Source organism: Phoxinus phoxinus (assembly GCF_949152265.1).
Source record: "Phoxinus phoxinus genome assembly, chromosome: 10".
In the NCBI taxonomy this organism is placed as follows: Eukaryota; Metazoa; Chordata; class Actinopteri; order Cypriniformes; family Leuciscidae; genus Phoxinus; species Phoxinus phoxinus.
In genome coordinates this window covers 29,871,920-30,016,098 of record NC_136885.1, presented here as the reverse complement: position 1 = coordinate 30,016,098, position 144,179 = coordinate 29,871,920, and the positions used below count along the sequence as shown (strand labels likewise).

Sequence of the window (144,179 nt, the reverse complement as noted above, 5' to 3'; positions counted from 1 at the left end):
TCTTCAAGCTACAATTTACCTGCTGGCAGTGTTTCCGATCATCTGAGTCGGCTGAGCGAGGGCTCTGTGAATTTGTGCCCTGGGGAGACACAGCTGTGTGTTACAGCACCAGACTGGAATCTCTCTCTGGCTCCTGTTCATTCCTGGGTTTGTTTCCTTGTATTTGTACGTGGAAACATAGTGAACCCCCTCCCCACCACTAGACCCAGAGCAATCAGGAGCTCCCCGAAGCCGCACGACAGCGTTTAATGACCTCAACAAAAATCATCTGGGAAAGAATTTCTGTTTGAGAAGGAAAAATGCATTTGGATTGTGCTCATTTTCCACACAGGGATTGAGACGGGGAAGCGGTGGGCGGGGTTATGGTCTGAAACTGTGTCATGGACCAAACTGGTTCTGGTTTTGTTCAGGGTGTAAAAGTTAGATTCATGACTCCATTGTGAAAAATTTACTCAACTCATATTTTCCTTTCTGGGAAGAGGGCTGTTTAACAAGTCCCCTCATTTAAAGCACTTTCGGATGGTGCGTACTGCGTAGTACAAAAAGCTGAACAATTTTTTCTGCTTGCAGGGTCCAGTAAAGCTCAAGTATGACAGAACTGTTCCCCTGACACCTGCTGTTAAAAGCTGTTTCTAAGGAAACTCCGAGGTAATGAAAAATAAACATCACCCCAGGACAGACTGTCGAGACTGAACAGTCCTCATACTGCTCTGCTTTAAAATGTCAACAGCGTTTGCTTTCTTTATGACAATAAATTTGGTTTGCTTGCAGATTGGTGCAAAATCAAAAGCTGACACTGGAATTGTGAGTTTGAGCAAGAATAGATGGCCAAAGCCAGTGTTTGCATTTGTTCTTGTCATTTAAAATAATTGAGTTTACCCAAAACTTAAAATGTTGCTCAAGTTGTTCCAAACCTGAATTTCTTTCTTCTGCTGAACACAAAAGAAGATAAGAATGTCAGTAACCAGAAACTGGACGGCACCCATTGACATCCATAGTATTTTTTCCTACTATGGAAGTCAATGGTATCCTACTATGGAAGTCAATGGTTTCCGTCAACTGTCTGATTACCAACATTCTTCAAAATATCTTCTTTTGTGTTCAGAAGAAGAAAGAAATTCATACAGGGTTGGAACAACAATGATGACAACATTTTAATTTTGGGGCGAACTAGCCAAGCTTTTGTGGTTTTTTTTGCCCAACTCTCTTTAGTTTTTAGGGGAGGAAATAATTTAAAAAGTTGGTAGTGGGGTCTTGACAAGTACATCAACAGGAGGAGTACATTCCACGTTTTCAGTTACCATAAAGTCTACCTGAGTGACCACATATCTTTACTTGACGCTAAACAGGCGCTATTAACGGAAGTCACGTGCGTATGCTACTTGTAACTGTAGCAACAGCACGATGAGTGCGATACGTCAAGAACTTTATTATTTTAGTAGATTCTACATATGTCGAGTATATCACTAGAACAGTAACTGTTAGGCTATTTATTTATATGCTATTGTTGAGGCCAGGACCCTCAACCAATTGAAAATTACCGATACCGACTTAGTTTGTGCAACTTTTTAACGGTTTTCCACCTCCATGGCAGTTGCGCAGCGTGAAACAGCCTTAAAATAGTTAAACTTTCGGAAAGCTGTCTCGAGACTTCTACGGTCCTCTATTTATGAACGCTGAACGCAACCTGTGTGTATACAACCCCTGAGTATAGGCTACATCTACGCGTGCAACCAATTCGTGTGTGTGTTTTACAGAGGAATAATGTAACGTTATTGTATGATGATGAAGAGGGCGGATTCAGTTCTCACTCAGATCAGCTCATTCTCTCTGTCTGTGAACGCTCACTCACTCTCTCTCTCTTTCTCTCTGCGGTGCAACGCAGGTTTGTTCCCGTGGAAATATTTCGTGTTTCAATGCATCGTTGACGGATCTGTTTCTGATATTCCCTGCATCACTTTTTTTTTTTGCGTGTATTATTTTATAAACATGACATTTTGGGTCAGTCTCTTCGTGTTGATGTCCGTCCGGTACGCAGAGAGCGCACAGAAACAAGACCTGCCGGGTAATTATTCTGACTTTTTTTTTTTTTTTTACTTAATCAGTTATGACTTCTCTCAGGTAGTTAGTTACCAGTTAATGTTTTGTCTTTCTTTTATATGCATGATATATGTTTCTTTTAAAGTATTTAATCCGTATTCACTCCAAAATTTAAACGTTCTTCATGGTCCAGTTAAAAGAACTGTGAAAAAGAGTCACTGCATGAGGAGATTTAGAGGAGACAGAGTGCAATTTCTCTCAGAAAATATAGTTGACAATTCATCATTTACATATAGTTCTGCCAAACCTGCACGACTTACTTTCCTATGTGAAGCACAAAAGAAAAAATAGAATAATAGGCCATACAATGTCAATGTATAAGGAATAGGAGCAAGAGCTTTCAAAAATGATGCAAAAGCAATATAAAAATGATGCTGCACATGACTCGTTCATATGGGGTTCGAATCAAAACTTCTTTTTGAGCCAGATTTTTTGATCAGTTGACCCGTTTCACAAACCCATTCTGAATGATTCATTCACAAGTCTGCTAGTTCTCGAGTTGACTCGCTGACTTTTGACCTTTGACCTTTATTTAACCAGCCAAATAACTCTAGAACAATTACGACGAAAGATTGGGAGGTGGTGAATGGGAACAATTAAGAATAATTACATCAGATGGTAAATGGAAATAATTATATAGGCTATAATGTGTTATAATAATATGTAATTTAATATTGCTTTTTATCCCAATTTAATTTATTTGCATATGTGACCTGGAAGGAACCCAAAAGTAATCAGATTACATTACTTTCATATTGTGGTGCTTGGATTACATCACTGAATACTTTTTTTATGAAGTAATTTGTAACTATATATTTTTAAATAGAATATGAAAAGCTTGCTATGATAAAATAATGGAAATGTAATGGCCATTTAAAAAAAAAAGAAATATAGTGTACTGTATGAGTCACAGCTTTTATTGCTTTTTATTAAATTGGTCTGTTTTGTTGTTATTAGAGTTTGAAAGCTTTGGTCACTATGATTTGTCATTGTACGACATTGACGCCTGAAGATTCTGCAAAAAAAATCCTATTTCATGGGGAAAAAAAACATGTATATGGGTTTGGAAGTTGGAACAACCAAAAATCATTAGGTTATTCATTGCCTGTTCCTTTATTTCTCCCCGTCTCTGTCTCTCTCTCTCTCTCTCTCTCTCTCTCTCTCTCTCTCTCTCTCTCTCTCTCTCTCTCTCTCTCTCTCTCTCTCTCTCTCTCTCTCTCTCTCTCTCTCTCTCTCTCTCTCTCTCTCTCTCTCTCTCTCTCTCTCTCTCTCTCTCTCTCTCTCTCTCTCTCAGTGATAGACGTGTTGAGTTTGGAGGATGTGAAGCAGACTGTGGCCGCAGTGGAGAAGGTCTCTTTAGCACTAAAGACTCTCAGTGATGTGTATGTGATGTCTACGTTTCGTCTGCCTCCTAAACTGGGAGGAGTTCTGCTGGGCCTCTACAACAAGCAGGATAACAAGAAATACCTGGAGGTTGCCATCATGAGCAAAATTAACAAAGGTAATGCAGCGATGACCCATTTTTATCATTATATCATAATCGACTTGCTTTTTCTCTGAAACAACTTTACTTTTCCACTGACATCACTGCATAGGCTGTTGTATAATGTTGACTAACAGCCTAAAACAAACTTTCATTGAGATGTCGTTCCATTTTGGTATGGACTTTTCACCATCCAATCATTTCTTGATGGATAAAAACAAGTCCCACCCTTCATTTTTTTTTCATTGAATATCCTGTTTCACTCATAAATATGTAGCACTACAGGGTTATGAAGGTGGTATCGGCTCAGAACATCTCTAAAAGGTTTGTTTGTTTTAGTTCTGGTCCGGTATGTTCGTGAAGATGGGAAGCTGCACACGGTAAACCTGCAGACGCCTAATGTGGCAGACGGGCGACCTCAGTCTGTTATTCTACGAGTCGGTGGCCTGCGCAGGGAGTACCTGAACCTGGAGCTGTATGTGAACTGTCGTCTGGCTGACTCCGCACAGCGGCTGCCCCCATTGGTCGCTTTGCCCAGAGACAGCGAGCTGGTGGAGATTCGGAATGGCCACAAGGCATACGCTCGCATGCAGGTGAGATCCAACACAATATGACCTTTATCATATGATGGCTTGATAATGTCAAGTATTGTGTGTACTGAATAGTGCTGTCAAATTGCCACACACACACACACACACACACATGATAATATACAGTATATACACGCATGTTATATAAACACAAAAACTTAAGTTGTTAGATGCGATTGATCTATTTTACAGCGCTAGTTCTGACTTTTTTTGTAGTAGTTCCCAATTTGTTTACGGCTATTCTCCAAAAGGTGTCCTTTTGTGTATTACAGAAAAATAACAGCATTCAGGCTTAGACCTAAGGTTTAGAAGTAAATAATGACTGATGTTATGATATTAGATGTTATGATTGGCTAAGACCTGAAATCCAGATATGATAATATATGATATCCAAACTGATATTATATAAAATACTATGAGAAACCAGAGGAGCTCTTGTAACTAACAAGTTTGTCTTCCAGGGCTCAGTGGAGTCCCTTAAACTGGCACTAGGTGGCACTGTTGCCCAGGCTGGAGCTCTCACCGACTGCCCCTTTCAGGGAGACGCCTCTTCATATAACATAGGTTAGCCAACAACAACACAAGACTGTACATGGGGCTTGAATATGTAGCTTTTTGATTACTTGCGAAATCTTTGTCTGAAAGTTTTTTGCTTAAAATTTGTTTTTCAGTGAATGGTGAGGTTAATTCTATTTTAGGTGAGTTGACATCTCTGGACATTGGTGAAGTCATAATATGCGATTTGTTGGCTTTTATTTATTTAATTTAAAGATATTGCATTATTTTTTGTACAGGTGACCACACTAAAGCTCTGATTGGCCAGCTGATCATCTTTAATCAGATTTTGGGAGAGCTGAGAGAGGACATCAGAGAACAGGTGTGTGAGTGAGTGAGTCTGTACAGGTATATGTAAGGGAAATTGTTCTGAACATGTTTAATAAAAATGTATTTTTACTATTTAGGTGAAAGAAATGTCTCTTGTCAGGAACGCTATTCTGGAGTGCCAGATGTGTGGTGAGTTGCAAACATCAGTCCTGTTAGAAGCAGTACCTGTAGATAAAGTTTTTCATACACAGTTGAGTTAAGAAAGAGAGTGATAACCACAACCACAGTTGACACACTGTTGTACATACTGAATAATTCCTGACAACAATAATATATTTATTTTATTATACAAACTATTTATTACATGTGATTGTAGAGTGAGTGAAAACACTATCGTTTAAAAGGTTGGGGTTGATTTTTTTTTTTAACAGTAAATACAGTAATATTGTGAAATATTATTACAATTTAAAATGAATGTTTTCTATTTGAATATATTTTTAAATGTTATTTATTCTTGTCATGCAAAGGTGAATTTTCAGAATCATAACTCCAGTGTCACATGATCCTTCAGAAATTAGTTTAATATCCTGATTTGCTGCTCAAAAACATTTCTTCTTATCCGTGTTAAAAACAGTTTTGCTACTTAATATGTTTGTGGAAACAGTGATTATTTTCTTTTCAGGATTCTTTACTAAATAGAAAGTTGAAAAGAGCCGCATTTACTGTCACTTTTGATCACTTTAATGTGTCATTCCTGAATAATAGTATTACTTTCTTTAAAAAAAAATCTTACTGACACCAAACTTTTGAATAGTAGTGTATATATATATATATGTATGTATATATATATATATATATATATATATATATATATATATATATATATATATATATATATTTTAATATAAATATATATCTATTTAATAAGAAATAAAAATAAATACATTTATTGGTGTTGTGTGACAATACATAATGATAAATCAGTGAAAAAAATTATTACATTTATATAATTAATAATAATATTTTATTTTGTCTACAAATTTAAAAGGGATGACAGATAGTAAAATTGATAGTTCCTCCCGAACCCCGCAAGAAAATAATGCAGCACACTGCAAATAACGTATACCATAATGCAATGCAGTTGACTACTGTGATTTTCTGATTTTTTTACTCATAATTTGGTTGAACAGCCAAGACACCTTTTTACAAAATTGGATTAAAAACACAATAATGACTTTAAAACCAAAGTTCGAAAAGTTTATCACTGCAAAATGTATACTTTTCCCACATACTACTACTTTTTAATAGCATGCAGTGTATAGTGTGCAGAAAGCAGTCTGGTAGTATTCCATTATGAATATGTCCTAAAACTCTCCGCTCACAGACAGGAAGGGCTTTCATTTATGTATGTATTATTCGTATGATATTAGATTTCCAGAGCTCATTTTCAACTGTCTGGTTTTGATAATTCATCTTTTTGGTTTGAAGGATTTCATGAACCGCGTTCACGCTGTCAGCCCAGTCCTTGCTTTAAGGGTGTGGCCTGCATAGAGACGTTTGATTTCCCAGGGTACAGTTGTGGCCCCTGTCCGGAGGGAATGACAGGGAACGGCACACACTGTAAAGATATAGATGAGGTGGGTGAAGACATTTAGCGTTGGTTTTATCTTAGAGTAATGATAAGTCTTGGTCCAGAACCCACTTGTTAGTGTTTATGTCCATGTTCCAAGCGTCTCAAATAAACATGCCTTCGTTTTTTAATCATAAAGCTGATTCATCTTTAGATCATTTGAATGATTAACATGTCTCTCTCCATCAGTGTGCAGCGGCTCAGCCGTGTTATATACCAAGCGCATGTGTCAACACAGCAAAAGGCTTTACCTGTGAGTCCTGCCCACCTGGGCTATGGGGTCCACCTCTCTCTGGAGTCGGTGTGGAATATGCTAAGAGTTACCGCCAGGTACAGTGCATTTATTTGATCTAAGATACAGTAAAAACAGTAATATTGTGAAAAGATTATGCGCTGCACATTTTTTAAAATCAAATTTAAGACTTTTTAAGACCTGAAGAAATAAAAAACAAACTTTGTATTATATGTATTTGTATTATTTGTAATATGTGACCCTGGATCACAAAACCAGTCACAAGTCGCACGGGTATATTTGTGGCAATAGCCAACAATACATTGTAATCATTAGGATATTAAGTAAAGATCATGTTCCATGAAGATATTTTGTAAATTTCCTACCGTAAATATCTAAAACATTTATTTTTGTGAGTGAATGCAGCACAATCGCGAACATAAATGGACGACTTTAAAGGTGATTTTCTCAATGTTTAGATTTTTTTGCACCCTCAGATTCCAGGTTTCCAAATAGTTGTATCTCGGCCAAATATTGTCCTATCCTAACAAACCATACATCCATGGAAAGCTTATTTATTCAACTTTCAGATGATGTATAAATCTCAATTTGACCCATGTGACTGGTTTTATGGTCCAGGGTCACATATGAAAATAGCACACAACTCAGTATACTATAAAAATAGTAAACGCATGACAACTTGTAACATCTTAAACCATGTAACAGTACTTAGTAAAAGTTCAAACATGCATAACTGGAAGTAATGTGACTGATCAAATAACATGTCAAATGACATTTAAATACTTTTCAAAAAGAAAAAGTATTGCAGCCTGCCTGTTTACAGAGTGAATGTGCATTTTATTCAGTGCGTCTCCTTCACTCGTTCTGCCATTCTGTGTAAAAAAGTAAAAAAATATGTACATAAGAGTCAAGTTGCGAACTCAAGTTCAAACTTTTAAGACTTTTTAATGCCCCGCGGGAACCCTGTATTACATTTATTTAAAATAAATGTTTTCTATTTGAATATATTTTAAAATGTAATTTATTCCTATGATGGCAAAGCTGAAATCTCAGCATCATTACTCCAGTCTTCAATGTGACATGATCCTTCAGAAATCATTCTAATATTCTAATAAATTGTGATAATTTTTTTCTTTGATAAATAGAAAGTTCAGCAGTTCAGAACAGCATTTATTTGAAATATAAATATTTTGTAACATTATAAATGTATTTGCTGTCACTTTTGAACAATATAATGCTTCCTTGCTGAATATTATTGAGTATTATTTCTTAAAAAAAAAAAAAAAAGCATTTCTACCTGAATCTTTTGAACGGTAGTCTGTATAATTAATTATTTCGGCTACAGATTTAAGAGGATGAAAGCAGCCGAAGTGTCAAAAATGGAAAACATAAGTAGCAAAATTAAGTAATTTTGGCTTATTTGAATGTCGATATGCATAATGCTAAAAGTCACCTGCAGGTACAGTGACCTTAAAAAGAATTTACACTTAAAAATGCCCGAATGTTATTGCATCAGAGAGCACAATATCAAAGCAAGTGGCAACAAATATCTTTTTGCAATGAATTTATTTCAGGAATGCTCTGACATCGATGAATGTCTTGATTTGGTCAACGCCTGCACACCCAACTCCATCTGCATCAATACCATTGTGAGTATGAGACATAAAAACTCCCAGACATTTTCTCTGAAATCACACACTATGTTAATGTTTTTTAAAAAACTTCTTTCCCTTCTCTCAGGGATCATATCGATGTGGTCAGTGCAAAGTTGGATATGTTGGGAATCAGACGGCTGGATGTTTCCCTCGGAGATCGTGTGCTTCGCTCAGTTTCAACCCCTGTGACACTAATGCTCACTGCATCATTCAGCGGAACGGGGACGTCACCTGTGCTGTATGTGTACACTCAGTTACCAGTTACCTGTAGTAAGATTTGAAAGACAAGCAATTCACATCCAATCAGAAAGAATTTGAAACTTAAAGTCAGCATGAAATGGAAATTCACTTTATTATTTTATGATCCTATTGTGAATGATTTTTGTCTTTTTTTGTTATTCTCATAATTTTGAATCAAAATTACCTCTCTGGTGATGTATAGCGAACTTCTCCAATAATTTAGTCCTTTCTTATAAACGACTGAAAGCTTGCATTCAGATCTGCCTTCATCCAATCAACAATCAGTGGATTAAACCAAGACCCCACCCTACTTTTTTTTTAAATTGTGGGGCTATCTAGCACAATGCAGTAAATAAAGGTTATTTATTGGTGTCTATGGTTCCATGAAGAACTTTCATGCATCCAAGGAACCACAAAAGGTTCTTTATAGTAGAAAAGTATAGTAGTGAAAGTTCTTTACTCTAAGAACAAAAAGATTCGTAGGTGTAATAAAAATGGTTCTTCTATGGAAAACCCTTTTGTAATCTTTTTAAATGCTTTGTCATTTATCATGGCTGGTTAGGACAAAAACTCAGATTTACATGTGTCATATTGTATCTTTATTGCATCATGACTGTCAAAGTTTTCTGATAAACTTCTGTATGATTCTCTTAGTGTAATGTTGGATGGGCTGGTAATGGTCACACTTGTGGGAAGGACACAGATATTGATGGTTATCCGGATCGCTCCTTGCCCTGCATGGACAACAACAAGCACTGCAAACAGGTATGAATCTCACAATCCTTCTCCCTGCACACACCGATGTTGTATCAACATTCACTGAATTGTAGCGGTGTAACGGTTCACAAAATGTAGGTTCGGTTCGATACGACAGTGGTGTTACGGTTCGGTGCGTTTTCGATACAGCAAAAAGAAAGATATGCTAGAGAAATTTCTTTGATTTTTAAAAAGGCACACATGGTGATTTTTAGGCGCACTAGCAGAAAATTTAGCGGCACACCTTAAATCAGCAGCGCAGTTATTCACATTTCCCCCCATTTTGACTTTATTACTGTATTACTGTAATAAATAGACTTAACTTACAGAGATTATTCATAATGTTGAAATAATAATTCAAAAGCAAAACGATGAAAAAAATTATATTTGGGAGTGGAAATGGCAGCCACCTACTGGTTACAATGGTAATTTAATGTCTTTTTTATTTTTAAATAAGTGTGAGTTTTCCTGCATCTTGAAACTTTTAGTTTTATAAATGGGGGTAATCTTTGAAGGATGAACAAATAATGTTTTGGTCATCACATTAAAAAGAACATTTAAATGCAGTGCAGGAAAAAGATGTGTGTACTTGAAAGCATTTTACTGTTCCTGCCAAACTTCCATGGTTACAGTTAGTGTTACTACATTAAATCCATGGTTAATGTTGCTGATCTGTGGACTTATAACTACTTTAGTTCATTCATGGCACAATGTTTCTCCTGGTTTCCACGTCAGCGCTGCTGATCTAATAGAGATCTACGCCTACGGTTAAAACTGAAAAAATTTGAATGCTTCTCACTAGATCTCGCAGTGATGTTATTACTTCTGTGGTGAATTCAAATGCTTTCTTTACTGGATCTCTTAGCGCGGTGTAGTAACAGTGTCGCTTGATCAAGATCGCCTCGCGGTGCACTGACAATGGTCCAAACTGATAAACGGTCCTTTAAGCACAAATGAGTAGCGCAGTTTCGTTCAACTTTCGTTACGTTTGCCAGTTGATATTGGGCAACGTTGTGATGGTCGCAACTGCTAACAAACTTTTGGTCGCACCAGCAGGAAAAATGGTCCAACGAATCGTTCGGTTTGTAATGCAAACCGAAAGCCTTGTAACGAACGGTTCAATACGAATACATGTCGTTACACCCCTACTCAATTGATATTCTTTATAGGTATTGTTGGGAAACCATATTGTTCTATTTGTTCTGATGGTTCATAGACTTAAGTATTTCCTGTTCAAGTGCAATTGTTCACACGTCTTGTACCTTTCAAGTAAAAAGCTATTCATCCTAAATGAGGTAATGTGTTTGCATAAACCAAGTTTGTTTTTGGGTTTGTTTGGACTTTTATATGTCTTTTTTTATGTACTCTTAGATTCAGGATGTCTGAAAGCAGGATTTTATTCAGTTCCAGCTTGAAGTGTTGTGCTAGGGTTTTTTGAATTTCACATTCTGTGTTTTTTAGGACAACTGTGTGTTCACACCCAACTCTGGTCAGGAAGATGCCGATAACGATGGGATCGGAGACCAGTGTGATGAGGATGCCGACGGAGACGGAATAAAGAACGTAGAGGTGTGTTTATGTCCCATCCGACCAGTGTTGTTAATGTTAACTAAAACTAAAATAAAAAAAAATAAACTGCCCTTTTTTAAAAGTGCTATTTTAAAAGTTCCTCATTTTGTTTTTGAGGTTTCCTAGAATAGGTTTACATGCATCCAAGATAAAAAAAAAAACACTTTAATTTTCTCATAATATAGATTGCACTTCACCTAATTTCTCTAAAGTCTGAGAACGGTGAGTTTGAAGATTCAGTCTCTCTAAATCCCTCCTTTCCGAGAGCCTTCTCTGCTCTGATTGGTCAGATGGCTCAGTCTGTTGTGATTGGTCTACCGCATACAGCGCATCTGGGAAACGAAATGCCTATTACCATATCTGAATTTAAGCGTTGGAGTCTTCCTCAGTGCTTGATGCACAATGAGACGAACAGAAACCAGGGTTCCTACGCAGTTTGGAAAAGTATGGAATTTGATTTGAGTAATTTTCATGTCTGGAAAAGTATGGAAAAAAGAAATCAGGTTAAATATGTGTGTTTCCAGACTCCAATGCAAAACCCTATTCAGTTTTCTAAAATAGAAAATGAAAAAATTCTAAAAATAGATGTACTGTAGGCCTATCACACAGGCTTAAAAATATAAATTTCTCGATTTTAATTTATTCTCATTTTTATGAACCAATATCAATTCTTAAATCCCAAGATTCGATCTTTTAGTCTATGCTGTTTTCAGTTGATGAATGAACAAAACGTTGTAGCGCCTCCCATCAAATAATTTGCAATAAGCTTTGAGCTGTTACTTTTGCTATTAAACAAAGTCTCAGTAACAATGGCATCAGTTTTTCCTTATCAATTCCATTCATAAACAAAAATTGAGAACTGAAAATCAGTGTATCAGTTATACTAAAATAACACTGCATTTGATTTGGCCGTGTGAGGGGTTATTTTTTTATGTCTCTCTATGAATCAATGTGTATTTTTCAGGATAACTGTCGGTTGGTGTCCAATAAAGATCAGCAGAACTCTGACACCGATTCATTCGGTGACGCGTGTGATAACTGTCCCACCGTTCCCAACATCGACCAGAAAGATACTGACAATAACGGAGAGGGAGACGCTTGCGATGAAGACATCGATGGAGATGGTAAAGACTGTTCAGCTTGATGAATTGCTCCACTTTGTGTCGCAACAACATCATCCTTTGTGTATGTGATGTGTGTGGATGTTTTGCAGGAATCCAGAATGTGCTGGATAACTGTCCCAAAGTGCCGAACCCAATGCAAACGGACCGGGACAGAGACGGAGTGGGTGATGCATGTGACAGCTGTCCTGAGATCAGCAACCCCATGCAGGTACTGCATCACATCTTACTTTATATCAAACTTTACACTGTCATTGTAAGTTGATGCAGTGTCAAAAAGAAGTTGTGTGACTTTCTTCTGTGGAAAGATTAAAAAATAACATATTTAAAGCCCCCTTTCGATTTGAGAGCTACAATGGAGGGAATTAAATTTTAGTTTGTTCCTCATGCAAGGCTATCGTATAGACACTTTTATGATACCTTGTGGTGCTTTTTAGACATTTTGAAGCTTGAAGCCTTTGACCCGTGTATATTTTTGTATTTGTGTTCCACAAAAGAAAGTCATACAGGTTTGAAACTATTGCAATTTAAGTATTATTTATATACTATGATAGCTTTTATTAATATTTTGAATGAACTTTTATTCAACTTTTTGTTAGTTTTATTTACTATTTTGGTTTAATTTATTTTTTATTCTATTTCAATATTAATCAATTAATCCATTTTAATTTTAGTCACTTTAGTACTTCAACTTATTACAGTTGTTTAATTTTCAGTTCTTTTAGTTTTGCATTTAGTATTTATATTTAATTTTGTTTCAGCTTGATTTCAATTAACGTAAATATTTTTAATGAGTTTTGTTTTGTTTAACACTAATAATCCTATTTGGAATGACATTAGTAAATGATGGCAGAATTTATCATTTTGGGTGAAATATCTCTAACAAATAGCATTGCTTTTGCAGTGAATGGTCTGTTTTATATACTTTTTTTCTCTCAAATTAAATGAATGAATAATAAACTCAGTGAATACTATTGCAGACAGATGTAGACAATGACTTGGTCGGGGATGTTTGTGACACCAACCAAGACACGTGAGTACGCGCACAACTCTGGTCAATTTAAATATATAAATCCCACAATTGGCAGACTATCCTTTCACTTACTAACCTGTATATGGGAAGATTGCTGCCATCTAAGCTTCCTTCAGACTGTCAGTCCGAATTACATTTTTGTGCATATCCGATCATATTAAGCAAGAGTGAACAGCAAAAAACATCTGAATTCTTTTAGAAATCTGTTTCAAGCTTCATTCATATGTGGCTTGAAATCCTATTTAAATAAATAAATTAAAAAAAATTTGTTTCAGTCTCACTGCTCTGATTGGATTTTGCTTCTTTTTGACTTGTCACTTTCTCACAGCATGTATAAGTTAAACTCGTCAGACATTGATGCAGAACAGGTGGTGAATGTGCCGGCACGCATTCTGAAGTTTGACAGCCACATCCCTTCATCAAATTTGGTTACCACACGAGTGGGAGGATGCATCCACACACTTCTTTGAATTTTGAGACAGGCGGAGATGGCAGCATGGAATAAAGCTGCCACTGCTTCATTAGACATAGTAGTCCAGTGCCGTGGCTACTCATCATTGCAACCGCCTCCATGTTGATGTTGATGCTTTTTGGCATATGCCTCCCAAGGCAACTCCATTGGCATAGAAACCAACACAAATATTCTGGAAAATGAAAGAGCGCCACAGCAAACAAAAATTGGATCAGTTGTGATACACAGTGTGGACATTAAATCAATTAAATATTTCAATCGGATATAATCTGATTTGGAATGACAGTGTGAACGTAGCCCTTATGTCTCATTGTTGCTTATACCAGTTATTATCACCTCTCAAACTATTTCAGTTCAGCTCATAATGTTGAATGTTGTGTGTTTTCAGTGATGGAGACGGACACCAGGACACTCGAGATAACTGCCCCGACATTCCAAACAGCTCTCAACTTGACTCGGATAACGACGGCATCGGAGATGACTGTGACGAAGACGACGATAACGACGGGATCCCGGACAATTACGCCATCAACGGCATCGGACCTGATAACTGCAGACTCATTTCCAACCCCAACCAGAAAGACTCGGACAGTAAGAGCGTTCATATCCACTGATGGTAAATAATCTTCCTTATTAATGTTTCGACTAATTCTTTTCTTTCTTGTCATTTAGGTAACGGAGTTGGTGACGTGTGTGAGAATGACTTTGACAATGATGCTGTACTGGATGTGGTTGATGTGTGTCCAGAAAGTGCTGAAGTCACTCTTACGGATTTCAGAGCTTATCAGACGGTCATTTTAGACCCTGAGGGTGACGCTCAGATCGACCCAAACTGGGTGGTGCTTAATCAGGTAAAGCATCATGCAGGGGCGCGGGAAGAGGTTTTGGGTTGGGCGTATATAAATAAATCATATATAAAACATGTCAACGCCATAAGCATAACAAATAGTCCCCGAACAAATAAACAAATAATAAAAAAACAGCTCATTTGTTGCCTGCAAAAATACCTCAATAGCCCTTTTTTTAAAATAGCGTATTACAAATGCATTCCTTGTTGCATTACAATTGCAATCATGTTCTGTCAAAAATGAACTGTATGCTCCATCTATTAAACAAGCGTTCTTGTTTAATATTCAAATGCAAAAGACTTCGGTGTGGCTACAGAAAAAAAGAGACCGCAACCGGGCCCATTCGAAAACAAGGATAAATATCGTAAGGGCATTAAATGTAGTCACGCAATGCTGATGTTGCATTAACAATTTGAGAACAAAATAAAATTTCCACGGTTTCACGTGACATAAGCGATCATTAGATTTAATCAGCGTGATTTACTGCAATGCTTTTTTCCCCTTAGTTGGTCAGAACAAAATTGGATGTTACCTACTTGTTCAGATGACATTTTCTGGAGAAAACTATGCTCATACTTCCAAAAAGTAGAATCTGTGATTGCGAATGACAGTATCCACACCGGCGCGGTGACTGACAGCCGCACATTTTCCTCGAAACATTGGTTCCTTCATCCGCGCTGTGCCATGCCGAGGCACAACCCACGAAAAGTTAACAATAATAATAATCAAGATCCAAGAGGAATGAAATAAAAGTCCCATTTTGAGAAAGTAAACTACCGGTATGTAAGATTAAAACATTTTAAAAAGACAAAGGATTTGTAGCCTACTTACAATTTACAGTTAAATTCCTTAATAAAGGTTTACTGATTTAAAATGTATTGATTTCTTTATAAAAGTTGCGTTGCGTTTATAAACCTGTGAAAACGGGGTGCTTCACCCCTACTTATGACATCATTAGAATCCTGTTGATCTCATTGACACAAGTTCATCATGTTACTGTACTTTTCTTTTTCCTGAGATTTTAATTTTAATTTTTGGGCATCCATGGTGTCATTGATATTATTTTAAGGTGAAGTCTGTAATTGTCTGTACTTTGCTAAGTGCTTGTATTAATACAGATGAATTTGGGTTTTAGGGTATGGAGATTGTTCAAACCATGAACAGCGACCCGGGCTTGGCAGTGGGTGAGTCCGGTTTCAGATTTCAAGAGCTAAACGTCCAGCAGACACTCAATTTTAAACTCCAAATCACTTCTCCACAGGTTACACAGCGTTTAACGGTGTAGACTTCGAGGGAACTTTTCACGTTAACACGGTGACTGATGACGACTACGCCGGCTTCATCTTCGGCTATCAGGATTCGTCTAGTTTCTATGTGGTGATGTGGAAGCAGACCGAACAGACCTACTGGCAGTCGGTCCCATTCAGGGCCATGGCTGAACCGGGCCTGCAGCTCAAGGTATGAATGTTTCTTAATTGTGTAGTTTCATTGAAATATATTGGCTTGCTAATGTTCATATGACCTCTTGTGTTTGTGTAGGCAGTGAAGTCTCGTACAGGCCCCGGTGAATTTCTCCGTAACGCTCTGTGGCACACGGGGGAAACGGATGGAGAGGTGAAACTGCTGTGGAAAGACCCACGTAATGTCGGCTGGCAAGATAAAACCTCGTACCGGTGGCAGCTCAGCCACAGGCCACAGGTCGGCTATATCAGGTGAGGTCTTCAAGTGTGCGGCAGCAGGATATACGCTACTGTTCAAAAGTTTGCTGTCAGTTAAATAAATAAAAAATAAATAAAACTTTTATTCAGCAAGGATGCATTAAATTTATCAAAAGTGACACTTGTTACAAAATATTTCTATTTCAAATTAAATCTTTTTAAATAAACTGTCTATTCATCAAAGAATTCAGCATACTTTTTTTTTCATGGTTTCCACAAAAATATGAAGCAGCACAACTATTTTCAATATTGATAATAATAAGAAATGTTTCTTGAGCAGCAAATCAGCATTTTCGAATGATTTCTGAAGGATCATGTGACACTGAAGACTGGAGTAATGATGCTGAAAATTCAGCTTTGCCTCAGGAATAAATTACATTTGAAAAAATATATATATATATAAAAAACACAATTATTTTAAGTTGTAATCAGGGTTATTATACTTAACTAAAAACTTATTTTAATCCAGCTTGTTGACAAGGAAACATTTTTCATTTTCATTTAGTATAACTTGATGTACAAAAAGAACTAAAACTATAAGTGAAATAAAAATAAATAAAACTATATAGCATAGACATAAAGCTGAATAAAATTTTCAAAAACACAAAAAAATGACTAAAATTAAATGAAAATGGAAGATACAAAAATAAAAAACAGCTCAAAAATATTAATCAAAACTATGTTAGTATCTCAATGTTACTAAATTAACACTGGTTGTTATATTTTACAATATTACTGTATTTTTTATCAAATAAATGCAGCCTTGGTGAGCAACTCAGCATAAGAGACTTTTCAAAAAAACTAAAATCGACCCTAAACTTTTGAATGGTAATGTACATTACTATGTTTTTTTAACTGAGTAGCTAATTGAAAGTATTTTAATTGACTGTATGCCAAAAATTGGATTGTTACATTTTAAATAATATTACCTTGTATATTCCTATATTAAGAGTAATGATATAATATATTTGTCCTTGCTGAAGCAACTTTTTTTTCTGTCCGATTGTGGGCTGTGTTTGTTGTCACAAGAGGGCGCAATACCAGATTGAGTCATTGACTGCACTGGTGCGAGCGGCAGCTGATAGAACCTTGTGCTGGTATACTGGGGAGGGGGGGTGGGGGTGCTATGACTCGTTATCCTTAAAATTTCTTCACAATTGCCCCCTCCTCTTGCCCTCCTCACACCCCTGAGACTCTGCTGAGTGGTTGGGCCCCCTGGCCGCCCATTGTTGTGGTTGCCATGCCAATGAAATCCTTGGCAAGAATTTTCTTGGTGCCTGTTCATATGCAGATCCAACGGAAACTACTGTAGTGGACGGGCCGTTAAAGAAAGAATGAGAACGGACCGCAGAGGACAGTTAAACATGTATTGTGTATGATTTCCTGTTCTGAGTAATTTCTTGGCATTGTGTTGTAAATCAGATGCTCATGCCAAAGAAACAACGCATAAACTCCAGCAAATGTCCCAGCAGTGTCATAACAGAAATTGCCTAAAATACATTTCATAGTTCCTTTCATAGATAAACAGTTCTGAAGCTTTTAAACTTTGAGTCTGCATGATTATTGAACTTTTTAGAACATTCCCAAGATTCTAGTTTGCATAAATATCTACAAGAAGAGAGAGAAGTGTGTGTGTGCGTGTGTGTGTGTGTGTATACGTACACGTGTATGCACATTTGTGTGAGACAATGTGTAGCTGAGGCTTTGTGAGGGCCTTTTCAAACACACACACATAAACACACCTGCTTTGTATTCAGTGAGAGGAGTGAATAAAGCACTGGACTTCAGTACGCACACACACACTCACGCTGAATTGTGCTGCAACCGTTCTCTGCTCATACATAATGCAATTTAAGTCCGGCCTGCTGCTAAATCAAATCAGATCTCATTTATTATCAGGTAATTAGAGGTCGAGCAGGTGGAGTTTAGTAGTGGCCTGCAGCATGAAACTGTTCTCTGCTTCATTCAGATCAAATATTCTAGAACAACGCTCCTCAAAATTGGGTCGGCAATGCTAAATGCAAATTTAAATGCAACGTATAAATTGGGATTGCAAAATAAATGGGTTTTTAAGTGGGAGGACAAAATGTTTCTTTTGTTGTTGATGTAAGTTTGTGCGTCCAATAAGACTAAAGTGCTTTGGTGCAAATTAATTTGTTAGTTGGTAATATTACTTAGTTATTATTATTTAAGCACTCATAAAATCTAAATATTTTGTCATATTTTATACATTTTAATTATTTCATTTATATATTATTTAATATATATTTTGAATACATAAGATATAAATTATATTATTATATATAATATATTCAAAATAAAATGTGTGTATATATACGTACAGTATATATTATTTAATATATTTTAAAAGCAGGCATAATATATAATAATATGGTATATTATCTCTATATATTAGATATAATAGTATTATAATATTTATAAAATATTATATGCAATGTTTTAACATATATATATATATACAGTATATATTATTTTAAATATATTTTGAAAACATATATAATAATATGGTATACAGTATATAGATAATATATAATAATATGTTATTTATCTATATATTATATAATAATAGTATTATATTTAGTATAATATTTATTTAGTATTATATATCATGGTATACTTAGAAAATATATCTACTGTATTAACAAATATACATTAATATTTTATATATATATATACACACACACACACACACACATATACATACAATTTCTACACTTGCAAAACTTAATTTTTCTATTTATGATATTTGTGGTGATATTATATTAATGAATTTCTTGAGTGTTTGATCTTAAGGATATGTTTGCTCACTTTTGTACGATAAACAATTTTGCTGTCGTTGATTAAATCTGGATCCAGTGGTAGTCCTGCACAGTAGTGTTTGACAGTGACTTTCATGCGTGTGTGTGTGTGTGTGTGTGTGTGTGTGTGTGCGCTCCTGTTGCAGGGTGAAGCTGTATGAAGGCACAGAGATGGTGGCTGACTCCAATGTTGTGATTGACACCTCCATGAGAGGAGGCCGCCTGGGCGTGTTCTGCTTCTCTCAAGAGAACATCATTTGGTCCAATCTGCGCTACCGCTGTAATGGTAAAGATTAATCCACTCTCTGATATTTAAATCATGGCCCCTAGAACCCCAAATCCAACGCTCAAAGTCTCCAAGAAATCTTGCAAATACTGTATAAAAGTAGTTTATTGACAAAACCCAGCATTACAACAGAAGAATAAAACAATAAGCAGATTAAACATATCTTTTCCAGATACTGTTCCAGAGGACTTCAGTATACACCGTAAACAGGTTCTAATGCACATAAAGGTGTGAGAGGAGTGAGACGCCCTCCGTTTCTCTCTCTCTCTCTCTCTCTCGACCCCCTGAAACCCAGCGTGGGGCCACTGAACTCCTGTGTACGAGGGGCCGAACAACCAGGACAGATGAGAGATTTACCCAGCATCTGTGTTACTCCGGTTGAGGAGACTGAATGAAAGGAGAGAAAAGACTTTTATTTTACCTTTTGCGTGTTTTTGTGTCGTTGCGGAGCCGTATAATGTGAGTATGAGAGTGTATGTTTGAAAGGGTTCATTAGAGTGTGTATGCATTAACAATATGTCTTAAAATAAAGGGATATGGTGTATTTTCTACAACACAATAAATACCCGACAGTACTTTTGTTCTATGATATAATGACAACAGTCAATTTTAAAAATGCCAAAAAGTGACAGTTTAATGCGTCAATCCCAATTCTCCTGTTCTGTATTTCATTAATGATGAATAAGACATAAGCTCTCTTTCTACACTTAAGCATATGTATGGAAATATATTAATTTAACATTAATTAAAATAAAACCATCTTAGCCATTGTAGGGGAAAATGTCATATCTACTATGAATCTATGAATGCTTCAAGTAAACATATTAAATATAAATATATGTATATATATAAAACATTACATTTATTGGAAATTAAATCATACATAATTTAATATATTTATGTATCATTTTATATTTTATGTTTTTTATTAAGAATTATTTTATATAAACTCACAAAATAAATCTAAGCACACTATGTTCAGAATAGAATGCTTGTATATTGTGCAGTATATAGTATGTATAATACATTAATTTTATGTATGCATAAACACCAGAATTATCTGAAAGCACTTGCTTTATTGTGCAGTATGCATCAGAGCACTGTGTACAATACTGTATCCCACAATGCAATGCAAAATGAGTACACTACAGTGCATGCTGCACAACCGTCCGTAAGCAGGCATTAAGTTAGTATTCCATTCATACATAGCCACTGTCATAGGCTGTGTCTGAAATTGTATACTTGAGTAGGTACTTATTTTAAATAAGTACCGTAATTACTTCACGACTGCTAACAAATTATGTTCTATTTAGTATGAATGTAATCTGGACATATTACATTCGCCATGCTGTCATTATCATGTGGCCTACCAGCGTCAGTTACGTCGCTTCACTGCCATTCACAAATCCTCTCCCTCATGGGATAGTAAAGTGTCCATCCTATGCACACTTCAGAATCTCGCTGGAAGAAGTAGGTCATCCGGGTGCTTTTTGCCGGCTCTTATATGAGTAGGCCACTGAGTTTGGGCTTACTTCTTTTGTCACATACTGTTTTTTGCCCACTATATAGTAGGGAAGTATGCGATTTCGGAAGCAGCCATGTACTCACACTGGTGTTGAAGATACACCTGCAGTCTGGCGCCGCCCTAGTGGTCGAGCAGTTCATAAGCTGTTGTTGTGGCGGGAGATTCCAGCAGGGAGTCGAGTCGCATGTTCCTCGTGGTCAGGGAGGCCGGGACGAGTGCAATATTGGCGGGAGATTGAACAACAATGCACAGCATCCCACACCTGCCAGACCGCAGGACTTCAAACACACTCTTGAAGGCTTCAGTTCAGACTTCTTCTCCGCAGAACTACACAATTAACACAAATACACATTTATTTACAATGTCTTACATATAATAGTTAGAAACAATCAAAATGTTGTTTTTATTATTTTTTCTGCTTGTTTGAAAAACAGTAAACGTATTTTTCATTTAACGTTAGTAGGGAAGGACCATGTGGCATGTGGGTTTTGGAGCACTTGAGGGCTGAGGCCTTATAAAGACAAACTTTGTTTGCATGATCTCTAATAAGGTACTGAGCTTCATGATTCCCAACAAAGTTTCACAACCTTTTTTTTTTATCTTTTTTTTTTTCTTATCCACACACACTCCCATCAGTAATGTTCTTATTAACTTAAATCAACATGTAAAACCTTTACGATAATAATAAAACGATCACAGGATATCTTGTGTGTCGGAAAAGTTATAGGCCAATTAAATTGCCGCAGATTTGGAATAAGTTTAATGTTCCGTTTGAGTGTCTTATTAAGTTATTTTAGTTATTAATTTAGGTTACTTATTTTAATATATAATGACAGCTCAAATAGTGAAGTATTATAAGTAAGTTTAATATAAATTTCATTTGTTTTCTTTTGCTTTTTAGGTTTAACAGCGCGAAAGCGAAATCGTTCCAAGTATTCCTGGCGCACGCGCGTGCTGCTGGTTGAGAATCACTGTTGCTTAGTAACGGGGTAATCTTTTGACCAGCGAATGTCCAGTAGACAAAAATGTACAACACAAAATATAATATAACTGTTTGTAAAGAAAATAAAGTTGTCTATGATAACAAGTTGAATAACTCACTTCACTAAATATACTCAACAAATAATAAATAATGAAATGGAAAGTTTTCTCCTGACCCCACAAGGAGTTTATTACTCACCTAAAAATTCACAACGCTGTATTGAAATCACATCTCTGTACCGGACGTCGCTGTTTGTGAAGTTTTTCTTCCCAAAATATTTGTGTATAGCCCGGTTTCATGCTTTTGGCGCGTCTGCAGCTCGGTTGTTCTGGTTTTGCCCAAAATGTGAGGGGCACAAAAGGACCTGCGGCCCCGCCTCCATCCAGCCAGCCAACAAAGAGCCTGGGACTCACTGATGCATGCATGCATACTGCAGACAACAGAGCAGATCACACACCGTCCCATATCACACTCTGATGAATGCATCACAGCCAGTATACATGCATCCGTGTATGTGCAGTGGGCTATACACTGACAGCAACTTTTGTTTTTAAATGTAAACTTTGAAGTATTGAAAAGCTGGTGTCCGCCATGTATTTCAGTGTTTACAGTATTCATTTTGGTGTGATTTGCATCAAACTCGCTCTATCCGCGCACGTTCATTTTTCGGTGGTCAACGCCGCCACCTGTCGGGCGCGCTCTGAACTGCAGCTCTGAACTTTCATTTATATGTAAACACCAGAAAATATATCTAACAAGTGCGAATTGAGCGACCTAAATCAGTAAAAGAGAGACTCCTTGGGACGTCCTGTAGATAAAATACCCGATAAATGAGTCCAACGATGGGCAAACACATCCTCAAACACACACATTTAACAGCAAACGGAGAAATCTCACAAACACACACTTACTGCCTACGCTACACAAACCTTTTAGGCTTTTAGATTTTCACCAAGCCATTCATTAGGCCTATTTAAAAAAAAAAAAAAAAAAAAAACTTTTTAAGACTGCTGGCACCTTCCCTCCTGTGATTTTAGGAAGTACATTTATGTTTATCATAATAACCTTAACGCATTTTTAATAAAATACTTATGGTTTAGATTCCTTAAAATAGGTTACAGCAAATATATTTTTTATGAATTTATTGGATTATTTTTGTTAATTCGAATAATTTAAGTAGCATAAATCACTAAAACATTTACCAGTTTTGTTCATTTTACTAGCCTATAGCACCAAATTGTAGTGGAAAAGTAATAACAAAGAAGTGTAACGTCTAGAAAGATCAATATTTGTGTGTTGACAAACAGCTCACACACACAGAGAGAGATTGGAGCAGCTCTCCGTCAGCTGGTGATTTACGCGTCTCACTCGTGCGGGACAGTGACGCGGGGGTCACGCCGCACATGAGTCCGTCACATGAGCGCGTCAGTGTCAGAAGTGACGGGGAAAGATCTCAGCGTCGGTCTACAGGAGAGAGTCCTCTGATTCTGTGAGTTTATCTCTCTTATATTCTATTTGCATGGGTAGTTAATAATTAACAACACAAGTGATATAAATATATGTAAAACTACAAAGAATGGCTGTTTATGCATTGAACTTAATATTAGGCTACATTAATCAGCACAAAAGTGGTTGTTGTAAAAAAAACAACATTAATTCTTGAAAATAAAGGTCCCAAAGGGGAGTTTTCACAGTGATGTTTTGGTTCCCCAAAGAACGTTTCAGTGAACAGTTCTTAAATGAACCATATTTTCCACATTCCAACCTAAATTATTCCAACCTTTTGTGGAATGGACCAATTCCATGGATGTTAGAAGTTCTTCATAGAACCAACAATGCCAATAAAGAACATTTATTTTAAAAGTGTACTTTGGAGTACCATGTAAATTAGGCTATATCAGAAAATAACATAGCCTATCTGATGCATCACTGTTCCATGGTATTACAGTACTTTATAATGTCCACAATAACTACTGTATAGCAGAACCATGCAGTAATATCGTGTTTATTTATTTAGGCTTATTAATTCATTTATTTACCTTAGCAATGTATTCCTTTGTTCCAAAGGTAGTTGAATTTGGATTGAGTTTACCTATAATAATAAGCAGTAAGGTTTGGCACCAAGAATTTAAGAAATGATTTATTTATTTCATACACACAAACCGAGTAATGCACATGTGCATGCCATGCCACAGACGGCCACACTTCCAGTCATGTCTCACAGGAGTCCAGGAGCTGATTCACAGGACTCTGTGTCCCGAAAGAGAAGCAGCTGTTTAGAGGAGGATCCTGTGTCCTGAAATATTTGGTCCCCGATGAGCGTTTAGACACGTTTGGAGTGGAAATGAGCTCTCTTTAAAAGTGCTGGCACACCAGATCCTGCCAGTTTCCACATGCAATGGCACTATAGCGAAAGAGGGAATGATTCTGAAGTGTCCGGCTGGATTTAGACTGCAGAAGGAAACGGAGAGCTGTTGAGTTTCTGCTGTGTGTCTCACACCTGCTTCTGTGCAGTCCTGGCTATTTCCACTGGGGCAGGTGCTGGAGGGGCAGGCCGGTGTGCTGGGGTATATTTAGACCAGCCGTCCCAACAGCTAAAAAATAAATATCAGCTGTCAGTGTCAGGGGGAAAGCTCTGCCGGCATGAAGGTGGAAATGCATCAGAATTAAATGAGATTTTAATGAGAGTTGAGATATTTGTCATGTGCTGAAAACTATCACCAGGTTTGTTCTGTGTAAACTGATTTAACTCCGATTGTTCATAGCAAGAGTTGTTGGTCAAGTGCAAACACACGGATAGGACTTTAGTTTACTCCCGAATTCCCCCACTGTTTGTTCTTAAGTCTTAGTAAATAACACATCAGTGCTGAGAGTCCAAACTGTGAAATATCCTGACTGAGAGCAGTGCTGATACATGTGAAACTCTGTATATTCATGTCAGCCGATCTGATCTATTATTTATGTAGTTGCAGGATATGTTAATTGTATTACTTTATATAGTTCAAAATGTCAACTTTCATAGGTGAGGTGCATGGTCTTGTCTCACTCTGTGTTTCAGTGACCGCATGAAAAAGTTTACAACATGTCCACAACCGTTTGACTGCACTTACTATCAAATTCTTCATATATTCTTCTTTCTCTCCCAAGGCTGTACAACGTAATCATGACATTATCAGTCTCTTGATGGGTCTCAGGAACTCATAATTGATCACAGGAGCTTTTGAGGTAAGAGAAGGTTTCTAGAAACTAGAGAACATGTAATTTTATTGCATAATGCCTATTAGATTAATGGTATTTAGAACACAGATTAAACCCATGCTAAATTATACTTTATGATACAATATTATAATATAATATAATATAATACAATATGTACTGTTCAAAAGTTTGGGGTTAGTAAGAATAATAAAAAATAATATAACTTTGATTCAGCAAAGATGCATTCAATTCACCAAAAGTAACAGTAACTGTTTTTAACATTGATAATAATAATAAATGTTTCTTGAGCAGCAAATCAGCATATTAAAATGATTTCTGAAGGATCACGTGACACTGAAGACTGGAGTAATGATGCCGAAAATTCAACTTTTTGAGAATATTAAACATCATGAATAAAATGCTCTTGATATGTTCTGAAAATAAGACAATATTAGAATTGTTTAAAGGTACAGTTCACCACTTCACCCAAAAATTAAAATTCTGTCATTAATTATATACTCACCCTCATGTCATTCCAAACCCGTAAGACTTTCGTTAAATCTGTTCATCTAAAGCGATCAAGTCTCTTCAGAAGATTTCGACTAAATCACTCAATTCACATGGATTAGTTTTACAATCCTCTTTATGGACTTTTTGAATCAAAAAGATCTTCATTTGTGTTCTGAAGATGAATGAAAGTCTTACGGGTTCAGAACGACATGAGGTTGAGTAATTAATGAGAGAATTAACATTTTTAGGTGAACTATCCCTTTAAATCTCTCTAAAGAAGTAGGCTATGTTTTTCCAGATTTGTGACTGGACTTATCTCCCCGTGTGGTTGTTTTCTATAGTGCGCTTCAGTGCCCAGAGCTTCAGCACCTGTGCAGACACCTGTGAGCAGGCCGTCCTGCCTGTGTCTGTATGGATGGGAATGGCAGCATCAGCTGTCCGTGGGAATCATTCACACACAACTTGGAAACACATTGTGATCATTGTCACAACGGTCCTGCTCTTTAGTGCTCCATCCGGTAAAAGTATTCCAGTTCTATTTAAATGCACACAAACACAAAAAAACAAAAAACGTTTGAGTTGACAAAAACAAGACTACATAACATTTATTTACATCCCACATATTTTATTGAATAAATATGATAGCTTAAATGTCTTAAAACAGGTGGAAAGTTACTTACAAATATGTTCGTTACAGTACTTGAGTAGATTTTTCGAATTTGTCCTACTTTCTTGAGTATAATTAAATTGTGGTACTTTTACTTGAGTTGAAAAAAAAATATTCAACTTCGCTACATGTATTTTTCAAGAGGCGGTATTAACATTAAGTGACGTGACATCTGACACACAGAAGCCAATGGCACATGTCACTATGCGTATTGGCACATCCGGTCTTCATTGGCATGTGCCACTGACATTATTGGCATGTGCCATTGTTTTACATTTTACATTTAGCAGATTCTTTTATCCAAAGCGACTTACAAATGAGAAACAAGTAGGACAGTAGGACAACAGTATGTAAGTGCTATGACCCTTCACAGTACAATCCAACGCAATTTTTTTTTTTTTTAAGTTAGAATAGAGAAGAAAGTGTTTGTATTACTGGATCAAGTGCTGCCGAAAAAGATACGTCTTCAGCAGTTTCTTAAAAACTACTTATTTATTCTTACTTAAGTCAAATAATTTTTCAGTACTTCTACTTGTACTCAAGTAAATTATTACTTAAGTAGCAATACTTTTACTTAAGTACAAATGTTTTGTATTCTTTCCACCACTGACTCTGGTTCTTAGTTAGTAAATCCTGTTAAATGTACCTGCCTCCTAAAATTAGTCAATTCTGGAAATTTGGCCACTTTTAACATCTAGATGAAATAATGCATTTGTTTTTTCCCTACAGTGTGTGCACAGTGTCGAATCTTGCGATGCAACTCAGATTTCGTGGCAGCGACTCTGGAGATGGGCATCATTGGAGGTGGGGGTAAAGAGGGTGCTAATGCTGGATACTGCAGCGCCCTGCGATCCTACGCTCTCTGCACCCAGCGGACGGCCCGAGCGTGCCGTGGAGACCTGGCGTACCACTCTGCCGTGCAGGGCATCGAGGACCTGCTCATCCAACACCGTTGCCCCAAAACCGGCCCCACAGCTCAGCCGCGGCCCCTGCCCCCGTTCTCAGGGGACGGATGCTTCTATGAGAAGGGGTTCATGCAGAGGGAGGGCCGGGCCCCTGAGTACCTGCACTGCGGGGTGTTTGGAGACCCTCATGTCCGCACCTTTAATGACGAGTTCCAGACGTGTTCAGTACAGGGCGCCTGGCCTCTCATAGACAACCAGTACCTGTACATCCAGGCCACCAGCACGCCCACTAGAGGGAGCTCTTACACCACCATACTCACAAAGGTGTGGAAAAATCACATTTATCCTCTTCTTCTATAACTTATAATCATATAATAATATAAAATTACCCTGGAATTATTCATTTAATAACACTTATTTGTAATTACTATTTTTTAGGAATGAGTTGTATGTAGGCTAACTCATTATTTTAAATAAACCTAAGGTTAGATGGTGTGTCTTATAGTTGTGTCGCCTGGTGTGGACACTGAACAGACAAATTCGTTGTTGCTGGAATCTTATCGCATTGTGTCTCGTTAACTTAGGACACAGTGTTTGTCTATCAGTTTTGTTTTGAAACTCATCATCAACAACTGTGAAACATGAGAAAACACTAAACCGTGTCTACACCAGACCCAACACAACCAAAGCAAATAGAACCCATTATAATGAGTGATGCTGAATGGCGCATCCAGTGTAGACATGGTTAGTTGCTGAAAGTCAGAGACTCGGAGTTGACAGATTTCACAGAAAATCGCATTGAAATTAGCACGGACTCAGATTTCTTTTAGCTGTCCAGTCAGAGAATATCTTTGATATTTTGAGCTGATATTAGAAGATGATATTATAAGCATACTTTTGATTATAATACATTGCATCCAGTCCGGTCACAGGTGGATGCATACAGTCCAGCCGTAAAAGTTCAAATATTTAAATGCAACCGACGCTCAAATCGGACCCGTTAGGTTTGAGATCTGTGCTGTTGGTCCTGATTCTAAGGAGTAGGCTTATTACATTAGATAGTTTCTGCTTTAATTTAATATGATTTACTGGCTTTATGCTACTTTGGGGAGCACCAGTTTGCCTGGAAACAAGATGTGATTATGATGAGCAAGTTGATGCAGGTACAGTAGCACTTTTGAAGAAGAACCAATCAGTGGAGGTTACTGCGGCATTAAATCGGTAAAAGATACACATTTTTTATTTGAGACTTAAGTAGATTAATTCTGTTTTATTTAAGAGTTATGGCTATAAAATTATCTGCACATATTAGTTTTGAAATGTTATTAGAAATTCTAAAAACAAATATTTGGCTTATTTTTATTAGTGCATTCTGTACAGCCAGTTGAGAACTGATGATGCTGTGCAATTTAAAAAAAAATATTTAAAAAAACTAACCAGTGGTTTGAATTTAGGCTTATTGTGGTATCAGCTGTTTCAGAGGACTCCTTCCCTGAACAGCATATAAAACTAAAACAAACAGTTGGTCAGATGCTGGTCAGACATTCTCTTATTGTTTATCTTTGGGATTCCCAAACTGGGTTTTCGTGAGTTGATGAAAAGCTTAAATCATATATATATATATATATATAAATATTTAAAAAAAAGACTAGAAATGTTGGCAACACTTTATTTTACAGTGTCTTTGTTACACGTTACATGTAGTTACTGTAGTAATAACTATAAATGATGCAAAATTACAAAACCAAACCCCTTTCCTAACCCTATAGTAAGTACATATTGATTAATATTACTCAGTAGTGTACTTCAATGTATAATTACACTGTAACAAAGACACCTTCAAATAAAGTGTAACCAAAATATTATGGTCCAATGTAGTGGTTTCAAGAGTGGGATTTTATGGCGACCTTTCAGGGAACAGTTATTAAAAGGTTTCATGAATGTTAAAGGTCCTTCACTGAATCACAGATGAGTGTACATGAGGCTATCTGTTAAAACACTCCACATTTTCACTCCTTTCACTCCTTAAACACAAACACTTTTTTATTATCATATTAAAGGCTCCAGCATTACTTTATTAACGGCCAATCTTAATAAAGACAGTTCTTATTCCCTTATACGAGCCTGTCCAGCTGAGAGGGAGATATAACAGATTTGTCTTCTTTCCGCGCTGCTGTTCAGTGCTTTCAAACACACTGGGTTGAGCTAATGATATTCTACAGCCTGACATCTAATGATGAATTGCTGTGAATAATTAATAGGACATGCATAATGGGATATGTGCACGGGTTTAGAATCACTCCTGCTTTAATGTCCTGCAGCTGACATCTCTCAGGTCTGTTTCCTCATCAGATCACGGTCATCTTGAAGAACTGGCGTGAATGTGCAGAGCTGCAGATCTATCAAGCAGAGCTGGATAACGTTCCGCCGGCGTTCGTGGATGGTTCTGTGACCAGCGGCGATCGCAGAGGGCACCAGAGCCTGCGCATTCACTCCCACGACCCAGGCCGACACGCCGAGATCTGGGCGACTCACATCGGGACGACGCTAGTGGTGCGTCAGGTCGGCCGGTCGCTGAGCCTGTCCGTGCGCTCGCCTCGCGCGATCGTGGAGTCCTACACACCCGAGCAGGACCTGCAGTTGTGCGTATGGGGGTGTCCGGTCTCACAGCGCCTGGAGATGCCACACACTCATCCGTCCTCGCCTGCGTACTCACACTGCTCCTCACTGCTTCCGGCGCGGGATGTGTATTTCCAGGCGTGCCTGTTTGACCTACAGGTCACTGGGGACGTGAACTCCAGCGCATCAGCTGTGGCTGCTTTAGAGGACGCTCGTGCGATGATCTCTGACCCGGACAGGGTCCACCTGCTGACGGACAGGGCAGGGACTAACCCTCCTTCACTGCCGGTGGTGCTGGCCTTAAGCGTCCTCACAGAGACACTCAGACACACTATTTTGGGCCCAGTGTGACATCAAAAACACTGCACTAAAGCAGGCCTTGTGTGATATTTAAAGGGCATTTATACTATTGTTCAATGTTTACATCTCAGTGGTTTGGAGGCTTGGGTTTTTTGAGTAGAGGCTGTCTGGAACGGCCTTGTTAAGAAGAATTTGATTGTGTTGTTTCAGTGTTAAACGCACATGTGTGTGTGAATTGTTAATGTAACATTTGTGAAGATTTTTAGCAGGATAAACTTGAATAACCTTTGCAAAAATGTAAATATAAATGATATTTGCTCATGCAGCTTGTGTATGTTTTCTCAAAGGTGGATTAACTTTATGCAGGAGTGTATTTATTATAAAAAACATTTTTTTTATATTTCCACAGAGCAGGTTATTTTCATATGCTGGCCCACAAAGTATTAATTAATGAAGGTCGTCAGGGTTATTCATGGTTTGGAATTTAAATATTAATTTATTTTTTGTGTGTGTGTGTCTTTTGAATTTTGTTTAATTTTCAGTTTTGCTTTCATTTTTTGTAGGGCTGCCAAAGTTAATGCATTACCTGAAATTATTTAAATATATTTGGTTACACTTTACAATAAAGTCTCATTCATTAACATTAGTCAATGTTAACTAATGTTAACTAATGAAACCTTATTGTAAAGTGTTACCTATATGTTTAATAGCGATTAATCGATTTGACAGCACTAAAGGAAACAAAGTAATACAAAAATAAATTCAGGACTAAATTGAACTGAAACTAATTTTATTTATTAATTATAAATAATTAATAAATTAACTTTATTAATTTTCTCATTATCACGTTTATTTATTTATTTAGAATCTCTGCAGGTTTGGGCCTCCGTATTGGTGTCATGAACATGTTTTTCAGTGTAGGTTTCAGTGTGTTAGCAATAATAACACTGGAGACGTACTGTAGAATAAAGCAGTTCATGGCAAATTGCAATAATCACATTCTCAAAAAACTAAAATAAAGAGTATTGAACAATTTTCTTGTCAAACTAGTTCTTATGATTTCAGAACATTATGGATATTATATGTGTCTGAGAAAGTAACCATGAGAATCAATGATTCTTTTCAGTAATTTTTCTCTCATAGATCTTCATTGCCCAGAGACTCCTACCTAAAGCCTGTGGAAGACCATGATGACGGATCTGTGGTATTCTCTGTTGGCATCTGTTGTTTAAAGTTAAAACTCTGCTAGTAAACCAGTTTTCAGCAGGTGTGAGATGGAGGCTAGAGATTCATCTGTTTGAGGATCACAGGTGATAGAGGTTTCGCTCCTTGTGAATTATCAAAAATTGGTGGCTGATTCTGAGTCTTTCACACTTGGGTGACACTGAATGGTGTTTGTTTGGATGAGCTTGAATGTTTATATTATATTAGTCTGTTTTATGTAATTTAAAACTGTCTTTTCCCTGCACTTATACCTTAAAAGTACCATTCACTATAGTTTATGCTATAGTTTTATGTTCATATGATATAATATGGAACAACAGGTGTTAAAAAGTACATACAGACAGCCATCTATAACAGAGGGAGTTATCCCACACTCTTCGGACAGGATTGTAACTCTGGAGATGGATGACCAGCATAATGAATGAGGTAAGCAGCTGTTTGTTTATGAAGGCTCCTCCGATCACTGTGATGACAGATGAACGGGTTATATAATCAGACTCCTAAACTTTTTGTAGAGGCTCATGCTGTGAAGTGTTTTGGATCAGTCAGCAGATGGCAGTGCTCATCCAATCAGAACAGTCCATGTGAATAGTCTCTGTAACACGTTTCAGAGCATGTGGACTGTTCATGGTTGCATTCGTTTGGTCATCTCTGATGACCACTGGACATAACGGTCTAATCTGTCAGATATCTCTTAGTTCTCAAGCGATCTCAAAATACCACAAATACATTGTTTTTGGACATGTACCAGAGTACCATGGTACAATGTACATTTTCTTGTCATGTACCAGGGCAATACCATGGTATTTTTACATATATCAGGGTAATACCATGATTTTTGGTCATGTACCAGGGCAATACCATGGTATTTTGACATATATCAGAATAATACCATGTTTTTTGATCATGTACCAGGGCAATACCATGTTTTTTGGATATACACCAATGCAATACCATGGGATTTTGAACATGTGCTAAGGCAATATTGTGGGTTTTGGCCATGTACCAGGTTAATGACATGGCATTATCTGAGGCCTACCTAGTGCCATTTAAATACCGTGGCAAATGCATTTGGTTATCATTCGATAGTATGGCATATCCTCACATAAACTATACTGTGGCAGTACCATAGTGACAGAAGTAAATGCATACCAAAATACCATATCTGGTACTAAGTATGCTATACCACATTACTATGTATGTCCAAACTTTTTAGTACTTTAAAAAAATCGAATTAACATAGTATAAACATCCGATAGCATTTCTTTACCATAGTACAGCCACAGTCATTTTTTGTTAGGGTAAACTGGGCTGTCTAGAAGCACTTGATTCTTTGGTGTCATTCAGTTCAGGTACAAATGCATTTGTTATGTAGAAAGAAATCCCCACTATTATGAATGAGTCACAGAGGAGTGTTTTGGAGCAGGGCACAGTGCACTCATACTCCACCTCTGCTCCATATAATTACTCCACCTCCTCAAAGACTCCTGCCCCTTACCCACGAGCTGTCCACGCGCTCTGGCCAGGTTGCCATTGGCCCGAGTGGACGCAAACAGCCAGTGTGTCCTATGAGAGAGACGCGCCTGTGGCGATCCACGGGGCGCATGTGGGTGCCCACCACTGATGCCCATATGTGTGTCCAGCTCGCATCATCAGCAGAGCGACCGTGCTAACTATATAACCACCCACTCCCACTCAGTGTTTACTGACAGAACAGAGTCACCAACATCTAACCGAAAATAATATTACAACAGAAAATAACACCAGCACGTAGCCTACTGGTGAGCTTGTTGCTGAACTGATCGATTCAGTTAGGCTAACGTTAACGTTACTTTGATAACCGAATAGAGAGTGCTAGAACTATTAGTGGAATACTGCTAATTACTACTGGAATTCTTCTTCGCAAAATTTATAAAATAGAAAAATGGGCGTACTGACAAAGAAACCCAAGACCTTAGAAGTTCAGTTGAGTGACCCGAACAAGAGCACGTATAGCGGCGGAGATAAAGTGGCCGGGCGGGTGATCGTGGAGGTGGCGGAGGCGGTGCGGATTTCCGCCGTTAAACTCTTCGGAATCGGATGCGCTAAAGTCGATTATAACAAAGGAAAGCTGCGCTGCAAGGAGGAGATTGAGTACCTGAAATATGAAGAAATTCTTCACCTCGATCATCAGCCAACAGGTGAGACTCATACAAACTTTCCAGCGAATTCAAGAGGGTCTAACGTTACTTTTCCTGTCAGTAATTGTGCCTGTGCCTGTCCAGTTACGTAATGTTGCTATAGTAACCTCCTTACGCACTCTGACTAACCTGTAAATCTTACTTTAATTGTCATTAAAACTTTTTAAATCCTAAATGTAAAACATCATACATAATTTAAAGAGCTCTAAACTCTGTTTTAACGTCTTTTGGGTTGTTTCAAGCCCCATAACTAGGCCTAGTCGTGCTCCTAACCTACTATTGTAGTTTGAACAAGGATAGACATATATTTTTCTCCCATTTACTTCACTCTAATTTTGGTGTGGGTGGAATAAGCTATTTGTGCATAGAATGAAAATCAAAAGGCGATAACTCAATGAATGGGGGGTTGGGGAGGGGACAAATGTACGTTTACGAATTGTGTATTGAAAAACCCTTTTTAAATTGAAAATGCAAAAGACATAAGGATGAGTAAATGAAGACTTTGGAGTGTTTCTTAAAGAACAATCTCGTCTCCACAGATGCAGATGGCTCCATCACTCTCAGGCCTGGAAACAAATACGAGTTCATGTTTGGTTTCGAACTTCCTCAGGCGGGGTGGGTTTATTTTCTTAATTTCCTATTACAAATATTGCATTAAAATATTAATATTTTAACACAAGACCTTTCAAAACAGGTGCCTGGTTTCCTCGTATGTGGGAAAGTTTGGCTCAGTCCAGTACTACGTGAAGGCCATCATAGAGAAATCAGGCCAGTCGTATGCAGAGTGCAAGCGATATTTCGAGGTGGAGGAACCCATTGATGTCAACACCCAAGATCTCATGGTGAGTAATTCCACAGAGATCACACAAATATCCGTGAAATTTACATGGTTAAAACGTGAATAAGAACTTCAGTACTTTCTGCTTCCTCTCAGGCTCCAGTTGCAGGAGCGAATCAGAAGAAAGTCACCTGCATGTTTATTCCCGACGGCAGCGTTTCCGTGGCCGCTCACATAGGCCGGAAGGGTTACAGCGAAGGAGAAGACATTTGCATCGACGCTCAGTTCGAGAACACCTGCTCTCGGATCACCGTTCCTAAAGCCTCCATCATAGCCAAGCACATTTACCTGGCGAACGGCCGCACCAAAGTGTTTCACGAGAAACTCACTTCTGTCCGGGGCAACCACATCATATCTGGCATGCGTGACGTGTGGCAGGGGAGAGTCCTCCGTGTGCCCAAGCTGAAGCCCACCATCCTGGGCTGTGACATTATCCACGTTGACTACTCTCTGCGGGTAAGTTATATTCTTGATAATCAATGCAGATGCACTCCACTGGTACATGCGGATCAGAGGTTAACCTCTATGCCGGTGTCTCTCTCTCCGGGTTTAGATCTCTGTGCACATCCCAGGAAGCGAGAAGCTGATCCTAGAACTGCCTCTGGTCATCGGGACGATCCCCTACAATGGCATGAACAGTCGGACCAGCAGCATGAGCAGCCAGGATGGCAGTGCCAACTCCAGCACCTGCGTGTCGCTCCCGTCTTTTCCGCCCAGCTACAGCGAGATCTCCCGGGACAACCGCATGGATAGTTCCTTCATTCCTCTCCTGGATGATTACGACGAGGATGACAGTCCTATCTTCATGCATATTAGCGAGTACCAGCTTCCCCCTCCTCCAGCATACACTGAGGTATGCACACACACACACACACACACACACACACACACACAGATATATTTAAACACAGCCTTTACCCTAGTAGAGATTGCACTAAGGATTGTGTCTGTCTTTTCTCTGATTAAACAGCAAAACTGAGGCTGAATGGAGTTCTCCTTCACTTGCTGCCACAAAATATTAAACTCCAGTAGAAGATCAAACGCAGGAAGATTCAGATCTCAGAACGGAGAATGACACTGCTAAAGGACCATGCATGCTTCACTCCAGACTTTTGGACTATGAAAAGCTGCGTGTCATCGAGAACTGGTTGATTGCAAGTCGGTGAAGTCGCCTGAAGCTGTGTTACTGAATCACAGGACAGTTTTTCTGATGTAAGAAGAATCCACCTCGTGAAACTGGCCATTGACGTCTTCATGTTTAATTCTGAAGAACCCTCAGCATCTGAGAGAGTTTGTACATTTATGATTTTGCCATATTGGTGTAATATTCTGTCTGCTTTTATTCCAAATTGGAATGTATAGAGTGAAAAACGTTCATATTAGAGGCACAATATTTTTGTGATGCACAAAAATGTGATGCAGTTTTGTGAGTGGAAACAATTGTATATCATAATGAGTTGTCATGCTGAGCATTTATTTGCTGATTGCGGAAGTATCACAATCCTAGAAGCATGTGTAATTCTCATTTAATAGATGGAAATCAGAATATGTATTTGTCTAGATTAGAATATGTCTATATAGTCAGTTTTCTTATAGTCTACAATAGAGTATTAGTGTCAAAGTAATCCAATTTGAAATTTAATGTGTGCATTTTGTAATTGATTTTTTTATTTTAAAATGATTGAGTTCTACAGATAATAACATTTTCACAATACAATAAAAGTTAAAATGATCAAATGCAATCAAGTGTCATTAAACTTATTATCTATCTATCTATCTATCTATCTATCTATCTATCTATCTATCTATCTGTCTGTCTCTGTCTGTCTGTCCATTCATCCATCCATCTGTCTATCTCTGTTTACTGTATATCTGAGTATTGCTGTGAAATTTTACAGTCACTGTACTAAGCATGTAGTTTTGTTTTATGAAACATCTGGTGTGTAAGTACATTAGCACAGAGTCTTGTCTACACTCTTGGCATGAGGATGAATGGAGAGCAAAGGTTGATAGCAGGAAACAAAACAAATAGCAATGTTATGAGCACCTGTTGTGTATCTGTATGGGAATATTTTCTGGCTGGAAAATATTCAAGAGCTATTTACTCATGGCCAATGCACTTCCATCCATGGGCCTGTGTTCAGAATAGCATTCCAGTTATGTAATTCTAATCCTAATGGGCAAAGTGAACGTGCTGGTAACTAAACTCGCTCACTAGCAGATCAGACCATGTATTCTACAGTACCTACACTTTCCTGCGATTATTTTGTGTTTTATCATATTTTTGGTTGTGCACCGGTGTCCTAGAGTCCTCAAGTGAAAATGCTTCTATTTTGTATAGTTTTCAGATTTCTTATTATTTGGTAAACTAAAATGATTGCTAAATATATGCAATGCAAAAACTGCATAAAATAATATTTGAAGATATTCAGACAGGAGCAGCCCTGTCCGGGGACATCCGTGCTGGACTGCATGCGTGCAGGGATGGAACCGAGTCAAGGCCGAGATCAGCAATCCTGGAACCATTAAATCATCAGAAACCTGATGCGGCTGTTTACCCACATGCAGCTGTTCCTCTTTATAGAGCTCTCTCAAAAAGGATTTGTATCTCTCCTGACCCCCCTCCGTCTCGCTCACGTACTCACTCCATTTCCAGCTTTTGAACTTGAACCTTGCTCAGAAATCCATGCCGATACGAAACTATCATCTTCCCTTGATTTTTCTATATGCTTCCGTAAGACTGGAGTGAATTGTGTAATGCCGTTGCATATTGTGCGAGACAAATAAATCAGTGGTTGAAGCCCACTGCATAGGTCAGATAGGGAGGCGTCTCTGAACCTGTGCTGGCATTTTTTCACTCTTTGCATTTGCTGAGGAGTTTAAAGTGAAAATGTCAGACAGTCACACTAAACAGAGATGCAAGACTGCATAGATTTATTCACATGCAGTTAGGGTTGGGTATTATTTTAATTTTATCAATTCCGATTCAGATGCTGCTTATCGATTCCGATCAAATATGAAACTGAAAAAATGTGAATATCGTGCAAAAGTTCATTTATTAATAATAACGTTAATCAAATAACAAAAGACAAAAGCAAATTCACTTGCTGTTCTTGACTGAATACTTTTTTTGATATCTATATCTTATTTATAAAGTGCAGTGTTATTTTACAGGTGAAACTCGAAAAATGTGACTATTTTGCAAAAGTTCCTTTATTTCAGTAATTCAACTTAAAAGGTGAAACTAATATATTATATAGACTCATTACATGCAAAGTGAGATATTTCAAGCCTTTATTTGTTATCATTTTTATGATAATGGCTTACAGCTATGAAAACCTTTTCACAATATTCTAATTTTGAATTTGGGGCTGTAAGCCATAATCATCTAAATTATAACAAATAAAGGCTTGAAATATCTCACTTTGCATGTAATGAGTCTATATAATATATTAGTTTCACCTTTTAAGTTGAATTACTGAAATAAAGGAACTTTTGCAAAATAGTCACATTTTTCGAGTTTCACCTGTAAAATAACACTGCACTTTATAAATAAGATATAGATATCAAAAATGGTTACAAAAGTATTCAGTCAAGAACAGCAAGTGAATTTGCTTTTGTCTTTTGTTATTTGATTAACGTTATTATAGTGACGGCAGCAGGAATATTAGGCTGCTGTCACTTTAAGAGCTGCACGGATTCAATATACAGTTATGCGTTTTCTTTGTCAACTGTTTATGTTCACTTAAGATATAAACGACTGTGTTTACGAGGATATTTTGACATATTTTTGTGTGTATTCGTCCGTTCAAGTGCAAAAAGATGCGTAAGAGAACTCAGTTCATTATAGAGTAGTATACAGTATGAGAGGCGGCGGTCTATGCACACCTTTTGGATGTGCAATACAGAAAACAGCATGTGGGTCTTCTTGCGCTTGACTGGTTTAAAGTCATATTAAAATGCACAAAAAGGAATCAATAAGAGGATTCGATTTTTTTTTTTATAACAAGTATCCGATTCCAGAATTGGAATCGATTTCCGATTCCAAACAGTATACAGTATTTGCGTGGACATCTTATTGACTTCTATTTATGTTTTTAGTTAAGCTAATAATAATTAATTCACCTTAACTCTTACCATTGCAGACAGCTTATGCATTTTGAAAAAAGTAAATATAAATATAAAATAAGTATTTTTTATTATTTAATTAATGTAATGTCCTGTTTTATTTTATTTTATTTTCATAACCCAGTTGTCTCTGATTTCTCCAGTGTAATGTGAGTGATGTACAGGTCATCCTGCTGACTAATGCTGCCTACCGCCAAGGGTCTCTGCTATTATTGACAGGTATGAAATTAGCCTTAAAGTCCCCCTGTAGTCAATAACTGTATCCCTTAAAACTCATCTTTGATCAACAAAATTACATATTTAAATGTTTTTTTTTTCCTTGGAAAAAAAATTCTTCATGCCTTAAAAAAAGCTTGAATGTAACTCTACACCCTTGCCTGGTTCTATGAATAAGCAAATCAGCCCCGCCTCCACTCACTCACAGCAGTTCAGAGATCCACTCGTTGACGATCACACGTTGACTTGATTGGTTACAAGTTAGTTTGTGATGTCAGAAACACCAGCGATTTCAATTTTTTGGTTCACTGCATTTTTATGGAGAAAATACTCAGCAATGGTGTTGACTTATGCATTTGCACATGGTTTGTCTTAAAGCATTTTTAAAACACCACAGACATAAAACAACATTAAAAACTTGATTTTCACCACAGTTTCAGTTTTAGTTTATTGAAGTTGCATCTCATATCATATTTACATACAATGCAAGAGCAAAAATCTTAGGTCTCCCCCCCCTCCTGACCAGCAGCAGCTTAAAGTGCCAATATCCATATGTTAAGAACACACACACACACACACACACACACACACACACACACACACACACACACACACACACACACACACACACACACACACACACACACAATGATAAAAACAATGATAAAACAGTACATTGCATCTCCATAATAAATAAGTGTCTATCTACTGTTAAGAAGCCTAATAGCTTGGTGAAAAAACGAGTCTAAGTCTGCAGGTTTTTGCTCTCAGACTGCAGTAGCGCTTGCCAGAGGGAAGCCGCTGGAAAAGGTTGCTGTTAGGGTGGCTGGGGTCCTTGACAATGTTTTTGGGATTCTCCACTTCCTCCCTGTACAACAACTTGTTGTCACCTCTAATCAGGCCCACTACCGTGGTGTCATCAGCGAACTTGATAATGAGGTTTGACGAGTGTAATGGTGTGCAGTCATATGTGTACAGTGAGTAAAGAAGAGGACTAAGCACACAGCCTTGGGGCGCTCCGGTACTCACGGTTAGAGGAGCGGAGGTGATGGACCCCATCCTAACCACCTGACGGCGGTTACTTAGGAAGTCCAGGATGAGATTGCAGAGGTCAGGTGGAAAACCAAGGCTGCTGAGTTTTTTGACCAGTCTAGACAGAATTATTGTATTGAATGCCGAGCTATAATCAATGAAAAGTATTCTGACATAAGAGTTTTCATTTTCCGGTGTGTGATTGTGTTATGGAGTACTGTGGATATAGCATCCTCTGTGGATCTATTTTCTCGATAGGCAAACTGATGGTGATCCAGAGTTTTTGGGACAAGAATGCTGATGTAATCTCTTATAAGCCGTTCAAAGCATTTGCTCACTATCGGAGTGAGGGCAAGGGGGACTCAAGTCATATTAGTTTATTGTCTTCTCTCTCCTGTGTGTGAAAGAAACAAATAATAGCATCCCAATGGTGTTGCAAAACAACATTTTAAAGGAGAAAGTTTTTTCTTTTTTAAAATAAAGGTACAGCTAACACCTAAAATTTTGTCATCATTTATTTAATCTCATGTCGTTCCAAACCAGTATAACTTTGTTCTTCGGTGGAACATGTAAAAAGTTTTAAGAATTTTGGCAACCAAACAGTTTTGATTCCCATTGTATGAACAAAAAAATAGAAGTGACAATAGAAGGGAATGGGATCCGAAACTATTTAGTTACAATCATTCTTCAAAATATCTCTTTTGTGTTCCGCAGAAGAAGAAAAAAACTGCATAGGAGTTTGAAACAGATTGAAGGTGAATATATGATTTTTAGGTGGACTTTAAAAACTAAAAACAAAAACATATTTCACCTTTCAAGGCACAGTATGTAAGTTTCGCCACTAAATGTTGCTTATTCAAAACAATAACACAGGCGTATCGTGATGACGCTGTAAATGAGCATGGAATCATGGGAGTTGTTGTCTTCACCTCCACATGGAAAGTAATCTGACAGGTCTCAGGCAGAAATCATGTATTATGAATGAAATAATTATTAATGTACTAAAGTTTTATTAATGTTACTGTGGTATGAAGCAGGGCGGGGCCGAGAGCCCGGGACATTTTCCGTTGCTGTTTTTATTATGCTTATATGCTGCAGTCGGCTGTGACTGCTCAATTCATTTAGTTGTTTATGGCTATTTTATGATTAAAGTTACGATTTAAGTTACAGTTAAAGTTAGCCTCCTTTCTTGAACTTCTACTTTGTTACAGTTACATTTGATCACTTAAATTGACATTATTTTATTTCATTGATTCTAATGAAACAGCTGCAAGTGATGAATTACTACTCAAACACTTTATCTGACGAATTAAAATGTGGGGTAACGCAGTGCTGTTTTACTTGGTTAAACAATCATACTAAAATATATATTTGAGTGTGTTGAAAGTTGTTATAACGTTACTCTGTACGTTCGCTCGGTGAGCTCATTTCAGTAAGCTAGATCGATATGATAATATATTAACAAAAGCTTGATGACTTGTGTTGCTAAATGGCATGTGATTCATTTTAAAATATTGTGGTGGAGTAAATGCTGTATTACTGTTACTACAAATAAAGCTCTTTCTGATTATACCATGTTAGCCACTTGACAAAATAGCATGGTCTCTGAGGCATGCTACAAATATGTTACTCACAGTAAATCAAGAAAACAAGAGATTCAAACAATAAGACTAACATTGTTCAGCTATATAACAATGATTTGTTTTCTGTCGATAAAAGTATCCAAATAGTTCCTCACCTGTCTAATAAAACACATAATATATTAAAACGTCTTTGGTGTTTCCATGGCAGTAAATCTGGAGTTATGACAAGATGTGTTTTTACATTGCTTTAACTCATCAACATAAGTTAAGCAATTTTCAACTGTGTTTTATAAGTTATGCAAAATTCACCTAATTTTTAAGTCTGTTTAATGTAATTTAAGTTGAAATGTCAAGTTGAATGTACTCACAATTTTAAGACAGCAACTTTTTTTTATAGTGTATTATGTTATTGACAGACGACCCAATGACATTACACTGTTTAAAATAGCTGATTTCTCTGTAGCCTATTTGAACACTTTTGGAAACATTTGGGATGATATGTACACACGTAAACAAAATATATAACATTGTTTTTTTGGATATTTTAAGCCAAACATCTTACATATTGTTGTTTCGCAACAACGGTTAGTTTGTTTCCCTGAGGTAGGTTTCCCTGAAATATTTATCTTTGTATGTTTGAGCATTGCGACAGAACCAATGGTGGGATTTTGGGGCGGGGATATCTGTTCTAGTAAGCCAATGGCAATTGGAGGGAGGGTTTGGGGAAACATGTTGTTTATCATTGTTATTGCAAATCTGTTTGGTGAAAGGAATGAAACACTTCACCTTTAACATTTTAACACAGGGACGGGAGAGGAATTCCCCGTCCAATATTCATTTGTGCAAGACTGTATGCGTGCTGGGATGGAACTACATCAAGGGCAACTTCCGCTATGATACACTAAATGAGAGAATCGGATACCTGATATGGCTGTTTACTCACTATGCAGCTGTTCTTTTCTTAGAGCGCTCTCAAAAAAGGATCTGTATCTTTCCTCACCTCCCTCACGTACTCTTGTCTCTCTCCATGTCTGACTCTTGCACTTTACCCTAGTTTAGAAATCCACCCAAGTAGAACTGTTTTTATCAGTCTCTTCTTGATTTTTCTGTGAGCTTAATTTGGTTGCAGTGACAATTGTGATTCAATTGCACGAGAAGAGCACCGCACACTGTGCCATTCATCATTCTTGCTTCTGTAGAGCATATTAAAATGAAAATGTCAAACAGTTACAGGTGCCATACTAATTATTCCAGCCAGCTAATCTTTGCCATAATCCAGTTATTTTAGATTACTGTTATGTGAGAGAAGGAGGTTGTCCTGCTGACTAATGCTGTCTACTCCTAACAGGGAGAGCGGGACTCTCTGCTGTGATTGACAGGTGCAACATGAGCCTTGGTATTTGTTTTACATGTGTGGCCTAGAATTTGAAGCATTTTATAAAATGCATAATAGAGATGATGTCCATGAGATATTTTATTAATAACCCAGAGCAAGAGTAATGCAGACAATATTGTTTAGCACAATAAGGATGGATAGCTTGCTTTATGAACTGCCTAAAATACCACAGCTATACCCTATACCGCTCATGCTTAGATTTGGTATTTTAACAAATCTCTAACCCAAACAAAGTACACTTGGGCACATAAATTGTCTGGCACAGTTTAATGATGTCTCAAATCATGCATGTTATAAGTAATTGGGCTGAAAACACTATTATATAAACCAATTGAAGGACACTGAGGAAAGAGCCCAAGCGAACAGAATAGACTAGGCTACTAGTGCTCTTATTTTGACTTATGTCACTATACAACCAACTACCCAGAACAAACTAGCCACAAAACAATGTTTAAAATAAAATAAAATCTCAGAAAATATTAAAATGTAATGTTTTCACTCGATTTTTAAAATCTGTTTGCCTACTAAAACCAGTTGATCAGATTTGTTCAGTGATTCTTTCCGCAGGTACACCGCCAGTAGACGGGGACATATTCCTGAGGTATGCGCAAACGCTGGCTATAGGCTACTATGTAATTAGCTGCATCCGAAATTGCATACTTCCCTACTATATAGTAGGCGAAAAACTGTATGTGACAGTAGAATTCACAATAGCCTACACAGTACAGTAAAAGAGTAGGCAAAAAGTACCCGGATGACCAATTACTTCCAGCGAGATTCTGAAGTGTGAATATGATGGACACTTTATCCCATCCCTCACTCACTCGTTTTCATTCACTCCTTCAAGTGGACAATACATGTAGGGAATAGTGAATGAGGGAAGACCATGGGGAAGACCTCATTCACAGCAGCGCCATCTTTGATTTTTAACAGGAAAAAATCTGTGGCCCTGTCCCAAATGGCGCACTTCATGTGGACTTTCCGTCTCGTGGACTTAAATTGCGCGCGCTCGCTGAGTCTACGAGTCTGTAGGCCGTCCCATTTATCATTTTAACGCTCTTGCCAACTCTCGCGAGACAAATAAGCAACTGGAGCTTCAAAAACAAGCCCAAAACACGCCCAATATTATTCGATTATTTAGTTTCAGCATTATCATTTATTATTTATTACCAATAAATGAGCCTGCAACATATTAAACTGAAACAACTACTTTATTACAAAAGGATAAACAGATTAGGGGAAAAAAAGGATAAAAAAAATCAGCGAACTGCAACAAAGCGGCTTGTGTTTTTCTGTGCTTAGTGCTACATGTTGTAGGAGGTCTCCATGGAGAGCACGAATCTCCGTTTTACAGTACCTGCACATCGCTATTCCGTCTTTAAGTTGTTTATCCTTTTCCTAGTCTTTGTTGTACTTTTTGCCATACTTGGACCACTTCGTTGGAGGCATTTGTTTGTAGAAATTGAAATGTGTGTATTTATTTACGTCTATCATAGCTTACAGCGTCGCGCGCGCCTGCACGTTGAACATGATTTTTCCTCCAATGAGGGGGGTAAGGGGGCGGATTCGGCGGAATGTTTTGACTAACACCTTAAAGGTGTGTGCACACTACAAGCGACTTTGTCGCTGCTGGTCGCCAGTGGCTGGCGGTGAGGTCGCTAGTGGGCGTTCCCGCTACTGGTTGCCTTGTAATGTTTGTGAGTGACATTCACAGATGTTTCTACATGTTGTAGACAACAAATCCGTTTTCTTGCCACTACAAACAAACATTTTGGAAGGACAATTCTAAATATAAATGGAATCAGTACATAACATGCATAATATTAAAGATGAACGAGAAACTGTGAGTGCTTTTTGCCATCGCGGCTATTTAATTGCAACAAACGGGCAAATACCGGTCTATATGGGTCCACGAAACCAGTCCGGCTCTGAGTCAGTACTGTGAATACCACTGTATGTACACGGAGATATATCACAACTTATAGCACAGTTTCTGACTGCTAAAATTAGCTTCTCGTTCAACTTGCCTCTGTGCGAGAGTGACGGATGATCACGCGCGCTCCACTGACTTCACTCCTATTGGTTGTCGCTCCCGAAAGTCGCTCTTCATTTGCATAAAGTTAAACACATCTCAACCAGAGACTAGGCTTGTTTGAGATGCGCCTTGCCTCGCCTGAATTGTATGCGAGAGTAGCCGGCTGCAGTGAGGGGAGGAGTGAAAAAAGCGCAGGCAAGCCGGACAGTTCTCTCTTCTCACAGTGGATCTGACCATGGATCTGACAGCTGTGAGATCAAAGATGGATATCGCGGGATTCACGGAATTCACGCTCGTGCACAGTGTTGGTAATAAACTGGATGTAATTTAAGTTCTGTTGCTTCTATATGAAAATAAATATAATGAACAAGACAACCAAAGCACTTATTCAATCCCACTCCAAATAGGCTACGTGTTTATCAATCATTTGTTTCTTTACTACAGACGTGTTTTTATATATGGCCTATATATATATAGGCCTATATATATATTTTTTTTTATATATATATAAAAATGACAAAATCACAAAATCGAGATCGCACTGTCAGAGAGTTTGGGAATACTCACACATAATTTATACACATAAAAACACGAAATCAGAGTTTTAAATTCAAACATTTAAAAAAAGAACAATCCATCACGGTTGTTTAAACCAATGAGCATTAAGCTGTGTCGTCAGCAAGTCGTTTCCCATCATGCTTTTGAACCGCGCAGTCGGTGGAGAGCAACTGCGCTCGACTGCAGAATCCGACAGGTGTGCCTTGCGCTCGCGAGAGATTTTTGACATACGTCAGCATGACATCAGAGCCAGGCGGAACGCAGTCGGACACATTTCTAACCGGCATGCATCTCGCGGTGATCACCGGTGATCGGTTCTGCGCAGATTTTGCTCATCTCAAACAAGCCTAATGTCTCAACTTTGTCGCGTCGCCAGACACGCCCCATCAGGTCGCCAACGGCCGCGATTGCGCGTGTCGCTGGAAAACGCCCGCGCCCCATTGAAATGAATGGTAACGTGTCGCTTTGTCGCTTGTAGTGTGCACGCACCTTTATGCCACAGCACTTATGTTATTGCACTGATTGGCTATAGCTGTGAGCAGAGAGTGTCAATCAATGTATTGGAGATTGTGAAAACGGCAACCGTGACCATAGATGTAAAGAAAACAAAGTTGCTTGTCAGATTTTCCTAACAAGCAACCACATTTTTTTGATAAGCCCAAAAAAACGCAACCCGCAACCAGTGCGCTTACTAATAAAAAAAGCCCAAAGTCGCGGATTATAAGCGGACTTGGCAACTATGCCCCGGCCCTTTGTACCCTTGAAGCGGTCTTCCGAGAACTTTAACTACCCAGGAATCCTTGCGAAAGGCCAATCAGACAACGGATGGGAGGAGCTTTCGCTCACGGACAATTGTTAACATGGCTGAGAAGAAAATATTTAAGTGTAAATATCATTATGGTTTGTATGACCTAGGTGTACATTTTACCAGTTGTTACCTACAGTTTATACAAACATTATGGTCATCAACCAGTGGTTGATGTCTCAAACATAAATATATATTTATATTTAATATAAACATAAATAGCTTGCTAAATAATAGGCTATGATCGCATTATGATTCATTAAATAAATAGAACCGAATGTCAGGGCTTTACTGAGTCATATGTAAATGTAGAAATATAATAGGCTATTTAAACAACAACCGGACCGTCTTCCCATTTCCGGCGTGGCGATCGAGTCTGTCCCAAAAATACCTCTCAATGCGCCCTCGTGGATTCTGCACTACATGACGTCACCAAAGTGTGGACTCGGAGGAAGTCCACAAGTCCGGAGTGTGCCATTTGGGACAGGGCCTGAGTCATCTCTTGGGTTGTAGCCTACTGTTATTTAATGTGTTTTTTGATTGTTCTGCTGACTACAAATAATATACAAAAACAAATACTGCAAAAATATCTTTCCAAGAAATGTCAGTAGACAAAAAACTCCAGACAAATGAGCTGTGGAAATTATAAGTGATCTAGGAGCTTTATACAGATTTTTACAGTGGATGCTATTGAAAACATGGTAAGTAGGCCTATCCCTCACGGAGTCACAGCCTTCATATCATGGCGCTGCTCTGAATAAGGTCTACAGGGGGCGATTTAACATCGCCTTTGAAACCTTCAATGAACAGTCCGGGTTCGTCCAAAGATTTATTGAAAAACAGGTTCGCTCACCAACGTAATGGTAATACCTTGATTGCATTTGTAAGTAGCGTAGTAAGCGTCTTCTAAATGCATAAATGACTACCGGTATGTAGATTTACACCAGACTGGATTTACAAAATTTGGATAAAGGCCAGTCTATTAAAGGGAAGCGGTCTTTAAATGACTGAACAGGTTAGAACACACACACACACACACACACACACACACACACAAACACACACACACACACACACACACACACACACACACACACACACACAAACACACAAACACACACACACACACACACACACACACACACACAATCTTTGTTCAATCAGCATTTTTAAATGTGAACAAATATATATTGAACAGATTATGTGGCTTCACATTTTATGGTCACTTTAGATACATTATTTTCTGATTCTTAAACTAACTTTGTTGAACTACATCAAAACAGTCCAGCATCTGTGAGCAAGAAATGCATTTCAATTCAAGATCTCCTTGTTTGGGATGAAATCTGGAAGCTAGGCTAGCAGTGGCTAATAGGCCTACTGGCTATCATACTGTCCAGGCAGAGTTGGCCTGAGTTTTATCTCAGAATCAGGTTTCTGTGACCTTTACATCAGGCTCATCCAGCACTGCCTGACATCTTCAGCGGATATTGTTGAATGCTGACTCACTTTTCTGTTCGCTGGTCACTGCATCAGTTGTCTCCTCCAGAAATGTTTTCTTTAGCCAACATACATTTGGGAATGTAACACAAGAGCTGTTCTATGATGCTAGCATTATATTTTCGCTCTGAACTGATCCACTTGCTCATTCGAATGGGATGAGTGATGTGAATGCAGATAAAGCTTTTACCATGCAGAGTGTCCTACAATCTCAGACCTCAAGTGTCAAAAAGAATCATGTTCCTGGAATAAGTGTGCGAGGACTGAGTGTTTTTTGTATGAAACTCAATTATTCACCCCTCTATGGAGGGCAGGACAGGTTGGAAATGAGTATGTAGGGTGCTTACGTTGCTTTTGTTTTCAGTACACAGCCATCCAGACGGAGCGCTCCATCCTAATTACCCGAGCTGAAGAACAGAGGCCATCTCCTCGCCTCCTTAGCTGGAATAACTGTCTCGGTAAGTGTGTGTGTGCTTGCTTTTATTTACTTCAGCTTAAAAGGATCCTCAGGGTATTCATCAGGCCTAGATGGAATTTCAATGTGCAGAATGGGTTTAAAGATGGTAAAACGTGTTAAAGAGTATAGGCCTACTTTCTCATTGGTAGCTGAAAGAGTGATCAAATTAGTCAAAGTATTTAATTAATACATACATAAGCAATTGGAAGTTCTGGTTTGGAAGTTTAGGGTCTGGCTGCAGATGTGGGCTGCGTCTGAAATCACATACTCTTTGAGTAGGTATTTATTTTGAATAAGTAATTACTTCACAAGCGCTAAAAAAGTTTGTTCTAAATAGTATGAATGTAATCTGAGCGTACTACATTCGTCATTATCATGTGGCCTACCATCAGTTACGTCGCTTCACTGCCATTCAGAAATCCTCTCCCGTGGCCTCATGGGATAGTAAAGAGTCCATCGTATGCACACTTCAGAATCTCGCCTGAAGTATTAGGTCATCCGCATACTTTTTACCTATTCTTTCATGAGTACTGTGAATTCACACATACTACTCTTGTCGCATACTGTTCTTCGCCTACTATATAGTTGGGAAGTATGCGATTTCGGACGCAGTCATACATTTACAAACCTTCTGCTGTCTGTGAGGTCATATGCTCTCTCTGCAGAGGAGCTGGAAAGTTGCAAGGATAATATTGATAATTGTGTTGGAAAAAATGATAACCATATGCATGATTCTCAGTAATTTGCCTGTTTTTAATTTTAGTCTGTGAGGTGCAAGAAGAAACAAAGTAAACATCTGTGCAATTACCGGTAGTTTGTCATGTCTTTGCAAGCATTTTTAACAGGGTGCTTAACTTAGACATATTATTTGATTGATGTAACTCAGTCTCAGTGTGATGCAAAATTATTTTAAAAAAATAAAACCAGATTTAAACATTTTTGTTTTATCATCATTTGATTATCAGCAACTTTGCATGTCCCTATTTACCACCATTACATTTTTTTTATTTATTTTTTATTAAAAATGTTGAACTAAAAGGTGGGTTTTAATGAAATTAACATCACATGCATTACATTTTGTAATTTTCTTCTTAGCATTTCTCTGTTATAAAAGAACAGTGAATATTTTAATCATAAAAAAACTAAAGCTGTAATTATTTATCATTATATTTATAATATACTGTAAACACTGCAATATTCAACCTCCAATGGTTGACACAAAACAGGTTAGAAAATAAATATTCTAATTTAATATAAATGAATATATTAAACTGTTTGTACATTGCAAGGCTGTAATAAATTGAGGTAATTTGCATTATTTGAACACTAAATATTGGGGTATGTCTTCCTATGGTGGTCCATATGGTCAATATCTGAAATATTCTGCCACTTGGCATTATTTCCTGAGCATAACTATGCTGTACATTATTATTGGCATTTGGCATTAACCCTGAACTCAACAGTGTATCTGTTGATTGTGGTTATCATTGAATGCCAGTTGCCTGAGCTTTCTGGATGTGTAGTGTCTGATCGGTGTGTCTAGAGTGAATATATCACTGCAGCGGCTTCATTTGACGGCTCTTATGTCAGTCGTCTCCAGCTGCTGTAATCTTCCACTGGAGATGAACTGCTCTCCGCTTCCTTGAATAAAAGCCCAGGCTTATTCCTGGAAGAATTCCCCTGTCTGTTCTCTGTTAAAGGACGCCTGAGTCAGCCACTAAATTCATCTTCAGCAAATTTGCCCAACCAGCGGAGTGTTCTCGAGCTGAAGGGTCGCGTCTAGAACAATTCTTTCTCCTCTGCTGATCATTTGCTCAACAAAATATGAAATTGTTCTTTCTATTCTGATTCTTTTCAGGTGTTTCTGGTCAAATGATATTCCAGCTATTATCTCTGACTTGAAAGAAACATTCACAGCAAATTAAAGGTGATGAGAGACAGAGAACTGTGAATCAATTTAAAGACAGGTATAGACTGTGGTACCTTAATTCCCTAAGAGACACACACATATTGTCGGTCACTTTTACGAAAGCAACTCTGATACACGTTCATGATGAGGTTGATCAGGGATTTGGGTGTTTAAAAAAAAAATCTAATCTGTGTCAGCAAAGTTGTATACATAGAACTTTAATGTATACAACACTCCATCCATCCATCCAATCTCTATCCATTGAGACAAAATCTTAAAACACAGTGTGACTTTATCACATAAAATGGCAATAGCAAGAATATTTACAATCACTTGACTTAAGACTTTATAAAACATTACTTAATTATCATACAAAATAAACAATCTACATTTACTGGTGTTTATCCAAACTCTAAGATGTATAAAAGCTATTCAGACAAATACAACTGTCTAAAACTTAAACATACATGTTTATAGGTAAGATTCTAAAAAATGACACAAGAATAATCATTTACAAAGCTCTAAGAACGTATAGCTGCATTAAGATAGAAGTTTTAGTTTCAGTGCCTTTCTCTGTGTCCTCCAACCGTGGCCCTCAGATTCAGAAGCTCTTCGTCAGCAATCGAACGATTGGAGGAGAGGAAGTCCACTGCATACAGATTTCAACATTAGCTGCCAAACATCATGATCCACCCCAGAACAGGACCAGAGACGCTCACTGCCCAGAGGAGGGTGCTATAGAGCCACGTCACCTGAGTCAGTAAATAGCTTCATCCATATTATCATCACTTTCCCCTCCAAACTCCTCCTCATTGTCAAAGTAGGACATGACGTAATCTGTTTCCTGTAAAACACGCGCACACACACGCGCACACACACACACACACACACACACACACACACACACACACACACACACACACACACACACACTCAGGATTAACTGGTTAAAACTTATATTGAACATTGGTTTAATTTCTAGTCATTTCCTGCCAATACTGGAATCGAACCAGCAACCTTTGGGTTACCAGTCGGACTCGCTAACCATTAGGGTTTTAATGGCAACAAAGTTGTAAAACTGCATTTAAAACAGAAAAGGTTAGTAAGGGGTTTATATAAATGCATATTGTTTACTTCTGGAGGCTATAGTATAAAAACAGTGAGTATTTGAATGTTTATGGAGTCATTATAAGAACCTCACTGTATCTCAGATTTTCCCCTTTTTTGGTAAAAGTCGAAATAAGTTTTTGTTGAAACCAACGTTATGCCACAAATCTAAACTAAATCTCGTTAATTGAAATGAAGCTGAAATTAAATTAAATATAAAAATGAGATGAAAAACTTATATAAAAAAATGGATCAGAAAACTGGCTTTGGCAACTTACTAAAAATACGTTTAAATTGAGGTCCTAAAATGGCTAAAAAAAATATATTAATGTTAACTAGTAATATAAAACAAACTAATAAAAATGACAAAAGTACGTAACAAAATTACTAAAACTATCATTTTAAAATAAAACTGCTGTCAATTGAGCTTTTTTCTTGTATTGAACCCAAAATATTCCTTAACGTTAGAATCAACTGAACTTATACCGGTAATAACATTAAATTTACATTACAATTATGCATTTGGCAGATGCTTTTATCCAATGCGATTTACAAAGCATTCAAGTGTGACATTTTAAGTCATAAATTGCAGGCCCATTTTTTCATCTCAACTGTGCATTCTCTGTTGATCAAACATGTTGGCTTAATATCACAAGAGAAAGGATTCACTTACGCCCTCGAATTCCTCTTCATCACACTCCTCCTCTCCCTCAGCTTCTTCCTCTTCTGGCTTCTTCTTCTCTCCCTCCCCTTCATCAGAACTCCCTTCTTCCTCTTTCTGCTCTAGAGTCTGTACAGAAACACAGTTTGTTCATATCATGCCACAGTTTTTATAGGAATGTGTAACAAAGTAGATTAAAACTCCTTATTTTTGAATGAGTTACGCATTAATGGCAAGTATTTGTACACCTCCAGTTTGCGTATGATCTCCTCTTTGTCCACTCGTGGCTGTTTGGGTAGTTTGGGAACAGCTTGGCTTTCTGCAACCACATAAGCAAAGCATGTTTTTGTGACAGTGGAAATGACATCAGCAACATCCTCCCATAATAACATCTACTCTTTGATCACAGCTCCTCTGACAAAAGACTAAAAATAAACTTGTTTCTCCTGTTTTAGTGACAGACGCCCTTCAAGCCCAAACCTTCATCCCTCTCTCATCGTTCCCTTTCTCTCCATCCTTTCATTTTGGAGATGTGTGTGCCGCGCGGCTGAGAGCCGTCGCTCTGATTTCCCCAGAGACGCCGATGAGTCAGAGAGCGAAGCGCAGACCTGCCGGAGCGGTTTGTCTTTACACACTCATTCATGAGCACATCAGCCTCACCTGCTCCCTTATCTCGGCTTTAAACAGGAGCACATTTACAAACCCATGCTTTCTGCAGCAGAACACAGTGTCCAGTATTAGAGCATAAGAGCCAGTTAAGAGCAACAAACAAACTCACTGTCTCTCTGCGGTCTCTTCTCCCTCACGCGCAGCTCCTTCGGAAAACTCCTCCAGTCTGAAAACACAAACGGGTGTAAGTGAATCAGTGCCGTTATTGTTAACTAAAACTATTCGAAAAATGTTTTGTTCATTGTAATAAAACTGAAATAAAAGAAATTACAGGTATTAGATGAAAAACTTATTTTGAACGTTGGTTTAATGCAAGTAAACCTCAGCATAATGCTTGTTACCACACTAAATCATTTCGATTCATCCCGCGTGTTCTTAAAAAAAGGCAAACGGTGAGGCACTTGGGGACAATTTGTAGAGGATTTAAAAGTAGAAATGCGAAGCACATCATTTTATAAAAGCACTTAAATTCATTTTCTGTTAGTACTTGTGTATTATTTGAGCTCTAAAGTTATTATTATTATTTTTTTTTTAACGGTTTTAGTTTTTGTTATCATGGCAACAAAGTTGTAAAATAATTTGTACAAACTAAATTATGTTTTTTTTTTTATATATGCATGGTCTAAAAGTGCTAAAATGACTAAATGAATTAAAACTAAAACTGAAATAAAAATAATTTAAAACAGTTTAGAAATATACAAATAATAATTAAAAAATCACAAAAGCACATAAAAAAAACTTAAATGATAACAGAAAATATAAATACTAATTCAAAATATTATTTGAAAATATATACTGTAAATAATATTAAAATAGCACTGAAGTGAATCACTGACATAAATCACTCACCTGGCTTCCATTCCAAACTGTTGTCAGTGGTTTCGCTTTTTTGGTATTTGTCAGAATAACGCTCCACATCTGTCAAGAGGAAAAAATAACTTGATTGTTAATCACTGTAAAATGTATAATTACTATAGAACTTATTCATAAAAAAAGGGAAGAAATCATCTGGCAAAAAAAAAAAAAAAATCCCTGTATATTTTAAATCTTTGATCTTAGATTGTTTTTAAGTCTTTGATCTGTGAAAAAAAGTAAAAATTGATTTAATAAATTATGCCGTCTCAGTCTAAAACAGTTTTAAAAATGTTGGATTTTGTCTTCATACAATCTGTATGTTAAAGAAATGGAGTATGTCTTAAAGTCGGCATGAAATGTAAGTTGTAATAGACTTTTCTTCCTATTGTGACATTTTTCAAGCTTCTGGAATGAGTCAAATGTAGAGCGGGATTTGATTTTGTCCTTCAGGAATTGATTGTATCATAAGATGTTGGGCGTTGCTAACTAAATGGAGGCAGAGAGGCTGCTCACTGCAGAGCCAATGGGTGGAGTTGACGTCCAGCCCCTCCTCGCTGAACATAATGGGTGGAGCTATAAGGTCGAATCACACCTAACCCTATCGCTAAACATAAGTCCGGTCAAGGAGCCGGCTAGGTCAAGCTCCACCCATTAGGTCAACAGAGGTGGAGCTGGACTAGGCTATCCTCCGCCCATTAGGTCCACAGAAGTGGAGCCAGACTCGGTCAAGCTCCACCCATTAAGTCCAGAGAGGGGGAGCCGGACTAGGCCAAGCTCCACCCATTAGGCCAGGAGAGGTGGAGCTGGACTTGGTCAAGCTCCAGATCTGAAAGCCAGTTTGCAGTCAGTTGTGGAGGATATTTATTTAGCCCTGCCCTCCACCGAGACATTCATCATGAAGAGAACAGACGTTGTTTCGAGGGGGAATGAAAAAATAAATAATGATGTGCACAAATAAATCATTTATAATAAGCACCACAACATTCTGTAAAACCAAAATATCATGGTAACTTTATAGATGCCAGTAAAGAGCTCATCCTCCACCCTGAACTGACCTTTCTTGGGTGCAGCTGGACGGATGTAAAATGGAAGTGTCTTCATGGCTCCTCTGAACTCCTGTTTGAGTGCCAGCATGTACTCGGCCTCCTCACCCGCCTGCAGGGGCACCGGCTTCTGATCCAGAGGCTGAGACATCAAACAGAATTGAGGAAGCACAGCTGATACACATCTGTCTTGTATAAGGGGTCAAACAAACACCTGCTTTGACAGTTAACTGTTGACTGAATTAAACATTCCTATACATAAATGCGCTTTTAATAAGGGATATCTGATTCATTATGCTGGAGTTTTTCTCAAAACTAACTTCACTATTCTTAACCATTTTTTTGCAGTGACTTTTCAACTCATCACATGTTTCAACAATTCCTAACAACCACTTTTTGTTTTATTATATTTAGTATTTTTTTATAGTAATTTAAAACTTGCACTTATGTTTGTAAAAAGTTTTGGTTGTGCTGTCTTTAAAAGCCCATTGCAGTACTTGGAAAAAGTTCAGTATTATTACATTTTGATGTAATTTCCACTGAAACAGGAAGACAGGGCGGGATATATCAAACAGCTCCTCCCCTTTTTAAAAACGGTCAATAGCGTTTTGCTTATATCACAGCTCAGCCAGAGCCATTGAACTTGGAAAATCTGCAGTTACCTCCTAATCTAAATATATATAATCTAAATAAAATATAGCATTCTGTGTAGAATTTAAATGGGTCCGATAAATGTTTTAGTCTTTAGTCGTGTCTCTGGACCGGAGCAGACTGTGTGTGCACTGCTGCGGTTCACGTGACACTAAATGGAAAACATATTTACACATGTCTGAATCATTCCCTTGGCCCTATATAGTGCACTATGTGCCATTCACCATGTAGAAATAGTAAATGTGTGAACAAGTGACCGATTTCAGCAGCAGCTTCACTGTCTATTGATAATGTAGGGGGGCGGGGCACTTTCGGTTCTACAGATATTGGCAGAAGTAAGAGACCGTAAGTTTTGAATGCTTATATCTTCCAAATGTGAATTTTGTCATTGTTTTGGAGCACACTAGCTTATAGATAACCTTAAGCCTAACATATCAATACTAAAAGCCAAAAAACTTATATTTTGATTTCATGGGGACTTTAAAATAAATAGCATTTTAATATTTTGTTGATGACATTCATAAGTTACATTTTTGCTTTGCTTTACAGTTTTTCGGGCTGCTCTACATGTGACAGTTAAACTGGAGAATATGTTATTACTTAGTTGTGTGATTTCTTGAGCTCAACGACGTCGACTCTTGAGTGCTAGATGTGTATCTTGATTACAATGTAAGTCGCTTTGGATAAAATCGTCTGCCAAATACATAGGCTACATGTAATGTAATATAATTAATATCAGTCCGATAAGGTTTTATCTTATCTTGAAACACTCACAGGGAATACAGGGGTCGGCTGGACGGTGGACGGAGGGAGATTTTCTCCTTTACCGATTCCAACAATCTCCACAGAGAAAGTGAGCTGCCCTCTGCCCCTTCCTGCCATTATCTGAGACACAATCACCACAAAGCACATTTATACATCAGCTTGATTTATTCGATATGATTATAAATTGACTTATTTGTCTGAGCACACTTCTATTCGGCTACAAAATAGACATTTAGACCAAACCAATGTAGATATTTTACATAAAATATACACAATATATGTATGTATAATATGCTTTTATTAGTTTAGACGAACATGTAATATTTAAACACGCCTCGTTCACTCACAGGCAATAATGCGACGAAATCCCTCTTTATTTATAACTTCATTTCATTTTGCCAAGCATTTATTGTGTGATCCGTAAATATTAAACGCAGTTGTTTGTCAAGTAAATTCATGGATTTTATTGATGTAGAGCAGTAAAATCACCCGCCAAACATCTGCATTTTTGTTTTAGCCCGCTGCTGAAAAAGTTCCTGACAGAAACGTGTGCGCGTTCACTTATGGTTCCGCGTCTGCCTGTTCAACGTGAGTCTTGAAAAGCAAACAACTAAATAAAAAAAACTATTATTTGATTATTGAGGGTCAAATGGAAAATGGTGTTTTTTCAACTAGATTACAACTGAAAGCTGTCAAAAGCTGATTTGTATATATATATAAAAAAAAATTAAGTGTAAGTCAATTTTATTTATTATTTATTTGATTGTTTTACCCTTTTCCCATGCCCATTTCATAATATGTGAAAAAAAACATTAATATAGGATTTATTACTGAATTATTGACTTATTTATTATGAAACTGGATGAAAGTATTTTATTATTATTTTATATACATTATTTATTATGCATTTTTCCAAAACTACAAATGTCCCACTGTCATTTTTTTTATCACTACCAACAATTTTGCCCAATTTTGTGTACAAAATGTGTTTAAAAGAGATTTTCAAAGCAGTTCCATTTTCTTCTGTTCTGATTAAGCTGCTCACAGCACTTTTCTAGAAAACCTGACAACTGTTAAAATTCAGCTAAATCTGTGTTTATAAAAAATAAATAAAAACTGTAATAATGAAAGGAAAAAATAACCATGATATTGCTGACTCACAGCCTCCCCCGTCAATATCAGAAAATATGTGTGTATTAGTATACAGAGAGACAGAAATTAAGGATGGGCTCATTTCAATAAGGTAACCTAATTTTAATAAAACAAAAACTATGAACATTAATTGAAATATTGGGACACAATATTCAAGCCCATAATGTAAGTCTAAACATAGAGAGTAAAGAGCACATTCACTACAATAATCTCTCTCTCTCTCTCTCTCTCTCTCTCTCTCTCTCTCTCTCTCTCTCTCTCTCTCTCTCTCTCTCTCTCTCTCTCTCTCTCTCTCTCTCTCTCTCTCTCTCTCTCTCTCTCTCTCTCTCTCTCTCTCTCTCTCTCTCTCTCTCTCTCTCTCCTGCAGCATGTGCATGTCACCGTGGGAACGCTTCTGTCGGAATCCACTGAATCAGTTGCCATAGAAACTGTGTTCAATAATAGCTATAGTCACTGAATTAGTATTTATGCAGTCTGAGAATTGTTTCACACCCCCTTCTTTCTTGCAGAGAGGCCTTGATATATTTATATATATATATTTGAGCCCCAAAAATAAAAAAGGTGTAAAGGCAAGGAAAACTCCAGATTTATGTTGAGGGGAGAATGCACCTCTGCAAATGTGTTAATTGCATTTTAGCTATAGAGTTTGACTGACCTGAAATATGCCATCTTTACACTGCAAAACCAGCACAGATGCTGCCCAGGGCATGCATTTACACAGAGTAATAGAATTACATTTTTGTGTGCAGACTTTGTTTTAAATATAAAATGATGGATATAGAAAATGCAAAATTAGAAAAAAAAGAAAAGCTCTGTCATGACAACAACAGTGTTTACGGCTGCACCAATGCTGCATCATCTACATTCATTACTGGGGCATTAAGTGGGTCAGGGCTGGCATATTTTATATTTTGCATGGGTTTAATGCGCCATTGCGTCTTTACACAGAATTTAGAGCAGGCACAGAGCCTGCTCAGAGCAGCCTTAACTTGGCTGTGTAAAGCACACACACAGTGCTTATAATGTTCTCACGCATCAAGCCAAATTTGGTCTATTTCTTAAACAAGACAAGTCCATTATTATAATTTTTTACGGTATCAAATCGTATTCTACCTGTAAAACACAGCACACCATGACACACACATGCAGGGGTGCATCAGAAAATAGGAAAACATGCAATGATAAAATGAAAAGAATGATAATAATTGAAATAAAGTTTCCCCCTAGTGGAAAGCAGAGATGGTGCTGTGCATGCGAGCGGTCAGACAGCCAGTGAGTCTGTGCGTGATCGTGGGAGACTCGCATCAGCTCACTGCCCACTCCACGCCCCCGCAGAGTCTCCCAAACTCTCGGTCGCAGGAGGAGAGATGATGTGGGGGATGTAAGACACGGGGATCAGCAGACAGCAGCTGGATTCTCTGGCGAAAACCAGCCGCTCTGATGGAGTGAAGACAGCAGATACACGGTGAGACTCTCTCGACATGCTCTTCTGCAAATGCTATTTTACATATGTTCAAATGCATTATTATTATTATTATCTTGTATTATTCTCAGCTGAGCATGGTCATAATTAAGCAGACTTCAGTCCTTCATATTGCAGCGATATCTTAACATTTCCTTGCACCGTCTTTCTTGATATTTATGCTACATTTCAAACCACTTTTATAGAGCATCTTTCCATGTTGAGAAGCATGCAAACGACTATGAAATAATTTCCCTCCGGAATGCATATGCACTGTTTAGAAACGGTTGCTCATTTTAGGTGTGAGTTGATGAAGGTATAAGCAAATGTTTTATTGGAGGAATGATGTGCATGTGGCTGCTGCTGTTCATAAGGCTTTATAAACGTTCATTGCATCAAATTCATGCACCGCAATTCGGATTCTCGGCTACACCGACTGTGTGCTGGCATTTCCTTAAGATCCTCTTAAAAAAGATCACTGAAGATTTACTGGGTGTCTAAGAGAAGGTTTAAGACTTCACGAAAACTTAAAATATGAGCCTTTATGTGGCGATTGGCGCACGTTTTCTCTGACTGAGACTTGAAGTGTGTGTGTGTCTGCTGTTCGGAAGTTCATTTGTGGACACCGAGGCTTTGCGTCAGGCAGAGAGCTGACGTGAATAGACACCAAATTTGAGGCTTCGAGACTAAAAATAGTACTGAGCTGAAGATATTTGCAGCTGGCGTGTAAAAGCAAGTCTGTAACGCATCAAATTCTGAAACTGCTCCGTTTTTGCGAATAACGTTCAGCACCGCGGACAGCGACACACAATCAGCGGTTACTCTCTTGTATGATTTTTAGTAATATTTCCAATTACATAATTAAGTCATGAGAAATGTTGCTGCTTGTATTGTTGGCTATATAAGAAGGAAATAATACCAGTGTACTGCAATGAACAAGTATGGTATTGCCACGGTTTTTTTGAACATGGCAATAGCAACACCACCTATGGTATGGTGGCAAGTATGGTGATGAGTTCATTGAAGCACTATATAAATTCTATAGCACAAAAGTATTAATTTAGTATATAAAGCATATAGGCAAATCTCACTAAGGATATCATGCCCCAGTGATATGTCACTCCAAAATCAAGAAAACAAAAAGAAACTGTATTTTGCATATGAAGCCTATTTTTAGGACTATTAAGAGTTTTGATTATTATGACAATTTTACACCCCAGTTCTAATTACTTATTTGAAAAAAAAATCATGCTATAGTTAAAATATATATATATTTAAAAATAAAAATAATTCAAGCTTCTTTAAAATAAAAAGAGCTTGCATCAGTCTGAGAGCTGATTTGATGCTTTGAGACTAAAAATAGTTCTGAGCTGAAGATATTTGCAGCTGGCGTGCAGTCGAGGCCGAAACGCATCAAAATCTAAATCTGCTCCGACTGTCTACAAAACACAGTCTAATTTCAATTACTGTCATGTGAAAAACATTATTGTGAAGTATTTATTCATCATGCTAGTTGGTTATTTACTTTTTTTTATTTTTTATTTAAAAAAAAAAATCATCTTTAAAAAAAAACATTGTACAAGAGAGTAAAAATACTACTTTACAGTAATGAGAAATATCACATAAAAGTAATTGGAATAGTAAGAGGGACATGATCAGATGCAATTAAAATCAGTCTTTAAAACAATGTCAGAATGCAAAAAGCAAATGCAATGATCTTAAACGTAAGACATATCCATATATGCCGTATAGAATATTAATCACTGGATTTCTACATTGATCGCATGAAGCCACTTTCCTGTCTGCATAAAACGTCTGCAGTTCGAGGGCAGAGAAGAACGTGTTGGTTGTGTGCAGTTATGTGAAAGGAGACGCACAGATTGCTCTCGAATTGGAGGAGAATTCATTCTCGGCTCTGTAAATCACTGAACACTCAGTCTAGTCGAGTCGAGTGGTTTTGTCGGCATTCATTTCATTAAAGACCAAGTGTAGGAGAAAAACAAACTCGGCACAACATGTGCGGCGATGAAAATGTCACCCAGATCTAAACATGCCACAATAAACAATCGAAAAGAAACACAAACGGCAGTAAAGGCAGTTCAAAGGACGTGTCAGGAACGCTTAGGACATTTAGTATGAAGGAGATAATCTCATTGCCCCTCTGCAGGATGGCTCTCTTTGAAGCTGCCAATATGAGTGATGAATTTCCTCAGCAGTTCGGATGCGACTGGGTCACAGGGTCAGCGGTGCACCGCTGATGGATGCTGTTCTCTCAGCTGCTGTAAAAGGGATTGCACCTGCCTCGATCTGTGTGATCTAATGAGGCAAACAGCAGCTCAAAGGCACCACGGAGCTCTTGGTGGGGCGGAAAGGTTTGACTGCGCAGCCCTTTCTGCTCACGGGCCCACTCGCGCAACCTCAGATGAAGCCTAGAGTCACACACACACCGCTGTTGCGTAAAAAAGAAAGCCAGGGGTGGGGTCTCTCAGAGGTGTGAGAATGAAGACATGATATTCATTTCCATCATCTGTCGGGAGACCAGAGAGAATTGGATGCGATTTGTCCCGACAAGACAGCGTGGTATGTCGCCTCGCTCCTATGGCGCAGCACTAAAACGCAGACTCGACATGCTTCTCAACATGCTGCGAAATTGGCAAGTTTATTTTGGTCAGAGCTCTCCACTACTGGTGTGTACACACTTGAAGATCCAGAATGCTGGAAAAAGCAAAGGCTTTGTTTAGGTGGCACATAAATCCGATCTATCACATTTAATCTTTGGGACTGTCTGAACTGTCATTTTGCAAGTGACGGTGAAGTCAATATCTGATATCTACACATATACCAAATATTGACTGAGAATCCTGATATCTTTTAATACACAACAAATGCAAGAGAGTGATACAGCTGTAGACAGCTATTAGGACACTTAAAATCTGATCAGATAACATTTCATAAATACAATCTTCTGCCTTTAGTCAATTTTATATGGTTTGGAATAAGTCTGTAAAAATAATGACTTTATGTTTCTTTTTTCCTTTGTAGCTACAAAGAGATTTGAGTCGGAAATTATGTCAGTCTGAACAAAGACAGAAATGTTGTCAGAGTTAATAATTGAAAAATGATGATGGCTGTTTACATGAATTGAAAGAGAGTGGAAAAAATGAAGTACAGCATCTTCAATATGTCATAATGTGTGACATAACGTTCATTTTGGAGTTACAAAAGTGAGTGAAGAATCAGACTTTTTTTTTTTTAATGCAAGTCTTGAAGTTTAGTTCTTGTCCTCTTATGTTTGGAGGAGCCAAAGACAAATAAAACAGATAAAATGTATACATCGAAATCACTTTGCAAAAAAAAAAAATCTGGCAAATACATAACTGTAATGTTCACAATCCCTCCCTGAAATGTACCAGGTGTTTCTTGCTTAATCAGTCTGTGTATAAATAACCCTCGTGGTTCTAGAGTATATCTAAATTATGCAAATTAGAAAACAATTTATTTAGAAAACACAGATGTTGGTGCAGAATTGCACTAGCTGCATGCACTTACATAACTTTAAGCATCTTCTTTGCATAAATCCCTACATATTAGATCTGACTGCTTCTAAACCGAGCAAGCAGTCTGTAGCATCGAAACTGAACTCGTGAAATAAACTGAATACTTGACCAAAGGCAAGGGAAACATGACCAGTGTTTTTACACAGACTTACGATTAAGCGAAGAAGACCTGTGAATTGTGATCACAGACAATAGCAATATAACTTCAAAATAGGTGTTGACATTCACCAGAACAAAAGCTTGGCTGATGTCCTTAAATTGATAGTTCACTCAAAAATGAAAATTCTGTCATCATTTACTCACTCTCATGTCGTTCCAAACTTTTTTGACTTTTATGCTGAACACAAAAGAAGATATCTGAAGAATATTGAGGTCTAAACAATATTGGACCCCTCTGACTTTTAATATATGAAAAAACAATAAAAACATTGAGACCTTTTTCAAAATATGTTCCCCATTTTAATGAAATCTGAGATATTTCTGTCCCTCTATTGAAAGCACACCCAAAACACTTCAAAATGCTAATCAAAAAGATATTAATATGAATCAAGTGGTTTAATCCCAGTCTTCTGAAGAGAAGCTCTATATAATGAACAGATTTAATGTAGGCTTTTATTCACATATAAACATTGATCATCTAATATACATAGAGCACTTAAATATGGTAAATAGAAGCTCAACCATACTTTCTCGACACGTGAGAACAAACCAATTTTTAAACCAATTTTTATTTTCTGGTGAACTGACCCTTAAAAATAGGCTGGTCACAATACACATCAGGTCAGGATACATACAAGAAGGCCTGTGGGTTTTGGCAGGCTGATCTCCTGAGAGACGACGCTTGCCCCAAGTCTTTGTGCCACATCTCTCCAGTGAGTCTATCATGGAGATGAGTCATCCATGCTGGCTGTGTGAGACAGGAGATTAACCTCACTGTCTCCAATCCATGAGACCCTGGCCTCTAAAAGATGGATTTTTTTTTTTTTTTTTTTTTGCAATTACACTTTCAAAGAACAGAGTTATTTTCCCTGTTCCTCTCCACCTCGCATAATCAGTATGCAAAAACCGCGTTCCTCTTGCTTTCCCTGGCTGAGCTGGCTCGGAAATCACAGAGAATTCCTTAAGAAGGCAGGCAGGAGGAGCAGCAGCTCGGGGTCTGTGGGTGTATTGGTGTGATGGAGGAGGGATGTGAATTCTGCACAGCTACACACTCTGAACGTTCCCTGTGTTCTTCTCATATTGCCAGAGATAGACTGGGCGTCAGGAGCACCGGGGCCTCTTCTGGTGGGCCAGTCGACTTTAGGGACGGCTGTATAATGTAAATATACAAAGGTTTAAAGGTATATGGTGACGCACAGATATAGATATTTAGTTAGGAAACCATAATATAAGTGAACTCAATAAATAACATTATACAAAAAGCACATTTTTGTTTTTATATAACAGACAGTTAAGATATATTAAAGTAGTGAACATATATATATATATATATATATATATATAGGCAATAATTTCATACACTACCAATCAAAATTTGTGGTCAGTAAGATTTTTAAATGTTTTCTTATGCTCACAATGCTGCATTTATTTAATAAAAATACAGTAAAAACAGTAATATTGTGAAATATTATTCAAATTTAAAATGATAATTTTCTATTTTAATATATTTTGTGATGACAAAGCTGAATTTTCAGCATCATTACTCCAGTTCTCAGTGTCACATGATCCTTCAGAAATGATTATAATATGCTGATTTGGTCCTCAAGAAATATTTCTGATTATTATCATCAATGTTGAAAACAGTTCTTTGTAACATTCTAAATGTATTTAATTCAACTTAACGCTGAACTCACCCCAAACTCACCACATCTTACTCACCCCAAACTTTTGAAGGGTAGTGTGCATACTGTACTTTGCATTGGGCTGTTATCTGCTGTGTGTTGTGTCCTGGGCCGGCATGGGTCCTTGGCTGTTCTTTAGTCCGAGTACATCTTTGCATATCGCTGCTTTATATCACCAGAGTTCAGGATCTTTATGCAGAACAGCAGCGAGAGAAAGAACACAAGGAATAAATCAAACAAATTATATATGGATGAGGACTCTCACTCTGTGTGTTCAACAAATCAAGACTGTAAAGGAACATCTCAACTTTAACCTTGCACAGTTAGTTTGTCCTTTCCCCCACTTACCTCAAGTAAGTCACTTAATGTCACCATCTTCGGTTGAACCACCTTGACAACCCTCTGTGACAATACATGATCGACTGCCAACTTAGTCAAAACAAGTTCATATTTCTCTCCTCCCTGTTCATGTAGCTCATTGTTTCAGTTTGAAAAGAGGATGGCTTCATCCTCAGTGACTAATCAATATGCCATGTGACTTTGGGCTCACTGAATTTCATATAAGTTTAAACTGATTTCGAGGGCTGTGGAATGTTAATAATGCTGTTATTAGACTGGATGCCCTCCTGCCCACCCCCTGTCGCTTGCTCTAATCATCTTACCAAGATAGTTAGCTCACACATTGCATGATGGGAAGGTTTCTGATTGAGGGTGAACATTCACTTCTTTTTTGGGTCTAATAATTATAATCATCTTTCACTCTAACCCCCCTCCCCCCACACATTTTTTCAGCTCAAAAAACATCATATACAGTCAAAAACGACTGTTAAATATTGTAAATATGGTTTATTCGCATTACCTTGCAATTGCAGTAATTCAGGTATCAAATAAAACCATTTTGAACTACATCATTTTTGTGTCAGTAAATCTTTGGTATCTGTGTGCAGACTGAGCTTGTCACACGTCTTGATGCTCTTTGCACCACTCAGGAATTCAATTTTCTTTTCTTTACTGGACTGCCATTATCATCTCCTCTCCTGCCTTCATTACAGAGAAGGTGGAGCGAAGACCGTGTTAAAGAGTACAGGGCTGTACAGAGTGTCGGCGCACAGGACACAGTGTTCAGAACACAACTGACTAAGAAGGCAACACTTTTATAAGTTTGTATACATTAACTTTAGGTAATGCAACATGGTCAATCATTTTAAAGTGTTAATAGCAAGACAATGTAGAGTAATTATGTGGTTTTGAGTCTGATCAAAATAATGTGCTTAACAATTTCAGATTTTGTTTGATTGATTTGAGTTGTGTGACATTCTAAACTGAATTGAGAATCCCTGTTAAATTCCAATTCACTTCCTGAATTTCAACTGAATTTAGTTTGATTCAGAAGTAAGTTTGAATGTAAGGAAGTACAATTAAAATAAATTGAAATTGAAAGAAATTCATGCAATTAAAGGGGTGGTTGAATATGAATTCACTTTTCTAACTTTAGTTAGTGTGTAATGTTGCTGTTTGAGCATAAACAACATCTGCAAAGTTACAATGCTTAAAGTTCAAAGCAAAGGGAGATATTTGCTTTTAAAGGAATTGCTTTTTAAGGACTACAACAAATGGCTGGAAGGGACTACATGACATTCCTCCCGGGTTAGTGACATCACCAACCCTAGAATTTAAATAAACCCCGCCCCCGGAACACGGTTTATAGATTATCAAGATAGAATATGCTAATCAAGGACTAGAAGATAACTACACATAAGCTACATAAATTCATTAGCTAACCATTCAGAAATGTCTTGTTGCAATCTACATGTTGTCACTGCTTCTTGAGTCTCTCCATCATTGTCTGAATCCGGTTTGAACATAAAAGGCTAAAGTTTTAAAAATTTTCAGTGCATGTCTGTTTGACTGCAAGCTGTTGAAGCTTCACCCCCTGTGCCATGAGCAGCAGCTCATTTGCATTTTAAGGAACAGACACAAAACGGTGCGTTTTGGCTCACCCTCAAAAAGTTACAATTTTAACATGCTATATAAAAATATCTGTGGGGTATTTTGAGCTAAAACTTCACATACACACTCAGGGGACATCAGATACTTATTTTACATCTTGTGAAAGGGGCATTATACCACCCCTTTAACTAAAAATCAAAGTTTGTCAAATGCACCTCATGACAGCACTTTTATTTGTTTTTGTTCCAGGTTGACCAGAATCTGAGTCGGGATGTGCCGACAGTGCTGAGGCCGGAGGAGGGGAGAGTGGGGGATTCTGGGATTCTTGAGGTGGAGAGCGTGACATCATGGGTGATGGAGGGGCCTTGCGCACGGAGGGCAATGCCCTTCTGAAGGCTGTGTTCCAGGGCAAACTCCGCCTCGCACGCCTCCTCCTAGAGGGTGGAGCCTATATCAACGAAGGGAACGATCGAGGAGAGACGCCCATCATAGCAGCCTGTCTGGCAGGATACGATGACCCGCAGACCCGGCAGAGAATGGTGCGATACCTGCTGGAGAAAGGAGCAGACCCAAACATCCCCGACAAATCGGGTCGAACCGCCCTGATGCATGCATGTGCAGAACAGGCAGGCAAAGAGGTGGTGTCGCTGCTGCTGGAAAACGCCGCTGATCCCAGCTTGAAAGACTACTCCGGGTCCTCGGCACTTGTACACGCCATCAATAAGGGTGACAGGGACACTCTCCAGGTCCTGCTGGATGCCTGCAAAGCCAAAGGCAAAGAGGTAATCATTATTACAACCGATACATCACCCTCTGGCACTAAAAAGACCAAACAATACCTGAACTCTCCACCGTCTCCGATTGTAGTGGACAATCTCTCCCCTGCTTGTATGTCTCCATCCGAAGTGGAGATCCACACCACTGGCTCTGCCCCCAGTAAGGAGGAGGAAGGTATCTTCAGCTTCGCTGTGACTTCAGCACTTCCACTACCCTCCAGCAGACCACAGGGGGAGAGGAGACCACCGCCCCGCAAGCTTCTGAAAAGACTGAACTCTGAGCCCTGGGGTCTGGTGGCTCCTTCCGTGCTTGCTGAGAGAGCAGAGCGGATAGAGGGCGATTTAGCAGAGGAGGACAAGTTGGTCTCAGAGATGAATGGGATGACAGTTTCCGGTCCAGGCAGACCTCTCCTGTCCCGAAGGCACAGTATAGAGACCCACGACCCATCCTCTCCGAAGCTAATAGACCGGTCCTGTTCGGAAGACTGTGCAGCACTGTGTGGCTCGTCCTGGGCGGATAAAGTCCATCAGCACCAGTCACTGTATCGTAGAAACACGGCCCCTGAGACTCAGGACAATGTGGCTCAGGCATCGACGGGAATCCGTGGCTTGCCACACCCCAAACTCACCCGCATGGAACACTACGAGTCGGACACTCACCTGTGTCCTGCCTCCATCCCTGGATCTCCAGATTCTGGACGTGTCTCAGTGGAGCGCCGCAAGTACAATGCCTCTCCCTTGTCGCTCCTCGCTAGCTCTTCTCGAGAGTCATTGGAGAGCATTCCTAACTCTGTGTCTCCCATTACAATGCGACGGCGTCCAACAGGACTGTTGGAACGGCGGGGATCAGGGACTCTCCTCCTGGACCACATCTCCCACACACGACCTGGGTTCCTTCCTCCTCTCAACGTCAACCCCCAGCGACCCATTCCTGATATCCGAGCCAACGGAAAACCCACTTCTCCCGTTCACTCAGGGAGCAAGATCCTGCTGCCGGTTGCACCATCATCTCCAAAACGTGGGCCTGACTTCAAGATGAAGAAGAAACTGATGAGGAGACATTCGATGCAGACAGAGCAGATGAAGCAGCTTTCAACCTTCCGTGAAATCCTCACAGAAAAGGTTATGGAGATGAATGGAGATTGAGAGCAAGAGAGAAGGAGATTGGGAGAGAGTCAGTGCTGGCCGAGAGGCTCCTCGCCGGGTTCATCTACATCTTCTTTGAGGCACACCTACTCTGGTCCAGTTGAGCTCATTTAAAACAAAATACATACACTAAAGATATGCATTGTGAACACAAAACCATCCTAAAATTCAGATTATGAAAGAAAATGAGTCATGGTAACTTAAGATCATAAAGGGATCAGTTATAACAAATGATCTGTTCCATGTTTTTCGTTGGATTCTAATGTTATTTAGGATTATTCATTGACCATCAAGAATGTGTGAAAATGAAACCATTAGTGTCTATGGAAGTGCTTTTGGTGTTTAAATTTGCTGCAAGCCCCAGATGAGACCTCACAGATTTGGTGTTCTACAGGTTTCTCTATGTATTAGCGCTGTTATGGCTATCAGCTTCCTTCCTGTCATGCACTGTCAGAAAACATTTAAAAATATATATATTTTAGGGGTACAACAGCTTGTCAATGGGGCAGTACCAGTTCCAATTTTGGATATATATTAAGGGACACTATTTGTATGTACTTTACATACCCCTAAATGGTGAAAATTGGTACTTTAGAGTAGTATTATGTACCCTTAAGGTACTTCTATGAATCTTTTAGGGCTAAATAAGGTACAAAGATGACCCATTAAAGATTCTGCTACAGTAACAAGCTGCTGTACCCATAAAGGTAAAAAAAAATTGCACTTTTTTTCTGAGAGTGTGGCTCTGTGATGATCCTGTGGAATAATTGGGTTAATGTCTTTAATATTCCTGATAAAATGCATCAAGTGAAGTTCAAAACTCAAAGGCTAATTTCTTCAGCATTACAATACAGATATACATTCAAGTAATTTCATTCAAATGTGAAATTTTAATTTAAAGTTGATTATTTACTTATAAATAATATAATGCTCAAGCCTTTTTAATGTGATGTTTACTGCTGCTTTATTGTTCTGACTTTTAATTTGGTAATGGCAACCTTCCTGATTTTTCCACAGGATGTACCCTAAAGAGGACTGGAGATGGCTGACTGCTGCATATTCCTGTAACAAATGATATTCTTAGATGAACATGTATCTGAAGAACATTTTAATGCATAATGAAAGTGCAAAAAATGTTTAAACTATATTTTTAAAGGAATCAATTAACATGAAAACAGAAGAAGAAAAAAACTATATAACAAAAGAAAAAAAATTAAACATACTGCATGTTTCAGGGCTTTTGGATGGGTTGTTTATCTTTCTTAAACTCTTATAAGTGATACAAAATAAGTGAAGTGCAATTCTTGAAACTCAAAATCCCAAAGAAACTCTACAAACCCCATCCAAAACCACACAGATCCACCCTGACCCCGCTCAGGTGAGGGGAGAGAGAAAGCCCTCACCTAACGCACACTCCCATCTGGAGACACAGAGCACAGATATTGTGTACATACTGTACAGAGTACAATTGTGTCTCAAGCGTTTGAACATGCAATATTCCGTGCTGCCTCAGCACTGATTTCATATTATTATCGTGAATGTGAACAATCACTCGGACGTGCGTCTGTGGTAACATGCTGCGGTAAATAGTTCAAGGCGAGCTGGGAGCTCAGTTTACATTCAGAGGAATTTCGGCACACAATACATGAGAATGAATTTCCCTAATGAGCTGCAGTGCACAGTGTGTCCGTGTCAAACACATAGTTCAACTCAAGCTTATGATGTGAGTGAATTTAGTGCTTCTGCTTTGAGATGTTCTACACTTGATGTGAATTAACCTTAGTGTACTTGAAATGTATCACGAAAACAAAAAGAAATATTTTTTTATGCCTGTAGGGTTTTATTCTTGTTGTTTTTTATTTTTATTGAGATGAATTTTAATGTTTAAAACCGAATTGTTGGTGGTGCAATTTCACTTTGACGGTAGCTTTTGTGTTCAGGATGTTTGTAGGTAATAATGAGCAAACCGGAGCTCAGTGGCTAGCAATCTTCCTGAAAACGGTCGCGATAAAAACCCATCCGTCTCCTGTTAAACTGACAGACAGAAATCCAGGTCTCTGATGACCTAGCTCTCTGTTATCCTGATGTGATTAGGAGAATCTCTGCACTTTGCTGTGTATTCATTGATTTTAGCGATTCTCTGTTCATTTAACACACAAGTGAGACAACCGAGTCACGGGAGTTTGATTTGTTTCTAAATATGTTTGTATAGCTAAATATATCCAATATTTCTGACCTGCTGTACAAAAGATCCGTGTAAATGGATTAAAATTGTGTTCAAGTGTACCTGAAAAAAATGTTAATAGTGTAAAGGGTGTTTTAGGTGCTGTACACAATGGACATTTGTCTGTGCTACACTGTCGTTGGGTATTTTGAGCTGCACCCCAGTGTTCTGCTCTCCATTCACATAGAAGGGTCACAGTTACACTATCAATGCATTATTTAATGGATTATGAATTAACTATTTCTTGTTATTTTGTATGTTTAGTGTGATACACAGGTCAAATGTAGTAAGCCAAATAATTTTAAAAAGTATTAAATTATTTAAAAGAAAAAAAACTTTGTGGTGCAACTTCTCTGACTAATTGAAGGTGTTTATTATTTTCGTGAGCTTTGAATAAACACATAACTGAATCAACATTTTATCTCAGACCAGTGGCTCTCCACTGCTAGGTTTCAGGTTCTAGTAGGGTTGTGTAGAGGAATGAAAAACAATGCTTAATGCATAGATAAAATGCTAAATATACTGATGAGCCAAAACATTGGCAATGCAGTTGCAGGTAAAGTGCATATCGTATCATCTCATAACAAGGCCACATATTAAGGTCTGGGTAGATTAGATGGTAAGCAAACAATCAATTCTTCTAATCAATGTGTAAGATGCAGGAGAAATGGGCAGGAATAAAGATCTGAGTGACTTTTGACAAGTGCCAAATTGTAATGGCAAGGCGACTGGGTCAGAGAATCTCTGAAACGACAAGGCTTGTGGGTTGATCCACCAGGATACCAACAATATCCTGGTGGATCAAACCACAAACCAGCGACAGGATGTTGGGCGCCTAAGGCTCATCGATTCAACGAAGGCTATCCCGTCAATGAAGGCTATCCTGTCTAGTCCAAGCCAACAGAAGATCTACTGTGCCCCAAGTCACACAAAATGTTAATGATGGTTACGCGAGGAATGTTCTACAGCACACAGTGCATCTCACTCTGCTGGGGCCAATCTGAGTGCCTATGATGACCACTGTTCACCGGCAAAAGCGAGCAAGCATCAGAACTGAACCTTGGAGGATTGGAAGAAGGCAGCCTGGTCCAATGAGTCCCGTTTTCTTTTACATCATGTGGACGGCTGTGTACGTGTGCGGCGTGATCCTGTGGAAGTGCACCAGGTTGCACTGTGGGACGACGGCAAGCCGGTGGGGGGAGTGTGATGCTCTGGGCAATGCTCTGCTGTGAAACCATGGGTCTGGCTATTCATATGGACATTCATGACAATGGTGTTCCTCTTTCAGCAGGATAATACACCCTGCCGCTCTGCACACATTGTTCATGAATGCTTTGAGGAACATAATGAAGAATTCAAGGTGTTGCCCTGCCTCCAAATTCCCCAGATCTCAATCCAATTGAGCATCTGTGCGATCACGCTGAACGCAGTGAGCGTTAGAAATCTGGAATGGTAACAGAACATTGTGCTTGGTACGCTTTTAGTTTTCAAACAAAAATGAGGTCCTCAGCCGACAAGCCCCGTATGTCTAGCGCGCCTTTCTTATAAAGTTTACGCTTTAGGTCAGTAGGCGGTCTTTTGTGGCTCTTCAAACACATTCCACCACATGACTGTCTACACCATTCACTAATTCAGTCAAAGGTTTTCAACTACCTCTGAAAGTGGAAAACACCTTGGACAAGCTCAAAACATTTAAGTACCTGTTTGTGTTGCCCTCTAGTGATTAGATTGACGAAAATGCTTCTTAATACCAGTTGTAAACATGGCCTGAGTAAACAACGTTGATTGTTGTGCCTATCAAGTGTACAGTATCAGTTCTGGCAGGTTTTGTTAGTCAGACACTCAGCTGATCCATGTCTACCTATAGGAACACAACGCCTATCACAGCATTACTTTTTAAGCTGCCTTTTCAGTTATCCTTCAGCTGCTTCCATTGTTTTGCTCGGGAGTTAATCACCCTCCACCACCACCAGCTCCTCTTCTTGTCCACAATCAAGACTTAGCCTCTGACATTCCGTAATGTCATTGTCTTCAAGAACATTAAAAGGATATAGTTCACCCAAAAATTAAAAAGATATTTTTGATCTGAGAGCTTTCTGTCCCTCCAGACAGTTACACAACTTCAAAAAGTCCATTAAAGAGATTGTAAAACGAATCCATATGAATTAAGCTGTTTAGTCCAAATTTTCTGAAGAGACACGATCGATCTCTTTATATGATGGACAGATTGAATTTAGGTTTACATTCACATATAAATGTGACGTGTATCCAAGTATGATGTCCTATAATCTGAATTTTTGCTCTGCATTTCACTAATTTTTGCTGTGGTGTCCGGGGAGTGATTGGGAGTTAGGTGCCTTGCTCAAGGGCACCTGGGTTGTGGATGAGAGTGCTGTTCATTCAGTCCCCCCACCTAACCTACATTTCCTGAGGCTCGATCCCGCACTCATGGCAGCAACAACTGCCCCATTTAATTACAGTTAGGCTACTTTTGATATAATTGCATTAAATACTGTATAGATACATAACATTTTAATGTTATGTTTTTAATGTAACCTTCTCCAGTTATACACTTTGGTCAGTTCAAGAATAATTTATGCAATTGATTTTTTTATTTGAAATAATCTACTGTGTATTTTTTTTGTCTGTCCTTGTATTGTTTAACTGGTCGAGGTTGATGGGATTTAGAAAGTATTACACCTAAGTTATCCAATACTTTCTAAAGAGTAATTACAGCAAACTAATTGCCGCACACGTTTGAATATGTAATTAGTAAGTAATTCATTACTTTTTTTTAAGTAACTTACCCAACACTGATGCTAATTGTCAATTATCTTTGATGGAAGTGGTCCTGACAGAAATGCAGCTCATTGTAATATTGATAAACAGTTTTGATACGGATTTGGATCACATTATAATGCAAAACTGGTTGAGAACCACTGTCTTGACTCTACAATGAAAGAATGCTTTTTAAAGAGTGGTTTGTGAAATAGAGACAAAATGAATGAAAGGAAATGAAACCAAGCAGATCATTCTAGACTCTGGGCATGTTCCATAAACAGTCAGAGAAGGAGTGACCTTCATCCCAGAGGAATTGCTCTTCTCATCCAATTTCAGAACCTCTGGCAGTCTCATCTCTTCTGTTTGTTAGACACACAGCAGTGTCAGCGACGCCTGAGAGCAGTTGTCCTGCAAACACACACACACACACACACACACACACACACACACACACACACACACACACACACACACACACACACACACACACACACACACACACACACACACACACACACACACACACACATTCCCAGCTGTGAGACACCATGATACAAAGTACAGATCACAGAGCCACTGAACTCAGACATCAAAACATCAGCTAACAGGAAAATGTCTCCAACACCAAGCCACTTAGGGTAAGGTTCAAAAAGCGAAGCTTAAAAAAAGCAATGTTTGTTCATAAAACTGGAACATGGTAGGCTACAGAAAGACTATTTTGTAGTGTGTTCATATTTGGCTTTTTTCATGAGTTCAATCCTTGAATGGTATTAGGACAAATATAGCTGGCTTGCTGTTGATGAAGAGCTCAAATCCAAAACAAAATTTTAGCCTTTTTTGTTGCACTGTTTTCGCTTTGTCTTGGCCAGGTCGCAGTTGTAAATGAGAACTTGTCCTCAACTGAAAAAAAAAAAAACCTCAAGCTTTAAGTGACACTTCTCACAAATACAACCATGCAAACCCAGTAAAAAAAGGAGGGGCCTGTTTCTTACATGTTAAGCGGTGTGCAGACACTTCATGTTTTAAACTTGCTACATTTCATGCTAGTTAGTTTACTAAAGATATATGTCAATCACAGCTAAATTCGTGTCTCTAATTCTTTTCTTTTTTTTAAAGAGTCTGGAGATAAAAAGTATTTCAGCGTATTCGTTGAAAGTGACATATATAGGCCTAGTCCTCCTTCCCCCTGGACTATTTTAATCTGTTAATATAAACAACGGTCGCGTTGGAGAGGTGGAAGAATTATTACAGAAGTGAGGTAGGCATCTTTTTAAATACCCTTAAAAAGCACTTCAGCACAAACAAGGCCGTTTAAACGTTCATACGGTTTATACACAAAGTGATGCGTTGTTTATTTGATACTCCCTCTGCTGGAGTATATAGATACTGCACACGCCTGCACATTCTTATTTATTGAATATTTTGCTTTTAAACGTAACAGTAATTACATTTAGAGCTAAAAGATTGTGAACCAAATCTAAGATCCTCGCTAAATGTGATTGTGTTAAGTTTATTATAAATATTGTCATCATCAGTGATTTATGATAAGATAACATTTAAAAAAAAAAATTGGATGGAACTGGCAGCGAATTTTAACTTTGTTCATTCTCCCAGACTGGTTCACTGAGAATATGGTTTTATATAAATACAGTAGCCTATATATTTGCAGGTCGAGGAGCCCTAGAGTTGCTCTAGCATCACTGAGCCTTTGTGAAAACTCATACAACCAGGGCTAGAGATAATAGTGTAAAAGCTCTGGATAAAAAGCATTTGTCAAAATGTGCTTTTAGTCCAGTGGTTAAAATGGTATAACTGTAGGTTCAAACCCACCAAGAGCTGATCCACGAAATAACACTATTGTGCCCTTGAGCTTGCTTCAGGTGTATTTAATAAGTAATAGGTTTGCTGTAATAAACTAGATTTAGCAGAATTGCAAATGACAGTTCATGAAAATATACTTTGAGGAGGAAAAACAACATTTTTAGTTGAACAATCTGATAATTCAATACAAATCATCAATACAAAACATCTTTTGGCTGAGATCTCAATCATCTTCTGTCCTTTAGTCATCATGTCTGGGACAGAAGATAGAGGCCTGTAAATACTGTCATATTGCAGTAACACACAATTTCCTATTTTAGATCTTCAGTTGAGCTTAACAATCTAATGCCAAACATAATTTGATTAGGGTTTTAGTTTACACAAACCATCATTTCTTAAGGCTCCTTAAAATATTTCTGATATTAAAATATTAAAATGTTCTGATGTCAGTGCATATCGGCCACACGTTGTCTTGCCTGCGAGTGCGAGTCTTTGCTAAAGGATCGAGATCGAGGATAGAACACATTTATTTCACATCCACATTATCTCGTTTGACAAGATGAAAATGTGTTAATCGGCTGTAGCAGCATTTATCGCAGGCGGACGAAGTGACAATTGGATGATCAGAATATCACAGACCACAAGGACCATGGCAGTCCAAAGAGGCTGAAGAAATGGTCAGAAAATGCGCATGGTTGACATTTTTGAAGGACAGTTTAGTGTTAAACGGGTAAAACCAACTGTAAGTTGGCCATACTGATGTTAGTACCTGGTGTACAACCATTGATAAGAACATGAATGTACATTTGACAAGTTTTAAAGATTGAAATTGGTATAGCAATGATGGAAATAGAGGTCATGGCACACAGACAGCTCATTGTTTGTGAGGCTCTGAACTGATCTGAGAAAAATCTGCTTTGAAAATAGTTGCTCCTTACATAAAGGACCTTTCTATTATCATATAGTCGTCTGAATAGACATAACAATTATTTGACTAAGATGATGACTGACCAGATACATGATTTGTTTGAGTTCAGCTGAGACCACTACAACTCCGGTGAAAAGTGACTACAGTGAATGAAAAGAGTATTTCAGCACAATGTTTTCCTTATGAGAAAAGGAAAGAAACACAAAGCACAAGAAAAGAAAAAACAAGCCACCCCACAATGATAAGATGATACCCACTAAACTAAACTCAATATGTCCAGACCCTGTCAGAGAAAAATATCATCTGTTTAGATATTCATCCAGAAAATATACATAGGCTAGAACCTTTCACAACATTTCTAGCAAAATCAATGAAAAACGTTTACAGTATACAAAGGAAGCCTATGCGGCATCACAAATAAAATGAAACTGTCTCACTGTCTTAACTGTGTAACTCACTTGAGCATGTCAGCATGAGATAGCAATGTTTGTTATGTTTGTTCATAACACTGGGACATGGTACATAATGTACAGGGGCATACAGACTATTTTGTAGTATGTTAATATTTGGCATATTTCATGGGTTTAATCCTTGAGCGATATAAAATGTATGCATGTTTTTTAGGATTTTTATTTATTAAATATATTCAATAACTTTCCAAATTCATTCACACCTCACTGCTGTCCTGATGATTATACAATTTACACAAAAAGACATTTATACAAACTAAGTGTTGTAGTATAACCACCAGGACAGCAGTGATGTGTGAACTGAATTTGGCATCGATGCAGTATTACAGTGAAGCTATTGAATATTTTTCATAAATAAAAATCATAAACATTATGCAAAAATATATTTTTCCAAAATAAGTGTTGTAGAATAAGGAACAGGACAACAGTGTTGTGAGAATTTTTATTTGGCATCAATACAGTTAATTACAGTGAATCTATTGAATATTTTTCATAAATAAAAATCATAAGATTTATGCAAAAATATATTTTTCCAAAATAAGAGTTGTATTATAACCAACAGGACTGTAGTGATGTGTGAACTGAATTTCAGTGCAGTGCAGTGTATACAATATAATCTCTACAAGTACAGTACAAGTTCAATACAATATAATCCCTAATGTTAGTCCATGACATACTGTTGATTACAACTGAATTTTTTTCTCTCTTTCAAACACACAGTCTGCACCGGTCCAGAGACACAACAGCAGAGCGGATCTTATGTGTGATTCAGCGCAGACTACAATATGTAACTTTTTTTACTATACTTAATCTGCAGAATGCTGTATTTTAAAGTGATATGGTGGAGATTATGAGGAGAAACTATTTAGGAGGAAACTGCGGCTTTACCAAGCTCAACAGCACTGGCCGAGCTGTGATATAAACGAAACGCTATTGACTATTTTTAAAAAGTAGAGGAGGTGTTCGATATGCGTCGCCCTGTCTTCCTGTTTCAGTGGAAATTACGTCAACATTGAATAATGCTGCGTGTCTCAAGGCACTTCAATGAGCCTATGTTAGCATGAGACTTTTGGTTGATTTTTTAAATTATATCCAGGAAAGTGAATAAGAAGCTGATTTCATCAACAGACTAGAAATTGCCTCTTGATTTCCTATTAGTTTGATGGAGCGTCAAAAAGACCTGGATTATAGTTCACTGGGGGTGCAGAAGGACTTGATTGTAGCTTGGTGGAGGTTCAGATGGGACTGTATCATAATTTGGTGGAGGTTCAGATGGGACTGTATCATAATTTGGTGGAGGTTCAGAAGGACTTGGGCTGTAGTTTGCTGGAGGTGCAAAAGGTTCTTGTTGGCCCCGAAGCACAATATTGTCGTCTATCATGTAAGGCACATCTCTGTTTATGTAACTGACTGCAACACGTCTTGACTGAGAGAACACAACATAAAGAACATCATTATTGCGTCTAAATGGGATGCGGTGACACCTATGGGATCAAATTCCCGCCAAATATATAGCGGTCACGTATAAAAAAATAAGCGTGAATCAAAAATTTAAAAACACATGTAAAAATATATTGCATAAACTGAAAAAAAAAATGCAAAATGATCAGAATAGCAAACAACGTGGTCACGGATCAAAATATAATAAGCGTGAATCAAGAAATAACAAGCATGAATAAAAACTTTAAACACATTAAAAGTTATTTTGCACAAAACTTAAACTTATGGTCATGCTTTCTTAAAAAGTATGTTTTCCTTGGTTTTATTACTGTGTACTTTGTGCTTTCTTGCATTTTCTGCTCATATTTTACTCTTTTGTACGCTTGTGCTGTTTTTCTCTTCGCTCATCTTTCTATGTTCTGCGCTTGCTTTCCCAAATGTTGCAGTTCGAGTTTCATGTAAAAAATTATTTTTTTATACGTGACCGCTATATATTTGGCGGGAATTTGATCCCATAGACACCTAGTGCAGTGGCAGCTGTTAATCTAATGTCCAATGAATTAATTAACCAATCAGAGTGGATATGAAAACGAAGTCACTTGTTTCTGTCAAAGCAGTTAAATACACATAATGACGAGTAATCAAATGTGGCTTTTTCTGTCTCAATGAAAGTAATATGTAAAAGGCTTGTTTTCAGTAAAACGTTTCATCCCTCACACAAAGCTATCACTATTATAAGTCTTAGAATAAAAATAGCTGGCATGGATATGTTTAAAAAAAAAAATGCTTTTTTGTTGTTGTAATTTTGCAGAATGAAATTCCCAGCCCTCATTAATCTTCATTATATTGAAGGATGTTCTATATAATTTAACCTTTTGTGTTCCACAGAAGAAAAAGTATGCCTACTATAATATGGGTATGGAATGGCACGAGGGCGAGTAAACAGTGCCAGAATTTAATTTTGTTTTCAATTTGTACATTTTTAAAAATTATTTAAGATAAGAATTTTTGAACTTCCTCTTAAAGAGCTTCACCTTCATCCTGCAGCAATCAGAAGAAGATGAGGTAACGATAACAGAGATGATGAAGACCAGAACATCACAGACAACCAAGAGAACAAGAGTCGCACCCTGAGTGAGTATAGACAATATGATTATAAACACATTTTTATTACCGGTAGTCATACATATACATTTGTCTTGAAGGAATGGTCAGAAATGGCACATCATGATTTACAGATTATTGTAGAGCTTATTAAATAGGTTAAAGTTGGAACCACTTTTATAGTTGATCACACTAATATGAGCATATTTGATGTAAGCTTGGCAGATATATTTGACTTTTGTGAGATTCAAAGCAAGACGTCTAATACAGACACTTACATCACGGTTAAGACAGTGAAATGGGACGGACATCACAGATGCGATGGCATTGAAACAGTTTAGAGATTGTGAGATTTTGACCTGAAATGGGAAAAATATAGTTTAGATAGATGTTTAAAACATAATGCATTGTACTCTAGTACTATACTTTAAATAGGCACAGTGAACTGTAAAATATTTTCTATTAGAAATTCTGACTAACCCAATATGCGTTACGTTTGCATGCGGCTGATACTGTCACGTATCCAGTTAAAACTAACTACAGTGAAGAAAATTAACATTATTGAGTAGCCTACTTGTTCAATGCACAATGTTGTCCTGGTGTTAAAATAAAATACTTACAATTAGACATGACCATAGGAGATACAAAAATCCTGTCCAGATTGTTAAGACAATCATCCCTATACCTATTGATATTTCCAAAACCTGGAAGATATAAAACAAGACAGCTTCTGTTTCCTCATTTACCCCCAAATCAAAATTAGCATGTAGCAGAAAAAAGAAGGAAAGTCTTTTACCCCCAGGACCTTTGGCCAGATCATCATGAATTTAGACACCACCACACGCTGGTCAAATAGTGACGCTGGCTGCTGCAAAAAGCTGGTCACATCATCACGTCTAGGCATCTTTAAACACACTGAGAGAGGGGAGTTGTATGAAAGTTTCGAATTTGATGCACGGTAACAAGCTAATAAAAATATACTAACATTGGTTCCAGTTTATTAAGCCTATACAGAAATTAAATGCATGTTTTTCTCTTTACTGTCAGTCAAAGTGAAACCAAAGTGAAGAGGAACCAAATGTCACTGTGAACATTCCCCGAGCGGAAAATCTGGATTAACTGGAAGAGTTGCTCAGACAACACATGAGAAGCTAATCTGGCGAAGGCACTTGGTTTAGATTTAGCTTTGTTTTTTCCCAATGCGACTTAAAAAAACTAGAGATAACGGCACAGGGGACTTCACTATTTTCTGGTGGTCCAAAACAAAGTTGGGAAGGAGCATGTTCACCTAATCCTGCATGTCACAACATCAAATCTACACAAGCTTACAAAACAACTATCTGTACATGATATCCTCGTGCAAAAACCAACGTAAGAGCACAATAAGCAAATAAAGAGGATTGATATGTGATAGTGTGCAGCTTTGCTCTGGGTTTCTATTCTAGCTTTTACCAAATCCACAAACATAGAGACAGACAACAGAAGTGCAGAATACTCACACTCAGAGGCGTCGCAATGGGGTAGGCGCACGGTCGTTTAGGTTGTGTATCTGCCTTCGTCAAACAGTATCAACCACTGTAAACAAACCACCACAGGGAAGGTGCATACACACTACAAGCGACAAAGCGACATGTTCTCTTACGAGAGTTCTCTCGTACTGCGTCGAAAGACGCTACGGGAAAGGTTCTTTCTCGAGATATTGAAGCCTAAAAATTAATCCTTAATTTTGTAATAATGTAAAACGCTTTGCAGCAGCATACAGCCTTAGGCGGAACAGCTTGCGCGCCTTTTGGCTGCTCTGCGGCAAAAGCAGCAGCCTATGCGAGGCCTCTCGTGACGCTTGACCCAATGAGGACGCTCCGCGCCCTCTGCGTCACGTCCCGCCAGAACGGGCGTGGCCTAGGCCTATAAATATCCGAGCATGGCTGTAAAATACTGATTTTCTTCTCTTCAGCGAAGCTCCCGCATCGCTGGATCCTGATAGGAAGCCGCCACAGCCGTCGAGAAGCATCACTGCAGGACATGCCTTCTCTCTGAAGCCGCTGGTCGACATCTCGCAGCCTTCAGCTGCCGTTCCCTGCATCGCTATCCGGCGTGGAATTATATCCTTTAAAGCGTGTGTGTTTTGTGTGTGTTCGCCGCTGCGTCACACATTTTTTCACTCACTAAAAGTGCCTCGCACCTCCTGTGGCTCGTGTAGAGCCCCACCATGTGCTTTGTGTTTCCTGCATGGGTGAGGATTACGCAGCTTTAGCGCTCGCTGATGGCGGCTGCCATCACTGTGATTTGTTGCCTATAGTGACTCTGCGGACTCGCCTGGCTTCATTCGCTGAAGCTGCACCTCCGCCCGCTGCAGTGCCGCGCCGTAAAAAGCGCCGTGCTCAGTGGAACCCATAACCTCCCTCCACCACGAGGAGCTCGCCGCCGCAAGCTTCTCCGCCCGCTTCGCTGGACTCGCTCACCGATGGACAACGGCCGCTGTCTGACGCCGCGTCCGTCATGGACGATGAAGGTGAAGCCGGGTCTGTGGAGGACGACTGCTGTTCTCTCCTCGCTTCGGGTAGCGAGGGATGGGCAAGCTCCGTGGATCTCCCCGCCCCCACCGCTCGTGAGCGTCGAGGAGGAAAAGCCAGCATCGAGGCAGAGCTGATGCGTCTGCTCACGCAGGCCATCGCGAGCCTCGGCTTTGAGTGGTCGATGCACGAAGAGCCTGCGCTTAACCGGCTGGATGGCTGCTTCGCCGCCCTCTAGACTCACGCCTTTTCTTCCTGAGCTTCACGAAGAAGTAGCGAAGTCCTGGAAAGCTCCATTTTCAGCCAGGGTGCGTACTTCTGCCTCAGCAGCATTCTCCGTTGTGGACGGTGCTCGAGACAGAGGATACCACTCCCTCCCTCCAGTGGAAGAGGCCGTAGCGACTCACCTTTGCCCACCCTCTGCTGGACGGCGGGCTAAGGTAGCGTTACCGTCCAAAGCCTGCCGCACGTCATCAGCTCTGAACGGCCGCGTTTACTCCGCCGCTGGACAAGCTGCATCGGCGTTGCACACAATGGCGGTGTTGCAGATTCACCAGGCCAACCTTCTCCGTAAGCTTGACGAGGAAGGCCCGGAAGCGATCTGCGTGCCGGATTTGCGGAGCGCCACAGACCTCGCTCTTCGCGCCACAAAGTCCGCTGCACATGCCATAGGGCGAATTATGGCCTCCGCTACCGTGGCAGAGAGACATCTTTGGCTGACGCTCTCTGAGATGGCGGAGTCAGAGCGCGATGTCTCGACCGCTGGCCTCTTCGGTTCGTCCGTCAAGGATTTCGCGGACCGATTCACCGAGGTGCAGAAAACGTTGCAAGCCACGAGACACTTTCTGCCCAAGCGCTCCAGCTCTGTGACAGGCCGCCCGAAACAGCCGTCTGCTCGCACACAGCAGTGCCCTGCGCCCGCCGCGGCGCCCCAGCAGCGACAGGCCGAGACCCGAGACAGCGCTCTCGCTCAGCTGGACGCCTCCCCCCGCCCTCCTAGCCCGCCTAGGAAAAAGACGGTGTTCAAGTCCCGCTGCGGCCGGATTTCCACCAAAGATTTTCGCTCGCACAGTCCCAACACACGCAACTGTGCCAGTGTATTCAGCAGTCAACAAACCGGCATCATGGCCCATTTGCCTGTACACAAACGCCGTTTTCACGGCGACCCAGATAAATCTGAAAAAGAGTGTCATTTCTGGTGTCCCGGCCACGGCCGATGGTGTAATGTGTGTAACTGTAATGCCCACAACCCAGTGCCCATTCGTACACACAAGCACAGCCCTGCACAATAAAGGGTCTGCACACATAAATTCGACTCATGTCGATTGTGCATCACATGTAGTGAGCGTGTCCGCTATTCAGTGCCCACAATCACTACACACTGCATGTCCCACGGTTTCTGTAAAAACGAAACCTGTGCACGGTCAGTCAGTTCTAATAGACAGTACTCCCAGTGCTATAAATGTGCCCGCTATCACGCACCCACATTTATCCCCAGACATGATGAGCCTTACGGGGCTGCCCGCTCGATTAAGCGCGCCCCCCGCCTCAAACGCTGCAAACACAGCGTCCATGCTTCAGCACACGGTTGCTCTCGTGTCGCCGCCATTTCGCGACCAGGGCCCAGACTTCATTCTACCCCTAGTTACTCATGCAAATGCGTGGGAAAAACTTCCCGGGGTTTCAGAGTGGGTGCTGAACATTATAAAAAGAGGCTATTCGCTACAGTTCTCACGACGCCCCCGCCGTTACACGGCGAGAGTCGAAACTACGGTAAAAACAGAAGTAGCACATCTACTTCTAGCCGAAATAGCGAAGCTATTGAGCAAAGGGGCCATAGAGCCTTTATCTCAAGCTCAGAGCGAAGGGGGTTTGTACAGCAGATATTTCCTGGTGCCAAAGAAAGACGGGGGTCTCAGACCCCTTTTAGATCTGAGGCAGCTGAACAAAGTGCTTATGAAGCGCAAGTTCAGAATGCTCACGACCAGAAAAATCCTCGCGCAGATTCGCCGAGGGGACTGGTTCATTGCAATAGATCTGAAAGACGCGTATTTTCAAATACAAATTGCGTCACGTCACAGGCGATTTATGAGATTCGCCTTCGAGGGCCAGGCGTATCAGTATACAGTCCTTCCGTTCGGCCTGTCTCTAGCACCTCGTACGTTTACAGTGTGCATGGACGCGGCGCTGGCAACCCTGAGACTCCGAGGCGTACGAATTCTGAATTACTTGGACGATTGGCTGATTCTAGCCCAATCGCAATCATAGCTTGTACAGCACAGGACCATATTACTCGATCACCTCAAGTTTTTAGGTCTCAGAGTCAACTGGGCAAAAAGTTCACTGTTTCCCAGTCAGAAAATATATTTTCTGGGCACAGCACTGGACTCGCTGTCTATGACAGCACAGCTGTCATCACAGCGCAGAATGCGTATTCTGCACATGATAAAATCATTCCGCAGCGGCTCCATTGTCCCGGTCAGGAAGTTTCAGAGGAGACTGGGTCTCATGGCCTCAGCATCATCAGTACTACAGCTGGGTCTGCTGCGCATTCGCCCGCTGCAGTTCTGGCTAAAAGCACGAGTGCCGCGCCGATTTATCGCCTCAAGGTCAATCAGGAATGCGTGTCAGCCCTGATGCCATGGAGTGCGACAGACTGGTACCAGTCAGGTGTAAGCCTGGGGACTTCCTCGAGCGTGAAGGTGGTGTCCACGGACGCATCCACCTCAGGCTGGGGAGCGTTGCTCGAGGGCAGACCGTTCTTTGGCCAGTGGTCAGAACGGGAAAGGCTCCCACACATAAACTGCCTGGAAATGTTGGCGGTGGACTTCGTGCTGAGGCGCTTTTGTCCCCGGATAAAAGGGCATCACGTCCTGGTCCGTTCGGACAACATGTCAGTGGTGGCCTACATAAATCGCCAGGGCGGTGTCAAATCCCGAAACCTCTACAGGTTGACGGAATGCCTCTTGGTTTGGGCCCAGCACAACCTGCGCTCACTGAGAGCAGTACACGTGCCGGGGAACCTGAATATCGCCCCAGACAGACTCTCACGGAACAATGTTCCTACGGGAGAGTGGTCTCTACACCCACAGACAGTACAACTGCTGTGGAGGACGTTCGGCAGAGCAAAAATAGACCTGTTTGCTTCTCAGGAAAGCGCTCATTGTCCGAAATTCTTCTCAAAGAGCAAGAACGCGCTGGCCCATGTCTGGCCCCGCTGCCCACTCTATGCTTTTCCACCTGTCTCGCTTCTACCTCAGGTATTGGAGCGAATCAGGGAAAGTGGATGTTCAGTGCTACTCGTGGCTCCGTTCTGGACAAACCAAGCATGGTTTCCAGTACTGATGCAGCTGACGATCACTGCTCCATGGCCGATACCAGTGATGAGGGACCTCCTCTCTCAGGCCAGGGGCTCGATTTTGCATCCTCGCCCGGAGCTTTGGTCCCTACATGTGTTGGTCCCTACACCTACTAGTGGAATCTCGTTGCAAGATATCTGTATGGCGGCAGGCTGGGCCTCCCCGTCTACATTTATAAGTAAGGAATAATTGACGACAGGCCGTTGAATTATTATAAAAATAATGCACACCCGAGGTGGTAATGCGGTCACGACGCGAAGCGGAGTGGCCGTTACACCTCGGGTGTGCATTATTTTCATAATAATTCAACGGCCTGGAGTCAATTATTCCGCTTATACTACAGTTACCACACCTCGAAATATTGTTCAGATGATGTATTTCAAGACGTTTGTAAAGTTTTTGTCATTAAAACGCTCTTGTATGTAGGACTAATTCCTTGCGCATCTAAACCCGTGCTCCGTTGCTAATTCCAAAACGTCATTTTAGAGTTAGTAACGGAGGTTTGAGCCGCTGATAGCAGAGTAATGCTGGACACATTAACGGCTAGAAACATTCTCCGACTGTGAATGCAGCAGATTTTAAACACCGCTGTGAACACAGACTGAACGCGCTGAAAACGCGTGCATGATCAGTCATAAGTATCAAATTACATTCATAACCGGCCTTCGAGAGAAGCATGTGCGTCAAAATTATTATTTATTTATTTATTAACTCAATTCGTTTTAATTAATTTGTTCATTCTTTTTTTCTATAGTGACAGTAGACTAGACTAATAAATGAAACACAAAGCCCTTTTAACAAGTATAGGCCTATCAATTTAATTTATTTGTTATTATCTCCAATAATTACGAAAACCCGTGCAACAGGACTATCTTTTTATTTAAATATTCAGTTTAATTTTCTATTGATTCTGTATAGGACTGTATACTTTATTTATTAAAATTAAACTGCATGTTTCCATTGATTGTGAAGTTAGACATTGAAAATTGCAGATCAAGCGCATGGGGCTGCGGTTTTTCTTGTTATGAATTGTATCCTATTTTCCGTTATTACAGTTGACTACGCGAAGTGATATGGAACTGTAATGAGGTCAAGACCTGCCTGGAACTACTTTAGCCGTGCGGTTCCCTGAAAATAATTGCACACCTCAGAACGTTCGTCAACCAATCAGATTCAAGCATTCAACGACCCTGTAGTATAAGGTTCTATAACCTAGAGGTTCCCGCCTTACAGGCCAGACGGCTCTCGGTCTAAAAGACACAACATGGTGTTTTCTGCCCCGTTTTATTACGGCCCAGATTGCCAAAATGTTTTAAGCATCACTCACTGTCAATTACGTCCTATGAGCAATGTAATGACCCACCATATATATTTATATACATGTATATGCTGTAATGTCCTTCGGAACACTAATTATAAAGGGATGATGCTATTCTAGCCGCTCTCCCTGGAACTCTATGTGAGTTTTCTGGTGATCAGGCACTATGTGTGCCCCGGGCGTGCGCGCCCTTGGGTGTCTGGTGTCGGATCTGAGCACACACAGCGTTTTGCACGAGGTTCCCGTAGCGTCTTTCGACGCAGTACGAGAGAACTCTCGTAAGAGAACGTACTCGGTTACTAACGTAACTTCGGTTCTCTCTAGAAGAGGAACGAGTACTGCGTCTCTGTGCCGTGCATGCATAATACTCTGCGTCGCTTCGGTGATGAAAATCAGTATTTTACAGCCGTGCTAGGATATTTATAGGCCTAGGCCACGCCCGTTCTGCCGCCTGTTCTCCGAATGGAGTTGTTCATGGGTTCAAATCCCACTTCTGACACAAGGATTTTGGAGTGACAGGACTAGAGGACCCAGCTTCAATGACAGAATGCAGGAAAGTTTTCTAAGATCAAGATGTGTAAGAGCAATGCAATAAATAACTGATCACCATGATAGTTTTCGATTTGTTCAAATATAACATAGTACAGGAAACTGCCTTTATTTGTATTATGTTAATCATATTTAAATAGTTAAATGCTGGAATAGAAACACAAAACAAACTAATGTGACATTGTTTATTTATTATCATGTTTTATTTTTGACATTATGTATAATTTTGACAAAAGTCTATTTAGACCTCTATCCATCAACTGTAGCCATGATAAGAGGATAATACATGCAGAGAAGTTATGAACCACATGGGGGCATCCCTGTACAAAGATAGACATTTTCGAGCAATACGTATTGCAATCTCAGCTTGGTAACTGGTTAAAAAAATTCAAATAAATAAATAACTAATCCAGACAATATCGGTCATAATGTGAAAAAAAAATCCTGTTATATATAAAATGTAAAAATGTCTTGTTACTGATTGGCACTAATGCCAACGTAACACAAATTAAGTATTTTTCATCTTTAAGACTCTCTGACTTCAATACAGAACAATTGTATAGCTGTTAAAACATCTCATTTGTTGAAAAGGATACTTGATTTTTAATGCAAGAATTGTGATCCTATTTTTTTTATAGATTCAAGTGTTTTGAATGATACATAATCCCCTATTGTTATTGCAATAATAATAATACAAATAAAAATTGAATTATTTTTCATCATCAATGGTATTAGTATTCAGACATAGTCATTTATAGTTGTTTTCTTGTTATTTTTTAAATAAAACATTCATTTAATCTCTGTCCACCTTAACTGTATTACTTCATCAATAAAAATAAATAAAATTCAAAAAACATTTTTAATGCAAATGCTTTGTATTGTTTCAGTTCTCATTTGCCATAGTACAGCACAGTTTAAATTGTTAAATTGAAAACTGTTGACAAAAAACAAAAGTGAGTTACAGCTGTGGTGTGCAATTTGACGGACCTCCAGTAGGCATTAAAAATGTCTTGAGATGAAGGATCTAAACAAAACTGAAGAATGATACAGAAAAATATTGACTATAAGTAAAAAAACTACAATGAATTATACATTGTGGGTCTTAAAACATTTTGTGTATAACAGATGATTCATTGTCTTAAAAAAAAGTTTGTAAAATCCTGAGTTAGAGCCCCTACAATTTAAATGTATTTAAATGTAAATAAATATTTTCCTTATAATAGGCTATGTTATTTGTCATCCAATCTATTGTTGTAAAACAAACCCAGTCAAGCAGGGGGACAACTACCAAAGAAATTAAAATGATTTGATTAGCATTATGCAATAATGTAAAAAAATATATTTTTTAAAATAAACTTACTATGGGTTGGCTGGGAGCCAGGGTGAGGGTCAAGGGTCAGTAAAGGTTTACCCCTGCTGCACACCCAATCTCTACTCAGGCTGTTGAGAGGTTGGATAGTTTTACCAAGACATTCCTTTTTGTTTTCCCGTGAGGCCTAATAATAACAACACCATAATACTTCTTTCAAATCATCATTCTCATCCTCACCGCGAGTTCTTTCTCTTCCCTAATAGTTTATGTGTAGACCACCCAATAGCCAATTAACCCCTCCCCTTCTCATTAATATTAATGTTCCATTGTCGTTCCGAAGATGTTATTGGCTAGGGAAAAAGCCGGTCGCGTGAGTGTGAACGGATGAAATAACCTGTCAATCTCAACAAGGGCGGGATTTGCCAAGCCCAGATATATGTAAAAATACCATTCACACGCTCTCAGTGGCTGTGACACGAGAGAAGGGGCATTTCGAAATATCATATTCAAATCAGTCTCCGGCGAGGGACGGAAGAAGTGCACAGTTTGAGCAAATGGAGGAAGATAGCAATGAACAGATGAAACCACTCTTAACCACAGTAAGCATAAAGTTATTTGTTGTTGTCTCTTTAGAGTTGAGAGTTTAGATGCCTAGAGCGTTTCTGCGCGCGTTTATTTCAAAGAAAGAAAAGGGTCGTGGATGAGGGTAATGGATGGTGGGATTAGTTTAAAGCATCACTTTCTCTTGGTTGTTAACGACCCAGGATCATCCACATGGTCTTAGTGGACGTGAAAGGTGTTTGTTTTGAGATTGTATTGCTGTGGAAATGTACTTTCATTGTTTTGGGGTGATCACGCTGCTGCCAGGAAGTGTCGTTCAGTTCATTGCGTCACAATAACGGTGAAAGACGAGCGCATTAGACTACGAATCTCTCTCTCTCTCTCTCTCTCTCTCTCTCTCTCTCTCTCTCTCTCTCTCTCTCTCTCTCTCTCTCTCTCTCAGATAAAAAATAATTTGAAGTATTTATAAACATACATAAACGCATACATACACGTTTTAGCTTTTGTTGTGTTTTATTTTCTTCCTTCAAAATAATGTCCTCGTAAAGACGAGATTTGTGCCAAACTTTGCAAAAACTGTATAGCAACATACAACAAGCAATAATGAGTGTTTATTCTCTGTTTATATTTACATTTAGTTTTTAGCTGAGATGATCTGCTGTAAAAAACAGAAATTTTCCTCTGGTTGTATGTCACTGTCACATTTCCATTTTATAGTGATGTACCTTACTATTCCAGAAGAAAAAGTCATAATCACATAATCCTTTCTGAATATGAACTCGAAAGATTGAAGTCCACTCATTTTTATCACTTGTTATGTTTGTCAAGATAGGGCATTTATTAAATGTCAACCCAGTTAACATGAATTTGTATAGTATACAATTGATAATTCTCTCTCTCTCTCCTTCTGCTATTACTGTTTACATGTATGAGTAAGTGTGCACTTCTCTCTCTCTCTCTCTCTCTCTCTCTCTCTCTCTCTCTCTCTCTCTCTCTCTCTCTCTCTCTCTCTCTCTCTCTCTCTCTCTCTTAAATTGAAATTCAAAATGAAAAAAATGAAATTCCCAAAAATATTGCAAAGCATTGCTAATGTTTACAGTGAATCTAGAACACGCATAAGACAAATACAATAAAGGCCTTCTGAAGCAAAGCGATGCGTTTGTGTAAGAAAAATATCCATATTTAAAACTTTACAAACTGTAATCTCTAACTTACGTTAATTATCGTACGCACGTTCGCGAGAGACTGGCGTTCCAGCGTGCTATGTAGCCTAGAACCGGTGTTTTGTTTTGCTCTAACCTCTGCGCTCGCCCGCTCACCACCAGAATTTACGCTACGCCTGCGTCGTACGTCAGACGCTGGAACGCCAGTCTCTCGCGAACGTGCGTACGATAATTAGCGGAAGTTGGAGATGACAGTTTGTAAAATGTAAAATATATTTTTCTTACAAAAACGCTTCGCTTCAGAAGGCCTTTATTAACCGCCCGGAGCCGTGTGGAGCACTTTCATCATGAAAATATGCACTTTTATGGACTTCAAAACAGAAACAGCCATTCACTGCCATTATAAAGCTTTTCTTTTTTAAATATAACTCTGATTGTATTCATCTGAAAGAAGAATGTCATATACACCTAAGATAACTTGAAGGTGAGTAAATCATGGGTTAATTTTTATTTTTGAGTGAACTAGGCTATCCCTTTAAGTGTAAGTATATTAGCTCATATAAGTAAATGCATACAATGGGTCTCATTCATGAAACACGAGCAGAACGAATTTTTGTGTAAATCGTGTGTAAAGTGGTTCTGGCGTAAATTTTCGGATTCATTAAAATGTTCGTATTTTCCAAATGTTAGTTGGTACGAAAGAAATCTACACCTGCTCCCAACCACGTGTAAATAGTGCGTTTAACTTCCGAACGTTTTGCTCATTAATAAGGCTGCATTTTAATTCACCTAATCGGGTACATTTACACACAGCATTTTGAAAAAATATTATTATATATAGCAATACATATGGTTTTTCTTTTTACTTTTATTATGAGAGCCAGTAATAGCATCTGCAAACAGTATACTTTAATAAAATAATTAATTGCTTTCAATAGGGCTGGGCTATATTTTTTCGAAGTGAACTAATTAGTTTTTTGCAGTCGCTTCATGTCGAACCATTTTCTTTTCACTTCTGGGACTGTTCGATTAACAGATGAAACTCCATTAACTGCATCTGTATGCTGCCAAGCTTCCTTTTTTTAGGACCTGATACGCCACTATAGGCTACGCTTGAAAATAAAATGTGGCGTTTTTAATGAACATCTGATAATAAAACTTCAATTTCTGCATCTGAGAAATTGTTCTTTTTCATTCGCTTTTGAAAAGACATGTTGAAATCCTTCTTTTGGTGTCATAATATGATGCCCATATATAGTTGTCAGTCGGATTTAATGGGCGGGATTTATGGTAATTGAGAATGAGACATTTAAATGGACAGTGTGAATATTGTTACATTTGTTTACAAAGTGTGTAAAGCATAACATACGGGCTTATGTTTTCATATAAACAGTAACCAGTGGGCCATCGCTAGTTGCTACACTCATTTTCTTTTTCTATTTACAGTTTTACACTTAAAGTATTGGTAATACTAAAAAATAACAGTGTCTGACTTGCTACCATCATTCTGTTGTGTTTTCCCCTCAATTGTCAGTCTCATGTTGGTGCAGTGCAGGTATGTTGTCTGTATTATGTAATGATGATTACGATTCAAATGGCAAATCTGAGTTAGACTGCAATCCAGATAAGGAAATTGTAAGCTTGTACGTTATTGCTTAAGTATGTATATTGTTTAGATGTCGTTAAACAAAGTTAGCATTCTATTTATTGGAAAATTTTGGAATGGGCAGAGTTCCTGTTATGTAACAAAGAGCCTGTTTTAATTTCTTCCTGTTGCTTAGTTCACTACTACTCATCACTCCGTTGTCTTCAGGACAATGATGCTCCTCTTCTGTTCTCTGCCGTGACTCCATCGGGAGATTAGCAATGATGGAAGATTTCATGGTTCGTTGAGTGTGTGGTAATGTTACAGCACTGGTTCAGAATGGAAGATTAGACAGGAAGTTTGTCATTGTTTCTCTGGCTGGAGGATCAGCAGCTCGTGGGGCAGCTGGGAACCAGCAGACAATGCTGTTGATAAAGCCACAGAGGGCACAGCCGTAAGCTCAGCAGGTTTAGAGTAGCTGCGGACAGTAGGATGAGGCTCTGTCTGTGACCTGTCAGTGTACAGTAGTCAACACAGTTGCTCTGTTAACTTACAGCTAATTCACAAGTCTTTCTGGTTCCATTTGTTTACATATGTTGAGAGTGACATGTCAGAATTGATCAGACGTATAATCTTAGTACAATGTAAACTAGGCCTAGAGAGACTCTGGAAACATTTTATTTTGAGGGAGAATCTGCAGAATATAGATTTAAATGTAACAGAATCTGACGTTTTATTTTGGATCACAAATATTTATTAAATGACAATATTTCATAAATGAGCACAGACGTTGTGAGATTTTTCATATAGATTCTCTATAGAATCTCTAATCATATGTAAAACCAGGCAGCATTTCTTCTGAAGTGGGTTTTGTTGTTTCACATTTTTGTTCCATAAAAGATTTTGTTAATCTTAGATGAGAGTTTGAGAGCGTTCAGCAGTGCAAAGTCTGTTTGCCAGTGCCTAGTATTAGTTTAGTCTGTTTTATGTTTTTAAAAGCGTATGGTATGGTAACACTTTACAATACAACATTAGTTAACTATATTAGTTAACATGAACAATGAAAAGTACTTCTAAAGCATTTGTTAATAAGTATTATCAAAATTAATAATTGTGTTCAGTATTTTATTCACAAATCGCTGCAATAGATTTAAAATAGATAGTTTGATGTAACGGGCCAGACCACAACCAAATAAAGAAAATATGTCCTTGTCCCCCCCCATTCCCCATGCAAAGCTCACTGTCTGGTGTACACCTGAAATATAACTATGTATATCGCATCAGCTTGCAATAACTGAATGATTTTAATACAATACCACCATGTACATCGGACCCAAGCGGCGCAACGCAATGAAAGACAATAGAATTTGCCAGAATTTGCTATTATAATGGCTTCGTCCGAAAGCTTTAAAATCATGGCACGTCAGAATCCAATGTTAGCTTCACTTCCTGTCTCCTGAGATACCTTCATCTGATAGATTTTTGAAGGTATCATATGTATCCTGATAGGACAGCGAGGCAACAAGTCAGCTGCTTAAGCTTTTGGACGCAGCCAATCAGTGATGCTGTCTACACTCGACAAATCCCTGACAGTAAACCGATGCCTCGTTCTATTTCTGACATACTCAAAGCACTCGCAATACTTCTGACATGAAGGACGAGTGGTATTTTTTTTTTATTTGTAGACAGTGCAGTGTAGACAGCCTCAAGTTGTTGTGGCGGCGTAGAGAAAGATCCCAAATTCAGTTCTCTTCCTCAGCTCATATGGCCAAATATATCAAAATGCCCGCCTTGGCTAGTATTCACGTCGTAAACACTGTCAGTTATGTCTTAAATGAACGAAACAGATGGAAAATAATTTGTATTCATGTCTCCAAAGGATCCTTGCATCGGGTCTTGTGACAGCAGCCTAATAATCCTGCTGCTGTCTGTGTCATTTAATGTTAATCAAACAACAAAAGACGAAGAAAAAATCATTAACTGCTCTTGCCTGAATAACTTTTGTACCTTTAATAATCAGTGTATATTTATTTAATTCATACAGTGAAGACTAAACAGTGCTTTATTTTTACATTCGATCATGTAATTTCAGTTGTAGTTCTAGCTTGAATGCTGTTAAATAAACCTGTAGGCCAACCGAAAAACAAACAAATCAAATGTGGGAATGTAATTGGTTAACTTTTGCAAATGCTCAGCACATCAAAATACAATATTCGCTTATTAATCAGTAAATTCTTGAAGCATGCACTTGTATGGTTTGTCTGAAAGATTTTTTTTAGAAACAAATGTAACAATGGTTCCACCTAGAATAAAATGGGACTTTTTTTTTTTTACTTATTATTCTTCAATGAATTCCCCATCATTCATACAGACTGCACAGCTTTAATTACAGGCATTAACAGCTTCACTGGCTGAATGGCACGACTTCCTACAAAGGTTACTCTGTTGTCAGGGGTAAATTCTTCCTCTTCATGAGCATCAGTGTGCACATACCTATGGCTTAGTACAGCATTGTGTGTGTGTGATCGCAACATTTGTTCTCTTTTACAAATGTGATATAACAACTTTTACTGGACTTTTTTTTTCTCTGACATCTTTATTGCAGGAACTCTTTAGTCCAACTGTACATTTGTGGGTTAACTAAAAACTCTCCCTTTACTTGTGTAACACACACCCTTTATGGTCATCATAGTTTCTCACAAAATTTTAACTAATAACTGATTTATGTAATGAAATTATAGAATTATAGAAGTCTACATGCATTCGTGCAATTTTCTTTATTATGATTATAATAATCAAAAAGGTGTGGACACTGTAAATAAGACATTGATTGTGCTACACAGGATTATATTGTTGTTATCATGTAGTAGCCTATATTGTTTCGTGCCCTTTAACACCTTAGGGCAATAGCATTCTGTCCTTGCTTCCCAGCGCTCAGGCCATGTATAGCTCCAGTGCTCGTGGAAAAACACATGCACACCCTCACTCACTGAAACAGCTCTCGGATATAAATATCGCCGCTTGTTTAGGTCTTTGCAACCAGGAGTGAGACCCATCCGGCGTCAGCATAAGAACTGTGCGCTGGCAGAGTCTTGCAGGATTCTCTCTCTCTTATGCTTCCTAGGCAGAGTGACAGATCTTGGTGGAAGCAGACTGCCATTTTTTAGGAAGTGTGTGAAGACTTCCTCTTCCACTCATCCTGATTGTAGCTTGTCATTCCTTTTTGCTTTTAAGTAGCCTAAATATTTGAATGCTTCAGGTTGATCTTTGGTTTTAACATCTTTATTTAGGGGACCATATTTATGAGCTGGACCTGAGCGTCTGCATCATTGAAGCTTTTGTGGTCTTAAGTGCAGTTTGATTTTCTCCAAGTGACGAAGTTTTAAAGTTCCTCCCCAGGGTCTGTGAAAAATGCAGGACTTCTGGGGAGATGTTGTGAATTTGAGGACCACCAGAGGAGCTACGAAATTCTCGGTATGTTTTTTTTTTTTTTTACTCACTGTTGTTGTGTATCTGTCTGACCTAATGCTGGTTTTTTTTTTTTTAGCTTGGCATATGACTCAGATTCTACGTAGCTCATCAAATATGCTTTGGCTTGGTGCTTGCTCTGTGGGTTCGGTTTCAAAACATTGCCTTAGGAACACAGTATAGTGTGTTTACTAGAGCTGCACGATTAATTGTTAAAAGATCGCAATCTCATTCCTAAATGACAATTTGTCTGTCTATTAAACATTTGACAAAATCACACCAAAACATTCAAATCTAGTTGGCGCTGCCGATGAGCCAGAGACAGCAGTTGTCATTGATAAGTATGATACCGCTTCACAAAGTCTTCGCCCAGAGTATCGTTATTTCTGTGTTACACAGAAAGCGTCACAAAACTGGGATAAAGGTTTATAATTCAAATACAAACACTGATGTCTTCAGAAGCAATCAAAATAGAGAATTGAATCATTCATTCAGGAGATTTGTTCCAAACTATTCTGATTCCTCAAGTAATGAAAACAAGTGAAGTCTTTATGAGTGAGTCATTGAATCATTCATTCAAACCGATATTTTAAAACCATTCATTCAGATTCATTAAACAGTTTAAATATACAGCAGCAGCAATTAACATTATTTAAAAACCTATAGTAAATGACATGGTATTTTGTTTAGTTGTCTGTTCAGAATCGTGGGAGGATCGAGATTTCTTTTTGAAACAAAACAAATGTGTGATTCTCAATTTATCCAAAATCGTGTTTACTTTGACATTTAATTTACATGAGAATGAAATTTGGTGGCATTCTGATGAAGTGTGTCACTGGTTTCAAGACACCTTGTCTGTCAAGTGTTGTTACGGTAAATTCTAAGTCCACATTGTACCCTTTGCTGCGTTTTGCCCTTTGGGTTGATATCTGATGCCATGGCTCTCAGGAATGCTTGGACAGTGGCCCGTGCTGAGACAGAGCCACCTTGGGTTTTTTTTTATACACGGGATTGTACTGGAATGTACAGGAAGAAAACATTTATCTCACAGCATAATATAGTCTAGCAAACATTGATACACTTTGATTCCAGTAGTGTCAATGTGTATCCCCATGAATATGTCAGAAATGTGTTTTGTGTGTGTATAAAGTAAACCACGTTCTACAGGCTAAAATGAATACTGCGCATTTGTACCAATCCGCTTGTTAAGTTTAATGTCACATGTCACAGTTTTGGGGTCTAAACGCTCTATCACTTGCCAAATGCATACAATAAACGGTGCTAAAATAATCTTGTCCCCACTATAATTTCAATAAATTTACAAGTCACATCAGGCATCAATAATTATAAATGTAGAGGTGAGATTATAGTTTAGACTACTTAAAAATGTGCACAGAAAATAATATAGCATTTAAAACAAAACAAAAAAACACTGAATAAGCTGAATTGGCGCTAATTTGAAAGTGAAACTAAAATGCGCACGGCCGCACGTGTCCACAGGCACAGAGCGAGCAGAACAGAGTGAGCGTTTTTCCATAGGAATGTTTCCCGAAAACGCTCACTCTGTTCTGCTCGCTCCGCGCCCGTGGACACGTACGGCCGTGCGCATTTTCGTTTTATTATACAATTGTTATTATGCAATTGTCGGTTGGTTATGGCAGAATTTATTTTTACACTGTGCTCTTTTGAATGAGCTCAGAAAAATATGCCCTGAAATAGTTTAGCGGTAAGAATAGCTGTGAATGTGATCTGACCATAGTTACATCATCCTTGTCATGCAGCTGCCCAGAGGACGTAGTTGTCTATTGTTTATTTTAAAGTTCTAATATGCAGGTTTATTAGTAAGGTTGATTCATTTATTCTTAGGTTTTAGTTTAGATATGTTTCATGTATTTTTTTATATATATATTATATATATATTTGTTAAATATATATTTATGTGATGTCACAGGAAAGGAAGAGGTTACTCTGTTTTCTCACAGACCTATGCAGCTTTCTGTCTGGAGACTTGGCAAGTGCAGCAGCAATGGTTGGGAATTGTGGGAATTGGGGTATTATCTGGGGAATTGAAACAAATATGCAGTAGAGGGACTCATGCATAGTCCTGAGAATACCCTGGGTCGCATCTGGAAAAATGTCACATAATCACCATCTCTAATACACCAGCTCCTTCTACAGCGACCACCAAAATGTTCTCATAGACATGTGGGGATCTCTTGGGAAATTCTGGACAATTTCTAGTGTGCACTCTTGTGTCCCTCAAGCATACTTTAAGATCCTTTCTAGGCTGAAAGTGGAAAAATTTTCTCATTTCATGATCATCATTGTGCCTGTAAATTGCAGCTTTGTCCTGATAATAGATCAAATGGAGTTAACTTGGTTTGGGCCCAATTTAAGCTCATTGTCTTTGTATAAAAGTGAGTGGGCAGCATGTAACAATTCTAACCACTCGTTTACATGGTCACCAAATGTGACTCAAGCTTTTAAACCGATGTGGTTGGAAAATATTGTGCAGTAGACATATTATAGACTGGAAGTGGACATGTGCAGCATGCATTTAAAGAAGTTTAGTCTAAGCCCAGACTTAGACAAAATGATACTTAATTGAAACGTCCTGTGTCCTAGTCCCTCATGATGGAGCATCGATAAGCAAGGGCGGAGAAACCGTTATCATTTGTGGGGACTTATCCCCATCACCTTTTAGGAGACAATAATTATTTTTCAAAGACTAATGCCTCAATGTGTCCCCACCACTTTTCAGGTCTTCCCTGCTTCCCTGCACAAAAGACAGGTGCCAAATGACAGCAGCTGTTCGTTGATAATATGGTCTTAAAGCACGTCTTATTTTAGAGACGTGTTATTATGGCCCCAGGTTAAAACTTTTTTTTTTTTTTTTTTACTTTCGATGAAATTGTTAGTGGTGACCGATGCTAATAAATCATATTTTTATATTTAAGTGTTCAATTACTGATGAGCAGAACCATTTTTGATACAATAAGAACATGATCATTAGACTACAGCATCAAAATCAAATGCATTATGAATAATTGAATAAATGTATCATTATTATTGTTATTTATGCAATTTATGATATATATGTATATATATATATATATGTATTTGGCTACAATTTTTGTCGTTAGCTAAATAATGTGGGATGAGTTACAGTACATGACAAATTTTAATATCTTAGGTTAGAATTTTTTTCCGATCCCAAAATCTTAGTATGACCATTGAGCAATAGTAATTGTTGCCTTAGCAACTAATTAGCTTAGTATTTCTGTAGACATGTAGGCTATTTCAGTTTTTAGTTACTCTTTTTGGCTGAGTGTCCACATGCTTTGGTGATGCAAAATGAACTCTAGTTGTTTATTATGTGACCTATTTTCTTCAGTTTTGTGCCAAGGAGACCATTTTCAAAAACAATAGTCTTAAGCCCAATTACGGTATAAACGCTCAACTATTGCGCAATTCTCAATTACACAGATTAAGGCAGGAGTAACTGGAATGGCTGCCCTTTGTGTTGCCATGGATTGTTTGTTGACTCTGTTGTGACACAAATTTATCCGCCTTTATCTCTCTCTATTCAGGGCAATGATGAGGAAGCTGTTGTTGATCAGGGAAAAACCAGCTCTACCATCCACACAAACTTTGAAAAAGAAGAGCTTGAAAGTAAGTCACTCCATTCTTTCACATAACCCCCTCCTTTATTTACTCCTCAAAATCATATGCTTTGTTTATCCTCAAGCATACCATCTGGTCTTTTGGCACATGGAGGTCTACAGTGAATAATATCTGCGGTTCTTTCACATTTGTTACTTTTGGGAGTGTTTTAAAGCACACTGATTATAACCATCAACCTCATTTCACTCTTTGGCTGAGTTCAATGAGCTTTTTGACCTTAAACGTGTCTTAAACCCCACCCACCCCCCCCAGGTGATCTGATCCTGCTATCAGCCTTCTGCATGTGTTCTGGAAGCTTGTACATGTTGGAAAGGAGGCACTAAGTGTTTGGTAACAGCGTTTTGTCAGATGAGTAAGGCAAGGAATGTCTAGAACTCCCAGGAACTCAGTTTTAAAGTGACTCGTACAGTGTGAGTGAACATATGACCTACATCTGGCTCTTACAATTATGGCATTCATAGTCTGGGAATTGATTCCCTTACTTTGGCGTCAGTGAATGAAACCAAGCTGTAGCCTAAGTAGTGCCGGACAGATGTACTGATATATATGCATTAATAATCCAATTCAAGATTGAAATGCACTATTTGTAATACTGATATACATAAACAGACCAATTTACGGTAATATTGACAAATGTTTTCTTTGTTAAAACTTTGTTAAAAATAATCATTACATTTGATTATTGTCATTTATATGTTTAGGTATTCATTTAAATGTTAGGTATTATTTATGTATTTATATATTTCATTTACATTACCTCTTAAAATGTGTTTTAATACATTTTAGAATATAATTTATTCCTTTTAAAGTAGCATGTATGGGTGAGCTGGCCTCCCGCTCACTTTAATAGCATTACGATGGATTAGACAACAGCTCAAGATCTAATGAATTGAACTGGGCCTGCTCGGGTCATGCATGTGTGCCCTCCAGCATGAACTGTACTCTCTATTTCTCATGTAAAACACCATCTTGAACTGAACATTCCTGTTTGTTCTCTTTCACCGTCTTTTTGAAAGCCAATGTCGTTTTTTAAGGGACGTAACAGGAAATTCTTTGTAGGCCTATATTATTCAGTATAATGATTTTAAAAAGCATATTTCTTGCATTTTTTTATGTAGCTGATTCAAGTTCTTTAGCACAATGTTTAATCTGCTCTTTTCCATACAGTGAAAGTAAATGGTGACCGCAGCTATCAGCAAGATTTTCAAGCCAATATTTTATAAATACTTTCAATAGTTCTATTAAATTATTCTCTACACAAAGCTATGTATGCGGCTGTAGAAAAATGTGAATATAGTGCATAAATCAAATAGACTACTTTCATTTGGCGCTTACTGATAACTGCAGTTTCCATTTACTTTCATTGTATGGAAAAGAGCATGAGCGTTCTGCCGAACATACTTTTGCACTCAGGTTTGGAGTGACATGAGGATGAGTAAATGAATACAGACTCTTTAAATATATATATATATATATATATATATATAGCTTTAATTTATAGACCTCAGACAGGATTCTTTTGTTATCTTTGTTCATGCCGTTCTGCCAGACACATGTAATGATATAATCGTAACAGACGTAGGGCAATGAGTCATGTCATTTTGGTGCCAATTTTATCTCTTCAGCTTCATGCTCTTTGATATCTTTATCATTTTCTGTGTTTTCCCTGCCGGCTGAGTGCCTTGGCTAATTATTGTAATTAGTAAGGACCAGGATGTGTTTTCACAGGCATGCAGCTCTGCACAGGGCTGTTGTTTTGAAGCTGGTGTTTAGGGGAGTGTCGAGATAATGTGGGAGGAAGGTTTAGTATTGGTCATCCCACCTCCACCCCCTTTTCCATATTGCTTGCCTTTAAATGTGTTTCTTTGTATTCACACCCGTTATTTTCTTCTAAATCTAAATAGGGCACTGTTTTCATGTAATCTGACTAAAACCATCTAATTGCCTTTAGAGGCTTAATTTAGATTTAATGATGTGCTTTGGAGACCTTTGACCCCAGTGTGTATGGAAGTCAACAGTGACTACTTCAAGTTGTGGAATACATGCTTTAAAGGATTGATGCACATGAGATAAGTGATTTGCAGTGCCTTCATGTGTCTGAAAAATTTGCAAGATGTTTTCATGAGCTGTTGTGGCTGACAAAGTGTGTACTCGAGTCTCAGCCTCCCATGCATTCTCCGCATAGACAGGCGTGTGAAACTGGTGTAGACACAGCAGGCGTTTGCACAGACCACACACGTGTTCACACACTTCCCACCCTGACACTGAGCGCTCACTGCACAAAACCGGGCTGAATGAAGTTAGGTTCAAATTGCTTGTTTTTTTTTCCTTTTCTTTTTGACATCATTCTTGTGACGCATGCAGCTTCTGCTTCCCAGAAATCTGCCTTCAAATCAAAAACTCAAGCATGGGTGGCAGACTTAACTTTTAAGCTTTCCTTGAAGTACGCCAGAGACAGTTAAGATGTTATTTATGTCTTTTTTAAAAGCACATCGGGTTTCTTGCACAGTTTGTTCACAGTGTCATATTGAGTTTAGGACAGTTGCTCCGCAGAAGTTTGGGATATATGTACTGGAACATAGGAGGAGCACTTTAATTGTGCATGTTTATTCCCCCTATTTTTACATTTAGATTACTTTGGCCATAACTAAACCAAACCCTAACCGTAACTCTATAGTAAATGCATGTTATTAATTAATATTACTCAGTACTTATTTGAGTAAGTACAATGTAACTACGTCACCTCAAAATAACATGTAACCAAAGTTTATGTTTTGAGAACATTTATAATTTAATAACATTTTTAAATGTAATATTTGACAAGTCTCAAAATTAATTTCCTAATTCCTAAGTTTTCATACTGTATATTAGAATATTGTGACGCTTAAATGTGCTTATAGCATTTAAAATTCTATATTGAACGGGGTTTATTTTTACGTTGTTATTTTTTTTTAAACGACTTGCTATGTCTTTACTCACACCAGTAAGTGTTAATAATATAAACCTGTGCTTATTATTAGTGGATGGAGTCCATGTGTTTTGGGTAGATCTTGTGCATCATTGTGCATTTGTTTGCAGTTTGTCGGGAACATTTTTGTTTTTGCGCATTGAAATGTGGCTCAGGAAGTGCTTACTTATGAGATAGGCAATTCAGACAATGAATAATTCAGCTTGTGTGTCTGGAACATTGTTTGTATGTTGTATTTGGTGTCTTCCTTTTCTTGTCCTTTAAGGACTTTAAAAGGCACTCCTCTCACATGCAGTACAGGACAGGTGGATAAAGTCTTTCCCTTTATAGGTCACAGGGCAGTTTATGTGGGAGTACATGTACCTATAGGAAGACAAAGCAGACGTAGACATCGCCATCGTGGTCACAAGCACCATCGGAAAAGGAAGGAGAGAGAGTCTGAGCGAGAGGACGGGAGAGAATCACCATCGTACGGTAAGAATAACAGTCTAGAATGTCTCCATGCAGCTAATTTTAATGAAGGAATGGTAATAATTTCCTGTTTATCCCTGTCTATTTTGTCTAAGTATCTTGACTCATTGGCATTGGTCTCTCTTACTCATGGCTGCAGACACTCCCTCACAGAGGGTCCAGTTTATCCTCGGCACTGAGGATGATGATGAGGAGCACATTCCTCATGACCTCTTCACTGAGCTCGACGAGCTGTCCTTCCGTGACGGAAATGCTTACGAGTGGAAGGAGACAGCCAGGTGAGGACACAAAATGAAGCCTGAGAGTGCATGTGTGTGCATGTGTACTTGTGTATACTGGTTTATTGTAAACTACTATGCTATATGTATATTGGCCAAAATGATTAATTAGCTGATAATTATAGTGATTTAACACTGACTAAATTAAATAAATATATAAAGTTATTAAATGCATCATGTGATGTTGCAATAAATAAATAAGTGAAATGAAATGTAAGGATAAATAAACAAGGCATGAAATACACTTTTAGACTAATTTATTGATTGAAACATTTCATTATGCATTGTTGTTTTGTGATTATTTGATTTGTTTTATATTGTCTGCTTAATTTATTTCTATTTAATTTCGTAATTCTTTAAGTTTTTATTTTTAAGGTGTATTTCAGGTGGTTTCATCATGTTACATAAAAAAAATTATGTATTTCATACCGTATTTATTTGTTCCTAGTTCCTACATTTTATTGTATTTTTTATTAGTTTATTGCAAAATATAATTTCATTATATACTTATTTAATTTAGTCACTACATAATAAAGGGCCATTTTGAAAATATTTGCATTGGCTGATTAACAGAACAAAAGTGTTCCAGTTCCAATATGTTGTCAATGGATAATGTGCTTTTTTTTTTTTTTAGTAAAATGTCTGAAAGTCATTGCATTTAATAACAAAATATCAAAGTGGCATATATATCAAGTGGCATATATTCGGCTAACATCATAAAGCTAGACCTTTTATCAGAAAACTTTTCGTTGCCATTTTCACAAAGACTTTAGAAGGACTTAAAAAGATATGATGTTTTGTATGATGTAATTTCCTCTCAAGTTCACCAATGATGTAGTTCATCACATAAACTATGGACAACCTGAACATTTGTCCACCAGAATGTGTCAAAATACTTGTCTTAATACATGGTCATCATCAAATCCTATTTGTTGCAGGTGGTTGAAGTTTGAGGAGGATGTAGAGGATGGAGGAGATCGCTGGAGTAAGCCTTATGTCGCCACGCTTTCCCTGCACAGCCTGTTCGAGTTACGGAGCTGCATTCTCAATGGCACTGTCATGCTGGACATGAGAGCAAACACCATTGAGGAGATAGCAGGTAACATTTGGCTTTTAAATAAACCCTTCTGTCTCAGCATGAACACATTGAATGTCTAAAAAATGATGGCCTCTCTTCTCCCAGACATGGTATTGGACAACATGGTGGCATCCGAGCAGCTGGATGAGAGTTTGAGGGAGAAGGTGCGGGAAGCCATGATGAAGAGACATCACCACCAGAATGAGAAGAAGCTCAGCAATCGCATCCCGCTCGTACGCTCCTTCGCCGACATAGGCAAGAAACATTCAGACCCGCACTTGCTTGAGAGGAATGGTGAGACCTTTTGCTGTGTTTGACTTTTTTTCTAATATTTAATAGATTCTGTTCAATCCACTAATTATTGAGCCTTTGTTCCCACTCAAAAACAAGAAATGAAGGAAAGTAGGGGTGCATAGGGTCCTTGTGCCTGTGGCCAGCTGTTGTTAAAGACGCCCGCCAGGGAGTGTATGTGACTAGATGTTTTGTTTCTTCGATGCTAAAAGCATTGGATTTGAATGTGAAGTGCATGGTGCATTTCATTGATTGATTTCAGGCCATCACTGTGTGCTGTGTTGGTTGCATTTCCTGTCTTTACTCACACTAAAAACTTTGTCAATGAAGAGCTCAAGTGATGGTGTTGTTATGGTCAAGGCCTGTTCCACAAGAAATGCTTGAACCAGCTATGAGACAGAACAGCGGCGTTATACAGAAAATACCGTAATTATGGGTTACTACGTTACATTATATATTTAATTATATTTTATGAACATTTATTTATTTATATCGTCTTGATGTCTAATTTTCATGAATAGTGACATCATACGGTATTATTAAAAAGTTTGGGGTCGGTAGGATTTAAAAAAAATATTTATAATATTACGAAATATTGTTAAAAAAAAATCAGGATACTTGAATGAATATAAAGTTCAAAAGAACAGCATTTATTTGAAGTGGAACTTTGCTTTTACTTTTTTAACAAATTAAATTAAAATATTAATATCTTAATATACTTATTTTTTATATGTTACTGACCCCAAACTTTTGAACAGTAGCTTACATACAAATGGTGATTTAATATAAGTTGAGCAGAACTCAAACACCAAAATCTGCTTGGATAATTTGGATTCAGTCATTCAGAAAGACTTACTGAACAGAAAGTGCTGCATGTTTGTTTCACTGCATATTTGGAACTAGCTTCAAACCCAGCTCACAATTTTATTTGAATGAAAATAATATTTTGCTCCATTTTTTTTTGCTTCATAACTTGTATAGCAAAATATTGTATTGATGAAATATATTTACCGAGCGTTTAAAAAAAAAAAAAATCCTGCTTAGTTGAAAGTGTTGCGTTGCAAAAATAGGCTCTGTTCTGAAATGCTACTTGAGTGCTGCTTCTGTGAAACAGGCCTAGCTCTGATTCTCAGAGTTGAATGTGGGTTCTGTGATGGCAAACTACAAGCTAGCCTGTTTTTTTTAAATGTTGACGATCAGCGTGTGATGGTCATGTTTCTGGGTGTTGAATCGTGACTGATTTGCACTTTCCGTTCTTGCCGCCATCTCACGTCCTCACTTCATTCTAACCTTCCCAACTCCCTCATCTTAACATTTTTGCTTTTATTTTATTCATCAATGTTACTTTATTCCATCTGCAGTCAGTTTACTTTGTTTTCCTCTCTTCATACTTTTTTTTCCCTCATCCTTTTTGACTTCCTGCAACTGATCCCATCAGGGGAGGGTCTCTCTGCCTCCCGTCTGTCCCTCCTTAGACGTACCTACTCCACCTCCACTCCCCCCAGCTCGCGCCGTCCCTCCAGAGACTCCCACGGTTCCCGTTCCTCCATCATTTTCAACCAGCTTCTGCCCAGCACCAACTCCACCCCTTCTGCCACCCCCAACGGCTCCCCTTCCGCCACCCCTCAAAACACCCCCCCTACCGCCCACCGCGCTTCATCATCTCTCCGCTCCCCAGGACCCTCTCAGCAGGGGCCCGAGCTGCTGGTGGCGCGGGGAGAGAGAGAGGACATTCCAGAGGTCGTGGTGTTCCCGCCCGAGGAGGAGGAGGAACCGCTGTCACTGTCTTTCGCCACTCAGGATGAGAAGGTGGTTCATGACCTGAACAGGGTGGCACGGCTATTGCCCCTACCGCAGTCAGGCAAATATCCAGCCCATCAGCATGATGTGTCTCCTGCATGATACATTTGCTCAGCCTCACACTCTTTTTAGATTTGTCATGAGTGTTTGAGTCCAGAAAACGTATTACATTAGATAAGAAAGGAATGCGCTACACTGTGTTCTAAGTAGCAATGTGCAGTTTGAGTATTCTGTTTTCGATTACGGCACATAAACTACTATTTATTTTATTCAGTTAGATTTTATTCATTTTTTTAAAAGAAATTAATTATTGTATTCTGCATGGCCGCATTATATTGATCAAATTTTTTTTATATCTTTCTATTCATTAAAGAATCCTGAAAAAAGTATCATGCTTTGCACAAAAATATTAAGCAGCACAAGCTGCTCAACTTTCATAATAATAATAAGAAATGTTTCTTGAGCAGCAAATCAGCATATTAGAATGATTTCTGAAGGATCATGTGACCGTAATAATGACTCATTCAGCTTTGCCATCACTTAAATTATATTTTAAACCACAATAAAATAGAAAACAGAATTTTGAATTGTATTATTTCACAATACTCTTCTGATCAAATAAATGCAGACGTTGTGAGCTTAAGAGACTTAAGACAAATCTTTTGAAAAGTAAAAATGCATATAAAAAAAAGTATAATATAAAATGAATAATGTAAATGTAAACCTGAAATCTCTCACCAACATCTCGCTAAACTCAAACTTCAAGAGGAAAGTGTACGTGTGTGTGTGTGTGTGTTTATACATTAAAAATGCTTGCATTTTAACCATTAAATATATATATATATATATATATTTCATTAATTATAAACCCAAATCTGCAGTCATACATTAAAATCAATTTTATTGTATTAGTCAGTAAAAATAATCTGATTATGTAATACACGCTACTTTCAACACATTACTCCAACACTCACTTTCTCTCCTGTCTCTTTCTGACCTGTCTCAGTCCCACTTTTCCCTCTCACCTTAAGTATTTGAATGTCGTCTTGTCACACCGTGTCCCCACACGTTTTTCTTGAATTTCGCTATGTTCAGCCATTCAGAGAGCTTGACTACACATAAGACATTTTAACTTGGCACCCTGTTTTATCTTTCCCTGAGAATACACACGTGTACAGAACATCCAGTAGCAGCACCTGCAATGCTCATGTGCTCACTTTGATGTTTTTTTGTGTTTTTTTTACTTTTAAGCATTCTTTAATGTCATGAAGTATAGTAGCCTCATTTGCACCTCTGACATATTTATTTATTATTATTAATGCTATTGTCTGGGTTTGTTAAAAGTCTTCCACAATCGATGAGGGCACAGGGTTCTGCTCTAGCTATTGGGGCATATCAACACAAGAAACCAGATCAATAAAACGAATCGCCACAAATTAAGAAAACTATAAAGGGTGGTAGTACCTCACAGTTGCTTATAAATGATGTCATGCTGAGGAGCAGAAAGCTTCCTGTGACACTTTAGGTCATTGGCCTCTTGGAATACACTTCGTGTAAACTGAGCCTGTTGAAATGGGAGTGGGTGATGTCATGGAGTTGCTCCATGTTGCGCATTGCTGCTTTCATGTTGGCAGAGTGTTCAGCTCGCGTGCTCGCAAACCATCCTTCTGAGTGCCTGACCAGGCCCTAGCAAGGAGGCAGTGACATTAAACAATTGCGATGGCTGATTCGTCCACTCCATGTGTTTACAGGGAAGACCATAGAAGGAGGGTCATTTTGCTCCCTTTATTTTTAAGTTTGCATGACGTCAAGCGGCAGGCTCAGATAGCAGGAGAGCTTGTTTCCATGAAATGTCATCCCAGGCCTACACAGTTTTACTGTGCCTCTTTATGGATATTGGGAGATGTTTTCGATCGCTGTGTGAAGCTAAAATCCTCACAGAAGCCAGGAACAGTTTATGGTTACCTCATTTAATGGTTTAGCCTTAATGCTCTCCTCAAATGAACTCATCCTGTCATTCCATTAAAAAAAGGTTTGATTTCTATCCAACAAAATCTGTGGGTTGGAAAATCTGAAAGATCACTTTCTAAACGTTTAAAATTCAACCTTACAGCATAGCATCCATGAGCGTACACACTGCTGTGTGATGTTATCCAGAAAGCATGTGACCTGCTCTGCATGTCCACACACTAGACCACACAATGAGTGTGCAGTTAACCTTTCCTGCATATTAAAGCTCAACACGCATATAACACTGTCCCCCACCACTTTCCGTTTTTTTCATCCCAACAGGTCTCCTTGCATCCCCCCAGTCGGCCCCGGGGAGCCTGGAGAACAGTAAGCCCAGTGAAAGTCGTATGAATGGCGCTGGTGGCAGCCGGGAAAACAGCACTGTGGACTTTAGCAAGGTGAGCTTTCTCTGCAGCACATCCTGTTGTAAATGTTGTGGATAGGCATCACCTGAAGGAATAGTTCACCTGAAGGAATAGTTCACCTGAAGGAATAGTTCACCTGAAGGAATAGTTCACCTGAAGGAATAGTTCAACTATGACATTTGTGTCATTATTTTCTCATAATTTTTTCTCTCTTGGCTTGGGAACATGATAGAAGATCTTGGACAGGAACGTTCATGCTATTTTACATGCAACTAAAGTGCACAGGGACCAGGGGCTGCCAAGCTCCCCAAAAAACATCCACCTACAAACACCGATATTAAAAATAATTTTCAAATGATCACAAGACCCACATTACTTCTAGTTCACCTACCTATTGTCATTTAACTCTTATAAAAGAAACTTGACTGTGGCATGTATCATTTCTTAATCCCAGTGATTCATAGTAAGCCCGTTTGGGAAATAATTGTTGGATAAGAGGGATTATTTGACCTGTTTTAATATTAAAAGGCACTGTGAATAATGCTTTGTGTAATTTGAAGCACTTTTGGACTTTTAACTCTTTCCCCACCATTGACGGAAGTTTCTGACTTTCTGTGTATTCACTGTTATACGGTAGGGGCGCTATTATACATATTCTGAAAGAGTGCTTGTTTCAGTTTCTTTTTTCACTTGTGTTTTGATCAGGAGATTCAGTAATCTTCTGCATTTGTAAAATAACGTGATCACTAACCTGAAACGGCATTTCAATCAAAACTGCCTAAAGTTACTGAATGAAATGTCGACCCCGGACGAGGTATCGGACTGTACAAGCACTAGGGGTGATGTTGTTGGACTCGATCTTCTCTATCAATGTTTTGATCATCATTCTGAATCCGATCTTGATGTAGTATTTGACAAAAATGCGATTTTTCTCAGCATTTCGCTGCTTTTTGCTTTTGTTTGAAACAAGAGGAAAATAGCTTTCATCAAATAAATATTAGTATTGTAATTGTACAGTTGTACAATATTTTTTTTAAATTATTATTAAATACTCTATTTTTTATTTTAAAATACAATAGTTTTATTACAGTAGTAATATATTTATTTTGTTTATTTTTATTTAATAATACTAATAATAACACATTTTTAATCACAATATATTTTGCAGCCCTACAAATAAGGACAGCAAACCTGGAGCTCTTAAAAACACATTTTAAATCACAATTGAATTACTTTTTTTATTTTTTATTATCAGAGAACTTTTTTAGCCCTAGGTTTTGCTTTTTTGTTATCAGTCGCAGAGAATGGATATCAAATATAGGCCATCTATCTTGTTATCTGCTTTCAAATATAAATAATTATCAGTTGTCCATATCAGCCAAAATTCCATATCGGCTCTTAACCGTTTCGGAGGGATTGTTTTCACCACCAACACTTTTGTTCAAATGTCACAATTTAATTCAGGCTTTCAGGCAAAAGTATAGCATTTTATAAATGCATCGATTGACCTGTTTAATTAATGGAATGGAATAGTTCTGAACATAAGTCTCATGGCGAGATGGAGGTTTATTCCGAACACTGAACACTCTCCATGTCTGTCTGGTTGGTATCAGGACAGCCAATCCTCTTTTCACTGTAGTTGCAGCTCTCTGGGAAGGGGCAGCAAAAGGCCTACAGTAAGTCTCTACGCCATTATAACCGCCTTCCAGTGTGTCGTCATCGAGTGCTTCATGAGGTTGTGTTTGTGGCTCTGATCTTCTGTGATGTCTTGAGTGGTTAACCATGTTTTGATTACTGTATTGTGTGTTGTGATGTTTGAAGTGTCTTGCGAAAAGGAACAATGGTTCTGTTTTAATGTTGCAGTACTTCACAATGGTTCTGTGTTAATATGGGGCCTTCAGACAGTCCGTCATTTTTTTTTTTTTTAGCAATATTCTTGTGGGATGTTAACACAGGTTAGTTTTGGGGTGAGTCCAAAATAGTGGTCAACTGATGTGTGTGTGTGTGTTTATTTTTTATATGATATTATTGTAAAGTGTTACCAGAATATTACAAGTTTTAATTGGTTAACATTAGTTAATGCATTAGGGCAGTGAAAAACTGTTTTTTATGTTCATTTCAACTTTTTCATTGTTAATTTATATTCTTTTTTCATAATAAATCTAGATCTAGTAAAACCTAGAATAATAAGTGCTGTAAAAGTATTTATTTTATGATACCGAATGCATTTGCTAATGTTAAGAATTTAAAGCTGATTTTAAAGTTTCTTTAATATTATTATGTTACAAATGAGTTTATACTTATTTTACTACATATTTATTTACTTGTTTATAATATTTTAAATATATTTTTTTTAAATGTTCATTATCATTGAGACTATAAATGCTGTATTGTATTGCAGCTATTGTTGCCAGTAGGGTGACAAAAAGAGGCTCTACTTGAAGTTGCTGTTGAAACATAGTGAAGTATTGGTTTAAACAAATTCTCACGGTCATTGATTCATTATGACAGCTTTGTTTCAAAATAACACGGAAACCCTAGACTGAAATGTGATTGAAACCTGTTTTTCAACGAATGTCCACCTGTCTTAGAAGTTAGACAATGTTTTTTTGGGGTGCTAAAAGTACCTGAGTTTTTCAATAACTTATTTTCATTCTGCAATTGATCCTCAACTTCAGATGATGTCCTGTTTTGTTAGGAGTTAGGTGACATCTTCCCATGTATACTGATCCTGGTTAGAAAAACGTGACTCGCTAAGAGAAAAAACATTTCTCCAGACTGAACTGGTCTACATTCTGCTGTCCTGTGGATTGTGAAATATCACTTTTCTCTCACATGTCAGTGGTTTGGTATATTAGCTGGTTGTGTATTTGTTGCTTTTGTTCATTGTCAATGGTTTATCAGAATCGTTTCTCAAGATTTATTTTTGTGTGTTTCATAGTGTGTGTGTGTGTGTGAAGTGTCATTGATAAACATGTTAAACTGGCTTAAACAGAGTTTGGCAGAAATTTAGTTCCTGAAGTCTTGAAACTTTTTAATTAATGCATGATTACCGGAAATAAAGAACACCATCACTAGACTACGCTAGTTTGATTTACTGGTCTGGTTTTTGTAATACTGTGGAATGTGGTTTAAAGCCCAAAGTGTACTTCAGTTTTTACACGTATGCGAGGGTTCGCGCACAGTGCGCGTGATGCAAATTATGTCACCGGAATAGTACATGTGCACTGTACATGCAGATCACACATGTGCATTGAATTTGTTTTGCACTAATCAGTTGTTCCATAAGTTGGCACTGGCCCCGGCCATTTTTCACAGTAGAAAACTAAACGAAAGAGACGGAACAACAAAACAATACCAGAGACTGCAACAACAAAACAATAGACGCCCACATTGACAAGCTTTTGTGTTGGGGTTATGAGATAGCCGCAACTTTAGTTTATAGAATACAAAGACATTTGTATTGGTTATAACTTCTGGAGAAAAATAGCACAGGCACTGGACAAATATGAAACATTAAGTGCATGTGTCAACTGCCTGCGTAGTAACGCATTCAAAATGTAAAAATATACAATCTACTTTACTGCAAAAATATGCATTCTTGCAATTCAGGAGGTCATGCTGTGACATATTGATGTTTTACTGGTCACACGTCTTCACGTGATACGAATTCACATCGATTTGCAAAAAAGTTTTCCTAACTTGAACTTTGGAATGCTGCGAAATGTGAAATTTTCCATTGAATATGGTCACGGTTTGTGCCGTATACTGAATCAAACGTTGCGCAAATGTCTAAAGAAGCATTTTTTTGTTATCAACTCTAAAAAAAAGACCAATCCAAAATTAATGTTTAAGAGCAAACATGTTGAAGATTAGCAAATGGGCTGTCGATTCATTAAATGATAAACTGTTTTCCCACAAAAGCAGTTTATTCAGCGCAGTAAAGCCTCTCCTCTATTAACATCCATTACAAAAATGGATCGGATTAAAAAATTCGCATCATGTGTGAAGACGTGTGACCAGTAGAATACATCACGGCATGACCAATTTTCTGAATTAAAAGAAGAATTTTGTGCTGTAGATTGTATATTTTTACATTTTGAATGTATTACTATTTGTTATATTTTGAATTAATGTTTATAAAAAAGATGCTGCAGAGCACGACGTCATACCACGACCGTTGCAGTGTCCAAGGAATTTTGCATGCTGTCTAGTGTGACCGCGGCTTTAACAGGCGTTACACTTTTTTGCTAACCTTGCAGGCTTGCCTTCAAGTGGCTTTGTTTTCACATGAGTGTGCGTTTCCGGTCTGACGCATTCGCATGCGTATGAATGGAAGTCAATTGAACAAAATGTGCAGTGTGACGACACCCCTGTATACTTTGGGCTTTATGCTGCCTTCACATGCTATCATAAAATTTCCTACTTCCCTCTTCTGATGTTGTGATTATGAGCTAGTCGCATTCAAATGCTTTGAAGTTGGAAAGAACGGGAATCATAGAGGAGACCAGGTTTATTTTTGACGGTTTAATGGGAAAATCATATTAAAGCCAAATTTATTTAAAATTCAATTTACAAATATATTTAGCATCCCATTCATTGACAACCATATACATAGTGAAAATAGCCCATTAAAATATTAGAATGTGTATAAAACATTGCATAAAAGCTTCAAATGATTAATAATTTATGTAAATATTCATATATGTAAATATGCACCAGTTTAACGATAAGACAAGGCGATGTAGAATACCAGTCACAGCAGAAATCATTCTCCGCTCCGCCATGTTTCAAGTTTATGGCACGCCCAACTCAGGGAATTGGGCATCAAAATTATCCCCAAGCTTCTCAGTGGTAAGTACGATTTGGGAGGTCGTTCATGTGCCAATATTTACTAGGAAACTCGTAATTACGATAATCCCGATAGCATGTGATCAGCATTACTCCAATTGCACACTCCCAGCAAACCAATAGTCCCATTCTTGAGGTTCATAAAGAAACGCACGTGTCTAAGGTCAGCACTATGTACCTGATCTTTTACATTTTTGTGCTCTTAAGGTGGACATGAATTTCATGAAGAAAATTCCTCCAGGCGCTGAGGCTTCGAATGTTTTGGTGGGGGAAGTTGATTTCCTTGAGCGTCCAATCATTGCCTTCATCCGTCTCTCACCTGCTGTTCTTCTCACTGGACTGACCGAAGTTCCTGTTCCAACAAGGTATCGCTCAAGCACCCCTGAAAACACAACTTGCATTTACAAAAATGCACACAAATAACACCCTTTGTACCCCAGGGAGACTTTAGTAGGTTTCTTCATATGGTATGTATGTGAAGCATTTTATGCAATCTTTTCTTGCGGTTTTATTTATTTCCTCAACTTATTTACAGGTTTCTCTTCTTGCTGTTGGGACCTTTCGGTAAAGGGGGCCAATACCATGAGATTGGCAGGTCTATAGCTACTTTAATGACAGATGAGGTGAGGCTTCTACCTTGAACATTGCTGTATTTCTTAGTCTGCGTTCCTGTAGCTCAAACAGTAGACCATGTCCTTAGCAACATCAAGGTAGTGAGTTCAATTCCCAGAGAATTCATGACCTGAAAAATTTTTATACCTTGATTAAAATGCAACAAGTCACCTTGATTAATAGCATCTGTAAAATGCATAAATGTAAATATAATTTTATTTGAATGAATACAATGCTGTGAGAGATAAAGTACACTCCATTCAATAATAAGTTGTATTGTCTTAAGTTTATAGGGCATGTCTAATTTTGTACGACTATGTTGTAATTACCGAACTAAAAAGCCTTCTCGTGCTGCCCACAAGTATATGGCTCCGACCTTAGTTGAACAATTGATGACAAGTTAAATTGGTCAAAAGTGACCGTAAAGACACAATGTTACAAAATATTTCTAATTCAGATAAGCTATGCTTCTTTGAACTTTTTATACATCAAAGAATTTGTTTTCCTCAAAAATACAATACATGACAATACATTACACTTTAAAATGTGTGAAAAGTGAAATTTAACAATATTACTGTTTTTACTATATTTAACTAATATACTTTTGATCTATATTGTATGAGATGATTTTGAAGGATGCTCAGACTGTCTTTAGTCACAATCACAAATTTAAGATTGCAGCATTTTCATTTAAGTCTGCATAATTGCATACTAATGCCTTCTCTAACACCGTGACAGATCTTTCATGATGTCGCATACAAAGCCAAAGACAGGAATGACCTTCTGTCTGGCATAGATGAGTTCTTGGACCAGGTGACAGTGCTGCCCCCAGGAGAATGGGACCCCACGATACGAATCGAGCCGCCTAAGAGCGTACCGTCTCAGGTAACCATCGCCTGCGAGACATGGAGTTGGGGCTGTTGTAGAGTAATGGTTATGATTTAGAAGGGGTAACCAGAAGGTTGTTGGTTTAATCTCTGCAAGAAGCCAGCCATAAGCCGCAGGGTTAACAGGGTGATGTTGTTGCTCTTTTTTTTGCCTCTTACATTTTGTTTCAATTTCATGGCTGCAGGAGAAGAGAAAGATGCCCTCCATGCCCAATGGCTCTGCTCCGCTATCAGAGATTATCAATGAAGCGGAACACCACACTGGACCTGAACTCAAGAGGACAGGACGGTCAGAGATAGTACAACCTCCATCACTTATATACTGCACACTCTTTTACACACATCACCCATGTTAAAAGTTGGTCACTTTCTGTATGTTTTTGGATTCATATGAGGCTTAACTTATATATCAAAAAGGAGAGATTCTGTTATGTATGATTTCCTAAATATGGCTGATGGGTTTACATAAATGACATACTTAGATGTGTTGTGCTCTTACATTAAGCCATTAAGGTATCTGGACTTGGACATGTGGATGAATGGGTGTCAAAGCTGAACCCTGCTGATCACAGTGTTAGAGAGGGGGAGAGAGCGAGAGAAAGAGGGGAGGGGGGGTAATGTTGGATTTACTTAAGTCTCTTTTGATGAAGGAAGACCTTATTATAAACGCATTAAGTGGAGGGGGGTAAAAATGTTTTTATGGTGCAAATTATCTAAGCCTTTCATGTCGGAGGTATTGAATAAAGGCAGTAGATTTAACAGTGGCGCCCCTCTGATGTGCAGCTTAAGTGCCGGCCAGAGACGGTTGTGTAAGAGTGCTGTTCATGAAGACGTGTGTTTTAAGAGCCCCAAAGCACTCTGAAAATACAGCACACCCAAACAGCCATAAGAGCAAAATGAGAAATACTATTTTCAAATGCATTTCCTAAATTTATTTCCTTTAATGTAGTGACTTTGCATAGTTAACTCCACTGTCATTACCAACAGTGATGCTTATTTTCTATTTTATACTTATCAATAACAACAACAACCATTATTATTCAAATTATTTATTTTACTCACTGCATTTGTATATATGATCTGGTTGAATTTTTTGTTCAATTGTCACAGGGTATTCGGGGGTCTGGTGCTGGATGTGAGGCGGAAAGCTCCGTTTTACTGGAGAGACGTTAAGGACGCTATCAGCCTGCAGTGTTTAGCTTCCATCCTTTTCCTCTATTGCGCCTGCATGTCCCCCGTCATCACCTTCGGAGGCCTTCTGGGGGAAGCCACCAAAAACAACATAGTGAGTCAGACTTGTAGACTTGGCTCTGCCTGGAAAGATCAATGGAGGATTAAAGCTCAGGAGTAGCCCTTTCCTGTGCCTTAAAAATTTAATTTCTACTTCCACAGAATGCTGTTTTCTTTGCTTGAAACTCTCCCACAGTTTGATGACAATCCTTTTGTCTGCGTTTGTTTTAGAGTGCCATTGAGTCTCTGTTTGGAGCTTCACTGACCGGTGTGGCCTTCTCTCTGTTTTCTGGTCAGCCTCTCACTATCCTGGGCAGCACTGGGCCAGTTCTAGTTTTTGAGAAAATTCTTTTTAAGTTCTGCAGGTGAGAGAGACCCACTTTCAATAGAGTGTCACTCCTTATTCGCTCCTTATAGTGTCACTCGTTTCTCCTTATTCTGTGCCTCAGGCATTATTCTCAAATTTTATAATTTGCAATTAGTGAATGTTTATACATGTATGTTTATGTACAGTATTTATTTTTGTTTGTTTGTAAGATATAGATTCTTATTGCAGTCTTACATTAATTCAGTTAAAACGGTTTACTTAATGAATCAATTCAGTTTATATCGCTGACAAACTCATGATTTAATGAAATTTCAGCACTCAGATGTTTATATGAAATAACAGCACTAACCGTTTGTCCAAATGATTGGCTTGTGACATGTCACAGTGCAGTTATTGCTTGACATTTAATCAACTACCAATTAAAAAAGTTTCAGTTAATAGTAAATACTACTCAGTCTGTTCAGATGTCAGAGATTATTTTCTCTTAGGATAGGCTGATTTTTAAACCATACATACCGTGGCGCCATCTACTGGTGCAGAAAAGAGTTGGCTCAGCGCTCTGAGATACAAAAGATACAAAACACATTTAAGTTCAACATAGCCTCATTTTAATCCTACAGTTTGAAGTGTTTAAATATGCGTAATTTGCTTGGCTTGGTTCTATAGTGAAGTTAAGAAAAACACATTGCTGATTATAAATATCTTCTACTGTCTGGATTATTCATATATTTCTTCATTTAGCAGATGCCTTTATAAAGAGCAACATATAACATGTCTGTTTGTCTCTACAGTGACTACAATCTGTCCTACCTCCCTCTGCGCACTAGCATTGGCCTGTGGACGGCCTTCTTGTGCCTTGTGCTGGTTGCCACTGACGCCAGCTCTCTGGTTTGCTATATAACAAGATTCACAGAGGAAGCCTTCGCTGCTCTCATCTGCATCATTTTTATCTATGAGGCCTTGGAGAAACTCTTCCAACTCGGGGACATGTACCCTATCAACATGCATGACAATTTGGACAACCTCACATTTTACACGTAAGAAAGTATTTAACTTGGTGTATAAATAGACCATATATTCAGAGGCTAGATTAAAAATAAACTTGGCCCCTTAATTCTAATTGTTTTATATTTTTCCCTCAGATGTCAGTGTTCACCTCCAGCCAATACCACAGAGGAGATGGTACAAGCCTGGAATCAGTCAGGGTTTACTCCCGAGACCATTAACTGGAGTGAGCTTAATGTGAAAGTAAGCATTTAATTTTTTCAGACTACAGTTGAAGTGTCTTAACATGAAATACTATTTACGGCATTTTCACATTTACTTTTTTTTCATTGTTTTCTGTCCAATTTCAAAAGACATCAGAATAGGTGTCCAGTTGCCAGATTTTCGTTTATTAGTAAATGATGACAAAACTACTTCTTAACAGCATATTTATTTCTTCAATAAAATCTTTAATAAAAGTAAAATAATTTTCTTTTTTTGTTCAATAGAAATAATTGATAATCGAAGCTTGACATATTTAAAATATCACCTACAAAGGAAACACTACATGCATTAATATTTCCTTTAATAATAAAAAAAATGCATTTTTAAAAGATTTTAATCTTTTTCGACAACCCTTAATTTACATTGCATTTGTATCCATATCTGAATAAATACCATCTTTAATTATTATTTGTTGTAATTGTCATTTTGTCCCTCTCTTTAAAGGATTGCAAGGTACTCCGTGGCGAGTTTGTGGGTCTTGCTTGTGGACATAATGGCCCGTACATCCCTGATGTATTGTTCTGGTCAGTCATTCTCTTCTTCACCACTTTCTTCCTGTCATCCTTCCTCAAGCAGTTCAAGACCAAGCGGTATTTCCCCACTAAGGTTAGTAGAGTCATTCCTCCACCTGACCATGTGCTGATACAGTGTCATTTACTCTAACGTTTAGTTTCCATCCTCTACAGGTCCGCTCTTCCATCAGTGACTTTGCAATTTTTCTAACCATCATGATTATGGCCTTGGTTGATTACTTGGTGGGCATCCCCTCTCCTAAACTACATGTCCCAGATAGATTTGAGGTACTATGAATGGTATTTTCTATTTATTTATTTAATTTTTTCATCTTGATCGGATGAGTCATTAAACTCAATGCAAGAAAACATGTTTGGCTGGTTTTAGGGCTTTTGGACTTTTGACCTTTGTTTCCACTCCCCCAAATTTGCTCCATGTTTATTTTACTAAGAAAAGTTGGAATCAATATTTCTCAGAGAAGTTACTCATGCAGCTTTATATCTCCAAAAAGAGTTGCAATGAGTGTATCATCATCTGAATGGTCAAATTTGTTGTAAGCAGCCCAAAACAAACAGAAAACACACTTAGCAGGGTGTAGTTGACTCTAAAACCACCCCAGCTGTTTCTGTTGTCTGTTATCATGCCGGGCTTTGACTATTGATTTAACCTCTCTTGTCCTGTTTTTCTATAGAGCCTGCCAAGACCAAATACATTAGCATTGCCATATTCAGTAACATGCTAATACTTACTATTATGAGAGTTATCATGATTAATACTGTTCTTTTGAACTTTCTATTCATCAAAGAATCCAGTTTTTTTTTTCAGGATTTCCTCAAAAAATATTAACCAGCTGTTAATCAGTTTTCAACGTTGATAAAAAAAGTTTCTTGAGCACCAATATAATAATAAAAAATAAATGCACTTAAAACTAAAATCAATCATTTTAAATGTTACAAGTGAATTTAGGTATCACAACATGATGTACTGTATGAAAAACAGATATTCATTTAGATATGTGAAAAAGATTTAACTGTTATTAAATTGTTAGTGCTTTTAAAAATTTACCATTTGAGCATTAAATCACGGTGATCTACATGTAAAAATATGAGAAAGGAGCATGTACACTAAAATATCCAACATCGACCGATACCAATAAATAAAACCGTTTCTAATGTAGGCTGATAACCGAAATGGCACAACAATTGTGCATCCCTAATAAATCACATTTTATGTTTATCATTTTCCTTCTGTCCCGTAGCCCACCTCTAAGAGTCGGGGCTGGCTGATCTCACCACTGGGTGATAACCCCTCATGGACGTTGATCGCAGCAGCCATCCCTGCCCTCCTGTGCACCATCCTCATCTTCATGGATCAGCAGATCACCGCTGTCATCATAAACCGTAAAGAACACAAGCTCAAGGTCAGTTACACACCTAATCCAGCCTATCAGAGCACTGCAGCGGTGCTGGTGCTCATGGTTTCTGTTCTGCTGCAGAAAGGCTGTGGGTATCATCTTGACCTTTTGGTGGTGGCTGTGATGCTCGGCGTGTGTTCTGTGATGGGCTTGCCCTGGTTCGTCGCTGCCACTGTCCTCTCCATCTCTCACGTCAACAGCCTGAAGGTGGAGTCGGAGTGTTCGGCCCCGGGAGAGCAGCCCAAGTTCCTGGGTATCCGTGAGCAGAGGGTTACCGGGCTCATGATCTTTGTGCTTATGGGTCTCTCTGTCTTTATGACATCTATTCTAAAGGTACGCTTAGTTTATAGTGCAGAATTTTTTGTATAAAATGTATGCAAGTCTACTGTATCATTTGATGCACAAAAATCTAAGGCCTCTAAATGATCAACATGATCAAAACTTTTCTGAAAAACCTGTTGTACACAATCTACTACATACTCGTCTGATTGATAACTTATACTTTTTTAGCAAGTAAAAGTCCTTTTAGTATAATTCAAAATAACATGTATATTATAATTTTAAAATACTTAACATTTCAAGATAAACACTTGCTGAACTGAAGCAATTTAGGTTTAATTGATTATCTATACATCACTTTTTGGAAAAATCATAAGTTTTATGCTAGTTGTCTGCTACAGTATACTATTAAAGATCTCAATGATTTGCATTATAAGCTTTCAGAATTTCATCTTACTTTTTTGGCCATATAAATATATTTATATGCAACTGCAACAAATTGCTTATTTTTTGCACAGTTTGGGCCTCTAAATAAAATTGAGGTGTTATTTTCCACATTCTCCTATATCATACTATGTGAGCCTTAAAAACCTGATGTATCAAATATGATACTTTATAAAAACATACGGTATTTGCACATATTTTAATATTTTGTTTAAACTTTAATTTAAACACAAATTCTGACTAATATTTATGTCAGGCTTTACAGGGTTAATGGTATTTCCCCCCCCCTTTTTTTCTAATTTCTTTCTAGTTTATACCAATGCCTGTGTTGTATGGAGTGTTCCTCTACATGGGTGTGTCCTCACTCAAAGGCATACAGGTTAGTGCACTTTCATATTCACAATACAGGATTGATGGTCTTTTTCATAAAGGCAGCTCAATCTAAGACTATGATGAATTTGTGGTCATGTTGTTTGTGTTCATTGCACTGCAGTTCTTTGACCGTATTAAGCTGTTTGGGATGCCTGCAAAGCACCAGCCTGACCTGATCTACCTGAGATACGTGCCGCTGTGGAAGGTTCACATATTCACAATAGTTCAGCTCACCTGCCTTGTGCTGCTGTGGGTCATCAAAGCGACTGCTGCCGCGGTGGTCTTCCCTATGATGGTAAATATAACATCTCACCTACTCATAGGTACCTTTACAGTTTACACCTGGCATTAACATGCAATTTGGCTAAAAAAGCTCAAATACACAAAAGGCATTTACACTTTAATTCCAAATGCATCTCAGATTTGATTGGATCATGCTTTGCCACACAAAATTAAAAAAATGTCGGAGTGCATTAAAAAACTTTATGGGTGCAATGCATTTTTTTCAAGTAAAACCGTAATAAAGTGATACAAGGAAAATAAAGAACAATAGGTAACATTTTACAATAATCTATTAAAAATCCACCACACGTCCCTTTAGTTAATGTATTAACATTAACACTGAACAATAGCTACATTTGTTACAGTAGTTATTACTCTGTTAATAAAAATACAAATGTACTTTGTTCATCTTAGCTCAGGTCCATACATATTAACAGATACAACTTTTGATTTTAATAATGTATTAGTAAATTAACTTAGATTAACAATAAAAAATACGTCTAAAGCATTTATTAATTGATGTTAATTAAAGGTGCTCTAAGCGATCTCGGTTGGCGTAACCTCTTGTTGATGTTTGAATTATTATCAAACAAAACGGAGGCTAGCTAGACCCTCCCTCCTCCTCATCCACGCAATAACCCCCCAAACCCCACCCCACATCATTCTTGTCGGTTATTGGCTGGAACAGTTTGTTATGTTTCGTGGTGCGGGTCGCTCTGTTTATTCCCCAGTTTGTTTTTGTTGCTGTTTGTGGAGCTTGGGCTCTCTGCAGAGACCGTGTTTTTTTACAGTGTGTTCAGGGGACAGGCAGCTAGCGGATAGTGAGGAGATGTTTGCGGTATGTAAAAAAAAATGTTTTGGCCTAAAAAACGGGCGAGATCGCTTAGAGCACCTTTAATGGAACCTGTATAAGTGTCACCGAACACTAATAAAGAATAAGAACATTTTCAATCAATATCCAGGCCATGTTTTAGTCCAGGTTAAAATGTAAAAATGTTTTAAGTTTGAAAATAAATAGCCTATTAAGTCCTCAAGTATTTGATGCAGTGATGAACATCATAGCGAATACAACAAATGTAATGTCTGTTTGAAACATTTAAATACTGTTCAGAAGCAGAAACCAGCGCCTGCTTTGTTTATGGGGTTACGGGGGTATCGGCTGCGGTTCTGCGGAGTAACACTTTGCCATTCTGTGTTATTTCATTAAATCATCGTCTCTTTTGAAGTTTAATAATCAGGCTATATCGCAGTTTTTTTTTCTTCATCCCAATCTGAGTGAAACGTCAAGCCCTGTTAATAAGGATTAGAAGTTGAGAAAAATATGTACTTTTTGGGTCGAGAAATGGGATTTCAAGTGTAATCCAGTAAAATTCTGTAGTATATAATCAGATATTGTTGATTTAAATGTCTCTTCTTCTTTTTTTTGCGATGTGATAAAGGCGCACGAACACAGCACTTTCAAAGTGACATAAATAAATGCAGCATAACTTCATTATTGCATATTACTTGCATAGCTTTCTGAATTTAAATGTTTATTAAAAATGAAAGCAAATGTAATACGCTATTGCTCTCGGCTACAGGGTAAAGTACACAGTGTACTCAGTTTAACCAAGTTTTTTGCAGAATTTCCTCAAAAAGCAGCACAAAATTGGATTCTGTCTCTGCATGCTCGTAGATTGCATTTTTATATTATTATTATTCTTTTATTTTTTTTCATTCAGATTGCACTGCTCATCATCCATTGTTGCATTTTTATTTTTTTTGTAGTCAGTTCTTGTATTTATCTTCTGTAGGTTCTTGCTCTGGTATTTGTGCGGAAGCTTCTAGATTTCTGCTTTACGAAGAGGGAGCTTAGCTGGTTGGATGACCTAATGCCAGAAAGCAAGAAGAAAAAGGAAGATGACAAAAAGAAAAAGGCAAAAGAGGTATTTGATCTGTAAATTTTAAAGATCTCCTGTACCTCTTCATATGCATTTAACATCAATGTGATGCTTTGTTTTACTTCTCCTGATGATAAGCAGGTATTTAGTATTTTTTACTAAGCACCTTTCTTGTCTAAATGTGTCTGTCCAGGAAGCACAGCGCATGCTGGAGGCAGGAAGAATAGAGATCCCCTTTGGTGCTAGTGGTCACCTGGGAATCCCTGTGAAGGCCCTTAAAGTCAGGTTGGTGACGGTTCATAAGTCACATACTTAAAAATTTCACGGGCTCTCTTTTATACTGCAGCATTACCGTATAAGTATTTTTTTCTCATAAGGCATTTCTTTGTGTGGGTTTCTTTTAAGCAATCTGTGTTGGCCATCATTCAGTAAGTTTTGACCTGTTTCTTTTGAGACAGATCTGACAGTGTAGCCTCCGGCACCTCATATGAGGAACACACGAGCGGAGTGGTTGGTCTTTTGCCTATACGCAGGCCTGTTTGTGTTCTGGTTCCTGCATACTCCCTCTTTACTGGGGCGAATTCCAATCGGCGTTTTTGCACCATTGAAAGGCACTTTGGGAACGGGACGCCATTGGAAGGGGTGTTACAAACCCTTGGGCCCTTCCACAAGTCTGTTAGCGAAGGGAACATGCGAAGGTCACCTAAAGGAAGTATGGTCATGTGACCCAGGGTGACGAATCCTCATGATTCATTTTGAAACTAGATTTGGGAGATTAAATTTTATACGTTGACCTGTATAAACAGAGTAATTCAAGCTGTTTTGTATGTGATATATTACACACATTTTTTGTCAATTTTAAGTTAAGATAAGTTTCATATGTAAGAAATGTTTAATAGTAGATACGTTAGGTAAATGTCACTACATGCAGCGCCCAAAGAAGAGAAGTGCCCTGTTCCCTGCAAAGTCCCCACTTCAAAGGCTCTCCTTCCGATGGGAATTTGCCCCAGCTCACTGTGTTAATCACATATATGTGATGATTAACATCGAGTATTTTGCACATCACCGTGTGAGTGCATGGTTACGAGTCTAAATCTTCTTCTGACAGCTTTGCATTGGTTAACAGTGGTGGGAAACTGAAGATGCACCTCATTCAACTCATCCTTTAACAATGCAGAACAGCTTCAGATGATGATTGTTGCTTATGATTTACCTTGAATGCTCAGTAATCAACATCCCATGTGTAAACCAGTGCTTAATAATATCTAAACAAATTAGGCAGGCCACTGACAGGCTCATTGACTAACAAGTGCATTGGTCAATGTCAAACAGTGGTCAGACTTCACTAACAGGGTTCAAGAGCATTGTACTCCATGTCGGATGGGTTAACTCTATTTACATTATTGTTAGAGGCATTACAATTAGAGCAGAGACTTCCATTTAACATTCAAATGACAGTGGAAGTCAAGTTATACACATGGCTCTCTAGATTTCTTGATACTGACTGGCCAATTTTGCAATTACGTGGTAAAATATTTTATGATTAATCATTATTACAATTATATTCAATTTGTGCTCAAACCAGAGCTTTCCTCCATGATGATTATACACAATTTAGACATACTGTACACTACCATTCAAACGTTTGGGTTCAGTAAGATAAAAATAAAATAAAATAATAATAATTAATATATTTTTCAATAGTATCAAAAGTGACGAATCTTTTGTAACATTATGGCTATGTCTGAAAACTTAGCAGCTGACTTGTTGAAACTGATTTCATTTCGGACTGACTTCTGAGGCAGCGTAGCGGTTAATAGGATTGTGGGATATCAAAGGCAGTGAAGGATACATCTATGCTGCCTTCAAAAGGTATCTCAGGAGACAGGAAGTGAAGCTAACATTGGATTGTGCTTTGAAGCCTTCATACCTTGGAATGCATCCTCTGAAAGCAGAATTTTAAGATGTTGGACGCAGCCTATAACTGGCGCTACCATTTCCAATAAATGCTGTTCTTTTGAGTTTTTGTTCATCAAAGAATCCTAAAATGTATCATAGTTGTGCTGCTTAATATTTTTGTGGAAACCGTTTCCAACATTGATAATAATAAGAAATGTTTCTTGAGCAGCAAATCAGCTTATTAGAATGATTTCTGAGTAATGATGTTGAAAATTCAGCTTGTCCATCCAAATGATATATTCAAATAGTAAAACAGTAATTTTGTGAAATATTACAAGTTAAAATAACGGTTTTCTGTTTTTGATAAATAAATGTAGACTTGGTGAGAATAAGATACTTATTTCTTATAAAAACTTACTGACAAAACATTTTTTAATGGTAGTGTAGATTGGTATTAAACCACTAGTTGCATTTTAGGTTGCCCTGTGAATGTGATTTTGCTTTGAAAGTCCCAAAAACTTTGAAAGTGTTTTTTTTTTAAGTAGTAGTTTGGGAAGGTTGTCCATTTAGTCTCAGATCTGCCTAGTGTCCTTTTCATAGTTATCTGACCTAGATGCAATATACAGGCCTGTCTATTGCTAATTTTTAGTTTCTAGCAATTCTTTGTAATTCTGCTGGTGGAGATGACTTAATAAAAACATACTTTGATTTCTAACATGACATATTGCATATGAACAGGGGTGCACATAACTGGATCTGCACATCATATTTTTTCACAACACTTAACGTACATTTAATAATTTAACTGTGCTTGCGAGGATACTCGACAAAATGGGCATTTTGGCATAATTGTGTGTGTTTTTGTCTGTTCAGGCGCTGTCTGAAGCGGCACGAGTGTGTGTCACACAGACAGGAGATTCACAGACGCGTATACCAGTAGTTACACACTGTTCTCTTTTGTGTCTTATCACGCGTGAATGGTTTTAAAGCATTTGCTTAAATTAGAGCATGATCATATTGTAATGCTAGCCAAAGGATAACAAAAAACGGATACTGCGTTAATTGTGTAAAATATTTTTGTTAAACTGAAAAAAGAATATGCGTTAATTTTGACATCACTAATAATTAATGAACACGCTTGTTATCATCATGATCGCCAGATATGGAGAAATGTCCTACTTCATTAAGTAAACCCTAAAAATGTTGGTACTCAAAAGTGCTTCCCTCCACGGTTTCTGCTACGCATCGTTTATTTTCACCACGCATGCGCACCAGTTCTGTGCACCCCTACTTATGAACATCATTAAATGCTCACCTCTGAAATGACATGAAGGGTTTTTTGTACATCTGATGTTTTGTTTCATGCTTTATTAATCAAATGGCCATCAAGCACAGTGCTGGTGAACCGTAAGAGATAAGAGTGTGACGAAGTGTGGCCGACCAGCCCTAAGTGCTCTGATGTGTCTTCTCCGCAGCATTGACCCCTCTGTGGTTAACATATCTGATGAGATGGCCAAAACTGCTGTGTGGAGAGCTGTTGCCATGAGCTCTGACAGTGCCAAAGTATTGAAACATAGTGTCAGGTAGCCATTCCTAACCTCTGACCTCATCCCAATACTCTGCTTCCTCTCATTGCTTCAATGCACAGCCTGTTTCCTTGTATAGATGTAAAAGCTGTAGACCTGTACACTTTTTAAACAGTAAAGGCCTGTTCGTCCAATTTTTCATTTTAATGTATATCATTGCATTTGATTCAGTGCAAATACTTAGGTAATCATGGGTTTATAAATAATAATTGAAAGTATTTTTTGTTAAGGAATAAAACATTTTTTTTTTGCCTCATTTGTAAAAAGAACAACGTTTATTTATGAATTAACACGTGATTAACACGTGTGAGATACAAGAAATGATGGAAGCTTGTTTCTGCAATGAAAAAAAAGGTAACGATAATTTTCCTCACAAATGCGAGTTTATAGATCACAATTTTGACAGAGAAACAAGTCTGAGTTGCGACTTCCAATTTTGTTTTTCCAAGTTGCGACTTCCGACTTTGTTTTTCCGAGTTGCCACTTTCGACTTCGTTTTTCCGAGTTGCCACTTCCGACTTCGTTTTTCCGAGTTGCCACTTCCGACTTCGTTTTTCCGAGTTGCCACTTTCGACTTCGTTTTTCCGAGTTGCCACTTCCGACTTCGTTTTTCCGAGTTGCCACTTCCGACTTTGTTTTTCCGAGTTGCCACTTCCGACTTTGTTTTTCCGAGTTGCCACTTCCGACTTTGTTTTTCCGAGTTGCCACTTCCGACTTCGTTTTTCCGAGTTGCCACTTCCGACTTCGTTTTTCCGAGTTGCCACTTCCGACTTCGTTTTTCCGAGTTGCCACTTCCGACTTTGTTTTTCCGAGTTGCCACTTCCGACTTCGTTTTTCCGAGTTGCCACTTCCGACTTCGTTTTTCCGAGTTGCCACTTCCGACTTCGTTTTTCCGAGTTGCCACTTCCGACTTCGTTTTTCCGAGTTGCCACTTCCGACTTCGTTTTTCCGAGTTGCCACTTCCGACTTCGTTTTTCCGAGTTGCCACTTCCGACTTCGTTTTTCCGAGTTGCCACTTGCAACTTCGTTTTTCCGAGTTGCCACTTCAGACTTCGTTTTTCCGAGTTGCGAGTTAAAATGAATATTTATGTTTTATTAAAGTATTTTTTTTTATACATTTATAAAAGTTAAGCCTTATTAGTTGTCAAGCCTTATTTTTATATATTTTTTTAAATAAAGAAATGTTGTTAAAGGGATAGTTCACTTTAAAATTAAAATTCTGTCATCATTTACTCACCCTCAAGTTGTTTCAAACCTGTATTAATTTATTTCTTCTGCTGAACACAAAGGAAGATATTTTGAAGAATGTCAGTAACCAAACAGTAGACAGTACCCATTGACTTCCATAGTAGGAAAAAAAAAATACTATGGAAGTCAATGGGTACTGTCTACTGTTTGGTTACCGACATTCTTCAAAATATCTTTCTTTGTGTTCAACAGAAGAAATAAATTACGGTAATACAGGTTTGAAACAACTTGAGGGTGAGTAAATGATGACAGAATTTCAATTTTAAAGTGAACTGTCCCTTTAAATTATACATTTATTTGAATACAAATATAATTTATTTCGACATATACACACACACATAATATATATATATATATATATATATATTCATATTTTCATTCACACACACACAACTTAAGACTTTTATGTTTCGATTAGACGCATTTGTTTTCTCGTGACCAGGCCTTTATCTATTGTTTAAAAAGTATGCCTGTGAAACGTTTGTGTGCTGGATATGCTTTTGCACATTTCTGATGAGTGACATACATGTTGTGCTTCATCTGTTGTGATACTGTATGTTGCTAGTATGGTGGTGTGACAACATTTATGAAAATTGTGGCGACTTTTATTGCAAATTTTCCCTTCATCTTTTCTCTTTGTGTTACAGCGAAGAGAAGACGGCTAGCATTAAGATCAACATGGAAGACGAGCAGGGGGACAGATGTGTGGATGCAGAGACGTCAATATGAGAGAGCTCACTGTGGACACCCTGCAGGGCCCTTCCCAGAGTGCAACAGTGTTGCTCTGTTCTGTGAGCCCTACAAACCTGCCTAAGCCAAGCCAAAGTTAGACGTGCCCGATAGTGGGCTGAGAAATGAGTTCCAGGTATATTTATCTAAGTTTCTATTTTTAAGCCCTTTTTTATTTTGTACAATTTGTTTTTAATATGAATAAAGCACCAATTTTCAAGACATAGGGTATGTTATGAAGAACCCAGGCCTCTTAGGTTTCATATTTGATTTTGATTTTGATTTTATTTTATTATTTTATTTTTCTCAAGATAGATGTAAAGACAAAGTCTTTTAGAATTAGTTTTACACGCAAAAATCCTGTTTTTCACGGTACCGCGGTTTTCAAGTCATCGCTTTAAGGTGATTTTCTTTTCAGTACATCAAAATGCTGTTTGTTGCAGAGTGCTGCTTTTTAAAAGAAACAAATGCACATGTGAGAAAATGTCTCATTGAGAATTTGAGACCAAAGGTAGTGACATTCAGCTGCATGACTGACCTTCCAAACTGTTTTTTGGAAGAAAAAAAAAATGTGCAAAGCGAACACTTTAAAATGTCAAATGAAGGACATAATAAACCAGAATGCAAATAAATTATTATTATTGTACTTTAATTGTAAAAATTTCATTCCCACTGACGGTCTGACAGAATGCTTGATGATTTATGTACACATACTATATTAAACCGGAACAGCCGATCGCACAGAACGAGAATAAACGCACGATTAGTCACAGCAGGTCAGGACGATTAAAACTAGAGCGATGTAAATTGTTCTAGATTGTGTTATAGAGCTAAGTAATATCAGTTTTGCCCCCATTTTTTTCATGTTTACATAGTTTCTTTTTTTAGTGTTATGAAATAGAATTTTGCATTGTTAGTACTTTTGATTTGTACAATGTGTTAATCAACTAATTTATTAACGGTCATTTAATGGTCAAGTATGCGGAGGCGACGGGGCAGAAGGATTGCTGCAGTGTTGTTGGCCTGGCGTTTCTTTCCTCTTCTGTTAGCTGTGTAAATGTGCACTTTAGATAGGCTTGCCATCACCACAACAACTTATTTAATCTAGAGCAGTCTCAGGAAACCTCTCTTTTGCACTCTTTCCCCACACTACTGCATCTCCTCAGCGCTTCAAGATCACGTGTCCTCCTTTATGCTTTTTATTTGATGAGAAATGTCTTTTAATTTAAACACAGGACAAACAAAGTGCAGCCCCTGCCCCCAACTCTATTTTTTCACACTTTTTTTTTTTTTTTTTTAAAGCTACACATGTTGAAAACCCTTTTTTGCAATATTTATGATACTCCAACAGAGCAATTGTCATTTATGTTGTTTTTATGTATTCTTTCAAGTTGCCAAGTGTAGTTTGAGTATTTGAAATGAGTAGTTTACTTGCAGTAGTGAACTATCTTACTGTCCTCATGCCTACACAGCACTTCATAAATCCCACAATGAAAATGAAATACCTCTGACTACTATATGTGAAGGCTCTCTATGATTTTTTTTTTTTTAAATCAGTAGGTTGTACACTTTTACTCTTGCAGCAAGACTCTTGCTATATTTGATCATTAGTATCTTCCTGTATAAGCTTCACAGTAGGACTCTGAACAAGTATTGCTGAGCGTCTGTCTGCACATGCACTATTTCAGAATTCTGCTGGGTTCAGACAGATGTTTCCCTTGTGAACTGGCCAAATCAAGATACATTGCATTTGTACAATATACAAACAACGGGAGAGAGTTGTCTTTTGTAATGTTGAAGTTGTTTATTAAAGCAATAACTGTTTCTGTTGTCTTTAATCTACCATGTGTGTTCATTCTCGCAATATTTCCATGAATAGTCTTAATGATACTCTTACATTATGTAACTTTTTTAATTAAAATAAAAAGTTATTCAAATGGGGGTGAAAAAAAAACACTTTCATCTTTCAAACTATTTTATAATTTCATAAAACTATAATGATTTTGCATTCATACCTCTTTTGCCGGTTCATCACATCATATCCATACACGGAGAAAAGTAGTTCCGGTTCTGGGTAGCATGAAGCCAAAAGTTGTTCACTCACAACGAACGAGAACCCTCATATGAATCTTCGTTTAATTATATATACCGGTATATAAACAAATATGTATGTCCTGTATCCATGTTCACAGATGCCTCGAACCATATTCATATGTGCAGATTAGAGCAGAGCCCAAACAATGATCTTCCACAAGAAATATGTCGTTTTATTTTAAGTTAAATATAGTGTAGCTTTAAAGACCCCTTTTGATATAAGTTTAATAAAATGTAAGACTTTGTCAAATATATGTCTGCACTTGATCGAAATTTACGAACAAAAAGAACTGTGGACTGCTTCACCACTTCAATGAACTGGCCACATTGTCCAATCCAGTTGATTAAAACACACACTTAATATTTACACAAACAACAAAGACCCAATGAATGATTAAAATAACAAAACATTTAATTAGTGAAATACAAAATGTTCAGTACCTCACATTAGATTAAAAAACTCGAGAACATGAATTCTTTAACAGTTCACATGCATGTCAAATGAAATGTAAAGGACACTTGAATTACAACAGAAAATATGCTACCTTTAATAACTCCATGGCAGTGATTACAGTCCCGATCCACTTGATTTTAAAGGACTATTATTATTCATGACATCAGAGAAGACAATTGAGATAAAAAACTGTTGCCATTTCCTGACAATTGTTTGAGATGAGCACAACAAACCTCAGTACAGAACGAGAAAATGACACATGATCCAAATGAAAATACAACTGAGCGTGAAACATTTTTAAACCATGAGACAAAAATACTATTTCAGAAGATAACTTTTCTAATATAACACTGACTGTGATTTTTACACACTAAGAGTAACAAAAAGAGTAACAAGCATTTTATTTACAACAGATGACAAATAAAACCAAGTTGGTAGACTTAAAAAAAATAACACTATAGATTATCATAATCCTCCTTTAAACTATCTTTTTTGTAAAATATATATGTAAATTTGAAAACTTTCCACAAAAAGGGTTTTACGAAACTTCACAGGTCAAAAATCCTAAATGGAGTAACTCAAATAAAAAGTGAAATGATTTAGGTTATGTGAAACGATATTCTGGACCATATGCAAGCAGCAGCAGCAGCATGATGGCAAATATCACAATCATCCAGACAAAATACATACATCTCAACAAGCACGAGAGCAGATGCTTACGGGCAGATTCAATACTGATGACTCTCGGCGGTGAACCTGATTCAACACGCTTTAAACGTTTCACACAGTTGATCAAAACATGACAGACACCAAAATGGCTGAAGCAGGTCTCAATAAAAACAGATCTGACTTTTACAAAAATAATCATTGCTGTGTATGTACACGCGTATCAAAGACACAAAACCGTAACGCTGAGGGACATCTGCTGTTATCTCATATCTCTCACTGGTTTGGGAACTCGAAGGACTTTGTAAATGTTGTTGTGAAAGACGGTGGAGAAGTGAGGACGAGAATCCCTCGACATGAGAGTGCAAAGTGGCACTTTTCCTGCATTTTGGCTGTCCTCCACATCCCAGATCTCAGGCATGCTGCAGCCGGGCCTGGAGAGGAAGAAAAAACACGTGTGAGATTCAAGAAATTATGAAAGCTTGTTTCTGCCATTAAAAAAAAAAAAAAGGGTAAAGATCATTTCTCACAAATGCAAGTTTATAGATCACAATTTTGACACAGAAACAAGTCCGAGTTGCGACTTCCGACTTCGTTTTTCCGAGTTGCGACTTCCGACTTCGTTTTTCCGAGTTGCGACTTCCGACTTCGTTTTTCCGAGTTGCGACTTCCGACTTCGTTTTTCCGAGTTGCGACTTCCGACTTCGTTTTTCCGAGTTGCGACTTCCGACTTCGTTTTTCCGAGTTGCGACTTCCGACTTCGTTTTTCCGAGTTGCGACTTCCGACTTCGTTTTTCCGAGTTGCGACTTCCGACTTCGTTTTTCCGAGTTGCGACTTCCGACTTCGTTTTTCCGAGTTGCGACTTCCGACTTCGTTTTTCCGAGTTGCGACTTCCGACTTCGTTTTTCCGAGTTGCGACTTCCGACTTCGTTTTTCCGAGTTGCGACTTCCGACTTCGTTTTTCCGAGTTGCGACTTCCGACTTCGTTTTTCCGAGTTGCGACTTCCGACTTCGTTTTTCCGAGTTGCGACTTCCGACTTCGTTTTTCCGAGTTGCGACTTCCGACTTCGTTTTTCCGAGTTGCGACTTCCGACTTCGTTTTTCCGAGTTGCGACTTCCGACTTCGTTTTTCCGAGTTGCGACTTCCGACTTCGTTTTTCCGAGTTGCGACTTCCGACTTCGTTTTTCCGACAGGGAAAAAAGTTAATTGTGATGTAAATTAAACGGAGCCCCACACATTACATGCGAACAAAAATTTATAATAATTACTTTCCACAACTTAATTAGTTCCCTCGTTTTGATTAAACTTAAATCATTGCCATGTTGTAATTTGTTCTCTTGTTTGTCTAAACCAAGAGAATAAATGAATTAATAAAAGAAGAAAGAATGAATACTTAATTTGTGGCCACGCTATATATGTGTATTTTTTCCTACATGTGTGAGGCTCCGTAGAAACAAGCTTCCATAAGAAATGATCAAACTCAGTGGTAGTAATTTCAATGTATTACTTGGAGCGTCTGGTGCACCATGAGTCCTCTAAGATGAAATAGTCCACCTGCAGCTTTAATAAGTTTTGCTTTACTTCCTCAGCTGGCTTTCGGCTGTACATGGCGTACACCATCTTTGTTCTTTCTCTGAATAATGACAAGATGAAATCAAACAGACAGAACAATATCATAAGAATATATTAATAGGACAAGTACAAGTACTTAAATAGAGAGACAAAATGTATGTTAAATCATGTCTACCTCAATCCTGCATCTTCATAGTGTGGGTGATTCACTATGGCTCTGCCTGTGGACAGTTTCACACTCGCCATGGTTGGCATAGCACCAGCAAACACAGCATCTACAGGAATATTGCATGGATGCAGGAGTCAGAAATTGGTCATTAAATGAGTAGTTTCATTTTGCAGTTAAAAGTGAATCCAAAAGACAGGAGTTTCTCACTCGGGCTTGTGTTGTCCTTGATCCACTCCAGGAGCTCTTCTTGAGGGAAGTTACTGAATTCTCCTATGATGCCCCATTGATTCTGCAGGTTGGCAAATCCTTGAACTGCCATGATGGACAATATTCCCACAACTGTCATCTGAAGTTTAAACTTCTCTCCTACCCAGCCAAACAGCTGCAGGTGAAGAGCCAAAGAAACCAAAAACATTAGTGAGTCCAACCGCATCTTAGATTTAAAAGCTTTTGCCCAAATCAGCTTGGTTGCATTCGGAATATTTTGGAGTGTGAATGGTCGGGTCACCTGTCTGGAGCAGATTAAACAGGACATGATGCACATGTGAGGAGTGAGGAAGAGCTTCAGTCTCATGATGAGCACAGCCAGCACTGCAAACGCCACCAGCTGCAGACTGTGGTACACCAGCTAAATAAACAATGGACACAATCATGAACAGAGAAACAGCCTCTGGATATCAACTACTCCATGAGTCACTATATATTATTGCACATATGTTTTGCATATCATTTTGGTTAAAAAAAAGAAAAGAAAGAAGAAGCTCTTACCACTCCTTTCGACAACACCTGGGCCCTGCAGGAAAAAATATTGAAGGGCAAAGTCCAATGTAAAACATAAATGTTTGAAAGAAATTAATGATTTTTTATTTATGTCCCCCATTTATGTCCAAAACAGTCATGCTAATAAAGTACTGTAGAATGCATAGAATACATAACATAGAATACTTACTGCTCTGTTTCATCATCCTCTGACTTTTCTGCCTTCTCATTTTTGAGGAAAATGACAACATCCTGCACAGTCTGTCCTCAGGAAGCAAAATGAGGAAGCATATGAAGGGAGTATTAGTACGTGAATAACTTGGTTCCCCTCTATAAAAGGCTAAACTCTAAACTAACAGATAAACTAACAGATAAACTGACAGAAAACTGTAAACTTAGAAGGATATTGGGGCAAAAAGATAATGCACATAACAAAACTTAGGAGAGAGAAGCCATCCATTATCTAAGAGAAAACAACTCACCCTTCCAGCAATAAAACCCACTATCAGCACGTTAACTGGAAGCAGCATGGTTTTGATGTACCGGATGAGAGTCTGAAAACACATGAAATGAGCTTGTGAAAAAAAGCTTTAAGGTGTAACTACTGACTGATGGCAAGAAAATCGATCGTCCTGATCACGTCACCCACCTCTGCTTCAATGAAGTCAAACTCAGCTGCACACGTGTACATCATCGTGTCAAAGTCTTTGTAGCTTGTGAACTTGGATTTGATAAGACTGCTGATGTGGGCCTATTAAGAAAAATAAAATAAAGAACTGTTTAAAGAACCCCTCAGGCTAAAGCTAACTGATGTTCACAGCAAGAGAAAACAGCATATGGTTCACAGCACTGCTCTCATTTGACTCACATCATCTGATGCCCCAAAGATCACAGAAAGCATAAATTTCAGGATGACAGTGGAGACCACCCATGCAAGACACTGCATGACCTAACAAAAGCAACACAATTGTTTTTGGTTAGTCAATTTTTTTGTTAGTCGGGCACATTTTTATTGATGCATCAGCATTCACTGGACGTGCTCTTACCCATGTGAAGATTCCAGGTTTGAACGTACCAATCAAACGGTCCCTCAGTGCAATAACCCCCTGAAACGAAAGAAGACCAACCAGTAAAGCTGAAGTTTCTTCCATAGACTGTAAAAAAATATGGACGTAGTGTCCGTGACGGCACCCGTAGGTTTCTGAAGAGCATTTTTTAAGTCTAAAGTGGGCACAGATGCCAAAGTCAACGGCTGGAATTAGCTGAGTGATGTGATGGCTAATAGACAGCAGGCAAATGGCTAGTAGTGCAATCCACCTGTCACTCAAGTGGCCACGCCCTTAATTATGCAGAACTTTAAGGCTTAATATAATTTAAACGGTCGAGTTATATATATATATTTTTTTTTTTTTAAGTAAAAAGAGACTGTGTCACTTAAAAAAAGTTCATAAAAAGATCATAAAACTAATACATATGAATTGAGTGGTTTAGTAAAAAAAAAAAAATTTAAGAGAGACACAATCGCTTAATATAATGAACAGATTGAATTTAGGCTTTTATTTACATATAAATTTTCACATATAAACATTGATCAGTGAACATAAAAAGAAGCTCAACCTTAGCTTCTTGGCGTGCGAGAACAAACCTCATTGGTTCTTGAGGAAGCTCAAATGTGCTGTGTAACACGAGAATGAACCTCATTGGTTCTTGCTGAAGCTCAAACGTACTGCGTAACATGAGAATGAACCTCATTGGTTCTTGCTGAAGCTCAAACGTGCTGCGTAACACGAGAATGAACCTCATTGGTTCTTGAGGAAGCTCAAACGTGCTGCGTAACACGAGAATGAACCTCATTGGTTCTCGTACATGTGAACATGCTTGAGCTTCAGTTTACCACAGTGAATGTGAATTAATTGAATGAATATTATGTGAATAAAAGCCTAAATTCAATTCGTTCATCATATTAAGCGATTGTGTCTTTTTCAGAAAATTTGGACTAAACCACTAAAATTTATATGGATTAGTTTTACGATCTATGAACATTTTAAAGCCTCAAAGTGGTAGTTGTGTAGCTGTCAATGGAGGGACAGAAATCTCTCAGATTTCATAAAAAAGATCTTTGTGTTCCCGAAAATGAACGAAAGTCTTGTGGGTTTGAAACGACATGAGGGTGAGTAAATGACAGAATTTTCATTTTTGGGTGAACTATCCCTTTAATCATGGATATTCATTCAGTCAGGCTATGGCACTATTTGCCTAACATATTCTCTGGAAGACAACATTCATATCAGCAATCATTTCACAATCACATCAGCTGCGGGTGTCCTTAGAAACCATCTATCCAGATCAAGTAGCAAATGGATATGTGAATACAGTAATGAGACCTCACACTGTCCAACTCACCCAGATAGAAACCAGTGAAGAGGCGTAGAAGGACGTCAGCAGCATCGAGTTCCCGAACATTAGCAGAAAACAGACGGCCAAGGAGATCTGTGAGGAGCAGTCAGTTCATCAGTGAATCAGAAAGACAACATGAGCAATTTTGTGTCTCCATCAATTAAGTCTAGATGACTGTACATTACCATGTGTGTCACTAAGATGGACTGCATTTTCGTCGGACTCAGATATCCCAGGATATATGAAGCAAAAAGGGATGCAACCTGTGAAACACACAAACGTTTTTGTCATAGCATTCTTTGCTATCTTGCTGCAAATTTTTTTTATCATAAAGCGATATTTCTGAGGCATGCAATCATGTTAGACTTATCTACTACAGTCAGTTTTCTTCAGGCAAAAATATGATTACGAATTAGACTCTGGAAGTGAACTGTATACATTTCTTTTAGGAAACATACACTCCTGTTCAAAAAGTTGGGATAAGGAAGGTATTTCTTTCAAAAGAAATACATTAATACTTTTATTCAGCAAGAATTCATAAAATTGATCAAATGTAAAACCATTTATAAAGTTGCTAAAAAGCTTTGCCATCAGAGGAACAAATTACATTTTAAAACATTTAAATAGAAAACAGTTTGCAATATTGGTGTTTTTACTATGTTTGATCAAACTAAAAACATAAAAAATCATACCAACTCTACACCTTTGAAAGGTAGTGTATGTCTATTATTTCAAGAACAATTTTATCTAGTGTAAAAGTCAGATGTAATTGTATTCAATTTCAGCGGGACATTCAAGGATGAAAGGTTGCAGAAACTAAATGTTACATTTGGCTGCTTGCCTGTACTCCCTTCAAATATCAACATTTAGACACTAAGCATTTAGTTTAGCATGCTTACGATCTAGTGATTTCTTCGATCACTTACCTGGGTAAGTAAGACAAATTGAGCAAACTGCCACGGCAGCATGAAGAAAACATTGGAGATTCCCAGAGCCATCATGGTATGCTTGCTTGGGTTCCTTGTCCTTCCAAAAAACAAACAAAAAAAACATTAAGAATAGATCTTAATTGTATAGAATAATTCACAGCTGTACTTATAATGATAAATAAAATACATAACACAAACGCAGCATTAAATTACATGGGATTTAAGTAAAAGTAGATGGGTTAGAGGAAAAACACACAAAGATTGCTTAAAATGTGACTATATAAAATCTAAAAGATCTTAAGCCATCTCAAAGTACAAATATAAAGAGTGAACGTGAGCATGAAAGATTTAATATGAAGAAGGAATACATGGGAAGAAAGCAAGTTACCGGAGAATGCATGTGAGCAGAAGCATCTGCAGAACCAGGAAGGGGTAAGAGAAGCTCTCTCTCAGAGGTGGCGTCCACATGACCCGAGTACTCTGGGATTCAAGGGTTCAAAACAGAAAAGAAATCTCTAAATACAAGGAGACCATAGTGAAATAAAACACTATCCACACATGCTTAAGAAAACATCAGCTTTACCTCTCCATGGTTAAAGAAGAAACACAGAACTGTAACAGTGCCACCCAGTCGACTGCCACTATAAGAACAGCCGAAATAAAAAGTGCATGTTTTGATTTAGTTGAACTTCTCAAAGATCCACTTTCTTCTGTATCGATTGAATGACTCTCCTCTGACGGAGGCGTTTAATCTGGGTCATCTAGGCTCTATTACCTTAGATATGTTCCATAAATAAAGAACAGACTCATCATCGCCCCATTTAACAGGAACACAAAGGTGACATAGAAGTATGCAGGGTCTCCCAGACCTGTGGAAAAGCCACTCAAGTAAGTAAAATATCTGGAAAATGAAGAACACAGTCAGTCACACATTCAATAAATTGGCACCTTCTGCCTTCACTTTCTCTTGCACATCCAAAAACACTTTAAAAAAAACATCTTTGTGACGAGTGGGTTAGCAGAAGTAAAAGTTGCATAAAATTAGCAAGTGCAAAAATAGGCTTAAGACATTTCTAAATCGTGCATTTTAATTGTAACTACAAACAAGGAAACTGTTCAAGGACAGTAAGACAAATTAGAAGGTGATTGTAATAATAAACGAAGTTATCCCATTTCGTAGTGTTTTTTTTACAATGTACTCTATTTCAAAAGCTCAAATATTTATGTTTGGGTCAAACAAGGTTTCTCAAATACCTTCACAACTCTCCACTGGATCCAGACCCTCCCCTCTGTTGATGGTCCAACACATCTTGGTAGGGGACCCAAAGAAATCCATTGTGCTGGTGAATGCTCTGTACCAGCTGGCCAAGACCACCTGCAGTGCAAGAGAAAGTTCATTTCAAAGCTCAAGCAAAAACTGTGGCATGAAGACATTTCATTGACATTCAGAAGATGGCAATCATCGTACCTCAGGGTATAAGTTGAACCTCTTCAGAGTGTTTATCACCAGAGGGTATTCAGTGAGCCGGTCATTCATGATCATGTAAAGACCATCCATGAAGGAAGTAGCATCAATGATGGTCTTGAAATATGAGTAATACAGTCCCTATAAAGGTGAAAAGTGTAAGGTACACACACACACTGAGGTTGAACAATGAAACTGAAACACTGGCCAATATAGCGTTGGGTTTTTTATGCCTATATATGCGAAGCCTGGTGGCCAACCTTTACTGATATTACACATTGGTCCATGTCTCTGTGGCTCAACTGTGACCGGGACAGCAAGTCTTTGTGGTGTATCGAGAGCTATGGTTTCCAGGGTAATGTCAGCATACCTCCATGAAGGACGGACCACATCCAACAGGAGTAACTACTGTTGACGCAAGAGGAAGTTGTCTGAAAGAGACATCCAGGTACTAACCCAGACTGTATCCTAAAAACATAAAACCACAGCTGCCCAGCTCACCGCAGAATTAAACGCGCAACTCGACTCCTGTTTCTATGAAAAGGGTTTGTCTGGAGTCAATATTCATGATCAGGCTGCTATTGCCAAACCTTTGATCACTCGTGCCAATGCCAAATATCGGGTTCAATGGTGTCAACAGTGCAAATCTTGGGCTATGGACAATGTGAAACATATTGTTCTCTGTTGAGTCCATGGGAGTTACGGTGTGGAGGAGCCCCAAATAGGCTTAACACTCTGACTGTTGCTGCCCAGATTGAAGCACGGCGGTGGATCAGTGTGTGATGCTTTGGGCTGCAATATCATGGCATTCTCTACTGAGCTTAACGGGCACGTCACTGCCAAGGACTACTGAACCATTCTAGCGGACCGTGTGCACCTAACGGTTCAAATATTGTACCCTGAAGCGGGTGCCGTGCATCAGCATGATAATGCACCAATACACACAGCAAGACTTGTGACAGAATGGTTTGATGAACATGATATTGAAGTTTTAATGTCACAGTCACCAGATCTAAATATTTTTGAGCTACTTTGGAGGAGCAAGTCAGAAAATGTTTTCCTCCACCAGCATCACTGTGGCCTGGCCGCTGTTCTGGAAGAGGAATGGCTCAAAATCCCTCTGGCAACAGGATTTTTATCTGTCATTTCCAAAATGAATTGATGCTGTAACCCTAGCCCATACTAATAAATCATTGTGGTCTGCCAGGTGTTTCAGATTCATTGTCAAACCAGTGAATATAAAACACACACATATGTGAATTTAACAAAGAAGTAATAACCATCTCCGTTCGAAAAGCCATCTCCTTTTCCAAGGACGACATGTGTGAAAAGTGTCTGTCATTTTCAAATAGATGTGAGAGATGATACCTGAGAAATACAGGACAATTTATTTATTTAGTCTTAAGAGGCACATTATTATCAGTTTTAAAAGTTTTACACTTACCAGTGTAAAAATCCCGCAATAACAGCTGTGGAAAGAAATATATCAGGTTAGGCGACTTTGCCCAGGTCAGACAGACCGCTACGTGGCCACATTCATTGGAGACCAAACTCTAGTCTCTAGTAGATGACGTGTAGAAAATGTCCTAGTTTAATACAGATTAACGAGTCTGATCAATTATTTGAATATCTATGGTTGTCATGAACAAATCTTAGGAATTGTAAGTAAGTTACATGTGTGGTCATCATTGGCTAATAACTGAAGTGAAATTAAATTTGATTGGTTGCCAAGTAACTTACAGTTAACATGTGAACATTCACAAATAACCCAGATTTTAAACTGGTAATTTAGTGTTGTTTGCGAATAAAAGCTCTATCCAACTTTGTTGTTTACCAGGCGAGCTGCTTGATCATGAGAACATGCTAGATGCTAATCTGAAAAACCGTTAGCTACCTAGCGGCTAAGAAACAAAGCCTTACCGAGAACCAGCACAGTTATTCCTCTTGCAAAAGCAGATGGGCTCAACCCCAATTTGTTTCTAATGAACCCCGCAAAAAGTCCGTTTTTACTCTGGTAAGCCGAGCCTTTCCCATCTTTCCCACGCCTGCTTTTCGCCGAGACGGACTGACTCCTGTCCTTCTCGCTGCTCTGGTCCTTGGTATTTGGTTTTCTCGTTTTAGCTACCATGTTTTCATATTTCTGTCTGTAGTAGCGGAACAACAGGAGCGTAGATACGCAATAAAAATCAGTTGTTTCACTCTTCCAAACGCCTTACATCTGTGTCTCTGCACAGTTTGAGAGCTCTGGGACTTCAGTGATCTGTTGAATGAAGCGGGCATCGCCCCCGTCTGGACGCAGCGCTCATCTGTCAGCGTCACTTACCATGGCAACGCGATTAAATAACCTGCGGGTAGCCATGATGATGGTGAAGAATCTCGGCAACCAGCGTAAAACCCATATTGTCTATGGTAAAAACCAATCGGTAACCATCACGAAGACACATAAAATACATATATACTGCTATATAACATAGCCTTTAAATTACGTAGCCTAGGGGAGGGGTTTTCATTCTTGTGCAAGAGTCCTCAATCATAACATTTAAAAGGCAGGCATATTTTTTCGTGTGTTAAGACCCCATTTGTAGGCTACTGTGTATATACATATGTGTAAAATAGTATTTGGAAAATATTTAGTTTCTATTACGTTGCATTATTACCCGTTTTACTCATACTGTGCCTTTATATTTATTATTAATCAATTCATTTAATTGATTGATCTATTTATAGCCTACGTCTTTCCTTCGTTCGTTCGTTCGTTCATTCATTAATTCATTCATTCATTCATTCAATTCGTTAATTGAATTGAATTGAATTTAACTTAACTTAACTTAACTTAACTTAACTTAACTTAATTTAAGTTTAAATTAAACTTAATTTACAAAATTTTCGTGTGAAAACCCCTGGCCCAGGGAATCATAAGGAATCTAACGTTCATTCATTACAGTTCATTGACACTTCCACTAATAAATCTTTTAGTATTTTTGCAAAATATATATTTCGGAAATATTCTTGTTAAATTAATTGACTTCAGCAGTCTGTTGCCAAGTTATAGACCAAGTTTGAGGAGCAGGAGACAGAAGATGGGATAGATTAAAAATTTGATTAGATAAAGATTAGATAGATAGATAGATAGATAGATAGATAGATAGATAGATAGATAGATAGATAGATAGATAGATAGATAGATAGATAGATAGATAGATAGATAGATAGATAGATAGATAGATCACAAGAGTCATCCGTCTGGGAATCGGACGAATAGGACGGTGCCTGTTTTTGAATTGCTAAAAAGAACCGGCTCATGACAGTCATTTGTTCTGGAATCAGAATACACTGTCAGGAAGCATGTGCGCTGATGAAATCCACCGCTTGATGTCGCTGTGATACAGCAAATCGATACAGAGGCACCAAAAAGTATAGGACAATTAAAACCCCACACATTTCAAATGTATGAATGCTGTTGCATTGCATAACCAAAGATTTATTTAAAAGAAAATAGCTAAAGTAATTTCACAAAAAGAAGTTGGGATTTGAATATTTAAAAAACAGATATGTGTAGGCCTATAGGCTATAATTAAGCCTTGCATGTGAAACAGGGCAGTAGAGTGTTTAGACATTCATTTATAGTTTAACAGTTATTGCATTTGTAAAAATGGCTTAGAATAGTAGGTAGGCTATGTTTAGTTATAAATGTGTAGAATCATTTGTTTACATTGGTTTAATATTGTATTTAGGCTAGCAATAAAAGTCATACATTTTTAAGTGTGGCTTATGTGTCCAAAAACTTTTTGTGAAACATTTATGTGAGTTCACAGAGTAACCTTTTGATGGTACCACAATAAGTTGAATAAAAGTTCTCGAAGTGGGCAAGGAGCTGATGGAACTAAAGCAACAGGAATCTGTTTAGTTTGGAACATGCTGAGAATTATGGCTGGACTACTTTTTGATGGTGACATCACAAACGTTTCTCTTCCTTTTGACTTGTAGGCCTTGGGATCAGAAAAAGCTTACTTTCACTGGAAAACATGCATGAGAACCTATAATGGATACAATGACTTATACAGTTTGTCTGGTTCCCATACAGTTTGTCTGGTTCCCATAGAAAGAAATAACGCTGTTTTAATTCCTAATTAATTATTATAACATATTATTAATGATATAAGGGAAACGATGCCCCCCTTAAGAACAATGTGCATCTATACATAGACGTTTAGCATGTGCTGGACGATGATGCATCATCAGTCCATGTGTTATTGTAGGAAAAAAATAGAAACATTTGCTAGTTTAGTTGTTATAAAATGATTCAAAGAGGTACATTTTTACAGAATGTATAAATTACTTTTGATATCATATTTATATATTTTTAAAGTGTCATTAATATACAATACTAAATCGACTCTATTTAAAATTGAATTTTGACAATTAAGTTGAATAATTGAATAATCAATGATAGACAAAGCAGAATCCCAGTAGAAGAGATTAATCTGAAAGTTAAAAATTATTCTGTGACTTATATAGTCATATAAATATTTACATATTTAATTTCCAATATTTTAATTGAAGAAATGTCCTAATAGCATCACTATGAATGCAAATTTAATTTCACTCAACTAGGTTTTAATGAAAGCGAAGATGTCTAAAATGTACATATAATTCATGGAAATACAGAATAATAACCCCATTAATCAAACCCCATTCATTTTAAATTGAATGATTATTAAATAATAATACAAATTCTGGGAGGATCATCTTAACCCTATAGGGTCTAATTTTATATTTTTTACTTCAAAATAAAAATCTATAACTTTTACTCCACAAATAAACAACAAATAGACACAAAAATGTTACATTCAACAATAGAGACACACAATTTGATAAATCAACCTCAAAACTGTTTCGCCTGACTAAATCTCACAAAAGTTGATATTCAGAAGAAACGACAAAATCAAAAATAGCGTAGCCGTTCATCAGAAGTGCTGAGATGAGATTTTGTGTCATCCATGGTCAGGAGAAAAAAATGAAGGTGGGGAGACTTACCCCACAACGTGTGTAGCCTATATATGTATATTATTAATAACAAATTATTATTTTAACAATTATTAATGAATCATTAGTTCATTATAAATTAATTTCCTCTTGGCAGTTAATGCAAATAGCTATAATAATTTTTAATTATTTAGCTTGTTGGTTTAAATGGTTTAGCTTTTTATCTCACACAATGCTATACGAGGATGATGATCATTTTGACCCTAGTCTAATCCCATAATAATAATGCATGAGCTGGTACAGACAGTCCTGCAACATCCATCCCCTAGAAACGGTGTCCGTACAATGCCGGTCTCAGGTGCCAAGCGTCCGCTGAACTGTACTGATCTCACCATGGCCTTTCATGGCCTCTGAGTGAATCACTGGTGCTAGACATAACCTAAATACAATAACGAGACTCGGTGCCCATCTTGAAAGTTATGGTTAGGGGTGCCACTGAAAATGTCTGTGGTGTTAGCACAGCTTGTGGCCACACTGAGGGAATTTGTTTTTTCAGCAAACATAGCTGAGATCTGGCCCGTCCGGAGGTTCTGCTGTTAGCTGATGACACCTCCTGTCCAGGCGCTCGGCTTGCCAGGACACTTGGCCCATCATGAAAGCCAACAAGCAGATGCAGCTGCGTCATCATGTAAGGCATGTTGGGCGGGAGGATGTTTATTCACATTTTTTTGTCCTGTTTGAGTTATGCACTTAGATTGAAAAGTGATGCATAACTAAGTGCATTTTTTTTATTAAATATATAACACTAAATAATTTCCCTTTAATTCTAAATCAAATATAAACTAACATTCTGCAATTGTTGCCCTGAAGAGGTGATGACACCACATTGAGTTCAATTTGACGGTAAAATGTAGTATTATCAAAAGGACATTCAGAAAGCCACCCACTGACCACATGTATGAACGGCCTGGCGGGCTGAAGTGTGAATCAGGGATCATTGTTTATGTAAAGGGTTTTCTGTGCCCCATTGGTTCCCCAAAACTCAAATATCTCACAGATGGGCTAAAGGCTTGCCAGTATAATCATGGGACAGTGAAAACTGGCATTGAGCTCTTGTTCTCTCTCCCTCAATCTCTCTCGCTGCACTAAGTTTGTAAGTATATATGCGAGTGTCAAAACAGTTTAATGCATGAGTTCAATCAAATTCGAGTTATAAAAACTATGAAATAACACCAATTCAGTTTTGTGAATTATATTCCTGGCCACTTTATTAGGCACACCTTGCAAGTACCAGTTTAGACCCACTTTTGCCTTCAGAATTGCCTTAATTCTTCATGGCATATTCAACGAGGTGCTGGAAACATTCCTCAGAGATTTTGGTCTATATTGACATGATGGCATCACGCAGTTGCTGCAGATTTGTCGGCTGCACATCCATGATTTGAATCTCCTGTTCCTCCACATCCCAAAGCTGCTCTATTGGATTGAGATCTGGTGACTGTGGAGGCCATTTGAGTTTAGAGAACTCATTGTCATGTTCAAGAAACCAGTTTGAGATGATTTGAGCATTGTGACATGGCGTGTTATCTTGCTGGAAGTAGTCATCAGAAGACGGGTCCACTGTGGTCATAAAGGGATGGACATGGTCAGCAACAATACTCAGGTAGTCTGTGGTGTTTCAATGATGCTCAATTGGTACTAAGAGGATAACAAAGTGTGGCAAGA

At 38.2% G+C, this 144,179-nt stretch overlaps 9 protein-coding genes across 21 annotated transcripts in view; 6 read left to right on the top strand and 3 right to left on the bottom strand.

The window, feature by feature from the left end:
- The window catches only part of mtx1a (metaxin 1a), a 12,857-nt gene extending 12,078 nt beyond the window's left edge, over positions 1 to 779 (top strand). The window contains exon 9 of the mRNA XM_079626289.1: positions 571 to 779. The gene's annotated coding sequence lies outside the window, so the exon portion shown is untranslated. The remainder of the gene's footprint in view (positions 1 to 570) is intronic.
- Positions 780 to 1,363: 584 nt separating this feature from the next.
- On the top strand, positions 1,364 to 20,183 carry thbs3a (thrombospondin 3a). 2 transcript variants are annotated; one of them, XM_079626287.1, is made up of 24 exons: positions 1,364 to 1,885; positions 2,007 to 2,065; positions 3,395 to 3,601; positions 3,923 to 4,176; positions 4,635 to 4,737; positions 4,845 to 4,871; positions 4,968 to 5,050; positions 5,136 to 5,187; positions 6,487 to 6,635; positions 6,818 to 6,958; positions 8,456 to 8,530; positions 8,622 to 8,774; positions 9,431 to 9,541; positions 10,994 to 11,101; positions 12,066 to 12,225; positions 12,315 to 12,433; positions 13,203 to 13,255; positions 14,116 to 14,318; positions 14,400 to 14,578; positions 15,711 to 15,759; positions 15,837 to 16,033; positions 16,115 to 16,287; positions 19,259 to 19,398; positions 19,571 to 20,183. In XM_079626287.1, the coding sequence occupies exons 2-24, from the start codon at positions 2,020 to 2,022 to the stop codon at positions 19,630 to 19,632; spliced, it is 2,844 nt and encodes a 947-aa protein (XP_079482413.1). In that variant the 5' UTR covers positions 1,364 to 1,885; positions 2,007 to 2,019; the 3' UTR covers positions 19,633 to 20,183. The 2 variants fall into 2 exon arrangements, with proteins under 2 accessions (XP_079482413.1, XP_079482412.1); XM_079626286.1 differs by having other exon boundaries at positions 1,364 to 2,065.
- Positions 20,184 to 23,266: 3,083 nt separating this feature from the next.
- hjv (hemojuvelin BMP co-receptor) lies at positions 23,267 to 30,597 on the top strand. The gene is made up of 5 exons (XM_079625616.1): positions 23,267 to 23,394; positions 25,053 to 25,130; positions 25,955 to 26,131; positions 27,010 to 27,509; positions 29,538 to 30,597. The coding sequence occupies exons 3-5, from the start codon at positions 26,029 to 26,031 to the stop codon at positions 30,153 to 30,155; spliced, it is 1,221 nt and encodes a 406-aa protein (XP_079481742.1). The 5' UTR covers positions 23,267 to 23,394; positions 25,053 to 25,130; positions 25,955 to 26,028; the 3' UTR covers positions 30,156 to 30,597.
- A 2,428-nt stretch (positions 30,598 to 33,025) lies between these two features.
- On the top strand, positions 33,026 to 36,088 carry txnipb (thioredoxin interacting protein b). The gene is made up of 6 exons (XM_079625763.1): positions 33,026 to 33,508; positions 34,048 to 34,123; positions 34,203 to 34,350; positions 34,443 to 34,802; positions 34,900 to 35,199; positions 35,317 to 36,088. The coding sequence occupies exons 1-6, from the start codon at positions 33,253 to 33,255 to the stop codon at positions 35,323 to 35,325; spliced, it is 1,149 nt and encodes a 382-aa protein (XP_079481889.1). The 5' UTR covers positions 33,026 to 33,252; the 3' UTR covers positions 35,326 to 36,088.
- Positions 36,089 to 46,887: 10,799 nt separating this feature from the next.
- On the top strand, positions 46,888 to 70,143 carry ankrd34a (ankyrin repeat domain 34A). 2 transcript variants are annotated; one of them, XM_079626199.1, is made up of 5 exons: positions 46,888 to 46,942; positions 47,961 to 48,054; positions 52,186 to 52,349; positions 58,093 to 58,330; positions 65,925 to 70,143. In XM_079626199.1, the coding sequence occupies exon 5, from the start codon at positions 66,023 to 66,025 to the stop codon at positions 67,595 to 67,597; it is 1,575 nt and encodes a 524-aa protein (XP_079482325.1). In that variant the 5' UTR covers positions 46,888 to 46,942; positions 47,961 to 48,054; positions 52,186 to 52,349; positions 58,093 to 58,330; positions 65,925 to 66,022; the 3' UTR covers positions 67,598 to 70,143. The 2 variants fall into 2 exon arrangements, with proteins under 2 accessions (XP_079482325.1, XP_079482324.1); XM_079626198.1 differs by having other exon boundaries at positions 46,899 to 47,114.
- Positions 50,153 to 56,260, bottom strand: polr3glb (RNA polymerase III subunit GL b). Of its 2 annotated transcripts, XM_079626201.1 has the most exons (9): positions 56,061 to 56,260; positions 55,723 to 55,833; positions 54,310 to 54,439; positions 53,249 to 53,317; positions 52,509 to 52,565; positions 51,979 to 52,049; positions 51,743 to 51,859; positions 50,715 to 50,806; positions 50,194 to 50,611 (listed from the first exon to the last, which is right to left on the bottom strand). In XM_079626201.1, exons 2-8 carry the CDS (start codon positions 55,828 to 55,830, stop codon positions 50,720 to 50,722), a joined length of 639 nt encoding a protein of 212 aa, XP_079482327.1. In that variant the 5' UTR covers positions 55,831 to 55,833; positions 56,061 to 56,260; the 3' UTR covers positions 50,194 to 50,611; positions 50,715 to 50,719. The 2 variants fall into 2 exon arrangements, with proteins under 2 accessions (XP_079482326.1, XP_079482327.1); XM_079626200.1 differs by having other exon boundaries at positions 50,153 to 50,806.
- A 6,110-nt stretch (positions 70,144 to 76,253) lies between the features above and the next one.
- On the bottom strand, positions 76,254 to 79,927 carry LOC307005101 (uncharacterized protein). Its single transcript, XM_079624908.1, has 6 exons — positions 79,865 to 79,927; positions 79,162 to 79,269; positions 78,986 to 79,069; positions 78,644 to 78,724; positions 78,296 to 78,391; positions 76,254 to 77,247 (listed from the first exon to the last, which is right to left on the bottom strand). Exons 2-6 carry the CDS (start codon positions 79,267 to 79,269, stop codon positions 77,014 to 77,016), a joined length of 603 nt encoding a protein of 200 aa, XP_079481034.1. The 5' UTR covers positions 79,865 to 79,927; the 3' UTR covers positions 76,254 to 77,013.
- A 7,931-nt stretch (positions 79,928 to 87,858) lies between these two features.
- Positions 87,859 to 128,804, top strand: slc4a7 (solute carrier family 4 member 7). Of its 10 annotated transcripts, none has more exons than XM_079625180.1 (27): positions 87,889 to 88,015; positions 97,784 to 97,865; positions 101,176 to 101,319; positions 101,456 to 101,594; positions 102,533 to 102,693; positions 102,778 to 102,927; positions 104,402 to 104,824; positions 107,056 to 107,171; positions 108,752 to 108,814; positions 112,197 to 112,354; positions 112,525 to 112,612; positions 113,340 to 113,486; positions 113,674 to 113,777; positions 114,599 to 114,773; positions 114,950 to 115,083; positions 115,838 to 116,083; positions 116,189 to 116,294; positions 116,760 to 116,921; positions 117,002 to 117,115; positions 118,087 to 118,248; positions 118,324 to 118,575; positions 119,276 to 119,344; positions 119,459 to 119,632; positions 121,413 to 121,544; positions 121,693 to 121,784; positions 124,874 to 124,981; positions 126,880 to 128,804. In XM_079625180.1, exons 1-27 carry the CDS (start codon positions 87,971 to 87,973, stop codon positions 126,959 to 126,961), a joined length of 3,828 nt encoding a protein of 1,275 aa, XP_079481306.1. In that variant the 5' UTR covers positions 87,889 to 87,970; the 3' UTR covers positions 126,962 to 128,804. The 10 variants fall into 10 exon arrangements, with proteins under 10 accessions (XP_079481311.1, XP_079481305.1, XP_079481312.1 ...); XM_079625178.1 differs by lacking the exon at positions 87,889 to 88,015 and adding an exon at positions 94,029 to 94,199 and having other exon boundaries at positions 102,778 to 102,966; XM_079625183.1 differs by lacking the exons at positions 87,889 to 88,015; positions 124,874 to 124,981 and adding exons at positions 94,029 to 94,199; positions 121,958 to 122,009 and having other exon boundaries at positions 102,778 to 102,966; positions 126,880 to 128,784.
- Positions 128,805 to 129,444: 640 nt separating this feature from the next.
- On the bottom strand, positions 129,445 to 139,782 carry dpy19l1l (dpy-19-like 1, like (H. sapiens)). The gene is made up of 22 exons (XM_079625177.1): positions 139,389 to 139,782; positions 138,913 to 138,937; positions 138,749 to 138,836; positions 137,472 to 137,609; positions 137,258 to 137,378; positions 136,779 to 136,872; positions 136,587 to 136,644; positions 136,392 to 136,483; positions 136,001 to 136,100; positions 135,260 to 135,337; positions 135,081 to 135,167; positions 133,724 to 133,783; positions 133,546 to 133,626; positions 133,327 to 133,428; positions 133,160 to 133,231; positions 132,868 to 132,938; positions 132,687 to 132,711; positions 132,427 to 132,546; positions 132,126 to 132,300; positions 131,925 to 132,024; positions 131,685 to 131,810; positions 129,445 to 130,609 (listed from the first exon to the last, which is right to left on the bottom strand). The coding sequence occupies exons 1-22, from the start codon at positions 139,594 to 139,596 to the stop codon at positions 130,438 to 130,440; spliced, it is 2,193 nt and encodes a 730-aa protein (XP_079481303.1). The 5' UTR covers positions 139,597 to 139,782; the 3' UTR covers positions 129,445 to 130,437.
- Positions 139,783 to 144,179: the final 4,397 nt, after the last annotated feature.

Bases quoted from the DNA above. Each gene is read 5' to 3' on its own strand.
- thbs3a (XM_079626286.1), top strand. From the start codon at position 1,780: ATGATGATGAAGAGGGCGGATTCAGTTCTCACTCAGATCAGCTCATTC. The intron at 5,188-6,486 runs GTGAGTTGCAAA...TTTGGTTTGAAG, and splicing joins TCTGGAGTGCCAGATGTGTG to GATTTCATGAACCGCGTTCA. The intron at 13,256-14,115 runs GTGAGTACGCGC...GTGTGTTTTCAG, and splicing joins TGTGACACCAACCAAGACAC to TGATGGAGACGGACACCAGG.
- hjv (XM_079625616.1), top strand. From the start codon at position 26,029: ATGGGAATGGCAGCATCAGCTGTCCGTGGGAATCATTCACACACAACT. The intron at 26,132-27,009 runs GTAAAAGTATTC...TTTTCCCTACAG, and splicing joins GCTCTTTAGTGCTCCATCCG to TGTGTGCACAGTGTCGAATC. The intron at 27,510-29,537 runs GTGTGGAAAAAT...TTTCCTCATCAG, and splicing joins ACACCACCATACTCACAAAG to ATCACGGTCATCTTGAAGAA.
- txnipb (XM_079625763.1), top strand. From the start codon at position 33,253: ATGGGCGTACTGACAAAGAAACCCAAGACCTTAGAAGTTCAGTTGAGT. The intron at 34,124-34,202 runs GTGGGTTTATTT...CTTTCAAAACAG, and splicing joins TTCGAACTTCCTCAGGCGGG to GTGCCTGGTTTCCTCGTATG. The intron at 34,803-34,899 runs GTAAGTTATATT...CTCCGGGTTTAG, and splicing joins ACGTTGACTACTCTCTGCGG to ATCTCTGTGCACATCCCAGG.
- polr3glb (XM_079626200.1), bottom strand. From the start codon at position 55,830: ATGGCAGGAAGGGGCAGAGGGCAGCTCACTTTCTCTGTGGAGATTGTT. The intron at 54,440-55,722 runs GTGAGTGTTTCA...TTGATGTCTCAG, and splicing joins AGCCGACCCCTGTATTCCCT to CCTCTGGATCAGAAGCCGGT. The intron at 52,050-52,508 runs GTGAGTTTGTTT...ATGTGGTTGCAG, and splicing joins GAAGAGACCGCAGAGAGACA to AAAGCCAAGCTGTTCCCAAA.
- ankrd34a (XM_079626199.1), top strand. From the start codon at position 66,023: ATGGGTGATGGAGGGGCCTTGCGCACGGAGGGCAATGCCCTTCTGAAG.
- LOC307005101 (XM_079624908.1), bottom strand. From the start codon at position 79,269: ATGCCTAGACGTGATGATGTGACCAGCTTTTTGCAGCAGCCAGCGTCA. The intron at 79,070-79,161 runs GTAAAAGACTTT...TATATCTTCCAG, and splicing joins TCTGGCCAAAGGTCCTGGGG to GTTTTGGAAATATCAATAGG. The intron at 77,248-78,295 runs GTGAAGCTCTTT...GTGTTCTCTCAG, and splicing joins CTGATTGCTGCAGGATGAAG to TCAAGACGTGTTGCAGTCAG.
- slc4a7 (XM_079625178.1), top strand. From the start codon at position 94,137: ATGCAGGACTTCTGGGGAGATGTTGTGAATTTGAGGACCACCAGAGGA. The intron at 116,295-116,759 runs GTAAGCATTTAA...CTCTCTTTAAAG, and splicing joins GGAGTGAGCTTAATGTGAAA to GATTGCAAGGTACTCCGTGG. The intron at 118,576-119,275 runs GTACGCTTAGTT...ATTTCTTTCTAG, and splicing joins TTATGACATCTATTCTAAAG to TTTATACCAATGCCTGTGTT.
- dpy19l1l (XM_079625177.1), bottom strand. From the start codon at position 139,596: ATGGTAGCTAAAACGAGAAAACCAAATACCAAGGACCAGAGCAGCGAG. The intron at 132,025-132,125 runs GTGAGAAACTCC...ATATTCCTGTAG, and splicing joins CAAGGACAACACAAGCCCGA to ATGCTGTGTTTGCTGGTGCT. The intron at 130,610-131,684 runs GTAATACATTGA...CTTCCTCTCCAG, and splicing joins TGGTGCACCAGACGCTCCAA to GCCCGGCTGCAGCATGCCTG.